Genomic DNA, 144,179 nt, shown 5'->3' with positions numbered 1-144,179 from the left:
TCCTCTCCTCAACTCCCAACAGAAAGTCTGTTTTTATCCATCTTGTTTTTATACCAACTCCCCAGCCCCCCCCCCGAAGCATGCTCTTTTCCTGATCAATAGTGTCTCCTTTCCTGAGTGATTCCTCTACCCCTGCCTCAGTCATGACTTTGGAGATAAGCCCTCTGACAAGACACCGTCAGTCCTTGCCATATGTGCAGAGCGGACATTTCTCCCTAGAGCTTGTAGGGCCCTTTCCTTTCTTAGCCCATATGGGGGCATCAATTACCAGTTTGGATTTTGAACTTACCCTCTGGTTTAAGAAGATGAAGACTTGGAGCATCAATGTCTTCATATTAAGAGTGATCCACAAAGGAGGAAAAAAATGCTTTGTAATTGTGGCTTTTAATGGATCTTTTGGTTTTTTTGTTTTAGTTTCCCCCTCCCTGTGTGTTGTTTGCAGTGCAGAAGAAATTTCAGGTTTTGTTTAACCTCTTGTTTGGAAGATTTGATGGACGATCTGAGTACTGGTAGGTTCTGACATCAGGGAAACAATACAATGAAACTTCATTAACTGACATGTGAAGTAACTTTTATTCAGACCCTTTAAAACTCTGGGGAATTTAAATAATTAACAAACAATAAAACAAGCATTTGGGAGAGTGAGTGCTTTTCGTTTGTTTGTTTGTTTTTAAGATTCAGCTCTTGTTGCCCATTCAATTAAGGGCTGGGAAAACACCCAAGCCACATCTCTGAATCTTCCAAGAAGTCCTTCAGCAAAAACAGGGAAGAAGAGACTTGTCTCCTGCAAGCAGGAAAAAAAAAATCCATCCAGATCTTATTTTTACATATCATAAAGAAGCAAAAAAGAAACACAATTGATTTATTTGCCTCCCTCCTCTCCCCCATTTTCCAGTCACCATTAAAGAAGTGGGTTCTAGCCCACGAGAGCTTATGCCCAAATAAATTTGTTAGTCTCTAACGTGCCACAAGGACTCCTCGTTGTTTTTTTTTAATTGGGACTGTATTGCATGTCAACCTTGCATGCTAGCACATCACACCTCCCGCTCTCCTGTGGACAGTAGCTTTTGGTCTCAAAGTGCACAGGCCTCCTTTCTCCTGTGTTTGCCAGATATCTGTTACACCAAAGTGCCTTCTGGTTCCATGAGCACCACTGTCCTGTGTGAATGTTCAGGCTCCCTGTGCCACGGCTACTGTGTGTGTGGTGGGGAAATGAGTCTCTTCCTCTGCATAAAAGCTGCATCAGTCCAAACTGTGCCTACTCCTGTTGCTAGCCTCTCCTCTGTCCCCATTCTCGCTTTGTATGTGTGAGTCTTTAGCACTGTGCACCTTTATAAAAATAAAAATAAAAACCTTTGAGGGGAGATTTTATGGAGTTAGCATTTGTTGTTTTGCTAGGCTAGGGGGGAGTGAGAGAGAGATGGATATGTCCCCAGAGAGAGCTGCACTGATGAGGGGTGGGGGAAGCAAGAGGAGGAGGAAGTGGGGGCGTGATTGGCAGGTGACTGCCAGCTACAAAGAGATGACAGCAGCCGCAGCTCCTGCAGTCCCAGTTGAACACTGCACTGCAGGTACTGGGTTAATGGGTGGGAAGAGGAATATCAAGGTGAGTGGGTGGAGGGAGGGTGCTTATGTAGGGGAGTTGAATTCTGCTGAGTGCCAAGATAAAGAGATGATTCTCGTATATTTTATATATATATAAAAAATATATTTAATCGTTAGACTTTTGGTTCTCCAGAATATCTTCCTTCGTATAAACAAAAAAGGAAAAACAGCTTCCTCAAACATAACTGTATTCTACCTACAATCATTACCCCAAACAGTACTATGGTATTCTATAGAAATGGCCTGAAACGCTATACTGTTTTTGACCATTGCTTAAGAATACTGTAGTGTAGCTTTCCTTTTTAAGGGGAAAGAACAGGACCCTCGGCCACTGCTCCCTTCGCTCCAATGTTACAAGGCCTCATTGCTGAAAATGGGGTAATGTTATAATCTAAGCCTTGTCATATTCTTGCTTATGTTCGTGGTTATCCTACTACAAAATTCAGGGACCCTTTTTGTGGGGTTCAGCAAAGATCAGAAGGTAAGACTAGACTGAAATCCTGGCTAGCATCTGCAGAATTCAGCCTTGCCACTATCTGTTGCTTGGTAAGGCATCTGTTTGTGAAGAGAGTTGAGGATATGAGCTGCATCCGAAGATAAAGAAGTGTCTCATCTCATGTTACAGTGGACAGGCCTGTAAAGTGATGGATTAGATTAGGTTGTGGAAAGAGGATAGCCCTCACCTGTCTGGGTTAAAACAAAAAATCTTGGAAAAAGTTTTTCAGAGCTTGTCCTATATCACAGAGCGCAACCCTTTCCAAAATGTGCAGTATATTCCTCTCTCCTCCCTGCCAGGACTCTCCTGAGAGTCCTATCCAGCAGTTACAGCATTCTGAATTTATCATCACAACCAGGGCCGATGTAACCACTAGGTGAACTAGGCAGCCGCCTAGGGTGCCAAGATTTGGGGGCACCAAAAAGCGGTGCCCCCCAATTTTTTTTACACTGTTGCTTAGGGGCAGGTACCTGTCAGTCTCCAGCGCTCGGGCCGCGCCAGGGCTAGCAGCCTCTTCACCTCGAAGTCTCCCCCATTTGCCTGCGGGCCACTCCTCCTCTCAGGCTCCTGGGATGCTGCTGCTGCGGCAGCGGCCGCCGCGGAGGAGACACAAGGGGCTGGGGTCGGCTGGGGCCTCGCACCTGCCGGCCAAGAGAAGCAGGAACCGGGGGCCGCTTGGGGGGAGCCGGGGGAGTGCTGGAGACTGACGGGTACCTGCCCCTAAGCAATAGTGTAAAAAAAAAAAAATTGGGGGGGGCACCGCTTTTTGGTGCCCCCAAATCTTGGCGCCCTAGGCGGCTGCCTAGTTCACCTAGTGGTTACATCAGCCCTGGTTGTGATGATAAATTCAGAATGCTCCCCCCGAGTGGCACCCGGTTCCTGTTGCTGTCGGCCGGCAGGTGCGGGGCCCCAGACGACCCTCTTGCGTCTCCTCCGCGGCGCCCCCCGCCCATGTCCTCCTGGGCGGCCGTACCAGCAGCGGCCGGGGAGCCTGAGAGGAGGAGTGGCCCCCTGGGCAAGTGGCAAAGGCTCTGAGGTGAAGAGGCTGCTGGCCCTGGCACGGCCCGAGCACTGGAGACTGACCGGTACCTGCCCCTGCCCCTGCCCCTAACCCATCCCGGCACCACCGGCCCCCCAGCCCAGTGAGTGTTACCTGCCCCACCAGCCTCAGTGCCCTGCCCCATACTGTGAGCCACCCCAAGCTCACTGTAACACCAGCACCCCTTGGCAAAGGGCCACCTGATCTTCACAAACAGCTGTCACCACAGCCTGACAAACTCACTGCACCCCACACGTGTCTTTCAGGGCACTTACCCACAAAGAGGAACGTGGAAGGGATCTACACAAGGCTGATAACTTGTCAAGAGTGAAAAGAAAAGGAGTACTTGTGGCACCTTAGAGACTAACCAATTTATTTTAGCATAAGCTTTCGTGAGCTACAGCTCACTTCATCGGATGCATACTGTGGAAAGTATAGAAGATCTTTTTATACACACAAAGCATGAAAAAATGGGTGTTTACCACTACAAAAGGTTTTCTCTCCCCCCACCCCACTCTCCTGCTGGTAATAGCTTATCTAAAGTGATCACTCGCCTTACAATGTGTATGATAATCAAGTTGGGCCATTTCCAGCACAAATCCAGGTTTTCTCCCCCCCCCCCCCCCCCGGAAATGGCCCAACTTGATTATCATACACATTGTAAGGAGAGTGATCACTTTAGATAAGCTATTACCAGCAGGAGAGTGGGGTGGGGGGAGAGAAAACCTTTTGCAGTGGTAAACACCCATTTTTTCATGCTTTGTGTGTATAAAAAGATCTTCTATACTTTCCACAGTATGCATCCGATGAAGTGAGCTGTAGCTCACGAAAGCTTATGTTCAGATAAATTGGTTAGTCTCTAAGGTGCCACAAGTACTCCTTTTCTTTTTGCGAATACAGACTAACACGGCTATTACTCTGAAACCTGTCAAGAGTGAGAATCTTTGTGAGATGTGTGCATGGGTAATATTGAAGGAATAATGTATTTACCTTAAAAGTCTGCTTTACAGTCTTGGAGTAGAAATTAGTCACCAGGGGATAATGGCCCTTTGAGGCAAGGGGAATTTGTCACCCTGCCTAACCTGGCTGGTGATGCAATGCCAGGCTCAGTTGGTTAGCTTTGCACAATAGTAAGACTTTGAATGGGACACCATCAGAGGCAATGGCAAACAATTGAAACGCCTTAAAGGTAAAAAAGAAACATTACAACAGCCATTACCCGTTCTGACAGGCTGTTTATATTGCTAAGTTTACTAGTTTTTGGAGGTTGTTGGGGTGGGGTGGTGCAAGGTGGAAGGTTTGCCTAGGGCACAAAATATCCTTGCACCGGCCCTGATCATGACACAGCATCAAGGGTTGGTGGTGCATGCCAATATACTGTAATGGCACCTCTCTGGATCTGCTATCTTGTTTCCCAGAATATCCGCTTTCATTAATAAAAAAAAAAAAATCTCTCGAGCTGTTACGGTTGTGAAGAAAACCTCAAAAAAGTGAATGAAGTGTAACCAGTACATAGATGTCTATGAGAGTCTGCAGAGAGCAATATCTCTGAGAGGTGTGAACTGCCCCATTCGTCTTGGTGAGTGGTTAAGTCAAACATCCAGTGATTATTTAAATGTCAGCATTAATAACTTTAATTCTTTCTGTAAGAGAGGAGAGTGCGGTATTGCACATCTGCATACCTCATTGTGAGTGATAGCTCATTGTGGTGGCACAAGCGGGTGACATTTGGGAGATGGTACCTTTTCTTTCCCTCCTCTCCCCACTCCCAGTCAAGAAGACACCATGCCCAAGGGCCAATGGGCATATTGAAGCCCCACCAAGCAGGAGCCAAACTCAAGGAACCCAGTAAAGATCAGAGTGTTCACAATCATATTTGGAACACCATATTTGCACACCATCTACAGTCAGCAGTGTCTCATTTTGGTGACTCACATGGTCAGAACTTACTTTGCTGGTGAAGTTTGGGAGAGTACTACTCCTCCCCCTACCCTGCTTCTCATTGCTCTGGCATTAATATTCAATGATACATTTTCTCATCTGAGATAAAGTACAGTGCTGGGAGCCAGAAGATTTGGGTTCTGTTCCAAAAAGTGCTTCTGACCCTCTGTGTGACAAAGTCAAGGACAAGACTACTCGCTGAACCTATCCATCTCTCCATCTCCCCATCTGTAAAATGAGGATGAGGATGCTTACTCACCCTTGTAAAGTGCTTTGAGGTCTCTAGATGAAGTGCAGTATAAATGCTTAATATCAGTATTATTAATATACATCAGTTGACTTAAAAGATGTGCCCTTGTCAAATCTTACAACTGATATTTGAAATTTTGGCAAGTTTGAGGGCAGGGGATGGCACAAATTGGGCGTCAGAAGACATAGGTTCTATTCCAGGCTGTGGCACTAACCTGTTGTGTGACCTTGGGTAAGTCTGTTTACCTCTCTGTGCCTCTATTAGAGGACTGGAGTCATAGAAATGGGATGAAATTTAATAATATAAAGTGCAAGGTCATTTACTTAAGGACTAATAACAAGAATTTCAGCTATAAGCTGCGGGCTCATCAGTTGGAAGTGACAGAGGAAGAGAAAGACCTTGTAGGATTTTTGTTAGTTGACAGCAGGATGACTATTAGTCACCAATGTGATGTGGCTATGAATCCTAGGATGTATCGGGTGAGGTATTTCCAGCTGAAGTATTAACGCCATTGTACAAGGCATTGGTAAAACCTCATCTGGAATACCGTGTTCCGTTTTGGTCACCCATGTTCAAGAGAGATTAATTCAAACTGGAACCAATACTGAGAAGAGCTACTAGGATGATCAGGGGAACTAGTGAGCCTATTTTATGAGAGGAGACTAAAAGAGCTTGGCTTGGTTAGCCTAGCGAACGAAGGCTGAGAGGGGATATGATTGCTCTCTCTAAATACATAGGGAGGGTGAGGAGCTGTCCAAGCTAAAGGACAGCATTGGGCACAAGAACAAATCAATGTAAACTGGGCATGAATAAATTTAGGCTGGAAATTAGAAGATGGTTTCTAACCAGCCAAGGAGTGAAGTTCTGGAACAGCCTTCCAACAGGAGTAATGGGGCAAGAAACTTAGCTAGTTTTAAGATGGGGCTTGGTAAATTTAGGAACTGCATAATGATAGGGTTGCCTCCAATAGCAGTAGATGGACTTGACGATCCAGGCTGTCCCTTACCGTACTCTGCTCCTAAAGCTAGGAATAAGAAGTCTTCCTCTGCAGTTGGCTACTTTTTGTTTAAATGATTGGGCATCAAGTGGCTTTATTTGATTGTTTGTTTGTACTGCTGGCATTACTGGGGAACATTCATTGGCTGTCTAGGGTGACTTTCAGCAAGTTGCTTTGCCCTCCCCCCCCCCCAGCAATATTTTCTTTTTCCCTCTTCTCATCTTATTCATAATCTCCTGAAGCCCAACAAGAAGCCTTCAGGGTACATGTGCCAGAGAGAGAATCTTGAGCTGTGGAATTAATATTCCTGGAACATAACACCAGCAGCATGCACATGCTGAGGAGAATATTAGAGCTATTAGCGGTGGGAGTTTGGAGTGCGTGCAACATCTAGATGGAGAATTCAGTGTGATTAATCTGCCTCTAAGCAGCAGCCTTCGGGCTCTGGGAATTCTGGGGCTCATTCAGAATTGGAACTTTTTTTTTAATTACCTTTCCACATCAACAAAACAATCAGTGTGAGAAAATAAACCCATTGATTCCTTGCTCTCTCTCTTCTTTTGGATGAGACATACCCTGAACACTCACAATCCCACTAGCTCCCATGGCACTTTGTACAAGCGAAGAGGGGCTTTAGCCCCAGTGTCCTGGTCAAATTCCAAGTCCACTCCTTACGTTTTGGGCCAGCCTAAAGCACCCCTGCTCTAATTTCTGTTTGATTTTTTTTTTTTTAATTTTCCCCTTCATTCCCCCTCACTTAATGTTATTGGGTAGCATGATTGGCACAGAACGTCTGCCACGTTGCCACCCTAACATTGGCTGCATATCTGTGGTGGTTGGGTTGACAGTGAACCTCAGGAGAGAAAGGGCTGGAAGACTGTTAAGGCTTCTCCTATGCTGTTAGAACAAAAGTTATAGTGTTTACAAGGGGAATACAGACAATATAAGAAGTATAACATATCTATGGGACTGGACAGTTGTCTTTATAAGAACATAAGAAAGGCCATACTGGGTCAGACCAATGGTCCATCTAGCCCAGTATTCTGTTTTACGATAGTGGCCAATGCCAGATGCATCAGAAGGAATTAACAGAACAGGGGAACTATTGAGGGATCCTTCCCCTGTTGTCTATTCCCAGCTTCCAGCAGTTAGTGGCTTAAGACACCCAGAGCATCCCTAACTATCTTGGCTAATAAGCCATTGATGAACCTATCCTCCATGAACATATCTAATTCTCTTTGAACCCAGTTATACTTTTGGCCTTTACAACATCCCATGGCAATGAGTTCCATAGGTTGACCGTGCCTTATGTGAAGTAATACTTCCTTTTGTTTGTTTTAAACCTGCTGACTATTAAATTTCATTGGGTGACCCGTGGTTCTTGTGTTATGTGAAGGGGTAAATAACACTTCCTTATTCACTTTCTCCACACTATTAATGATTTTATAGACCTCTATCATAACCACCCCGTAGTCATCTCTTTTCCAAGATGAAAAGTCAGTCTTTTTAATCTCCCCTCATATAGAAACTGATCCATATCCCTAAATCATTTTTGGTGTCCTTATCTGTACCTTTTCCATTTTTAATATATCTTTTTTGAGATGGGGTGACCAGAACTACACACAGTAAGTATTCAAGGTGTGGGCATACCATGAATTTATATAAGGGCATTATGATATTTGCTGTGTTATTACCTATCCCTTTCCTAATGATTCCTAAAATTCTGTTCGCTTTTTTGATTGCCTCTGCACACTGAGCAGATATTTTCAGAGAACTACCCACAATAACTCCAAGATCTCTTTCTTGAGTGGTAACAGCTGATTTAGACTCCATCATTTTGTATGTGTAGTTTGGATTATGTTTTTCCAAGATGCATTACTTTTCATTTATCAACACTGAATTTCATGTGCCACATTGCTGCCTTTGTAACTCTTCGCAGTCCGCTTTGGACTTAACTATTTTGAGTAATTTTGTATTGTCTGCAAATTTTGCCACATCACTGTTTCTCCCTTTTTCCAGATCATTTATGAATATGTTGTGTTGCACAGGTTCCAGTACAGATCCTTGGGGGACTCCGCTATTTATCTCTCTCCGTTTTGAAAACTGACCTTTCCTACTCTTCCTCCCCTCCCCCACCTTTAACCAGCTACTGATCCACAAGAGGACCTTCCCTCTTTTCCCATGACTGTTTACTTTGCTTAAGAGCCTTTAGTTAGGGACCTTTTGAAATGCTTTCTGAAAATCCAAGTGTGCTATATCAGCAAAGAATTCTAATACAGTGGTTCTCAAACTGTGGGTCAGAACCCCATTTTAATGGGGTTGCCAGAGCTGATATTAGATTTGCTTGGGCCTGGGGCCAAAGCCCAACGGCTTCAGCCTTGGATGGCAGAGCGCAAGTTACAGGGCTTTGGCCCTCCCACCCAGGGCAGTGGGGCTTTGGCTTTGGTTGGTCCCCCCTCCTAGGGTCATGTAGTAATTTTTTTTGTCAGAAGGGGGTGTAAGTGCAATGAAGTTTGAGAACCCCTGCTCTAATAGAGAGGCATGATTTCAGTTGACAAAAGCCATGTTGATTCTTCTCCAACATATTGTGTTTATCTATGTGTTTGTTTGTTCTGTTCTTTACTGGAGTTTCAACAATTTGCCTGGTATTGAAGTTAGACTTATTGGCCTATAACTGTCATGGTCGCCTCTGGAGCCTTTTTAAAAAATCAGCCTCACATTAGCTATCCTCCAGTTATCTGGAACAGAGGCTGTTTTAAGTGATAGGTTACATACCACAGTTGTTAGTTCTGCAATTTCCTATTGAGTTCTGAGGGAACTTGGGTGAATAGCATGTGCTCCAGGTGACTTATTACTGTTTAATTTATCAATTTGTTCCAAAACTTCCTCTGTTGACAGCTCAATCTTGGACAGTTCCTCAGATTTGTCACCTAAAAAGAATGGCTTAGGTGTGGGGATCTCTTCTGTATCCATGCAAAGAATTCATTTATAGAGCTCTGCAAATCTGTGGATATCCACTTTATGTCTGTGGATCATATTTGCGGATTGTGGATCAGATGTAGATATAAATTTTGTATCCACACAGGGCTCTTTTCATTTAGCTTCTCCACAATGGCCTTGTCTTCCTTAAGTGCTCCTGTATCACTTGATTGTCCAGTGGCCCCACTGATTGTTTGGCAGGCTTCCTGCTTCTATTGTACTTTTAAAAAACATTTTTTTTTTTTGCCGTTAGTTTTTTTGCCTTAGCTAGTTTCTCTTTAGATTCTTTTTTGGCCTGCCTTATTTTACTTTTACACTTGACTTGCTAAAGTTTATGCTCCTTTCTATTTTCCCTTCTAGGATTTGATATCCATTTTTTAAAGAGTGCCTTTTTGCCTTTAACCATCTCTTTTTTTTGCTCTGCTGTTTAGCCATGGTGGTATTTATTTTGTCTTCCTACTGTTTTTGTGGGTATCTATTTAGTTTGAGTCTCTATTATGGTGTTTTGAAATAGTCTCCATGCAGTTTGCATGCATTTCACCCTTCTGTCTGTTCCTTCTAATTTCCGTTTAACTAGCTTCTGAATTTTTGTGTAGTTCCCCCTTTCTAAAGTTAAATGCTGTTGTGGTGCGTTTCTTTGGCATTTTCCCCCTGACATGGATGTTAATTCTAATTACATTATGGTCGCTATCACCAAGTGATTCAGTTATATTCACCTCTTGGACCAGAATCTTCATTCCATTTAGGACAAAATCAAGAATTGCCTTTCTCCTTGTGGGTTCCAGGAGAACTGCTCCAAGAAGCAGCCATTTAATGTGCCTAGAAATGTTACCTCTGCATCCTTTCTTTAGGTTATATATACAGAGTCAATATGAGGATAGTTGAAATCCCCCATTATTATTTGTTTTTCTTCCTTTTACAGCTTCTCTAATCTTCCTGAGCATTTCATAGAATCATAGAATATCAGGGTTGGAAGGGACCTCAAGAGGTCATCTAGTCCAACCCCCTGCTCCAAGCAGGGCCAATCCCCAATTTTTGCCCCAAATGGCCCCCTCAAGGATTAAACTCACAACCCTGGGTTTAGCAGACCAATGCTCAAACCACTGAGCTATACCTCTCCCCAAATTTTACAATCCCTGTCACCATCCAGTCAACTGATCACTAGTATATTTCCAGGTTTCAGAGTAACAGCCATGTTAGTCTGTATTCGCAAAAAGAAAAGGAGTACTTGTGCCACCTTAGAGACTAACCAATTTATTTGAGCATAAGCTTTCATGAGCTACAGCTCACTTCATCGGATGCATACTGTGGAAAGTGTAAAGATCTTTCTTTGTGAGCTGTAGCTCACGAAAGCTTATGCTCAAATAAATTGGTTAGTCTCTAAGGTGCCACAAGTACTCCTTTTCTTTTTAGTATATTCCAGCTGCTATACTCTTACTGTTCGAGCATGGAATTTCTATCCATAGACATTCTCTGGTACAGATTGATTCATTTAAGATTTTTACTTTATTTGACTCTGTGCTTTCTTTCCCATATAGTGCCACTCCTCCACCAGTGTGGCCTACTCTTTTATTAATATATATTTTGCACCCTGGTATTACCGCGTCCCATTGGTTATCCTCATTACACCAAGTTTTCACAATGCCTAGTATCTCATTTAATGCCAGGCACTCTAGTTCACCCATTTTAGTATAAAAACTTCTAGCATTTGTGCATAAGCAAATTGACATTTTGTCAAAATTCAGTTGCTTGCCTTCATGTGTTATATTTAAATGGGACTCCTTTTATGTTTGACTGTTCCTTACTAGCTCCTGTACTTCACCAACTTATTTCCTATCCTCTTTACTAAAATCTAGAGTTCCCCCTTTAATAAATTCATCCCTAAGGGATGTCTCCATCCAAACTCTGTGTTCCTCTGCACCAGTCGACTTTCCCCTGAAAGGCCATTTAGAACAGCATAGTAATGGTAGGGATATACAGCAGATCGTCCAATTCCTAAATCATAGCCCCCACTACTAGAGATAGGAGGGGTTCTCCCTCTGCCCATTGCAGCCCATTTAACACTGCACTGGCATACAGGGGTCATAAGAGACCCACTGCCAGCAGGGGAAGAATTTCCCCATGGCAAAGACCATGCCTTGAATGTGAGTTGAGAGTTCCTGCAGTACACACTGCTACAGGGATTCTGAGTTGTTCCAAGATGTGGAGCAGCCTATAGGCAATAATCTAGAAGTTCCCATAAGTGAGACCAGCTTCTGGTTGGAAGGGGCCACACCAGTCCCCATGACAATCTAGAATTCTAGGGGTGTACAGGTTGCCTATAGCTACCTTTATGCCCCCTTCTCTTGGGCTACACCGTTCTGTGCTGTTAGCAGTACACTTCCTAATGAGATAGTTGAGTAGTTTGGATTCCATTCCATATTGGCCAGTGGTGAATATACCCATTACCCGGGGATTGTTTCTATTCTACTTCCCATTCCATGCACTGATCTCCCTCCTCCCCACTGAAGCGTGGCAGGGATTTGTTATACTTTTTATATTGTTTGTGCATTCCCCTTGTAAACACTGTCACTTTTGTTCTAACAGCACAGGAGAAACTTTAACATTCTTCCAGGGAGGGTCAGACAATTCTACAGCAGTATCTTTCCCCCCACTTTCCCCTTCCCACCTTGTGGAATGTGCTCTGGAGGTCTGAGCTGGAAAAGAGGTGGAAACTGTGGGGTGGGCACATAAATGGGCAGGTCAGGAGGCACCTATATATTGTCCCTCCTCTGGCCCTGCAAAGATGCTCAAAAAGAAGATAGTACAGCCTGGAAGTATATTATTTTTTCCACAGGGATCCCAGGGGCACCTGCAGCCAAAGGGAATCCCTGATTGCATCACTCTAGAGTCAAGAAGCAGGGGAGGGCTGCTAGGGTCCTAATATGGTACTGAGGGACATGGCTTCTGTATGATACCCCTGACTGGGGTGTACTCCACAGCCTATTCCATGAGAGTCAATCTTCCACTCCTCTGCAAAATGGAAGAGGGGACACTGAGACTTACTCTGGACTGTCTAGGGCAACGTTTTTTTGTTTTTTTCTTAAATGTCCTTACTTGTTTACAAACCCACTTTTATTATTTAAAGTCAAAGATCTGAAGAAGAGCTCTGTGGAGCTCAAAAACTTCTTTCACCAACAGAAGGTGGTCTATTAAAGGATCTTACCTCACGCACCTTTTCTTTCTCTAAAAATTTTATAAAGTGATTTTATACAGTAATTGCTGTTTAATGTTTACATTTCATGTGACTCCAAACTAGTCTCTGTAATCTCTTGGTGCTCATGCATTAGACCATTGTGGGTGAGACTGGGTTTCCTATGCTGGAGGAAAAGACTTAAATTTAGAACACAAATAAAGCAAAACAATATATGCATATTTTTTTTGGTTCCTGAAAATATCTGAAATCATACTAAGTTTTGACCTTTTAATACTGACTTGGTAAGCAACTCTTGAAAACTTCCATGCTCCTACCTCTGTTTTACAGCTAGTTTTGGTGCCACTTGGTCCTTGGATAGTTCATGAATGTGATTTTATAAAAGCATATATGCTAAAGCTGCTTGCCCTTTCTAATCTCTATTGCATCTCCTCCATCTATCCCTCAGGCAGGGAACAAGAGCCTCTTCTGGCACTCCAAGTGGCTTCTCCCAGGCCTAACCCCACATATAACTGTGTGGATGTATCTCAGTCCTGACTTGCAGCACCCCCTGTATTCCAGTTAATAAGAGTAAAGCGAGTCAGCTCTTCAGATGGAAGAAGCCGAACATGCTAATTAATATTATTCCAGCCTGGACCTATAGCCCACTCCTACAACATCTTTGCCATTACACTTTCAATCCTAACCTGCAGCAGCCTCTGTTAAACCATTGTTAGGACCTGCCCTGTTCTGCCAATGCACCTCAGTCCTGACCTGCAGTATCCCCTGCTTTTCCCCAGAATGCCTCCCTCTGAATTCCAGCCCTGAGCTTTCAATACCCCCTAGTGCACCTTGATCTTGACCTGTAGCACTTTTCTCCTAATCCAGACTTGATACCCCACAAGCAGTTCTGTCAATTTACTTCAGTCCTAAGAGGGTTTCCAGGGTGGGTACATGGCACAGGAAGATCACATTTTGTCCAAGCACCTCCTACTACTAGTCCCGTTCTCCCCACTCAAACCACCTTGAAAAGATATTTTCATTGTGGAGCAAACTTTATTTCACAAACAAAAAAAGAGCACATTTGATACAAGTGATTTCCATGGCCAGCCATTTCATCTGTTCCCTTTGTTACTATAGCAGATATGTGTAATGAATAAGAGTCTTTTCCCCTCCCCTCTCATATTCCTCCCTGTTCTAGCCTGCAGTGAAGTCACAATCCAGTGTTTGTAGACTCCATGTGATGTCACAGACTCAGCCTTGTGACTTCACTTGCAGGCTCAGGCAGAAGGTGCAGACGGGGCTGAGAGAAGAGGAAAAAAGCCCCCTCCTCTTTACTCCCACCCTCTTGGTTTATAAAACCAGTAGCTGAGATAAATCGGAAGGGGGTGGGGAGAAGCAGCAGGGAAAGCTGAGAATCATGCCAGAAAGGTACAGTAAATTGGCTTTATTTCTCTTCTTCTTGAAAGTTTAGAGTGTAAAATTGCCCTGCAAAGGCCAGATCTTGCAGACCACACGCGTGTGTGTGCCAGCCAGTGACGCTCTGGCTGTACGGTGCATTCTCTGATAGTGTGTGTGGGGAGGGAGGCAGTGAGGGATGCAGGGTAGGGGCAGGGAAACCGCTTAATACCATTTCTCAGCGGAACGCAGCTGGAGTCCTATTTGGCTGGTCACAGTGAGCCTCTTTCTTGTCCATTTCAAAGGCCCCAGCTGCTGGCTGTTCCTTGCATTCTGTCTCTAGCTTTGAAACCGACATAAATGGGTTATTGGGTTTGTGGCTGCGGTGTTTTTTTGTTGTTGTTGTTGTGTGCGTGTGCTTTGCAGGTTCAGAGTGGTACCGGAGAAGAAGGGGGAGGGGGGGCTGGTATTTGAATGTGGTGGGTGTATACATAAGGAGGGAGAAGGGCAGGGCCTCAGGGTCATATTCTCAAGAGCTGTGAGACATGATTCCTTTTTAATATCTCCATCTTTTTAACTGATGACAGCAAAATAGCATGTAGGTGCATCAGCAAAGAACTGCCTCAAAATGACAAGGGGGAGGGGGCTGGTTAACTTGCAGCTCCCTTTAGCAGTTTTTTCTGTGTCCAGTTTGCCATTCATTTGAGATTTTGGACAAAGAAGGGGCAGTGGGTGGGCTGCTTTGAGTTTTGTGATATAATATGACTGGAGCGAGAGAGTAGAATGCAGACAGTTAAGAAAGGAGCGAGGTCTTTGCTCATTCAGTCTGTTCAGGAAGCCGTCATTTTGTGTTAGTCTCTGTGTCTGGAGGAGGAAGGATGGGGAGAGAGTGACAGTGAAAAGCTTTATGACATTGCGTTGTTTCTTTATTTATTAAATACACACTCAAGGGAAAAGGGACTTCCAAGGAAATCAGCAGAGAAGGGTATCTGGCTAAAAATGACCCTGCACTGACTCACATTCAACTGGACTCTTATTGACAGTGATGTAGTGTTTTTGTTCTATTTTTAAAACGAAGCGCTGGAGACAGAAGGTGCATGAAGGTGCTATGCAAGCTCCTCTGTACCACAGCACCTCATTCTGATGACCAGCAGCATTTCTGCTATTCCATTCCTATACCCTGATAGGCAGAGCTGTGTTAATCTCGTCCTGACAGTCTGCAGCATCCCTGCTATTCCATTTTCTGGTCCCCAGTGTGCTTCAGTCCTGATGACCTACAGCACCCCGTGCTTTTTTACAGCTGGACCCTCATGCACCTCTGCCAGTACATCTGAGTCTTGATGAACAGCACCCCCTTGCACTTACATACTTGGTCTTTTGAGCAGAGATGTATAATTAATTGTGGAGCATTCTTGCAGTCTAAACAGACAGCTGGATTATCAGAAGAGATGCACCTACTGCATGGTTCTGAAAATATGTAATTCTGCAGACGTTTAGGAAAGGCTCTGCGAACCACAGTTTGAGAATCTCTGTGCTAATGTAACTTCAGTGGTGATCGGAGACAGGATTTGAATCCAGGTCTTCAGTGATGAAAAGCTATTGCCCTGCCCCCTCTGCATAACTAAATTTCATCTTCTCTTCCCCACTGTGGGATGCTGATATAACCCCTCGTATGTCTTTCCATCTCTGCTCCTTTCCCTGGCATTAAAAGGGTGTTACTGGCCTCTCAGGGAGTTGTGAAGATTTGTTAGTTTGTAAAAACACTTTTGCTATCTGAGTGTTGTGTTGGTTCCTCTGAGCCATGACCAGTTATTAACTCAGAAGTGGAGCCTGGAATCCTACCTCACCCCTCAGAGAATGAAGTCAAATGACCCATCACTCCCCCAGGAAATCCACAGCTCCCTCATTTTTGCTGTTTATCCTAAACGACAGAAGACAGGTGTGACAGAAAACCAATGCGTGGCAAAATCTAGGTGGGGCTGAGTAGTGTATCTGCTGTAATCTGTGTGTGGAGCCACAATGTGATTTGAGGGAAGAGAATATTTGAGGATGTGATTTAGCAGAGATTAGATCTGGAAAAGAGCTTAAACCTTGTCCTCTCCTTTGGCTAGTGCAAGATTGTTCCCTCCCGTATATTCCTCTGGGCGTTGTCCAGACCTGTTTCAAATGACTGAAGTCATGAGGCTTCCACCACTCTTTTGCTTTTCTATGAATTCCCTTCAGTATGCTGACAGACATTCCTCAATATTGTACCCAGGGGTTACCCCCATCCCATATTGGAAGGGCAGAGGATTCGATCCCTTTTCTAAGCAAAGGAAGGTTGCCAGGTGTCTTCTGCCACATTCATACACTGCTGTGAGGGAAGGAGGCAGGCTCCAGCTGGGCAGAAGATCTCAATAAGAGGCTAAAAGCATTTGAGGTAAGGGATTTTCCCTCTCTGAGGAGGGGAAGTAATCAGGGAGCACATGCAAGGATCTTTCTGAGAGCAAGAGAGAGCCCTGGGCAGAAGATGTCTGAATCCCCTGGAGAGCCTCCAGTGGCTGGTAAAGGGAAACTGAATAGATTTCCCCCCCCTTATTATGAGAGGCTCTCTTGCTGCTGCTGCTGCTGCTGCCACCACCATCACCCATTTCCCCCCTCTCCCCTGTCCCTTCAGTCCTGAAGAAAAAGACTTAGGCATGAAAAACCTCCTTTTCTCGAGATACAATGCTAGCTAATTCCTGAGGTGGTCACTACCTCTTTTCAGAAATGTTAGCAGAGCAAGACAGAACCTTGATCACCTCAATGGATGAATGAATTTTATCATAAAAGTTGTGAAGCAGAGCCATCATCTGGAAAGAGCAATCCCTCCCGCCGTTCTTTCTCCCCACTGGTGGACTGAATGGCTGCATCACGAGCTAGAATTCTGTCTTATAAGCATCGTCCTTGGGAATATGCCTCCTCATAAGAACGGCCATACTGGGTTAGAACAAAGGCCCATCTAGCCCAGTATCCTGTCTTCCAACAGTGGCCAATGTGAGGTGCCCCAGAGGAAATGAATAGAAGAGGTAATCATCAAGTGAATCCATTCCCTGTCACACATTCCCAGCCTCTGGCAAACAGAAGCTAGGGACACCATCCCTGCCCATCCTGGCTAATAGCCATTGATGGACCTATCCTCCATGAATTTATCTAGTTCTTTTTTTAACCCAATTATAGTCTTGGCCTTCACAAAATCCTCTGGCAAGAAGTTCCACAGGTTGACTGTGTGTTGTGTGAAAAAATACTTCCTTTTGTTTGTTTTAAACCTGCTGTCTATTAATTTCATTTGGTGACCCCTAATTCTTGTGTTATGAGAAGGAGTAAATAACACTTCCTTATTTACTGTCTCCACACCAGTTATGATTTTGTAGCTCTCAATCATATTACCCCTTAGTAGTCTCTTGTCCAAGCTGAAAAGTCCCAATCTCCTTAATCTCTCCTCTTATGGAAGCCATTCCATACCCCTAATAATTTTTGTTGACCTTTTCTGAACCTTTTCCAATTCCAGTATAGCTTTTTTGAGATGGGACGACCACATCTGCACGCCGTATTCAAGATGTGGGCGTACCATGGATTTATATAGAGGCAATATGATATTTTCTGTCTTATTATATATACCTTTCCTAATGATTCCCAACATTCTATTAGCTTTTTTGACTGCTGCTGCACATTTGAATGGATGTTTTCAGAGAACTATCCACAATGACTCCAAGATCTTTCTTGAGTGGTAACAGCTAATTTAGACCCCATCATTTTATACGTATAGTTGGGATTATGTTTTCCAATGTGCATTACTTCGCATTTATCAACGTTGAATTTCATCTGTCATTTTGTTACCCAGTCACCTAGTTTTGAGAGATCCTTTTGTAGCTCTTTGCACTCTGCCTGGGTCTTAACTATCTTGAGTAATCTTGTATCATCTGCAATTTTTCCCACCTTACGGTTTACCCCCTTTTCCAGATCATTTATGAATATGTTGAATAGGACTCGTCCCCATACAGACCCCTGGGGGACACCACTATTTACCTCTCTCCATTCTGAAAACTGATAATTTATTCCTACCCTTTGTTTCCTATCTTTTAACCAGTTACCAATCCATGAGAGGACCGTGCCTCTCACTCCATGACAGCTTACTTTGCTTAAAAGCCTTTAGTGAGGGACCTTGTCAAAGGCTTTCTGAAAATCTAAGTACACTGTATCCACTGGATCCCCCTTGTCCACATGCTTGTTAATCCCGTCAAAGAATTCTAGTAGATTGGTGAGGCATGATTTCCCTTTACTAAAACCATGTTGACTCTTCCCCAACAAATTATGTTCATCTATGTGTCTGACAGTTTTGTTCTTTACTATAGTTTCAACCAGTTTGCCCGGTACTGAAGTTAGGCTTACCTGCCTGTAATTGCCAGGATCGCCTCTGAAGCGAAGGCATGGCAGGCTCACAGGAGGGGGCGGGAAGGGGTGGACTGGGGGCAGGGCATGTGGCAGAGCCAAGGGTTGAGCAGTGAGCACCCCCTGGCACATTGGAAAGTTGGCACCTGTAACTCCAGCCGCGGAGTCGGTGCCTATCCAAGGAGCTGCATATTAACTTCTAAAGAGCCACATGTGGCTCCGGAGCCACAGGTTGGCCACCCGTGCATTAGCTGTCCTCCAGTCATTTGGTACAGAAGCTGATTTAAATGATAGGTTATAGATTACAGTTAGTAGTTCTGCGATTTCACATTTGAGTTCCTTCAGAACTCTTGGGTGAATACAATCTGTTCCTGGTGACTTATTACTGTTTAGTTTTTCAATTTGTTCCAAAACTTCCTTTAATGACACCTCAATCTGGGACAGTTCCTCAGATTTGTCACCTATATCATCCTCAATGATACATGCTTTCTCCCTACCCTGACCTGCACAAAGGTCAGGTCCGTATGTATGTGTATATATATGTATGTATGTGTATATGTGTGTGTGTATCTATCTATCTAATGAGTGTGAGTACTGGGTTCAGGTCAGTGGTGCTGGTGGTTGTTCCTAGGACTGAATTTTTATTATTTCTGATCACTGGTCATTAAATCATTTGTGCTGCAGTGTTTTTTTTTTTCTATCCTGGCAAGAATGGAATTCTGGACCTTAAACTTGACTAAGACCTGTGCAAACTCACTGGGGGCTTAATTTGAACTGTAACACCTCTTTTACTGGTGAAGATGCATGAGATGGAAAGACCCCCCAGGGCTCAACATTCAGAACCTTGACAAAGACGGCAGTACTGGCAATTTAAAAACAAACAAGAAACCCAACATTTTCCCTGTAGACAAAGTCTAATGGTTTCATAAACCTTGAAAGAAAAGTTAAATATTTGTCCCTCAGCTGTGACTACCTCTTCTCTCAAACTTTGGTGGGTCATTAGAGTCCCATGCACCTAGAAAAATGAATTCCTATTTTCATCTCCAAGAGAAACAGTAATGGCCTATAGAAGCAAAGATTTATTATCTTAAAAATTAAGTTCAGTTAACTTAATTGGACTGTTTGTAGATCCTCTTGAACTTGGAAGTAGGAACTGCCCAGGATGTTACTAACAGCCTGGGACTCTGATCTATGTGTAGGTAATGCTTCTAGGACAGTAGGTAATACTCATATTTTAAAATCAGGTCATTCTGATTACTGTTGCTCCATGTTCCTACTTCAGTTCCAGCACAATCTTAGAAGACTTTGTTGCTAAACTCTTAGAGTCAGGGATTAATGGTTTTTGAAAGTTGAGATTAGTGGCTTCAATACTGCATTGTTTCTAGCCCTTGCAGTTCTTGATATAGCAGATATTAAAATCAGTTGAATTGGAAGTTGTTGGATTTGCGGTTTCTTGTGAAGGGTGGGGGAAGATAAGGCATAAGGGAAATCAGAATATGATGATTTGGGGCGGGAGGGGAGGTGGGGTCCAGTGTTTCATGAGTCACCAGAACTATAAAATCCTGCTATATGTCATAACAAAACTGCAATTCATTGGTGTGTAACATTAGTTTCTGTCCCTGGAGGTTCCTGAGATTTATTGTATATCTAAATAGTCCTTCAGACCAGGCATAAGTACGGGCCTCTTACCAGACAAGCCAAGAATACCTTCAGCATCCAACAGTCCTGGTCCAGTCCAATCCACCTTGCTTACCCTCCACCTCCTGCCATAAGCCTGTCTCAGATGCTTTGTAATGTACCTAAACTTCTGTAATTACATAGCAGTGGGGAGTCTGTTATATACTAAGAGATCAGTGACGTGGAGAACCAACCCTACACCTTCTAACAGAAAAAATACCCCCAAAGAAGTTTTTGATCATCTGATATTCAAAACAACTCTTGCATACATGTGGGAAGAAACCAGTGGGGGAATGGAAGTAGGAATCTAATCTCCACTGTCTCTAAAATTTGAGATCCTATGTTATGGGGATTTAAAAATGGGGAGATCCTGTCAAGTCTGGAAATTCCCACTCCCCTGTGGGCAGAAAAACAACAACAAAGAAAACCCCTGTTAAAGGCAAACACATTTTAAAATCCCCTTCTATAAAACGTGTTCTGGCAAGGCAGAGTTGGTTTTCATAAGACTGTTTTAAGAGATGGGTGGTGGTTCTAATATTTTCTTCTTTTACTATTTTGATATGTTTAGTGATTCAGATAATGAGGATTTATTGATATAATGGTCTCTTCTGCCTCGCTGGAGAATGTCTTGCCAGTGAGCCATAAATTTTGTATGGCTTAGTATTTTAAATTCACACACTTAAAACATCTTCATGGATATGGGATAATTTTCCCTCAAAAGTTCAGCTCCTCTTCCTAGAGTCAGATTCCTTTGTCTGCGACATCAAAACGACTTCCACAGCAACCGAATTCTGATATTGCAAATGGAGGTTTCTGACAAGAAGTGAAGGGAATAAGCAGCAGAAGCTGAACAGATCTGAAGGAGGAAAAAAATCTTATTTTCATATGCTAGTTCCTTGTAAAAGAGAGATGGGGTGAGAGGAGTATTGAAATATAAAGCGAGAGAAGCAGAATTCTCTTCTATATTTCAGTTTCTGACTTTTTTTCCTCTCATGACACCCACATTCAGCCACTTGTATCAGCTTCTCCTTAGGTATGCCCCAGAATTCTTCACTCTGGCTGATTTGATATTGCAGCAATTGGACTGCAGGCCTCAGCACTGTGGCTTATGGAGGTGCCCCTGGTGTCTGAAGGAGAGCCATTTCCAAGTGGTGGACCAAGTCATGACCACCAGGTTGAGACTCTCTGCTCTACATAAAATATTTCCACGAAGAAGCTAGACTTTTTGACTAGTATCTTTTAGGGAGTCTAATGCCAGTGAATTAATGAGGGAGGAGCCCTCCAGGCTCTTACCACAGAGTCCTGAGAGAGATTGAATACTGCCCCTCCCACCAGTGGTCAGATGTAAGACTTTTTAGTTGAACCACTGTAAAGAGAGTAGAAGGAAGAAATGGGAATAGTGCTAGAAAATACTAATGAATGCAGCCATACTGATGTTTGTCTCACTTCAAGACAGACAAACTGCTGTTGCTTTGAATTTGCCTAAAGAATTAGCTGTCTCACAACTAGTGTTTCAGTCCACGGTAGTGTGGTCTATATGTGACTAATCTTGCTGGCCTCTTTTGTATTAATATCTAGTTTTTTCTCTGGTGCCCGTGCCCATCCCCATAGCATGTAAGTGCTACAGATAAAAGTTGTACCAGTGACATCGAGAGTGTGTATGCTGCATAGTATAGAGTGAAAGGGGAAATAATTTGATGGGATAAAGATGCTATTTTGGAGAGGGAATGCAGTGTATGTGCCTGGGAGAAATCTGTATGCTCCGGTCTCTGTGTGGAATAACGTCAGCCTGCCAGGTGCTGCCAGTTCAGCACTTTTCAGCTTCAAACTTTTTCTCTAAAAACTCCACCTCAAAGAATCTCACCAACCACCTTCAGAAATCCTCTCCCCCTTAGAAACACCTGTGTGGTCTGATGTCTTCCAGTCCACAGACAGAGGGAGTTGCTGAGAGTAGTTAGTGATATTTTTATAAAATGAATCCTTTAAGAGGCTGATTTTGATGCTGAATTGGCAGCACCTGGAAGCTGATGTACTCTAGGTACAGAAAAGGCCCAGGAAAGACAATATCCCCACCCTGTACACCTCAGCCATGATCTGGCACAGCCACCTTTTAAGGTACAAATGTGTTAAACACCATTGTTTCTATCCTTTTTCTCCCTATAGATGGATACCCATGACTTTTGCATGTGGTTGTGACACCCCCCCCCCAAGCTCTTAATATATGTTACTGGAGTGTGGTCATGACTGAGTAACTTCTGACCCATGGCTAGATCAGAATTGGTGACCTCCATGTCTAAAGGAGACTATCTCATCTGCAGTTGTCAGTCCTCTCAGGGTCAGAGGGAATTTTCAAATCCCCATGAGAACTTGTGTCCTGTGAGAGACAGGAATGGGATTTGCAGGGTAAACCTGATACTGAAGTAGCAGATGGAACCTGAGAATACTAAAGTGACCAGTGCTATTTACCCTGTGAACTTTGATGGCTGCAGAAGCAGGGAGAAATTTACTTGAGCTTTCAGTGACTACTTAAATGCCTTTACTTTTCCCAGGATTCTTTGAGTCTCCATGCTAAAGGGTTCAAATGTTAGCTGTCACGTTGCCTCTCATCCCACCCTCATTTATATACAAGTATTCTCAAACTGAGGCTTCCTGATGGGGATGAGGAAAAAGGAATGTATGGAGAAAGAAGCAGGTTTTGGAGGGTAATAAATGGAGGGAACGGGAGATGCCATTGTGTGTCTATAGTTGAGGTTGTGTAGACATTTGCACTAAAAGCAGGGACTTAGGTCTTTCTTATGTATGAATAATATAGTATATCCTCTCTATGTACAGCACTTATTGTTGGAGTACAGAATGAATTTTCTGAGAATTTACAAGCACATCTGTTGATTAGTTTGTTATATTAATTTTAAGATGGCCCCCTAAGAATTTCTTTTTGGCTATACCTAACAAATCTCTCTCTCTCTCTCTCTCTCTTTTTTTTTTTTAAACTTTGAAAAGTGACTCGCTTCAAGTATAGATGGTTACTTATGGCCTTCATCCTGCAGTTAGATCTGCACAGGTGTAGGGTTTCAGCCACATGGATCTGATTATAGGACTGGGGCCTAAGTGTCTTAATGGGTTTAATTTTTAATTAGTTCTATTAGCCATAATTATTTCTATGTTGAAATTATTGTAGTCCAATGGTTGTCATTCAGTGGATTCTGCAGAATCTAAGATTTCTTTCCTCTAAAGAAAAAGAATTGTAGCCCTCAGTTGTGAAGAAAAACTTTATACACATCAATCAAATGTAAATTGATGCATGGTTGTCTTCCTGAGTGTTCAGGCAACCTAAAATAATATCACTGAGGAGTGAACTGCCCCATTCAGCTCAATAGGATCGTTAACTCTGAAACCTAAAGATCACCATTTAGAAGTCAATGTTGTTAACTACTTACTTGCTGATTATTTTAGCAGAAACAACCTGCTGATATGATAAATGAGGCTTTGACACTTGTTATGAAATCTCTCATGGATGAGCAGCATAGTGTCAGTAGTTCTTGGACTTAGCATACCACGTCTAAAACTCAAAAGTACTTGCCATATCACCTTGGTAGCTTTAATTAGCATAATTACAACGGATACTTATTCTAATACTTTACTATAAACCAACCTAGTTATCACCAGTTGTACATACACTATGTCACCAGTTCTCAAACTATAGTACATCATCCCCAAATTTACTAAGCACATACTCTTTTTAAGCACAAAATGAATTTTATAAGAATAAGTAAATGTGTTGATTAGTTTGAGTTGCAAACGTTTAAAAATTACTCCTCCTTGTTTCTTTTGACGCATCTGGTAATGGCCATTGCTGGAGAGAGGAATTTCCATGTGGAATCAGACCAGTGGTCCCCTAGTGCAGTATCATATGTTCCTAATTATTTTTTTCAGTCTAACTTTTTTTGCATCTTTAACCAAGAAATTCCTGATTTTTTAGAAGATTATAGATTGTTTATATGTTCATAAATCAAAAATATGCACACCATACATACATTAATTTTTACAAGAAATCAGCCTAAATAGAAAGTTATCTTAAACATCATGGCCTATAAATAGCTTTGTATTTTATGTATTTTAATATCTATACAAAAAAAAAATCTATCCTCCACTCTAAACTCTCAATCCATTAATACCCCTCCCTCAAGATAACAGTCATGGTCTTCCATCTCCAACAGCTTTTTAGCATCCTCTGAAGGCCAACAAGATTTGGGCTATATCATACCAGGGAAAGGTAGGTTCCAAAGTGGAGGGTTCCTCATGGTGAACACACTGCCAGAAGCTGTATCACAGGAACTCCAGCTTGAGCACCTCAACTAACCAACCTTGTGGCAGTATCACTGGGAGAGAGGCATTTCTCATGGCATTTTTTTGCAAACCATTCAGGGGTTTATAGGTGAAGTCATTAAACTGTATCTAGAAACCAATAGGTAACTAATGCAGATCAGAGCACTGGTGTAATGTATTTTTGGAGAGATTCTGTTTCATAAGATGGCTCCTGCCTTCTGAACAAACTGCAGTTTCCAGGTAGTTCATGTAGAGAGCATTGCAGCAATTTAATCTGAGGGAGATAAGGCATCATAGATCACAGCAAAAGGTTTGCATCAGAAAGGAACAGTTGCATGCTCCTGACAAGTCAAAGATTGTGGGAGGAGACACCTTACCAGAAACTTTTGCTATATGATTAGGCATGGGAGAATAGATTTTTATTTTTTATATAATTTTGATGGATAATATCAGTTTGTATTTAAGCATTTCTTATTATTTTTTCCCCTATTTAAATTTTCACTGTTGCAGGAAATTTTGGGGGCGGGAGGCAGACAATTTTTAATGACAGTACATGTTGAGATTCAAAAAGTTAAAGATTTATAACTGTTAAATCACAAATTGTCAACATCACATGTCAAAACATACGAAGTAAATATCCTTAAATCCAACTCCAGTAAGTTCTCAAGCTGCATTTTTCTTACTTCACCTGCCTGGAAAAAATATTTCCATTAATAATAAAAATCTAATTCTTCCTACCATATACAGGGTGGTCTAACAGCAGCTGTGGATTCAGTAACACCCCCCAAATTGCTAAATTGAGTGACAAATGGTAGGCACTTATAATCAATAAAGTGGGGTAGATATATTTTCTGGTTGCCTCCCCCAATCTATTGCCACAACTTCAGTCTTACTTAGACTGCACTTCAGCCTGTCTCATCTAGGCCCCAGTCTCACCTATAATCACTTTTGACAGTGAATGCATTGTACAGTGTAATTTTGAAATTTTTACTGGCTGAGCTATAAGCAAGGGTCTACTTCCAGAGTAAGGCCTACAACAAGGGATGAGGGTCTTGTGAGCAGGGCTTGGGGAAACTTAACTGAAACCATCGTATTTGCTCTGTAAAACTCCTCCTAGAGAGATTTAAATGATCGAGTTTTCTCTGCTGAGTACTTAAAGATTGTCTACCTGACAGTACTTTGCATTTTCACATGAAAAGCTATGAGTGGCAGATGGAGGAAGCTAGAGTGTCTCAAAGCTTCCTTCACTGACATGCAAATTTCTAAAGGGAGAAGATGATTATCTGACAGGCTCTGCATCCGTGCTTCCCAGCTGGCCCTTCCACCAAGCTCCATGTTTCAGTCCCCTACACTAGTATTCTAATTTTTTGTACACTAGGAAATACCCACACAAAACCTTGAACTTACTGCTCAAGGTGGGGAAGTGCACTTAATCACCCTTAAATTAAAGATTTGTATGGGATATTACAAGAGCATTTAAAAATTGTTTATTTCAAATTGTTTCTGAAAATAGTATAGCACTTGTGAAAGTGAAGAGCTGATACTACAGGCTGAAGTCATGTATAAAGCGGATAGGCTTTATGTAAGTTTTCCCCCTTCGCTTTCAGGTCTAGTGGCGTACATTAGATCTGAATTACACCCTACCTGCTGCTTCCTGGGCTCTCTACAGCTGTACTACTGTACTGCAGTGTTGCTCTGCAGTACCTTGCTCCTTAAAAGAGCACTGTACTTTTGGCCAAAATTTAAGGGTTAATGTATAATACCCTCACTAGAAAATGTTACTGACCACTTTTGATTCCAATGAAAATGCACAGAAGTGAGTAGTCCAGCTTTCATGTTCCAGCTGAGTGAGGTACAAAAAGAGACCAAACAGCATCGATTAGATTCTAAAGTGACTCAGAAAAATCAGAGCTTTAAAAATTCCGTAGTAGTGTCACCTTTGCACAACTTACAAATGGAAAATTGAAGTTATTTTTGTCAGGTAAAGGGGCAGCAGCAGCAACATAGTTGAAGGGCCTAGACCTGGCCCCAGCCCAGCCTTACTGCATCCCCTTTTCATTGGGGGTTAGCGCTGGGAGCGGTGCTTAAGGAAGACTTTGCAGCAACCTCCAGTCCTGAGCTTTACTGCGGGCCTGTAAAGCAGGCCAGCACCAGTAAACGCTGCTTAAAAGGTCACTCTCACATGGTGCCCCAGCCTGTGCCCGGCCCCGGGAGCCCTGAGCGTTAGCAAAGTGGCAGAGCCTTGGGAAGGCAGGGACGGGGGAACTGCTTGCAGGGCGCTGAAATGGGACGGTCCGGGCTTGCTCCTAGCCCTCATTTCTCTGTGCGCGGGGCAGCCGCAGAGCCTTGCCCGGCACACCCCCGTTTCCCCCAGGAGCTCCCAGCGATTAGCGCCGCTGCTGCCGCCGCGCCACGTGCGTCTCGTTCTCTACCGAGCCACCTGCCCCCACCCAGGGCAGGGCTGGAGCCCTGGCTGGGCTGGGCTGGGCTGGACGTCCATTGGGGGCCGCTGCACGTAGCGTGAAAAGCACCAGCCGCCTCTGCCCCGGGGGCCACCGGGTGGTGGTGGTGGGGAAGCTGGAGAGAGGAGCCTGGCGCCGAGCTGCGCTACAGCCGCCGTTTGCTGGAGCCCCTCACCCGCGGGGAAGTGGCACCAGCTGCCCCGAGCCAGCGGTGCGCCCGCCGGGTACTGGGTGACGCGGCCCCTTTAAACAAGCGCGTGGGGGGGGGGGAGGTGGTTGCAGCCCCCACGCCCAGCACACACCTCGAGAGCGCGCGCGCACGCACGCACGCGCCGCCCTCCTCCTTGCCTCCCTGCCCGGGACCTGCCGCCGCCTCGCGCTGCTCCCGCTGGCGCGCGCTGTTCCACCACCTCCCCATTGGCTGGGCGGGGTCAGCTGACCCTGTGTTATTTCCTGTGTGTGAGGGGAGAATGGAGCGAGAAACCCCCGAACCGCCGCCGCCGCGGAGCCCCCCCCGGCCTGGAGCGGGGCCCCGCCGCCCGCGCCACTGAGAGACCCCGCCCCGCGCTCCCCCCTCCGCGCGGGGGAGGGAGGGTCGCAGGTAACGGATCCCCTAGTTGCTCCGAGGGGACCCTGCCCCGGGGGTGGGGGAGGGGGCGTGTGCGCGTGGGAGGGCGGTGGCGGGGCCCGGGGGGGGATGATTCACAGCGTGCGGCCCAGTGGCTGTTAGTAGGGCCCGCCCCGCTCCCCTTGGCTGACGATAAAAACCCGGTTACAAACAGGGGTGCCCAGGGACTCGGATTCGGGGCGGGTGACGAAGTAGGAGGGGGTAGGTTGAGGCGGGATGGGAGGAGATAGGAAGGTTCTTCTGGTCTCACCCTCTTCAGATTTAGTAGAATAGCTTCTTCGTTCAAAAGAGAAAATTGAAGTGTCCCACGCCTCTTTACCTTCTGACCCCCAATAATTATTTGTTTTAAGACTAGTGAAGTTTGAAGTGGGGGTGAATGTGGTGTTGTGCTAGGGGGTGTGTGTGTTAATGATTAAAAAAGAGAGAGAGATGCACACTATATGCAAAGCAGAGGAGATGGGGTGACTGTATTATGAATACATTAAGCATGTAGTTAGCAGCACCTTGTTGCCTTCTGGATGGGCAGTCTAGAACCGATCACTCACAAGGTCTCATCAAAACAATGGGACTGGGCTTCTCTGAGGAATGAAGAGCATACTTCCTGAGTGTGTTGATGCCTCTCCTTTTAGCTAGAAGTTGTATTTACAGTGGTGCGCCTGCCGGGTACTGCGTGGTGTGGCCCCTTTAAACAAGCGTGTGGTGGGGAAGGAGGTGGCTGCAGCCCCCATGCCCAGCACACACCTTCTGTGATCTCTTGTCACAGAAAGTGCCTTATTCTCTACCCACCATGGGAAAGAGAAAGTTATAATGTATTAAATATGCAAGGGATAAGATAGGTGAAGATATCTTTTATTGGACCAACTTTGTTAGTGGAAGTTACAAGGTTTTGAGCTACACCAAGCTCTTTCTTAGGTGTGGGGAAGATCTGCTTCCTTTCCCAGACCTTAAGAAGACCTTTGTGTAGCTCAAAACCATGTAGCTTCCATCAACAAAGTTGGTCCAATAAAAGATATTTCATCACCAACCAACATTGTCTTTTTCATATCCTGGGACCAACGTTGCTACAACACTGCAAACGTTAACTGTGCAAGTTAGGTAGGTAGATTGTATTGGGATTCTGTTATTAAAAGGGTGCAGTGTGAATCAACAAGTGATCCATTGTGGCAGAGTCAGGGGAAACTTTTCATCCAGGCAGCTTTCCCCCATGCCTTCATGGTTGTTCTCTATCCTTTTCCATACTCAGCACAACACTGGTGTCATGCCACGTTTGAGTGTAAATTGGCCCACAGGCACTGGCTTCCTTCCGGGGGGAGGGATAGCTCAGTGGTTTGAGCATTGGCTTGCTAAACCCAGGGTTGTGAGTTCAATCTTTGAGAGGGATCTGGGGCAAAAATTAGGGATTGGTCCTGCTTTGAGCAGGGGGTTGGACTAGATGACCTCCTGAGGTCCCTTCCAACCCTGATATTCTATGATTCCTATAGGCCCCGGGGGATGCTTAACCCCCTGCTCTGCCACAGGCCCAGCCCCCTTCCCTCAAGCTCCCACCCTGCCACTTCCCAGCCCTGCTCAGTCCCTTCCCCAAGCGCACCCTGTCCCTCTCCTCCCCCTCCCTTCCAGTGCCTCCCGCATGCTGTGGAACAGCTGTTCTGCAACATGCAGGAGGCACTGGAAGGGAGGGGGAGGAGTTGATCAGTGGGACTGGTGGGAGACTCTAGCAGGGAGCTTCGCTGCCTGTCGGTGCTAAGCACCCTGTAACATTTTTTTTTTCTGTGGGTGCTCCAGGGCTGGAGCACCCACGGAGTCAGTGCCTATGAACTGGCCTCATCTTTAGCCCTCAACATGACAACCCTTCCAGTATGATGGGGGCGGGAGGGCAGTTTGACTAGGCCACACCCTTGCTCTTTTTCTGATGTGTCGTTACTTGCTCTTTTATTTAAAAAGAGGTTGGGGGCTTAGAGATTTGGGAATGGTATGCTCATATCCTTAGCAATTGAAACGTTACAATCTGCTGACTCATCAGTGGATAACTGTAATGAATTATTTCAGAGTAGCAGCCGTGTTAGTCTGTATCCTCAAAAAGAAAAGGAGGACTTGTGGCACCTTAAAGACTCAACAAGTGAAAAATGTGTTAGTCTCTAAGGTGCCACAAGTCCTCCTTTTCTTTTTGTAATGAATTAGTGGTTCTTAGTACATTTCCTAGTGGGCAGGTGCCCACACCGCAGTCAGATCTTTTGGCCAGTCTCGGTCAAGACTGAGTGGGATAATGGAGGCTGAACTCCTTTCAAGTTCGGGTTCTGATGCATCATCTGGGCCTTGTGTGAGAGAAGCTGTTTTCTTTTGGGGACTTTCAATATGGCACCTTTCACCATCACAGGTTTTTGGGGTTTTTTTTAAAGAGTGGTTTTGAATTTTTCCGTTTATTAAAAAGCTTATTGCACCTACCTTTTTTTTGGTTGAAGAGTTCTCTGAACCCAGCACCTTAAATGGGTTTTCATATTTTTCTAACACAACTTGGATTATATGTATCTGTATTTTTGTCTGCTGTATCTTCTCAGTAAGGTCACTTGACATGACAAAAGAGGGGCAGTGACAGCCCTGTTGCTCTGTAGAAGGGACTGTGATGAGAAGAGGGTGTTTAGCTGGCAGGCTAGTCATATATTCCTTGATTGATAAACTTTTGTTAATGGTCTGAGGAAAGCAGAATAGCATTCAACCATTTCAGTAAACTCCAGGCCTTCAGAAAATGGATCACTTGTTTACCCATGGCAATGATTTGCAAATCTGATGTTACTTCTGAATAGTATTATGATACCATCGCTTAGATCAGAGTGTGTGACTCGCAGCTGTATAATCCCAGTAGGTGAGGATGACGTTTGGGTGCCAGCACTCTTCCATGTGATCTTGGAGAATCTGGTAGCCTTGTGTACCTGCTGTACTCTCAGACTCAGGTATCTGTGAGAAACCTTTGGATATTCTGACAAGTTAGGTTCTTCCCAACTGGCTGCTTATACATCCTGATAGTGCCCCATTGCATTTATTTCTCTGGTAGAAAAAGTTAAGTTTCTGTTTGACAAAATGTAAATTTGGACTTTGATCTTTAAATCAGGTTCCAGGGGCTTTAGGAATGATGGGACCTTTGTTTGTGCTAAAACCTGCCCTTAAATGAACCTTTATGGTCCCTGGGCAGATTATAAAGGAAAGTCCCCAATGCGAAGAGACCAGTCCCCCTGCAATGGAGCATCTGAAGAGAGATTCTTTTTAAGGTGACCTAAAAACCAGAAAAGTAATTAGGTTTGTGCTTTTCTTGGTGCTTTGATACATAAAGAAAGCCTGCAGGGTGTTTGTAAGCAGGGTTTAAAATAAATTTTAGCTAAGGATTATTAGTAATGTCAAGTTTTACCTCTGATGGTGTACTCATTGGAGGTCTTATGTGTGTGGGGAGCTGTCTCAGCCCTTCATTGGCTAGGTGAAGATGTCCTTACACAACTTTTCTTCCAGCTCTTTGAAAGAATGTTCAGGTTTGTTTAATCTATTTAAAAGTAACATCATCGGTTAATTCAATTTCACTCATGATGTCTTGGTTCTGTTAGTTCTCCAGATATCTATAGTCTTCAAGAAAAACAGGGATGGGTAAGACCTGTTTTTTTTCCCTAAAGCAGAAACAAATCCTTTCATGTGTCCTTTCATGCCTTTATACATTATTAAAAAGAAAAGCAGTACATGGTCCTATTATTTTTTTCCTTCGCAGGTCATCTTTAACTAAAGCCCTTGCAGAACTAAATGACAATGGGTGCTCTTCTTGGAGGGCCACTTCGTAGAATTTGTACTACACAATTCCTGTTGCTCCTGTTGCAGCTTGAAAGTTACTATCTGAAATGAGGGTATAATATGTAATCGCCTCAAAGGGTTTCATACTGCTTGCTTGATTTCCCTATAATGTGAGACTGTTGGGTTGGGTATATCTAGGCATTTATAGCTGGCTCATGCATACCTCTAGGGTGGCTTTTTAATTAGAATGTATATTTTAGAAAAAATCTTTAAACTAGTTCAAGTAAACTTGATGCTTATGAAAGGCACTGCACTAAGAGTTTGAGCATGAAAGCTTTTAGGTAAACAAAACAACCCTGGCTTTCCACCACCATCACCTAACAGAGTCGGCAGTGCTAGTTTCTCCAGCACCATTGTGCTTCTGACCTGATCATGAGAGGATTTATTTTTATGCTGTTTAGTCCTATGTTTGGCCTTTTCTAACACTGAAATGTTAGGGGCCATGCAAGGATCTAAGTAGACTGCTGACTACTGCCAGTTGCAGTAGTGGCTTTTGTGATGTAGACTTTATCCACAAGTAGTTACTGAATTGAAATCAACCATCTCTTCTCATTCAAGTCGTCAAGCTGTCATCAATGGCAGTATTTTAATCACAATTATTCCATGTTGGATTTAAGTCTTTTTGAAAATTTTGCTGTTTTAGATGTGGACTTTTTTGTAATACTTTGGTAAATATGGCTTAAAACGATCTAAAATATTTTAGAACGGTTTTGTTTTGATATCCCTTTTCAAGAGAACTTTTATATAATGATTTTATGAAGTAAAGAGTTAATTATATGGGGAGCTAAGCAGAATCTAAACCATGGGCTGTGTACATATCCCTCTTAAACAGTGTTGCTACTGTGAAGAACGAGCACAACATTCCCTACTTTTGACATCTTGAATGGCTGTGTACAACTTAGCTGACTTTTCTCAACCCTAAACTGCAGTACCCCTTGCTCTCCTAGTCCTGGGTTCCCTCGCAGCTCTCCTGTTGGACCACAGTCTTGACCTATAGTATCCTGCGTTGTTCTGGTCCTAAACTTCCATGGACAATTTGCCAGTACATCTCCATGCTAGTTTGCAGAGCCTGGCTGTTCCACTCCTTGCTCTCTTGAGCTGATCCTGTCAATTATATTAATTTGCTGTGGTTTTGTAACATCCAGGGTTGGGTACTAAGTTGAAACTTGCCAAGTTGCTATGAGTGATCTAAACACTAACCCAATATGTACTTGGAACATGGACTCAGTGAATCTTTCAAGAATTTCCCCCCCTGCACTAGAAAAAATAGAGGAGTGCTGCAGAGACAGTATGCTGAACTCTGAGGGTGCAGTGTTCCTTGTGTCTGCTTGGTGAGTGTAGGTATAGAAAGAAAGTAGAAAGGCTTGTGGTCTCAGAACTTTTTCCAGGAAGAATAGTGTCTGCAATTCAGGCTTTAGAGTTGGGTGGTGCTTATTGGGGATGTGTGGGAGAGTGGATGGAATGTGAACAATTTATTATTAATCTAAATCTAGAAATACTTTAGCATGAGAGCATTCATTACATTACCGTATCATGTTATGTAGTCTTGTCTTGGCATAGTTGCAAATGCATTGTTTTCTATGTAAGCTGACTTTCTTCTCGTTTTCCTCTTTCTGTGTAGTGTGTTTTTACAGTTACCAAAATAACTTAAAAAATCAGTGTAAATAAAGCCATGAAGACTTAAGGCTGAGGCTGACCACTCATCCTAAATTCATTCTGTTTTTCTTGAATGGGGCAAAAATTGTTTGATTCTATGGGGGGAAAAATAACACTGCCCATCTTAACTTGCTCTCCCTCAAACCAGAGTAAGAAATGCTAGAGGCACTGGCAAGCACCTGCTTATGAGATAGTTTAATGGCAGTGAATATGGGACACTTTCCCTTCACTTTTGTTCCACTAGGTTAGTGGGGAGGGTGAGGAAAGAGTTGAAAGGTTCTTCTTCTCCCTAAGGGCTTTGTTTGAAATCTGTTGAGACTCAATCTGTCCTAGAATAGTTGTTCCATTTGAAAAACCCTGATATTTTACTTGGCTGTGTTTCAAATATAGCAAGTGGAAAGAAACAAGTAAGGTGACTCTTCCTCTCTCCATTCTGTCCACATGGTGTGTGTGTGTGTATGTATATCTATCTGTCTATCTATCATAATGTCACACACAAATGGAATACATGATTACTTGATGTAAGGGTTTTATCATCCTGGATTAAGGTGTCACATTACTGCTGTGTGTCAAATCCACTGTACAGGCCCTCAGGATGAGTGTCAATAATAGGTATGTACAACGCCAGAATGTACTCTTTTCTGCAACTGCTTTCCCTTTCTCTCTCATCCCCTATATTTTTTTTTCTTCTCCCACTTCCCCACACAAAATAATTTTCATTACTCTCCAGATTCTCCTCACTGCTTTGACTGTGGGTAGGGATTATTTTACCCCTCCTTTTTTTAGCATCCTGGCTCCTGCAGTTTTGGAGTAGGTGTGGTGGCTGTGCCCTTCTGCTCCTTCCTCCACCTTTTTTTTTTGAGGGGGTCCCCCTAATCACTAACTTCAGGGCTTCCTCTGCTCACACATTCTAAGCCACAGAAAGAAATTGACATGATTCTTGTCAGTTTCATTTAGAAACCTGTGGACAGCTATGAAACTGACAAGAATCTGCTCAGTCTTACTCTGCTGCACTTTGGGCTTGCAAGCTCCAATTTTGTTTTGTTGGCCTTGCTGAGGAAGCAAAACTTATTTTTTTTTGGTAGGGGAGGGTTGGCTGGAAAAGCAAAGATGTATAACATGAATAGGTGTAGGTTTCCAACACTAAAATAGTGAAGAGATTAACTAGAAGCTCCTCCGAGCAGGAATATGAGGCCTAATTGAAAGCCTATTTAAGTCAGTGAAAAGGTACCTATTGACTTAAGTGGACATTGAATCAGGCTCGCAGAGAGCAGGCAGGGAGAAGCAGCTCACCCTCATAGACTTATAGATATTAAGGTCAGAAGGGACAATTATGATCATCTAGTCTGACCTCCTGCACAATGCAGGCCACCGAATCTCACCCACCCACTCCTGCAATAGACCTATCACCTATGTCTGAGCTATTGAAGACCTCAAATCATGGTTTAAAGACTTCAAGATGCAGAGAATCCTCCAGCAAGTGACCCATGTCCCATGCTGCAGAGGAAGGTGAAAAACCCCCAGGGCCTCTGCCAATCTACCCTAGAGGAAAATTCCTTCCTGACCCCAAATATGGTGATCAGCTGAACCCTGAGCATGTGGGCAAGATTCACCAGCCAGATACCCAGGAAAGAATTCTCTGGAGGAACTCAGATCCCACCCTGTCATAAATATAAAGGGAAGGCTAACCACTTTTAAATCCCTCCTGGCCAGAGGAAAAAACCCTTTCACCAGTAAAGGGTTAAGAAGCTAAAGATAACCTCGCTGGCACCTGACCAAAATGACCAATGAGGAGACAAGATACTTTCAAAGCTGCAGGGGGGAAGGGGAACAAAGGGTTCTCTCTGTCTGTGTTGTTGTTTTTTTGCCCGGACCAGAGCAAGAATGCAGGTCAGAACTCCTGTAAAGGGCTAATAAGCAGTTTAGTTAGATATGCGTTAGATTCTGTTTTGTTTAAATGGCTGATAAAATAAGTTGTGCTGAATGGAATGTATATTCCTAGTTTTGTGTCTTTTTTGTAACTTAAGGTTTTGCCTAGAGGGATTCTCTACGTTTTGAAACTGATTACCCTGTAAGGTATTTACCATCCTGATTTTACAGAAGTGATTCTTTTACTTCAATTAAAATTCTTCTTTTAAGAATCTGATTGCTTTTTCATTGTTCTTAAGATCCAAGGGTTTGGGTCTATGTTCACCTATGCAAATTGGTGAGGATTTTTATCAAACCTTCCCCAGGAAAGGGGTTATAGGGTTTGGGAAGATTTTTGGGGGAAAGACGTTTCCAAGTGGGCTCTTTCCCTGTTATATATTTGTTAGACGCTTGGTGGTGGCAGCAATAAAGTCCAAAGGCAAAAGGTAAAATAGTTTGTACCTTGGGGAAGTTTTAACCTAAGCTGGTAAAAATAAGCTTAGGGGGTTTTTCATGCAGGTCCCCACATCTGTACCTTAGAGTTCAGAGTGGGGAAGGAACCTTGACACACCCCATCTGACATTCCATCTCAGGCCATTGGGCCTATTTACCATGAATAGTTAAAGATCAGTTAATTGCCAAAATCATGTTATCCCATCATACCATCTCCTCCATAAACTTATTGAGTTTAATCTTGAAGCCAGATAGGTCTTTTGCCCCCACTGCTTCCCTTGGAAGGCTATTCCAGAATTTCACTCCTCTGAAGGTTAGAAACCTTTGTCTAATTTCAAGTCTAAACTTCCCTATGGCCAGTTTATGTCCATTTGTTCTTGTGTCCACATTGGTACTGAGCTTAAATAATTCCTCTCCCTCTCCGATATTTATCCCTCTGATATATTTATAGAGAGCAATCATATTTCCCCATAGCCTTCTTTTGATTAGGCTAAACAAGCCAAGCTCCTTGAGTCTCCTTTCATAAGACAGGTTTTCCATTCCTCCAATCATCCTAGTAGCCCTTCTCTGTACCAGTTCCAGTTTGAATTCATCCTTCTTAAACATAGGAGACCAGAACTGCACACAGTATTCCAGGTGAGGTCTCACCAGTGCCTTGTATAATGGGACTAACACCTCCTTATCCCTACTGGAAATACCTACCCTTTCTGCAGCTCAGTGAGAGAGGAGGATCTGGAAGCTCTTAAGCTATGGCTATGCTAGTGAGCATACAGCGGCGCAGCTGCATGGATGTCGCTGTGCTGCTGTAAATTCTCTTGTGTAGCCGTTCTAAGCTGACTGGAGAGAGATCTCCTGTTGACTTAATTAACCTACCCTCAGCGAGTGGCGGTAGCTACGTCGGCAGAAGAAGCTCTACTGACGACCTAGTACTGTCCACACCGGTGCTTAGGTCAGTGCAATTTAGGTCACTTGGTGGCTTATTCACACCTCTGAGCAACATTAGTTATATCGACAAGTGGTAGTGTATACATACCCCTAGTCAGAAAGGAGGAATTGGGAAATTAATTATCTTGCTTACACACAAGGAATATTTCTGCTAACCAAGAGGCTTTGTTAGGGCTTGTCTACACATAGTTATTCCCAATTCCATGGATGGGCACTTTTATTCCAGAATTAGAGTCCACACATGGAGTTGATTAGGAATAGCTCTATATGTAGACCAGCCTTAGTTAAGGACTGCTTATTTTTGTTTTTATCTTCTTGCCACTACCTCTCACTTGAATTTAGGCTTCTAGATAAGAGATTGAAGTGCATGACGTCCATGGTAGCATTCTCTGAAATGCTTCCCCTTCCACGTGCAGGGTCAGTTAGACAGAACTGCAGGGTATCAATGCATGGATGAGACGATGGTGTAGGGAGGAGGGGTTTAGGTTTATTAGGCACTGGGGAACTGTTTGGGAAAGAAGGACCCTATACAGACAGGATGGGCTCCACCAAAACCAAAACAGAACCAGATTGCTGGGATGTAAAATTAAAAGGGTCATAGAGGAGTTTTTAAGCTAAGGGCTGTGGGAAAGCCAACAGATGAAGAGGAGTGCACAGTTTGGACAGACATGTTCTTTAGGGGAGGCTTTATTAAAGGGGATATGTGACATTCCCCTGGTGTTATCTGGACCGTTGGTCTGCTAAGTCACTCCAATCCTTGACCCTGGGAGCCAGCCTTACCATGCTCTGCTGTGAGAACCCCCACTCCCGGGCTGTTCACCTACAGCCTCTGGCATGTAAGCTGGTCCCAGCTACGTGAGTGAGCACTTTTGTCCAGCAACTGCTTGGATTGTGCAACTGAATGACACTAGCCGATATCTCCGGTCTCAGACACAACCCTAGGAACCTCTGTCTTGCAGTGTCCAGTTATGTCCGCTGGATGCTGCAAGCTTGTATGAGTTCATCAATTTAACAAAGAAATTGGTATGTACCAGGCTTGTTATCCCAAGAGGAGTCTCTGACCTGCTTCAAATCAAATGCGCTGCTTCAGGTAGAATAAACAAACAAATTTATTAACCACAAAACATTGACTTACAATCACTTAAAATCTAAGCACAAGAAGTCAGATTTGGTCAAATGAAATAAAAGCAGAATGCATTCTAAGCTGATCTTAACGCTTTCAGTGCCCTTACAAACTTAGATGCTTCTCACCACAGGCTGGCTGGTTACTTTTTAGTCAGGCTCTCCCCTTTGATCAGTGCTTCAGTCACTTGGTGGCGGTGTCTGTAGATGGAGGCGGAAGAGACAAAGAGCATGGCAAACATCTCTCCCTTTTATCGTGTCCTTTCTTCCCCTTGGCTTTTTGTCCTCCCCACCCCCCATTTCAGAGTCAGGAGAGCATTACCTCATCATAGTCCCAAACTGACCAACGGGATGGGGGTGACTCACTTGAGAGTCCAACATATCTTTTGTTGCTGCCTAGGCCAGTGTCCTTTGTTCCTGTGAGGCTGGGCTGGGTTTGTGCCATATGTGCCCTGATGAGGTGTGAACTGCCCCTCTGCTTCTGGAGAGTTTTGCCTGGGCTTGTTTTAGGCTATGAGGGCACATTTTCAGTCTCATAACTATATGCATGAAATTACAACCTATAACATTACTATAATAACAATGCTCAGTGCATCATGAGCCTTCCAAAGACACCTGACATGACAAACTTTGCATTGGATACCACACAATCATATTGTAAGGATGCACATGGGGGTGCAGGGTGTTCGCCTGAGAGAGAGTGTCACAGGATACTGTATATCCTACTAAAGAGGAAAGGAGAGAAGTTAGTAAAACACACATAGGAATGGAAAAGAAACCGATGAAAGAGTTCCATTCAATTATATCACATAATGGTAGACAATTAAAAAATGACAAATTTTGTAAGTGTTTGTATACAAATGCTAGAAGTCTAAATACCAAGATAGGTCAACTTGAGTGCCTGATATTAAAAGAGGATCTTGATATAATAGGCATTGCAGAAACTTGGTGGAATGATAATCAATGGGACATGGTAATACTGAGGCATAAAATATATAGGAATGACAGAGTAGGTTGTGCTAATGAGGGAATGATGCTATATGTGAAGAAGGCATAGTAAAAATCTTAAATAAATCAAACAGTACCATAGAGTCTCAATGGCTAGAAACTACATGCATGAATAATAAGAGTACAGCACTAGGAATATACTGCTGACCACCGGACTAGGATAAGGATGATTGTAAAATGCTCAGGGAGATTAGAGAGGCTACAAAAACAGAAAACCAAATAATAATGGGGAATTTCAACTATACCTGTGTTGACCAGGAACCTGTCCCCTCAGGATGGATGCAGGGATAAAATTTCTAGACACCATTAATGACCCTTCTTGGGGCAGCTAATCCTGGCACCCACAATGGGAGAGGCAGTTCTTGGTTTAGTCTGAAGTTGTGCATGGGATATGGTATAAGAGGTGACTATAGCTGAACCATAATGTATTTAACATTCTTGTAGGGGGAAAAATACCAATGAAACCCACCACAGTAGTATTTAACTTAAAAAAAGAACTAAACAAAAGTGAGGAAGCTATGGAAATTAGAAGGAACAGTCACAAGTGACATGCCTGCAAGCTGTATGGAAACGTTTTAAAAACACCTTAATAGAGGCTCAAACTAAATGTGTAGCCCAAATTAAAAAACATATTAAGAGGTCCAAAAAATGCCACCATGGCTAAACAACAGAGTAAAAGAAAACATTAGAGGCAAAAAGTCATCTTTTAAAAATTGGAAGTCAGACTCTACTGAGGAAAATGGAAAGGAACATAAACTCTGGCAAGTCAAGTGTAAAGCTATAATTAGGCAGGCCAAAAAAGACTTTGAAGACCAACAAACAAGACACACCAACAAACAAGACACACAGACTAACAGCTAAACTTTTTCTTAGTACATCAGAAGCAGGAAGCCTGCCAAACAATTACTGGGTCCACTGGACGATCAAGGCACAAAGGAGCACTCAAGGAAGACAAGGCCATTGCGGAGAAGCTACATTAACTTTTTGCATTGGTCTTCACTGCAGTGGATGTGAGGGAGATTCCCACACCTGAGCCATTTGTTTAGATGACAGAGCTGAGTAACTTTTTCTGATTGAGGTGTCAGTAGGGAAAGTTTTGACAAGTTTTAACAAATCGATAAATTAAACAGTATGTAGTCACCAGCACCAGATGGTATTCACCTAAAAGTTCTGAAGGAACTCTGGTACGAAACTGCAGAACTACTAACTGTGGTATGTAACCTATTGCTTAATTCAGCTTTTGTATCAGATGACTGGAGGATAACTAATGTGATGCCAATTTATTTAAAAGGTTCCTGAGGCCATACTGGCAATCACAGGCCCATAAGCCTAACTTCAGTACCAGGCAAATTGGTTGAAACTGTAGTAAAGAGCAGAATTACAGGAAACATAAATGAACACAATTTGTTGGGGAAGAATCAACATGGCTTTTGTAAGTGAAAATCATGCCTCACTAATCTATTAGAATTGTTTGAGGCAGTCAACAAACATGTGGACGAGGGTGATCCAGTGGAGATAGTACACTTAATCTTTCAGAAAGCCCTTGAGATGGTCTCTCACTAAAGGCTCTTAGGCAAGCTAAGCAATCATGGAATAAGAGTGAAGGTTCTCTCATGGATCAGTAGCTGGTTAAAAGTCAGGAAACAAAGGGGAGGAATAAATAGTTTTCACAATGGAGAGGTAAATAGTCGGGTTTCACAGGGATCTGCACTGGAACTAGTGCTGTTCAACATAGTCATAAATTATCTGGAAAAAGGGGTAATCCAGCGAGGTGGCAAATTTTGCCGACAATGCAAAATGGCTCAAGATAGTTAAGTCCAAAGCAGACTAAAGAGTTACAAAGGGATCTCACAAAACTGGGTGACTGGGCAACAAAATGGTAGATGAAATTCAGTGTTGATAAATGCAAAGTAATGCACACTGGTAAACATCCCAACTATACATACAAAATGATGGGGTTTAAATTAGCTATTTCCACCCAAGAAAAAGATCTTGGAGTCATTGTGGATGGTTCTCTGAAAACATCTGCTCAGTGTGCAGCAGCAGTCAAAAAAGCTAACAGAATTTTAGGAACCAGTAGGAAAGGGATAGGTAATAAGACAGCAAATATCATAACACCCTTATATATATTCATGGTATGCCCACACCTTGAATACTGCATGCAATTCTGGTCACCCCATTTCAAAAAAGTGTATTAGAAATGGAAAAGGTACAGTGAAAGGCAACAAAACTTATTGGGGGGTATGGAACAGCTTCCATATGAGGAGAGATTAAAAAGACAGGGACTTGTCAGTTTGGAAAAGAGTCAGCTATGGGGTGTCTATAGTAGAGATCTATAAAATCATGAATGGTGTGGAGAAATTGAATAAGGAAGTGTTATTTACCCTTTCACATAACACAAGAACCTGGGGTCACCCAAAGACTTAATAGGCAGCTGATTTAAAACATATCAAATGAAGTACTACTTCACACAATGCCCAGTCAATCTGTGGAATTCATTGCCAGGGGATATTGTGAAGGCCAAAAGTATAACTGGATTCAAAAAAGAATTAGATAAATTCATGGAGGATAGGTCCATCAATGGCTTATTAGTCAAGATGGTCAGGGATGCAACTCCATGCGCTGGGTGTCCTAAACCTCTAACTGCCAGAAGCTGGTAGTGGATGATGGGATGGATCACTCAATAATTGCACTGTAATGTTCGTTCCCTCTAATGCATCTGACATAGGCCACTTCTGTTCTTGTGTTGAGGCAAGGTAGTTAGTTTATCAATTTTTCCTTGATGCCTGGGGCTGTATAAGGAAGTGGGGAGAAGCACTGCTGCCTCTTCATGTTCCCTGTTCTAACAAGCCCCTAGGATCTTCCACTGTGCCTACATCACTGGTTCTCAAACTTTTCTCTGCTGTAGCCCGCCTGGAGCTCCAGGGGCTCTTCACTCCACCTTCTGGCCGGTGACTGCAGGAGGATAGGGCAGGGGCAGGGGGGCCAACAGCTTGCGCTTTCAGGAGGGGATGGGAGAAGAGAGGGAGTTCGAGTTCTGATTGGTTGCTCCTTCCATGGAGAAGGTGGGCCAGTGAGGCTGACAGCCAATCAGAAGGTGGCTTCCCCCATTTTAGTTTTTAAAAAAATTCTGTGGCACACCTGTTGGGCCTGGTGGGGCACCAGTTGGAAAACACTGCCCTACCTCGTAATGAGGGTATGATGATATACTCCTTATCCATGCTCTTCATATTTTCTTTTTGGACTGGGCTGAAAAAAGCCCTGGTCCTCACGAATGGTCCCTCTATTTTTTTTCCAATGTATGGAATGAATGACTCTCAGAGCTAAAGTCTAAAACCTGTGGACCTGACTTTCAGAGGTCAGCTCTTGTTGATTTCACGTGAAGTCCTAAGTATCTGGCACTTCTGAAAATCATGCCCAATGAGCACAGTCTCTCCCATTCTTATTTCCTTTCCACTTACTTACCAATTTATCATTCCTCTCCATTGACTGAGGCTTGGAATACACTTACAACTAATATTGGGGTAGCTGTGTTGGTCAGGGATATGAAAAATCCACATCCCTGACTTGCATAGCTATGCCGACAGAACCCCCAGTGTAGATGCGGCTTTGCAAACAGAAGAGTGCTGCTTTCAGAATAGCTAATGTTTTTTCGTGAGGTGGTATTGCTACACTGACAGAAAAAAGGCTTCTATCCATGTACACTCATCTATACTAGGGGGCTGTGCTGATGTAGGGTTTATGGTGTGGACATATCTTGTCTCATTCTTTCTCCTCTTGTTTTTCATACCTCTGATTATTACCTCCCTTCTACCACTCACTCTTTCACTGTCTTCATTGACAGATCTTCTGTCTGAGTGAGAGAAGATGAGCATACTGCTCATGGGAAACCTGCGGCATGAGTTTGGGATGGTCAAATTACTTTGGTCTCTCCTTGTACATTGGACCAGGGTAAAGAAACCTCTGTGCAGGGGTGGGTGTGTTTTTAAAGTGGGCAGGATACAGTATTTTGTTTCTTAGTGCCCTTGTTTTTTTCCCCCTCATTCCTGTTACCTAAAGCCACAGCCTGGCTTAAACTATTATGGAGCTTCTTTTGGGTGTAAGTTGTGCAGTATTTAAAATGTGTATACACAGACCTGCTCTAGCTTCTGATTGAGCAGTGGACTTAGACAGTGGAGTTGGATAGGAAGCCAGAAGAAGGACGGCATGTGCGGGAGCACAGAGAACTGGAGGATGCATGTGGAAAGCAGGGGTGCAGAGGGGAAAAAACTGAGGGAAACATGGCTGGCAGAGAAAGATGGAGTCTTTTTTATTAATGTTTAAAATATTTTAAACATTTAAGTTTTGAGATGAAACTTTTAATCAGTTCACCTGGACCCTCATCTGCAATATTATGTCACACTACCACAGTTGCACTCTATTCTCACATTTCACAGTATCAAAATTCTTCAAGAGCCTTCTTCACACCCTCCAGTCAGAGACCCAAATCTCATGGGACCTCAGTGTCCTTCTCAAGCCTCTTCTAAATTGTTGTCTGAGTGCTCAATATATTACTTTACCATCGGATCAGAATGGAGGGTCACTTCACTCCAAGCTCTTCTGGGTGGACTGCCTTATACATATTTTCACTGGGACAAAGTAGTGATGAAACCACACCTCAAATTCCACCCTAAGGTGGTCTCAGAATTTCACCTGAACCAATCTATTACCCTGATGGTATTCATCTCAAAGGGACACTCAGTGTTTGGAGAAGACAAGCTCCATACTCTGGAGGTTTCCAGAGCCTTCTTTAGGCCTGTTGAGATAATAGAGTTTTTTAGGCTCTCTTCCCACCTCTTTGTGGCCATATTAGGCACATTAAAAGGTCAAATTATCTCATTGCAGAGAATCTCTTGCTGTGTGGAAATATAGTGGATTACCGCTATCAGCTGGCTGTTGAGCCTCTCCCTCAGAATGTCAAGGCACACTTCCCCAGGGCATAGGCCTAATCTTCTGCCTGCTTCAGAAATGTGCCAGTCTTTAAAATATGCAAAGCAGTTACATGAAGCAACCTGCTAACTATGCACTTGACAGGGTAGCCAGGATAGATGCAAAGTTCAGGAGAGCGGTAGTTCAATCGGTTTGATATAGCTATAACTCTTAACTCCTAACATCCAGGGAGGATATTGCTTGCCAGTCATCTACAGCGGGATCCACACTGACTCCTAAGAACAGAGAACAGTTTACTTTCTGGTAAACTGGTTCTTTGAGATGGTGTCATTAGTGTGAATCCCACAAGCTACCCTATATTTCTGCTTTTTGGAGGTCTTAGCAATATGGACTTTTGAGTTGTGAGGGAACTGAGACTGGTTGATTTACACACTTTCTTTTAATAAAGTAGCAGTGACCATCATACTTTAAAGATTAGTGTAGATAATTTTCAGTCAACCAATTGGGTGGACCACCATAAACTTGACTATGGACCACTAGTAGTCTTCATCTCGTGGGTTGAGAGCCACTGACAACTAATGTAGTTACTGGTATAACTTTGCAAAATCTACATAGCTTACATAAACCTACAATCAATAGACATATTACAGGTCAATCGTTGCAGTTAATATACTTTTTTCCCTCCAACATATGACTGTCTGAGAACTGATAGAATTCTGTCCCTAATGTACCCTTGTACTCAGTTCCTTTTATTGCATTTAATATGCAAAATCAACAGTATACATTGAACAATACACTTCCTGTGCAGAATAAAACAAGGGGGCAAATCTAAGGTTGGGTGTAATTTGCTCAGGGTGACAGTGAGTAATACCCACCTGCAGAAGTGAAGAAACAGATTGATAGAGCCAGAAGAGTTCCCAGAAGTCACCTATTACAGGAGAGGCCTAACAAAGAAAATAACAGAACGCCACTAGCCGTCACCTTCAGCCCCCAACTAAAACCCCTCCAACGCATTATTAAGGATCTACAACCTATCCTGAAGGATGACTCAATACTCTCACAAATCTTGGGAGACAGGCCAGTCCTTGCCTACAGACAGCCCCCCAACCTGAAGCAAATACTCACCAGCAACCACATAACAGAACCACTAACCCAGGAACCTATCCTTGCAACAAAGCCCGTTGCCAACTGTGCCCACATATCTATTCAGGGGACACCATCACAGGGCCTAATAACATCAGCCACACTATCAGAGGCTCGTTCACCTGCACATCCACCAATGTGATATATGCCATCATGTGCCAGCAGTGCCCCTCTGCCATGTACGTTGGTCAAACTGGACAGTCTCTACATAAAAGAGTAAATGGACACAAATCAGATGTCAAGAATTATAACATTCATAAACCAGGCAGAGAACACTTCAATCTCTCTGGTCACACGATTACAGACATGAAAGTTGCGATATTACAACAAAAAAACTTCAAATCCAGACTCCAGCGAGAGACTGCTGAATTGGAATTCATTTGCAAATTGGATACAATTAACTTAGGCTTGAATAGAGACTGGGAGTGGCTAAGTCATTATGCAAGGTAACCTATTTCCCCTTGTTTTCCCCCCTGACATTCTTGTTAAACCCTGGATTTGTGCTGGAAATGGCCCACCTTGATTATCATACACATTGTAAGGAGAGTGATCACTTTAGATAAGCTGTTACCAGCAGGAGAGTGGGATGGGGGGAGGTATTTTTTCATGGTTTGTGTGTATAAAAAGATCTTCTACACTTTCCACAGTATGCATCCGATGAAATGAGCTGTAGCTCACGAAAGCTTATGCTCAAATAAATTGGTTTGTCTCTAAGGTGCCACAAGTACTCCTTTTCTTTTAGTGAGTAATAAAGGAACATGTAGCAATAGGGTACTGGTTGGATCCTTTAATTCATTGTTACCCAATTTTTTGAAAGCTGAGGCCCACCCCCGCAGGAAAATGAAACTAGTTGTCACCTTGCTCACCTCATTGTGTTCTTAAAGGCCTACTAATACTTTAGAAAATTTAAATTGTAATTTAAGATCTATTCTTAAATTCTTACTTCATGGAATTGTGTTTTCAGTATTGGATGTTAAGAACTAGTTGAATACATGTCATTTTTTTAAAACTAAATGTGTTACATTTCAAGCTTACAACAATATTACTTAACATTTTGAATGGTAATTGTTTAGTAATATTTTTTCTAACAAAACATCTCTCACAGGTGGGCTCTAGTGTGGTCCTTTGTCTTGGCTTCCCTTCAGCGGGGCTCAGATACCATGCTGGGATCCTTGGGCTGGAGTTGTTACTTTTTGCCCCCAAATCAAGAAAGTGGTCATGTTTCCCAAGCCCACCTACTTGTGACACCAAAACGAGCAGTGACAGAGTAAGCCGTGTAGAATTTCATTCATATTTTGAGCAGTGAAATAATTAACAAGGTTGATGTGAATGGGGCAGTTCACACCTCAGCTGTTTCAAATTCTGCAAACCTAGCCAGACGGTGCATCTTGTCTTCCTGAATCTGCAAATATTCTATATCAGTAGCAGTAAGCCGTGAACTATGCCATTTATTCCAATGAGATGTTAACTCTAAGGATGATGATTAAAGTCAACATTAACTGAAAAGTCCCCACATTTTAATAATCTTCCCCTGCTACCTACTATGTTCTTGTACAAATGAGTCACAATAGTTAGAGTCCAGAGTTTAAAGAAAAGTTGAATGCAAAAAAAGTCTTCCTTACATGACACATACAGCTTTGTTAAGTGTAACCAGACTCTGATATGCTCCCTCTTGAATTCTCCTTTGACATAGTTACAGCTAATGCAAGTCAAAGCATCCCTATGCCACCATTTTTAGCACAGCTGTTTTGGGCTGTGCTTTCATCAATGTATTCTGGGAAAATCTGGGCAACTACCCAACTAACTAGTGAAGTCGTTGATCAGTAGAGCAGAGAGGTGTGTGGATGTATGTGGCTTTTTTTGGTTTGTTCTTAAATACAGTACCTTTTGGGATGTCCTTTCACATACTGACCTTGGCAGTAAAAGGACTGACTAATTTAGGTAATGAGAGATGGATGGCCAATCTCATCTTCACAGCAGAATTGTTAGAACATGGTTAAATCCTGTATATTACAGCCATGATCATAGGCAAGGTCAAAACATGGTACTTACACATAAGCTCAGACACATGGAAGGCAACGATTTAGTCACGGGTATTTTTAGTAAAAGTCACGGACAGGTCACGGGGAATAAAAAAAAATTCAAAGCCTGTGAAGTGACCTGTCCGTGACTTTTACTAAAAATACCTGTGATTAAATCGGGGGAGGCGCATCTGGGGCCCGTGGCACCAGCTGCTGGGGGCTACCAGCCGCCCTTAGACCGTTACCAGGGGAAGCCTCTGGGGGGAAGGGGTGCCAGGGGCCGCTGGAGCAGCTGGCCCCTGCAGAAGTCATGGAGGTTGCGGAAAGTTATGGAATCCGTGACTTCTGTGACTTCCATACAGACATGGAGCCCTACTTGTGTTAATATGTTGTATGTAGGGTAAGTATTACAATTTGTTTATAAAGTTCAGTAAACCAAACCAGACCCACAGTGTAGATGAGCTCTAAGATACATTTTTGGATCTTCTCATATCTTATACTCCCTAGGGCTATCTTTTGGAGCAGAGTTCAGATTGTAGCTTAGGTCACTCTACATCTTACAGCAAATAATTTAGTAGTATTGATAATGGGGCAAGTTGCTTCTCTGCACATAAATCATGAATACGAAGACCGTATGCTTTCATAAATTATTCACTGATCACCCACCAGTTAGTGGTTTTCTTTTTTTTTTCCTTTGTTCCTCCCACTCTGAATTTTGGCTGCTGGGTATTGGGGGAGTGTATTGAGGAGAGGAGGGAAGTGAGGTTAACTTGTTAAAGGTAGTCTGTCAAATCAAAAGTGACATGCCTGAATGAATGTGATGCTGTGGGCTATAAATACATATGGCAAATGGTGAGCCTGTACTGACAGGGCTGGATGCACCTGGGGATGAAGGTATATGTCTAATCGTGGGTAGAGAGCTGTACTGAGGATCGGTTTCTCACTATGAATAAAGATAAATGGGCAGGGTAGATATGTAACACTACAGGTGTAGATATGTATGTGTGCTGGCAGTCAGAATGCTAGTAAGGGTGAACTTGATGGGAAGGGGCATGTGTGGCTGCCGGTAGAGGTGGTCATGTGTCAAAAAGGGATGTAGCTTGTTTGTGTAAGATGGACAAGTGAGAACCCCAGCTGGATACAGATCCCGGGGCAGGAGTACAGATCTGGGGCAATGGATGTGCAGATGGATGTGAGCTGTGTGGGAGTGTATTTGATTGTGTGGGAGTCTGCAGTCAGAAACTGGTATGTCATCCTTTTTGACTTCCTGCAAATAGAGAAGGAAGTGGTAGCTGAGACTCACATAATAGGTAAAGCTGGATCTGCTGAACAGGTGTAGTGATATGAGTATAGATTATTGTACCAGGTGTATGTTTTGGATTTTTAAAATGGTTCCAGTTAAGTTTTATCCAAGCCAGTATAACCCACCCTGTAGCAGGGGGAAAAAAATATGGAATTTATAAGCCTCTACTTATGTAGAGGTGGATAGCTGTAGTCTGCCTGGATGTGTCTTCTCTAAAGGATTCACCTGTGAAATAATCCTTTGGCCTATACTCTGTCAGGACAACATTTAGATGTAAGAACAGTGGTATCATATTGCAAGAATAACAGGAACAGGTAGTATGTTTCAATTAAAGTATTGTTATGGAGTAATTATTATTTATTTGTATTACCATTGCGCAGAGGTAGTCAATAGGCAGACCGTGGGCCAAATCCGGACTGCCACACGATTTTGAATGGACTGTGAAATCTTTTTATTTACTGATACTTATTGTTATTATGGTGTGAAAAACGGTTCTGCAATCTGGACCTTGACCAGGAAGTTTGGAACTTGACAAAAATAATTGATTACCCCGCTGTAGCATCTAAGGAGCTGTAGACCTGGACAGGACTCAATTGTATTAAGTGCTGAACAACCACAAAACAAAAACATGGTCCCTGCTCCAAATTCATGGGATTAAGACTTCTCCCACATATCCTTACCTGTTCCTAAATAAAACCCATTATAGTGCTGTTCCTTTTCATAAATCTGCTAATTGTATGGATCAGCCAAATAATCCTGTGAGAAATGCAGGATGGGTTTTATGCAGAGGCAGAGGATTCTGCTTAAAAGGACACCAGACTCTTTAGTCTGAATTTTTTATGTCCTGTTGTTGGTAAGATTCAACTTCTGTTTGCTTTGTTCATTTGACATTACCTTGTGTGTAGTTTTTCACTGTTTCTCTCCTATAGTCTATTCACTGACAAAACTTGCCTGGTGGCATTGCATGCCCTTCCAGAATAAACTCAAACTTGTGAAAACCTGGAAATGAAGAATTCAGGTACACTCCCAAACAACCTTAACTGGGGCAGGCAATAGCCAGTAGGAATTATTTACATGCACTTCATCTGAGTTCACTGTGTTTGGTGTAATTGTAGTGAATGGCAGAGGGGTTAGTTGGAGCAGCTTGGCAGAGCTGTGATTGTGATATGAGGCAATCTGTGGGGTCCATGCCTCTTTGTGGGGTATGAGCCCCTCTGCCTGATCCCCACATGTGTGATCAAAGGAAAGAGGTACATGTGTATCACAAGATCCACTGTGTCTCATTTCAGTATTGTGGATTGTGTCAGTAGCAGGGCACAAGGTGGTCTTGCCAGGCAGAGTGTCAGCAGTTGGCGGGGATATGAGGTATGGACTCTGAGTTTAGTGAAGGGTAAGTGAGAGTGTGTTAGATGGCATAGTGTGCGTAAGAGTGAAAGGGTTGTAAAATTTGTTAGATAGGGGATTTTTCTGTGGAGGAGAGTGAGTGTCAGGCTGATATAAGTAGCTCCTGTTCAGTATAGTGTGAAAGCAGAGTGCAAGCGTGTGTGTTAGGGCATATTGGGGCGTCACTCAGAGGGCAGAGTTACAATTGCATGGGTGTGTACACCTTTATTCTGTATTTCCTGGTTTTCAGACATTTCATAAATTTGATTGGAAGGTTGGGAAGTACCACTGAACAACCTTAACTCGGAATTAACAAGATTTTTTTGATGACTTTCCTGGAGTTTTTTAACAGAGAAATGTTCTTGGAGTTAGTGGTCATTAAAGTGATGGTTGTTGTGTAGGTTTGCAGTTAAGATACCTCTGTGGACAGATGATGGTATTTACATAGTACATTTCATTAGTAGATCTTAGAACACTTTATCAAGGAGGGAAACATTCTTCCCATTGTACAAATGTGGAAATGGAAGCACAGAGGTGAAGTGACTTGGTGGAGGCTCAATACATCCATCTGGAGCAGTGGTTTTCAAACTTTTCAAGCTGTGTGTCTCTTTCCAAATAATGTAATCTTCCGCGTCCCCTCTTCTGAGATAGGCAGAAGTGATGCATAGGGGGCATTCAGGGTCATGTGCCCCCCCAGATTTCTGCCTTCCATTTAGCAACAGCTTCTAGAGATTTTCAAACTGTGGGTCCCCCCCCGGGGATCACGGAGGAATGTTCAGGAGGGCGAGCAGTGACACCAGGTGGCTCGGGCCATCCCAGCATGTTGTCTGCAATCACAGGATTTTTGTTGCATACCCCCAGAGAAAATGGGTACATACCCCAGTTTGAAAAACCACTGATCTGGAGCATAGGTGGGTGGTGGCAAGGAGAGGAGCTACAACTTCTTTCCAAAAGCAGGGCTCTGATGGATCCTGGCGCATGCATAAGCGGGGAGAATGTGGGACTGACCGGTCCCCCCTGACCTGAGTGCTACTTCTCCTTCCCTTAAATCCCCTAATTCTTCTTCCAGTGTTTGCTCATGTCGATTCCAATTAGGTGTGTGTGCGCTGCGTGCACAGTTGTCAGAAAGCTTTTCCTCTGGCAGCACCCTTTGGGTCAGCTCTGGAGCCCCTTGCAGTGGTGCCTTCATGGCGCTTTATATATGACCCTGCCGACCCGGCTCCTCCTCAGTTTCTTCTTACCACCAGTGACGGTTGTTGGAACTGTGGCACCTTGCCTTGCAAGCGCTCCACGTTTCCCTAGCTTCTATTCAGCTTGTTTGTATTTTGTCGTTTAGTTCTTAGTTACTATAGTTAGTTAGCTGTTGGGCTGGGGGTTTTACCCTCCACCCAGACTGCATTCTCCTTGGGGGACTTACATGCCTAAGTTCCTGAGGTTCAAGTCCTGCAACAAGTCCATGCCAATGTGTGACCCCCACGACACTTGCTTAAAGTGTCTAGGGGAAGCATACCAAGCAGACAAGTGCAGGATTTGTAAAGGGTTTCGCCCCAAAACAAAAAAAGAGCGAGACTTTCGCCTCAAGCAGCTCCTTATGGAGGCAACACTCAGACCGCAACCTGCATCGACGTGGCAAGACGTGGCACCGAGCTCATTGGTGCACAGTGCTCCAGCTCCAGTGTTAGAAACGGCACTGCGGAAGGGAGAGACCGCCGCTCCCTGGTGCCAAAACCAGTGGGATTGACCCAACACCGGTGCCATTCCCCGACGCAGAAGCAGAAGATCTCCGAATCAGAGACCACCCCTTTGGAGCTGGCCAATGGGGCATGTCCCCGAGAGGAGCACCCAGTGCCAAAGTCTTTGGAGCTGGCACCGTCAACTTCGGCTCCGCAAGGGGGAATGTTGAGTCCGGTGCTGTTGGACTCTCTGAGTCAGGTCATCGAGGAGATGGAATTGCCATCCACCTTTGAAGCTGCAAGGCACCTTATCACCATGACAACACCACGGTCCTTTGGGCCAAGCCTCCGGTACTACAACGTGTGGCAAACGGGTGATGCTCTGTCCCTCAGCACCGCTGCTCCCAATCACGACGCCAGTCCTCGTGTCGATCCCCGTCACGCAGGAGGTCCTGCTCCCGGCACCAGTCATCCTGGCACCAGTCAATGTCCTTGCACAGATCCCGATCTCGGCACCGCTCCCGTGCCTCGCGGCACCGCTCGCCAGTCCAGGTCTGCTTGGCACTGCCCTGGCCATCGCGGTCCCCGTCTTCGGACTCAGAGATGGGGTCTAGATACTCAGAGACGGGGCCAGCACTGGGCAGGGACCGGCGCAGTGCCCATTTTGGACCCCATGGGCGTACCACCAGGCCCAGGGCGCCCAATCCAAAGGTTCCTGTTTGGTGACCTCTGAACCGCGGGGGCTGGAGGCATCAGCCAGTGACCCCACCCCTAGGGGTGCTGAGGAGGTACCGGTCACTCGACCTCCACTGGAACCAACCCCAGTTCCTGAGCCTGATCCAGGTGTGGTTGGCCCCAACAGAGAGGTGTTACAGGAGGCCCCTGGAGACCAAGAGGGTCAGGAGGACTTTCTTCCCCCAGTAGCCTCCTCGTCATCCTTCCCGGACAAGGCTCAAACATTTCAAGCCTCAGCAGCAGTGCTCCTAACCTCCTCGGCTGAGGCAGGAATTTTATAGGAGAACGGGCAGGAATGGCAGATGAAAGCCTGCAAACCCCCCGGCAGGCCCACGGTCTGACTAAAGCATCATCGGGTTCCAAGCAGGCCTTTTGAAGGTGCGTCCAAGGAGGGCGCACCAATCTCAATTCTGGATCCTTCCCTGTCTTTCTTGAATTGTCTGTCCCACTTCTACCGTGCTTGGTCCCAAATAACTTCGGACTGCTGGGTCCTCTGTATGGCTGAAGTGGGATATTCTCTCCAGTTCTGCTCCTGCCCTCACTCCCACCCCCGTTCCCCGTCCCTTTTTAGGGACCCTTCTCACGAGCAACTCCTTACCCAGGAGGTGCGGGAGCTCCTTGCCATGGGAGCGGTGGAGGAGGTTCCTCAGGAGCTCAGGGGCAAGGGATTCTATTCCTGATACTTCTTAATCCCCAAAGCCAAGGGGGGGTCTCAGACCCATTCTAGATCTGCGAGGACTCAACAAGTTCATGATAAAGTTGAAGTTCCGCATAGTCTCTCTGGGCACAGATCAGAGAGACTGGTACCCCACCCTCGACATGAAAGACACGTACTTCCATATAGTTATTCGGTCCACACACAGGCGATTCCTACTCTTTGTGGTCGACCACAAACATTATCCATTCACAGGCCTTCCATTGGACCTCTCAACAGCGTCCCGAGTGTTCACCAAGTGCATGTTGGTCGTGGACGCTTTCCTCCGTTGGAGGCAGGTGCAGGTATACCCCTACCTCAATGACTGGCTGCTCAGGGGCCGCACCGAGGGCAGGTGGAGTCTCAAATCTGATCAGGTCCACATTCGAGAGACTGGGTCTCCTCCTCAACTTGAGGAAGTCAACCTTGGAACCAACTCAAAGAATAAAATTCATTGGGGTGGTATTGGAGTCGGTTCAGGCAAGAGCACTTTTGCTAGAGTCCCGATTCCAAGCCATCACGGACATCATTCAAGGCCTCCAGCAATACCCGACCACTACAGCAAGGGGATGCCTGCGTCTCCTCTGTCACATGGCAGCCTGCACTTACGTGACCTGGCACGCCAGACTGAGGCTCAGGCCTTTACAGCAGGCCTTTTGGCCTGAGGGCTGCATCAGGTTTTGGAAATTGTATGGAGGTCCAGTTAGGGGAGGGGGGCATGGCCTGGCCCCCATCCCCTATCCAGGCCCCCCCCCCCCCCCGCTTCTGGCCCCATCCAAACCCCCCTGTCCCCTGATGGCCCTCCCGGGACCCCTGCCCCATCCAACCCCTCCTCTCCTTCCTGACTGCCCTCCCGGGACCCCTGCCCCATCCAACCAACCCTTCTCCCTATCCCCTGACTGCCCCCTGAACTCCTGCCACTGACTGTCCCCCACTGCCCCATCCAACCCCTCCTCTCATTCCTGACTGCCCCCCTAAGACCCCTGCCCCATCCAACCACCCTTTCTCCATGACCGCACTCGGAACCCCTGCCCCTGACTGCCCCCCTGCCGCCCCATCCAACCCCCCACTCCTTCCTGACTGCCCATCCTGGGACCCCTGCCCCCATTCAACCCCCCTGTTCCCCACCACCTGATTGCCCCGACCCCTATCCACACCCCCACCCCCTGACCAGCACCCCGAACTCTCCTGCCCTCTATCCTGCCCCCATACCGCACTGCCTGGAGCATCGGTGGCTGGCGGCGGTACAGCCTGCTGCCGCGCTGCACAGAGCACAGGGTCAGGCTGGGCACAGGACCAGGTCAGGCCGATTGCTCTATGCCTTTCCCCCGTTCCCTCTCGTGCACAAGGTTCTACTCAAGGTCTGGAGGGACAGGGCAGAGATAATTCTGGTAGCCTCAGCGTGGCCTCTACCAGATTGGTACACCACACTCCTAGAACTGTCAGTGGATGCACCTGTTACATTGCCTCTCCTCTCCGACCTCATCACTCAGGACCATGGTCGCTTTCATCACCCTGACCTGCAGTCCCTCCACCTCACGGCTTGGAAGCTGCTGCTTCAAGTGCTGTCCCTGTGGGTGCTCCATTCCAGGTGACGGTGCATCCCGGCGCCGTTGATCGGAGATCTTCGGTAGCAGTGCCCGGTTGGGACGCACGCGTCCAGCTGCTGTCTCGTGGCGTCGTTAGGGTCTGTCTGAGCGCGTGCATCTTGCACCCTCCCTCAGTTCCTTCTCAACCGTCTCAGCTGAAGACGGGACTTGGGGCAGTGCTAAACCTCTTCCCTGGTCACTGAAGAAAATAAGTAAAAATAAATAGAAATAGTTAGATAGAAATATCCCAATTCTCTCTCTTCCTTTAGAATAGTTGGTTAAGTGTTTTTTTGTTTTTTTTGTTGTTGTTTGTTTTTTAACTTTCTCTCACGTTCGTCTCCCATTGAGCCTCTCCCACCCAGGCAATCATAGTTCCCTGATGCCGGGGTCCCCTGGCTTCAAGACATGCGGCTCCTGCAAGGAGCCTATGCCACAGTCTGACAGACACTCACTGTGTGTGAAGTGTCTTGGCGAGACACGCATCCCTGCTAAGTGTCTCCACTGTCCCAGTCTGAAAACCAGGGCTCATCATGACAGAGACTTGTGGCTGAAAATGCTCCTAATGGAGAAATCTCTGCAGCTGCCTATGGAGACGGGCACAAGTAAACCCTCTCCTTCCTGCTAGGTCGGAACCAACCAGGAGCACGGCTTCACCCTCTCAAGCGAAGAGGCAGGAAGTCCCAATGTCTCTGCATAGAGACCTTCAAAAGGGTAAAGGCTCTCCTGCAAGATGTCTACCCTCAGTGCTGATAGCGCCAAAAGCCGGTGCCTCTGACCGCCTCAGCCGCGGCTCACGCGGGGCGCAGAAGCAGGGACCCGACTTCCCACAGTGGGAAGCTCTCCTTTTGAAAACCTGTAATATAGTTAGTAGTTACTTAGTTACTCTTAGTAGTAGTTCTCAACTTTTCATTAGTCCCAAATTGCACTTAGCCGGGGGACAGGGCATGCCCCAGTCCCCAGGCTTTAAGCCCTGCAATCGGCCTATGCCTGTCAGCGATCCACATACCTGCTGACTATGGTGCTTACGAGTCTTTTAAACCTAGGATGAAGAAGGAGTGTGAGAGTCCGAGGTCTTCGTTAACTTTATCCAAGCCAATATAAACCATCTTTTTCTTGGTGTGGGGTGAAGCTATAGGCTACTCCTTAAGTAGAGCTGGATAGCTGCAGTCTACCTGGACCTGACTTTCCATCTGTTAGAACTAAGCAAGCTTTGGGAGTCTAGGTGGGGGAATATACTTACTTTCTTGGAGCACTGCTTCTCATCCATGTGTCGTCATAGGGATGCTTTGGTATAGTGAACAGAGATGTATTTGGGTGAGTTGTTGACTGTCCCTCTGCAGTTTCCCAGATAATTTTGATTTTAGGGCCTTTGACCTTGTCTCATTTACATCTGGACTGACTTCTATTGGGGGATGTTTGGAGAGAGGCTTCTGGGTCTCTGGATATTTTTTCTTACTATAGGTCTCAATAGTTTAAGATAATTTATATAATTTTTGTCATTTGTTTAGACTTCCACAGTTGTAACAAAATACAGTTACTCTACTCTGAGTGTCTCCTGGCCTGTAGGGGCTAATTTAGGGGTGGAAGTCAGCGTTACTGAAATAGGAGTCATTCTCCCACTTGAACTAGTTTAGTGGAACATTTAGTCCTTCTGGGGGACATAACCCAATTGCTGACCATTGGGAGGAGCCTTTATAAAATGCATTAACATTGGAATGCTGCTATAACTGGATAGGGAATGATGAACACCTTTGACTTCTGAGCACAATGGGAATCCTATTTCCTCCGTTACCAGGGTGGCTAAGGTGGTAAGCATTGATAGAGCTGCATGGTAGGAGAGGTGTAAAATTTGAATTACTGCTAAATACTATAGTTTAATTTTACTGATGATATGACTGGGAGACGTGAATTTTCTAACTTTTTTCCTTTTTTTTCCCAGGAGGGCTTTCGAGGGGTCATTCTGGTGCTGAACAGCATGCAGTCCTTTCGGGAGCAAAGCAGTTACCACGGAAACCAGCAGAGCTACCCACAGGAAGTGCACGGGGCATCCCGCCTAGAAGAATTTAGCTCCCGCCAGCAGGCCCAGATGTTCCAGAGCTTTGGAGGAAGTGCTGGCAGTGGGCGCCGGGGAGCAACAGGAGCATCTGCAGCAATGGCTGGTGAGAGCTCTGGGCACCAGAGCTACCAAGGTTTCAGAAAAGAAGCAGGAGAGTTTTACTACATGGCCTCCAACAAGGATGCAGTGGCAGCAGGTGGGCAGCCTCAGCGCAGGCCGTCTGGACCAGTGCAGAGCTACGGGCCACCCCAAGGAAGCAACTTTGGGAGCCAGTATGGGAGCGAGGGACATGTGGGCCAGTTTCAAACACAGCATTCAGCCCTTGGGGGTGTATCTCACTATCAGCAGGATTTTACTGGTCCTTTCTCTCCAGGGAGTGCCCAGTATCAGCAGCAGGCTTCCAGCCAGCAGCAGCAGGTGCAGCAGCTGAGACAGCAGCTCTATCAATCCCATCAGCCTTTACCACAGGCATCCAGTCAGCCTGCGTCTAGCGCCTCCCACTTGCAGCCAATGCAGCGTCCATCTGCCCTGCCTTCCTCTGCTTCTGGGTACCAGTTACGAGTGGGTCAATTCAGCCAACACTATCAACCTCCTGCTTCTTCCTCTTCCTCTTTCCCCTCCCCACAGCGTTTTGGGCAGTCTGGGCAGAACTATGATGGCAGTTACAGTGTGAATTCTGGTTCACAGTATGAAAGCCATGCTGTAGGTTCTAATTCACAGGGATATGGGACTCAATCTAATTACAGCTTTCAGACTCAGCCAATAAAAAGTTTTGAGCAGTCTAAGTTGCCCCAGGGTGGGCAGCAGGGGCAGCAGCAACAGCACCCCTCACAGCATGTAATGCAGTACTCAAATGCTGCCACCAAGCTTTCTCTTCAAGGTCAAGTGGGACAGTACAGCCAAGCTGAAGTCCCTGTGAGGTCACCCATGCAGTTCCATCAGAACTTCAGTCCTATATCCAACCCATCTCCAGCTGCCTCGGTGGTCCAGTCTCCAAGCTGCAGCTCTACTCCATCTCCTCTCATGCCGAGTGGGGAAAACCTCCAGTGTGGGCAAGGCAATATGTCAATAGGCTCTAGAAATCGAATTTTACAGATGATGCCTCAGCTTAGCCCAACACCATCCATGATGCCAAGCCCCAATGCTCATGGTGGAGGATTCAAGGGATTTGGGCTGGAAGGACTTCAGGAGAAGAGACTTACAGATCCAGGGTTGAGCAGCCTAAGTGCTTTAAGCTCTCAAGTGGCCAACCTTCCTAACACAGTCCAGCACATGTTACTTTCAGATGCCTTGGCACCTCAGAAAAAAAGTTCCAAAAGGTCATCATCGTCTAAAAAAGCTGACAGTTGCACCAACTCAGAAGGTTCTTCCCAGGCAGAGGAGCAGCTTAAGTCTCCCCTGGCAGAATCCCTCGATGGTGGCTGCTCTAGCAGTTCAGAGGACCATGGAGAGAGGGTGAGACAGCTGAGTGGCCAGAGCACTAGCTCTGACACTACCTACAATCGGGGTAACTTAGAGAGATCCAACCCGTCACCAGCACAAGGCTCTCAGAACGAGCCAGCCAAACTCAGTACCAGTCCTACAGTTAGGGAAGATGTGGGTTCCCCAGGTGAAAAGGAAGTCCTGATAGCAGTGGAGGCCACCCCAAAGGTGAACGAAAAGACAGTTGGGGTGATAGTCTCTCGGGAGGCCATGACAGGCCGAGTAGAAAAATCAGGCGGGCAGGATAAACCTTCACAAGACGATGCTCCCCCAGCTACCCAAGCGCCTCCTGGTGCCAGTGGAATGAAAGAAACTGGGCAGGTGTTACCACAGTCAGAGCCTCAAGGAGGGAGCAAAGGGAGTAAGAGTGGGGATAACAATACTAACCACAATGGAGAGGGAAACAGCCAACCTGGCCATGCAATCATTGGCTCAAGTTTTCCTGGCAGAACAGAACCTTCCAAATCACCTGGCAGTTTGAGGTACAGCTATAAAGACAACCTTGGGGCTGGCATGCAGAGAAATATTGGTGGCTTTCCTCAGTATCCTTCAGGTCAAGAAAAAGGGGATTTTCCAGGGCACAGTGAGCGAAAAGGCAGGAATGAGAAGTTTCCCAGTCTTCTGCAGGAGGTCTTGCAGGGTTATCACCACCATCCAGACAGAAGATATGCTAGGAATGCACAAGAACATCCAGGCATGGCTGGAAGCCTGGAAGGAGCCATGAGGCCCAACATTCTAATTAGTCAAACCAATGAATTAACCAATAGGAGCCTCCTAAATAAAAGCATAGGGTCTCTCCTGGAAAGTCCTCACTGGGGCCCCTGGGATAGGAAATCAAGTGGCACAGCTCCTGAGATAAAACAGATCAATCTGGCTGACTATCCTATCCCTAGAAAGTTTGAGATAGAGTCACAGTCTTCAGCCCATGAAGGGGGAACACTCTCAGAAAGAAGATCAGTGATCTGTGACATATCTCCATTAAGGCAGCTTGTCAGAGATCCTGGGCCTCACCCAATGAGCCACATAGGTGCTGAGGCCAGAAGTGGAAGGAGTGAACGTCTCACTCCTGGTTTAGGCCAGTCAGTCATCCTCCCTGGTGGCCTGGTGTCCATGGAAACAAAGCTGAAGTCTCATAGTGGGCAAATAAAAGAGGAAGATTTTGAACAGGCCAAGACCTCAGCCAATCTCAACAATAAAAAATCAGGAGACCATTGTCATCCTGCCAATGTCAAGCATGAGTCTTTCCGAGGCAATGCCAGCCCTGGAGCTGCAGCCCCTGATTCTACTCCAGACTATGTCTCCCAGCAGGACAACAGATCAACACAGCTAAGACGAGCACCTGGAAGAATGGGAAGCAGCAGAGAGGGCATGAGGGGTAAATCACCTTCTCAATATCAGGATCTGGCTGACAAACTGAAGATGTCACCAGGCAGGAGCAGAGGCCCAGGAACAGACCTCCACCACATGAATCCACACATGACACTGTCTGAGAGGGTCAGCAGGGGTTCTTTGCATTCTCCCTTTCCCCAGAACTCTGAAGGCTCATCTTTGGCTTCAGCATATCACACAAACACTAGGTCTCATGCTTTTGGTGACCCTAACCAAAGTTTGAATTCCCAGTATCATTACAAAAGGCAGATATATCACCAGCAGCAAGAAGAATACAAAGATTGGAGCAGTTCTGCACAGGGTGTGATTGCTGCAGCTCAGCACAGGCAGGAAGGGGCAAGGAAGAGTCCAAGACAACAGCAGTTCCTTGAGAGAGTAAGGAGTCCCTTGAAAAATGACAAGGAAGCAATGATGTACATCCAGGCTAGCTCTTACCATGATACTGGAAGCCAAGAAGCTGGGCGCTGTCTCATGGGGAGTGATGGTACGCAAAATAAATGCACCGAATTAAAACATGGTGGCCAGAAGATGCAGCAACAGGAATCTGGTTGGGATCTCTCCCGGCAGATCTCTCCTGCCAAGAACAGTGGGCCTCTAGGAGCGACCAATCAGAAAAGGTTTTGCTCTCAAGATAGTGATGGGCATAGGCGGGAGGAATCTGCAGATTTGCCCAAACCTAGTAATGCGATGCTGAGGCTCCCTAGCCAAGAAGACCAGTCTCCTCAAAACCCCTTAATTATGAGGAGGAGGGTCCGTTCTTTCATTTCTCCTATTCCCAGCAAAAGACAGTCACAGGATATGAAGAACAGTGGCACAGAAGATAAAGGGCGACTGCTTTCCCCCTCAAAGGAAGGAGCTGACAAAGCATTTAACTCCTATGCACACTCATCTCTAAGCCAAGATGCTGGCAAGCCACTCCCAAAGGGAGACTCCTCCAAGGATCTCCAAAGTCCTGACAACAGGAATTGCCCTGCTGTTTCCCTCACAAGCCCAGCTAAGACCAAAATATTGCCACCACGGAAGGGGCGGGGATTGAAACTGGAAGCTATTGTTCAAAAGATTACATCCCCCAACATCAGGAGAAGTGTTTCCTCCAACAGTGCTGAAACTGGTGCAGATGCAGTCACCCTTGATGACATCCTGTCCCTCAAATGTGGACCACCTGAAGGTGGGAGTTTGGTAAGTCATGGACCAGAGACAGAAAAGAGAAAAGGGGAGACTGTGTCAGATCCAGTGGGGCAAGTGAGCCAGGAATTGACTAGTGAAACATCTCTGCCAAGATCTTCAGAAGAGTGGCACAGCAGTGGGGATGACAAAGTCAAGAAGGAGACACCTGAAGTTGCTAGTGTCAGTAAAGAGGTATCTGGGGCCAATGTGGCCACACCACCTTCACAGAAGTCTGTTAGTCAAGGACGATCAGATGGATCCTTAAGTGGAGCTGGAACTCTGATGTTTCCTGATGCAAAAACAGTTTCTCCTTCCAGTGTGTTGACTTCTGAACCAAACCCAAAGTCTGAAGAAAAAGATGGAGATGTGACAAATATTTCACCTAAGCCAGATGGCTTCCCTCCAAAGGGATACTTCCCCTCTGGAAAGAAAAAGGGGAGGCCTATTGGTAGCGTAAACAAGCAGAAGAAGCAGCAGCAGCAGCCACCACCTCCTCCACCACCAGTGCCACTACCACCACAGCCATCAGAAGGGACAAGAGGTGGAGAGCCAAAACCTAAGAGACAGAGGAGGGAGAGGAGGAAACCTGCCGCACAACCACGAAAGAGGAAAACTAGACGGGCCGCTCCAATTGTGGAACCTCAAGAACCAGAGATCAAGCTGAAGTATGCTACCCAGTCGCTTGATAAAGCTGACACCAAGAACAAGTCCTTTTTCCCATACATTCATGTGGTAAACAAGTGTGAGATAGGCGCTGTGTGCACAATCATCAATGCAGAGGAAGAGGAGCAGAACAAGCTGGTGAGAGGCCGAAAGGGACAAAGGTCACTGACACCCCCTCCTAGCAACACTGAGAGCAAAGTTCTGCCCACCTCAACTTTCATGCTGCAGGGCCCGGTGATAACAGAGTCTTCTGTCTTGGGGCATCTGGTTTGCTGCCTGTGTGGCAAGTGGGCCAGTTACCGCAACATGGGAGACCTCTTTGGGCCTTTCTATCCCCAGGATTATGCAGCTACGCTGCCCAAAAACCCACCTCCCAAGAGGGCCTCAGAAATGCAAAGCAAGGTCAAGGTACGACACAAAAGTGCTTCTAATGGCTCCAAGACTGATACAGAAGAGGAAGAAGAACAGCAACAACAGAAAGAACAGAGAAGCCTGGCTGCCCACCCCCGCTTTAAGAGGCGGCATCGCTCTGAGGACTGTGGTGGGGCCTCTCGGTCACTTTCAAGGGGAGCTGCTTGTAAGAAAGCAACCACTGAGGGTGGCAGTGGCAGTGAAAAGACTCCCTTGGACTTAAAAGCCCCTGTGCCCACTTCAGAAGGTGGCCCTGAGCTGGAGTTACAAATTCCTGAACTACCTCTTGACAGCAATGAATTTTGGGTCCACGAGGGTTGTATTCTCTGGGCCAATGGAATCTACCTGGTCTGTGGCAGGCTCTATGGGCTGCAGGAAGCTGTGGAAATAGCAAGAGAGATGGTGAGTGCCAAAATTTATTATGTATTGATGGATGAAACATTTTTCCTTTTGCAATCATATAATTTTTCTCTCCCCTGTAATATGCTTTTTTCTTTCTGCTATACCTCAAGCATCCATATTTCCTCTCTATATAAATCTTCAGTAGTTCCCTTTTGATGGAGGGTAAAAATCCTACCTTAAGTCACCTAGTGAAATTTAGTTTGAGCTGAGATTTTTAAAGCCACCTGGAGGATTTGGATGCTCAGTACCTATGAATTTTAATGATAATTAGTTGTTTAAGGGATTTGTATATCCATGAAGATGTCAGCCTTGTTCTTTATCCAGTTTCTATTAAATACTGATACATATCCTATAACCACAAAACTGTAGGTGGCCTTTGTAGTATGGAGGCCATCTAGACTAGCTAGTGGTGCTGCAAGCCTGGATCAAGGTGTATTGTGTGTATTGATGAGCTTCGAATAGAGTACTGTCTAGTCCTTATTGGCCAGAAAGATAGTTGTCAGGATGTGAGGTCTTGGGGATATCTATATAGATTCCCAGGCCAGAAGGAGCCACTGGGATCATCTTGCCTGATTTCCTGTGTAACACAGGCCGTAGATCTTCCCTGAAATAATTCCGAAAGTATATCTTTTTAGAAAAACATCCAATCTTGATTTAAAATCTGCAAGTAATGGAGAATCCACCAAGAACCTGAATAAATTGTTCCAGTGGTTAATTACTCTCACCATTAAAAACGTATGCCTTATTGCCAGTCTGAATTTGTCTGTCTTCAACTTCCAGCCACTGGATTGTGTAATAGCTTTCTCTGCTACATCGAAGAGCATGTTATTAAATAACTGTTCCCCAGGTAGGTACTTAAGGACTATAATCAAGTCACCCCATAACCTTTTCTTTCTTACGCTAAACAGATTGAACTCCTCATGTCTGTCTTTACAGGGTGTGTTTTCTAATCCTTTAATCATTCTTGTGGTTCTTCTCTGAACCCTCTTCAATTTATCAACATCCTTCTTGAATTGTGAACACCAGAACTGGACACAGTATTCCAGAAGTGGTTGTACCACTGCCAAATACAGAGGTGAAATAACCTTTCTACTCCTAATCATGATTCCTCTTTTTATGCATCTAAGGATTACAGTAACCCTTTTAGCCACAGCATTGTACTTGGAGCTCATGTTCATCTGATTATCCACCCCGACCCCCAATTCTTTTTCAGAGTCACTGCTTCCCTCAGTATTCCTCCATCCTGTAAGTATGGCCTGCATTCTTTGCTCCTAGATGTATACATTTACGTTTAGCTATATTAAAACACGCATTGTTTTTGCTTGCACCCAGTTTACCAAGCAATCAAGATCACTGTGAATCAGTGACCTGTCCCCTTCATCATTTAACACCCCCCTCGCCAATTTTGCATCATCTGCAAACTATCATTGATGATTTTGTTTTCTTCCAAATCATTGATACAAATGTTAAATAGCGTAGGGCCAAGAACCAATCCCTGCAGGACTTCATTAGAAACACATCTGCTCGATGATGATTCCTCAATTACATTTAGAGACGTATCAGCCAGTTTTTAATCCATTTAGTGTGTGTCATGTTAATTTTATATCATTCTAATTTTTAATCAAAATGTTATGTGGTACCAAGTTAAATGCCTTACAGAAGTCTAAGTATATTACATCAATACTATTACCTTTATCAACCAAACTTGTAATCTCATCTAAAAAGGGTATCAAGTTAGTTCGGCAGGATCTATTTTCCATAAACCCTTGTTGAGTGGCATTAATTATATTACTCTCCTTTAATTCTTTATTAATAGAGTACCATATTATCCACTTCATTATTTTGCCTGGAATAGATGTTAGACAGACAGTCCTATAATTACCTGGGTCATCCCATTTACCCTTTATAATATTGGCACAACATTAGCTTTCTTCCATTCTTCTGGAATTTCCTGGTACTCTAAGATTTATTGAAAATCAACGTTAACAGTCCAGGAGCTCCTCAGTCAGTTCTTTTAAAACTTTTGGATGCAAGTTATGGACCTGCTGACTTTAAAAATGTCTACCTTTTTAGTAGCTGCTATTTCACATCCATCTGAGATACTGGTAGAATTGAAAGAGTATTCTCATCTAATTTTGAGACTCTGTCTGTTTTTTTCCAAATACAGAACAGAAATACTTATTGAACACTTCTGCCTTTTCTGCATTATTATTAATAATTCTACTGTTTCCATCTAGCAATGGACCAATGCCATTGTCAGGATTCTTTTTGTTCCTAATATTCGTAAAAACTCCTCCTTATTGTCCTTAACTCTGCTCACTATAGGTTTCTCTTTGTGGTCCTTTGCTTCCCTTCACAATTGTTTATAATTCCTAATTTGTGATTTATATTCATTACTATCAACTTCCCTTTCTGCCATTTGTCGTGTTTTTTTTTTTTTTTTAATAGCTGCCTTCCCTTCCCCTCTAAACCAGGGCAGAGTTTTAATCAGCATGGGCTTCTTCCATTGTGGCTTGTTGGGCATCTAGTAAATTCTCAGTTATTCACATTTTTCTGAGTTGGTTCTTCCTCCCAGCTGCTTTAGCTCATAATTGTTTTCAGCTTTGTGAAATCAACCCTTTTAAAATACCCAAGTGTGCATGTATATTGTGCGCACACGTACGTGTGTGTGTGTGTGTATGTATGTATGTATGTATATTACTGGTTTGGACTTCATTCTGCTTGCGCAATATAAATGTCAAGTACCTAAACTGCCATTAATTTTTAGTTTTGCGATCAGCTCCTCTTGAGGAGGTCTAATATAGAATTCCCCCACGTTGGTTGCAACACTTTTTGAGTTAGGAAATTGTCATCTAGAATATTTCGAGTTCCAAGGATGTCTTAGTACTGACAGCATGAGATATCCAGCATGTCACTCAAATTGAAATCCCTCATGATCCTGCAGCTTTTTTTCCCTACGTATTTATCGGTAGGTGCGTAAAGTGCTGGTCATTCTGTTCCCTAGCGTGATTTGGTGGTATGTAGCTGTGGCAGACACCAACATTAAACCCGCAGTTTGTGCTTTATCTGTTAGGATGCTGAACCATAGGCATTCGAGGTCATTTTCTTTTGAGTTATCAGTGACTCGGAAACAGGTAATGTCCATTTTGATATAAAGTGCAATTTCCCATCCCCTTTTGCCCACTCAGTCATTCCTAAATAGGTTATAACAATTGATTTTCAACATTCCAATTGTGTGACTCATCCCACCAGCTTTCAGTAATACCAGCTATATTGAATTTATGCTCAGAACTGAGCAATTCTAATTCATCTTGTTTGTTACCCAGGCTCCTAGTATTGGTGTATAAGCAATTATTTAATTGTCTATCTTCATGTCCTTTGGATCCTTAATTAATTTGGTTCTCAGCATCTGGATTCTTTGCTAAATGAGTGCTCAAATCTTTCCTCTTTTTACCCTCCCATTTTATTAATTTAACGCCTGCCTGACTCTTCCAGCGAGTCTGTCCTTGAGGAGGTTGGTTTCCCTTATACTGAGGTGGAGACCATTCAAACTATGCAGTCTCCTCTGACCACAAAAGGTGGATTCTCTAAGCTTCATTCTCCTCTGTTCTTAACTCTTTTTTGCTTTCTCTCCCATTGAAAGCTCCACCCTGCCATCTTCCAGTCCTGTCTGACTCCCAGCATCCACTCATTCTGCACCTGTTCACACACTATGATGGAAGTCTGAGAAATCCCATGACTAGGCTGTCTTCCTCCACTACAGGTTCATTTTCTGCTTTAGTTCTGCCATCATCTTAGCTAAACAACTCTACTTCTTCACCTTAATTCAATCCCACACCTGCAGTCCCAGCCACCTTTGTCTTGCTCTTCAAGCCCTCCCCTTCTCCCGCCTTCCCGTATCTCTCTGCATAGGATCTCACTGATTTCTTTTGTGTGTGTGTGTGTGTGTGTGTGTGTGTATTACAAAATACAGTGTGACTTCCCCCTCACAGCTCTTCTGCCTTCCATACCTACAACTCTCTCTCCTTTGTCACAGACCCAGAAGTTTCTCATCTGTTCTTCTCCTTTTTAACCCCTCCACTTGCTTCAGTGATCTTTTCCTGTCCCATCTCCTGATCTTCCTCTCACTGACTTTCATCCCTCTCCCTTACTCTTCCCTTTTAACATCTGATCTCTGGGTCTTCTCCTTCACAATACAAGCATGCTTTAGTCTCTCCCATCTTACAAAATGTACTCTTGATCCCACTTGCATCTCTAGTTACCTCTCCATCATTTCTAAGCTCACCAACGTGCTCTCCTACAGTTGTTATCTGGAGTTCCTCTTCTCCAGTTATGTCCAAAACCCCTCCCACTGGGCTTCTGCTCCTTGCACTCCACTGAAACTGCTCTTGCGAAAGTTTATAATCTCTTTCTAGCCAAAGCTCAGAACTAGTACTCTGTCAGTCTCCTTTACCTGTCAGATGACTTTGATAACATCTACCATGCTCTTTTTCTTAAAATCTTGTCCTCCCTTGGCTTCTGTGATTCTGTTCTCTCCTGGTTCTCCTCCTACCTCTCTAATTGCTCCTTCAGTGTGACCTTCAGAGGATCCTTTTCATCCCCTTTACAACTTTGTGGGGGCTCCACAGGGCCTGTCCTTGGTCCCTGTGATGGGTTGGACTCCCCCACTTCCTCCCCAGTCCGAGATGCCACCTGATGTGCTGGGGTCTCACTGATTCCACCCGTTCCACCAGCCTGGGTTTCCTCAACCTATCCTAGCTGTGCCAGGCCCTCCAGCCTTCTACAGCGCACACACACAGGTAGGGACACACCCAGCTGCAAATGGACACAGGGACACTATCAGCTCTGTGTGGGAGGAATCAGCTCAGGGATTCACCCCGCAATCACGTGCACACTTTCTTTGGGGAGTAAACGGAAAATAATATTGTATTGTGCTGTATAGAAAGATCTGCACAGTGCAAGCTCATAAAAATTCACACTCTTCCTCAGTGTGGAGAGAGATATGCACAGCTTTTTACCCCCCCTCAAATATATATTGCACAAACTGGGTTTTGAAATGAACAAGAAATAAGTTTATTAACTACAGAAGGTAAATTTTAAGTGATTATAAGGGATAGCAAACAGAACAAAGCAGATGACTGAGCAAATAAAATAAAATGCAAACTAAGCTTAATACCCTCAAGAAACAGGTTACAAAATGTAATTTCTCACCTTAAATGTTGTTTTAGGTAAGTTGCAGAGTTTCTGTAGCTTAGAGCACCAGTTACTTCTCTTTAAAGACTGGACCCTTGTCTCAGCCTGGACTCAACCCTGCCTTTCCCTTCAGGTGTTTTAGAAGTTTTCGGGCTTGTCTACACTTACATTTTATAGCGCTCTAATTTGCTGGCTCAGGGGTGTGAAAAATCACCCCTCTGAGCTCAGCAAGTCTGAGCACTTCAAAGCGCTAGTGTAGCCATGCTCCCAGCGCTCGGCGCTAATCCGCTTGTGGAGGTGGATTACCAGGAGCGCTGGGAGAGCTCTCTCCGAGTGCTCGCGCGTGACCACACTCTCACTTCAAAGCGCTGCCGCGGGAGCGTTCCAGCGATAGCGCTTTGAAGTTTCCAGTGTAGCCATGCCCTTGCTTCCTGGGCAGGCAATGGAGGAGAGCCTTGATTGCCTTCCTTCCCAGACTTAAGTAGGATTTACATAAGGTGGGAACCCTTTGTTTCCAGTGGAAAAATACCAGCAGTGACCAAGGTGGTAATCCGTACTAGGTGACATGAACAGATAACCCTGCAGTGTCAAAGCAACATCCCAGGAAGCTTCTCAGGAAGGTTGGAGATTAGTGTCTTCAAAGTTCTATTGTCCTTCTTAATGGCCCAATCCAGGCTGATTGCCTACTGTCCGGTGGGCATTCCCCCAAATACACACCTAGTTGTAATTGTTACATAGTCAATATTCCTAACTTCAGATGCAGAAATGATATAGGTATACAAATTGGATAAACACATTCAGTAGATTGTAACCTTTCCAATGATATCTTACATAGCCCATCTTGCATAAAACATATCTTAGTTATGCCATATTCATATCATAACAATATTTCTATGAAAAATATGGAGTGTAGCATCACAGTCACCATCTCTTTTCTCTCTCTCTCTCTCTCTACATGTTATCTCTGGGTAATATAATCCACAAACACAACTACTTCTTGACAGGTTTCAGAGTAGCAGCCGTGTTAGTCTGTATCCGCAAAAAGAAAAGGGGTACTTGTGGCACCTTAGAGACTAACAAACAATGCATCCGATGAAGTGAGCTGTAGCTCATGAAAGCTTATGCTCAAATAAATTTGTTAGTCTCTAAGGTTCCACAAGTACTCCTTTTCTTTTTACAACTACTACCATCACTATGTTGATGACTTAGGGCTACGTCAGTCTTCTGTCCAGGCTAGAATCTTATTCTGTCTGGCATCTCTTCATGGATGTCTAGCCATCAGTTCAAGCTCAATGTGGCTAAAACAGAGCTCCTAATTCCTTGCTACTTCCTTTCTCTGTTATTGTCCACATGGCCCTCAGTTCTGTAACTGCAATGTGATCTTCAACTCAGATCTCTCCGTAGGTCCTCACACTCAGGCTGTCTAAATCTTGCTCATTTCTTCTGCATAACATCTCAAAGATACGACCTTTCCTATTCACAACTACATCTCTCATCTAGGCTCTCCTTATCTCGCATCTTGACTAGTGAAACATCATTTTCTCTGGCCTTGGCAAATGCATTATTGCCCCATAGATAGGCATTCAGAATGCTGCTGCAAAGATTCTTTTTCTAGCCCATCACTTTGTATCCGTTCACTGGCTCCCTCTTCTCTTTCACGTCAAACAATAAACTGCTCACTTTCAAGGCCTCCTCTTCACAATGTGTTCCTCTGCTACTGTTCATCCCTCATTCACAATAAAAATGTAGACTCCTACATCAGATTGGCCTATGATTCAAGTCTCCAGTGCTCATTTGTTAAGGTTGTTTTATTTTGTTTTGGTTTTTGGTTTTTTTTTTTCAAACCAGCATCTTTGTGCTTTCTTCTATGCTGCCCCTCATGCTTAGGAGTTGTTCCCTGTAAACATCTGCAAAGTTACCTCATTATCCTCCTCAAAACCCTCCTCTAAACTCTCTCTTGCTGTGATGCCTACAAAAAGCATGACAACGGTTGGGCTGCTGGTATGCTAATACTGCTGTGTATCATGCTGACCAATATTGTCTCATTGTTTCCACGCAGAGTCAGAGTTTAAGGGCAGAAGGCGCCACTAGATCATCTAGTCAAGTGATACTCCGGCCTCAGAGGTTCAGGAGCCAAATTTGCCATTTGCATAACTCAAAAGAACCATGGTAGTATGAATTCATTGTTTCATTCTCTCTCTCTCGATATAGATATTCTCACAGCAAAGTGACTGACCAAGTATTAGTATTTTATCAACTACAATTGGTTACTAACATAGTAAAAGCCTCCTGACTGGCTAATAACTTAGATTGGTTAATAATTAAATCACATAGTGTTTTAAAATAATGTGCTGCAAAGAGCTGAAGGAGACACGTTTAAAAAGCCACTTGCAACTCTGGAGCCTTAATCTGTCTCTGATGTAGTCTCACCTCCTGTATGTCACAGGCTATCAACACCACCAGCACCTGCACAACCAAAATTAGACCAAAGTATTGCATCCCTCAGGAGACTAGATTTCATGCCACACAGAGAGAATAGGAGGGACCGAGATGTGCCAATGCCTGAGGGTCCCTGCACTGGTAGGGAAATCATTAAATGAGAGGGATCTAGATAATTCTCACAAATAACCTGCATTCATGCTGCAGAGGAAGGCAAAACCCACCTGAGGTCAATGTGACCTGGGAGACCATTCCTTCCTTACCCCACATATGAGCAAGAACCAGCCAGCCAAACACCTGACAGAGAATACTTAGTGCCACGTGAGAGCCCTGGCCCTCTCTGTCTAATATCCTGTCTCCAGCTGTGAATACACCTGATGCTTCAGAGGAAGGAGTTAAAAGAAAAACAACAAAAAAAACCTGACCCCTGCTGGTGACCAGCTGAAACCCTGATGTATGAGCTTCTAGGAGCATAAGACATAAACCAGCATTGAGCCTGCTCCTACAATCTCAAGCAACGTAGTCATACAATTGCACTCATAAATTTGTCCGTATCTCTCTCAAAACTAATTAAGTTGTTGTCCCCACAACTCCTATTAGGAGATGGTGCCAGCATTTCAACCCTCTAATGGTTAGGAATCTTCTAATTTGCAGCTTGAATTTGTTCATGTCCAGTTTATATTCATTGTGCCAACATTTTCCTTTAGCTTAAATAGCTCTTAACCCTTCCCTGTCTATATCCATCTGTTGTCTCTTGTCTTTATGTTCAAATTGTAAGCTCCCAGGGGTAGAGGCAGTCATTTTGTTGTGTGTTTTGTGTGGCCTCTAGCACAACGGGGGTCCTGGTCTGTGACTAGTGCTCTTAGATGGTCTAGGTAGTACAAATAATAACTGCCCTTTCCCCTTCAGCACCATTGCAACTACTAGGACAGTAACTTTTTCCTTAGCAGTTTTTTTAACCTGTTGTCCTACTGCAGTAAAATTGTAATGCCAAACTGTTTCAAGGAAGCAGTGCATCCTCTCCCATTCAGTATGGAGAGGATTACACTCAACGTGAAGATTGGAAGGAGAGTATTGAGAAGTGTAGGAGCCACAGGGCGTCCTCAGGCATTGGAAAGGCTCAGTTGAACTAGGCTCTGTCTTGCTGCCTGAGGACAGCCTCCTAGCTCAAACAACCGTTATCTTACTTCCTATGCCTGGTGTGTATATTCTTTCACTCTTCCCTACTCTAGCACATTTTCTTTCTCACCTCTGACATGCAGTTCGTTATTCTTATAGTATCAAAGAAGAGAAGAGACAGGTAATAGTAATGGGGGATTCGAGAAATATAGATAGTTGGGTTTGTGATGACTGGGAGAACCTCCCTGTGAATTGCCTGCTGGGTTCAAAGGTTGCGGACCTCTCGAGACATCTAGACAGACTTATGTGCAGTGCTGCAGAGTAGCCAGTGATAGTGGTACATGTAGGTGACATAGGGAAAGGTAGGAGGGAAGTCTTGGAGGCCAAATTTAAGTTGCTAGGTAAGAGTTTAAAGTCCAGGACCGCCATGGTACCATTCTCTGAAATGCTTCCTGTTCCACATGCAGGGCCAATTAGACAGGGAGAACTGCAGGGTCTCAATGTGTAGATAAGATGGTGTTTGGAGGAGGGATTCAGATTTATTAGGAACTGGGGAACCTTTGGGGAAATGAGGAGCCTGTGCAGGAAGGATGGGCTCCACCTAAACCAAAACAGAACAAGATTGCTGACATGTAAAATTAAAAGGGTCATGGAGGAGTTCTTAAGCTAAGGGCTGTGGGAAAGCCAACAGGTGCAGAGGAGTGCACGGTTTGGACAGACACCTCCTTTAGGGGAGGTTTTATTAAAAGGGCTACTATATCTCCTACTGAAGAGGAAAGGAGAGAAGTAGCAACTGAAGGAAAAACAGTCAAACAAGTCCCATTCAATTACATCACAATGAATGAAGGCAGATAACTAAATATTGCCAAATTTTAATAGGTCCTTCTATACAAATACAAGAACTCTAAATATGAAGATGGGTGAACTTGAGTGTCTGGTATTAAAAAAGGATAGTGATATAATAGGCATCACAAAAACTTGGTGCAATGATCAATGGGACACAGTAATATCAGGGTACAAAATATATAGGAGTGGCAACATGGGTCATACGGGGTCGGGAAGTGACAGTATATGTGAAAGAAACCATAGAGTCATAGTAAGTGAATGAAACAGTACTATGGAATCTCTATGGCTAGAAATTCCATGCTTGAATAATAAGAGTATAACAGTAGGAATATAACACTGATCACATCTCTTGTCGATTTCACTCTTGATTGGTTGGTGGCTTCCTGTGCAAATAAACTTATATGTGAGATACACAGTGATCAGACAGATAAGCAGGGATACTAGAAATCTGTTTGACTCAGAAAAATGTGAAATTCATGTTTTTTTACAGAGAATCTTTAGTTTTTACATTTTGTGAAAAAAATAAAAACATTAACTTTTAACTAAATTTTACTGATTCACTTATTCCATATTCAACCCCTCTTGTGGTTGATTTTTGAATGCGCTTTAAATTTACATAGCTAAACATACTCCAATAAATTGCTTCCAGTGTATGAAGGTTACTCAACGGCATATAGGGGTTTGTGTTCTAATGCATCTCAAATTTCACTTCAGCCTCCACACATGAGAATAATTAAAGCTATGAAAAGATGCTGAAAACTAAAAATCACCCCTAAAAACAATGTCGTTGAGTTTGGCAAGGACAGATTTCACGTTGATGGTAATGTGCTGTTCTTTATTGTATCCAGCAAGTCTGTAGATTACATTTGGAGGCAGACAATTGTAGAACACATGGAAAGTGTTAAAACATTAACTGAATGAAAGGAAATGAAAACAAGAGGGAGACTGAAACAGCAGGGCCCTCTGCAACAGTAAAGAAATGATCCAGTCACAATGCACTGTTTCAGCATTTTACAAATGTAAAATACACCCATAAAACATTGAGTTCAACTGATACCTGTACATATTGTGGCTAGGGAAACTAAAGTTCAGTGTTTCGTTTTAATTGTGGAAAAATGCGGATTTTTATGTTTTGTTTTTTTTTTTTATTGGAGAATCTGTTTTTTTATCACAGAAAACTAGGATCCCCACAGGTAAGTGTCTCCAACCCCTGCCTGAACAGAACCTTTTTGAGGCATGTCTTCTTGTGGTGACCTGCATTTAATTTCAAGACTTTAAGAACATAATTTCCAGTATAGATACATAACTTAAGTATTATCTACACACACTTCATAATGATTAGGATGATCAGAGGGTTGTTGGCACTCAGTAGAGATCTTCCATTCCACGCTTTGAACTATTGTGCATATGTTGACCCATAGGATCCCTGTAAAGCTCTGTGCTCCCCTGTGCCCTTTGCCACTTTCTACAAAGCCTCAGATCATTAGAATAGTTTCTACAGTTTTCCTTCTAAGTTCAAATTAAAACAATTGTTCCTCTGCCTGACACAGCCTGCAGTGCGCCACTGCAGAAGTAGCATGCCTAGCCCTGTGGCCATGGAGTCATTTTAAAGCAGTAGCTCCTTAAGCTCTTGACTCTCAAGTCTGTTTTCCAGAAATTAAAGGTATAAATTGCCCAGCCCCTCTAACAGTTCCTCTCTTTCACTGAGGAATATTCACAGAACTAATCCACTCCTTTTTTACCATTGCACAGAAGTTTGAAGGGTGGGATTTTTCAAAGTCACTGTGACTTAGAAGCACAAGTCTGCATTGACATTCAGTGAGACTTGAGCTCCTTAAGTTGTTTAAGCCCGCCTAAAAATTCCAACCTTATTCTGTATTGTAAATTGCTTTAAGTATAAACATAGGTAAATTTATTGATAATTTTGACAGTTGAGTTGTTTAATGTCTGGATCACTTTGGCGTTGCCCATTATGGCAATCCAGTAAAGAATCTGAGCTTTAAGAGGGGTTTTGCTTGCTCTGCTAAATTTACTGCTTCTCATAGGCATAGCTTTCTGCCGTACCTAATGGGATGGACAGCCCACCAAGAGCTGCAATGTTTAAGTCCATCTCAAAGAAGGTTCAGAATGATTGTGGTGACATAAGAGACACTAGGAGTCCATGAGTCAAAGAGGTCTCAAGGGCTTTTCAGGCCATGAAGTATAGCTGCTAAGCTTCCTTCAATACTGAAGCACTGACTCTGTACTAGGCTGAAAATCTGCGACTTGTGACCAAAGCATTTTTAAGTAGCCATCTAGATGCCTTCCAAACCCTTGGGAATCTACATATCTCAAATAGAGCCACAAAATGCACCTTTTTGTTGTGGCTGTTATGGGGGATCACTTGGTGTCGAGGAAGGGCCATAACAGAGCTTGTGCTGTTAGATCTGGCCAGGCCTAAATAACATCCTTGTAAGATGGGATGGCTTGGAATATTTCTTCAAGTGCTTGCTCATGTTGATTCCATTCTAGGTGTGTGCGTACCCATGTGCACCGTCGTTGGAGATTTTTGCCTTAGCCAGCCCTACAGATACTGCAGTGGCGCCCCCTTGAGTGCCAGCATATTAGGTGCCACTGGCTATAGGCCCTCTCAGTTCCTCCTTACCACCCATGATGGTTGGTTGGAGCGCCTTGTCTTGCATTGTAAGAGTGTTAGCGGTTCTCAACAATTCATTGTTATCTAACCTTTGTATATAATTCTTAGCTACTTAGTCTTTAAGTTAAGTGTTAGTCATGAGTTTAGTAGTGAGTCCTGGCTGGGACTTTGCCCCGGAGTGGGGCATGACCTGTTCTCCAGGCTTCAAACCGTGTTCCTTATGCAACAGGCCAATGCCTATTATTGACCCCCATGACAGCTTTCTGAAGTGCTTGGGGGAGTCCCATAGAAAGGACAAGTGCAGAACCTGTAAGAACTTTTGCCCTAGAACCCAAAAGGAGCAGGATATCTGCTTCAGGACTCTCCTCATGGAGGATGTGCTTCATCCTGCGTCAGAGCCCTTCTGCTCAGACCCCATGCTGAGCACCTCGGCATCGGTGCGGAGCGCACCACCAGCACTGTTCCCCCTCACCGGTGCCTAAGAAGTGGCAAAAGAAGAGCCCCCCAGCACTGGAAGGGAAACAGACTTTGGGCAAAGGACCTGTGTCAGGCCATGTGCCCGCCCTGGGGTTTCACAGGGGTACTGCTATGGTTGGATACCGCCCTCCATCTCCCTCCTCCCCCCCCCCGCCAGGGATTGAACTCCTGGGAGTGGCAGGGGACCCTGGATTCTCCTAGGGTTCTTGTTGCCCAAAGCGATCCCAGTGGCCAAAGAACAAACAGGCTGACCGGCACCACACACCCTGCACCAGGGGCTGGACTCAGCTAAGACCCCAACGCCTAAGGGAAAGCCGATCATGGCACCACTGCCCCATAGGGCAGTGGAGCACCCTCGGTCTCCGGACTGCAGGCGTAGATCCCCATCTCTGTGGCCTTGGCCTACAGTCAGAAAACCCAGGTCCCCGCCGCCACATTCTCCTTCTCCAAGACATGGGACGCTGCAGTCAAGGCACTGGTCCATGTACCACCGGTACTGGTGAGCTTCCTGCCAAAGATCGCTGCTGTGCAGGTCACCTTCACACAGATTGTCTCCCAGATATTGGTCCCTACTGGGGTGGGGTCACTCTCTGTCACAGCACCAGTCTCCATCCCCCCCCCCCCCCCCCCACTCGTCAGGCAGGCACTGGCCCTCACCTCACCAGTCACTGACCAGGGTCAGGCGAGAGACTCAGGTCTCGACGGCTCTGCCCTGGTCACCAGAAAGGCAGTGGACCGAGTCGGACTGGGAGTTCAGCCCTTCGCCAAGGAGGAGGGGTGATTCTCTGCTGACCTGCGAGACAGGCGCAGCAGTGGCATGGCAGCAGGGACAGTGGGCTGCTCAATGGCCATACTGGAACCCGTGGGGCGTGCCCGTGATACAGGTCCCATATTTCCACCAGTCCTCCTTGGCTGCCTCAGACAAACAGCCCCCAGCATCGCTGGCACCAGAGTCAGAACACAGTACTGAATCTGACGTTGGGGCAGCGCATCAGACTCCAGCACCTAAGGAGCTGTCCCTGGAGAGGGAAGAAGAACCTGCCTGATCCCAAGCGGTGCAGTCATCATTGTCGTCCCCGGACGAAGCGGCGGCGGGTCCCTTCCAAACAGGTAGTCCTCCTGAGGACTTCAAGGAGAACCAAGACTTCCTTAAAAGGGCGGCTACCAATTGAGGAGGTCTCAGAGGAGTCTGATGACCTCTTTAACATTATATCCTCCTCCACCCCAGCCCGTGTCGAGCTGCCCATCCGCTCAGTGGTCCTTAAGATTGCCAAATCACTGTGGCAGATCCCCTGTTCCATTCTGCCTACTTCTAAGAAGGTGGAAAAGAAGTATTACGTCCCTGCAAAAGGGTTCGAATATCTGTACACGCACCCTTCAGCGGCATCACTGGCCATGTCCGCTGTTAATGAAAGGGACAGGCAGGGCCAAGTCAGTGGCATGCCAAAAAACAAAGATGCCAAGAGACTGGACTTATTTGGCAGAAAGATTTATTCAGTGGTCAGCCTGCAATTTCGGGTGTCTAACCACCAGGCCCTGTTAGGCGGGTATGGTTTTAACCAGTGGAACTCCCTTAACAAATTCAAGGACCGAGCCCAGCAGTTCACCGCTTTAGTGGACGAAAGCATAGCGATAGCAAGAGGAACCCTCCAAATGGCCTGGGCCATTACTGATTCAGTGGCCAGGGTGGTTGCCTCCATGGTGTCCATGAGGCGCAGTCCTCTGGGTTATCCCAGGAGATGCAGGCCACTATTCAGACCTCCCATTTGAGGAGGTGGGGCTCTTCTCTGAGCTCACAGACTCAAGGTTCCATGGCCTTAAAGACTCCCGTGCCACCCTCCACTCCTTGCACCTTCACACTCAGCAGGCCAGGAAGCTGTTCCGTCCTCCACCTCCACAGTCTAGATCCTGGGGAACTCCCCTGCTGAGTGCATACAGGAGAAAAGTTAGAGACAAAGGGTCTAAGTGGCGACACCTGTTGTCTTCCCATTTGTCTGCTCAGCCTGGGCCTTCAAGAAACCAAGGAAGCCAGAAGCAGTCATTTTGAGGATGCGCTTGAGGACAACTCCCCCGTCACTTCGCAGGATCCACCTTCCCACTCTTTCTTCAACCGCTTCCGCCCCTTCCGTTTGGCCTGATCTCAGCTGACCTTGGACCATTAGGTGCTCAAAATAATATTCTCAGGTTACACCCTGTAGTTCGTGGCCGACCCTCTTCGTCCTTCATCGGGGACCCTTCTCATGAGCAACTCCTTGTCTAAGATATCAAGAACATCTTGCCTCTGGGAGTGGTGGAGGAGGTCCCTTGGAACATGAAAGGAAAGGGGTTCTACTCCCGCTACTTCCTAATCCCGAAAGCAAAAGGGGGCCTCAGACCCATTCTGGACCTGCATCACCTCAACAAGTCTCTCAAGAAGTTGAAGTTTCACATGGTCTCCCTGGCCTCCATCGTCCCCTTTCTGGATCCAGGAGACCGGTACGCCGCCCTCGACTTGAAGGATGTGTATTTCCATATTTCTATTTTCCCAGGGCACAGGCGCATCCTTCATTTTATTCTGGGTCAGTGCCATTTCCAGTTCACGGCAATGCCATTCAGTGTCTCGTCTGCCTCATTAGCGTTCACAAAGTCTGCTGTTGGGCAGCAGAAAGCCCTCCACCAGAGCGACCTACCTGGCCAAATGGAAGTGGTTCTCCTGTTGGACCTCAGATGAAGGCGGCCTTGCTGCAGTTGATCCTGGACTACCTTCTGCATCTCAAGCTTCAAGGCTTGTCCCTGTCATCTATTAAGGTCCATTTGGCAGTTATCTCAACCTTTCATCCGCTGCTTGTGGGCAGGTTGGTTTTCGCCCAAGACATGACTGCCAGGTTCCTCAAGGGCCTTGAGTGCCTCTAGCTGCACGTCAGGGACCCCATCCCTCTGTGGGACCTGAATCTTGTGTTGTCCTGGCTCATGGGACCCCCCCTTTGAGTTCTAGCTTCCTCTTCTCTCCTCTTCCTTTCCTGGAAGGTCGTGTTCTTGCTCGCAATAACGTCAGCCCTCAGGGTGTCTGAGATTAGAGTCCTTACCTCAGAACTGCCCTATACAATCTTTTATAAGGACAAGGTCCAGCTGTGGCCACACCTGGCCTTCCTGCCCCAGGTGGTCTCCCAGTGTTTTCCCAAGCTGCATAAGTCGGAGGAGGAGCATCGGCTGCATTCCCTTGATGTCAGAAGGGCGCTAGCCTTCTACATTGAAAAGACCCAGTTGTTCCGCAAATCGACAATTGTTCGTTGCGGTGGGCAAAAGGATGAAAGGTTGTCCAGTATCCACTCAAAGCATTTCTTCTTGGATCACTGCCTGCGTTGGTTGCTGCTCCAATTAGGCCAAGATGCCACCTCTGGCAATCATAACCGCCCATTCAGCCAGGGCACAAGCCTCTTCAGCGGCTAATCCGTACTTGAAGTTGGTGTAAGCCAAACTCATGGAAGGACACTAACTTCTTGGGGACTCTGTTCTCAGAACCACCTCATATTGAAAGTCTCATTTCTAGCATCAGTTACCTTGGTCAGGAGGGCTTTAGAGTTGCAGTCAGTAATAAGTAAAACCTTTCTGTGGAATGTGATATAAAGGCAAGGAGGTTCTTACCCTTCTCCATAAAATTCTGACTAAAACTGATTTGGAACTTCATGTCCGTCAATTGATTGCACTTGTCTGCATTATGTCAAAAGTCCCAGTGCTAACTTGGGGAGGTAAGATTGTATACTTTGGATGTGAGAGTGGTTGGCTGTTACTTAAACAGAACCAAACCATTCAGAAAGTCACAGTGGGCTCTGGAGAAAGTTCTCAAGGTCAGGCCATCTTGGCTTAAAGAAGTGAAGAAAGCCGTTCATTCGCTCATGTTTTGTAGGTGCTAATGTTCCTGTGCCTGAATGCCTCATTTTCTAATTGAGGCAATTGCTGTCTCTGGCATGTGTTTCCAGTGTGCCTTTATTTGGAAACCTGCAGGTTTGTTGCATATAACTTGGTTCACACCTTTACAAATCACTATTCTCCTCACATTGTGTTGAGAACAGATGCTGGTTTCCCAAGGGTGGGATATCTCTTGCTCACTTCCTCAGGAAAGACCCTAGTAACTGGTCTCCTAGAGTATGTGTATGTGGAGCCAATAGGAAAGTGGGGGTTACTCACCTACAGTAATCTTTCTTTTCAGATTGTATTGCTTCCCTAGAGCCACAATGACTCTTTCCCTTCCCCGTCTTACTTTGGAGCCCTGCTGGAAATAGGTCTCTGCAGGTAGAGAGGAGCTGTGAAGACCATTGTCAAGCTATTTGTATCCTCAGATTTCAGAATGCAAAACTTGAGGAAAGTGCACGCACTAGTCCAGCTTCCAGATATTGCTTTAAGATGGTTCCATTGCTGTATGATGTTTGGACATGAGACTCCTATGTTGTGGCTCTGTGGCAGCAATACACTCTGAATACAAGAGTTGCTGAAAGTAACTTCCTTTTTAAAACAAGCAAACATCCCCTTGCAGTATTTGAAACCTAAATATTACAGTACAAGAATCTGAAAGTGAAACTTAATTTTGTATATTTCTCTGTTTGCACACAAAGATAATAAATGACAGCAACCTAGATTTTTAAAATTCTCTCACTTAAAAAAAAAAGGTATGTTCTGGACATATGTAAAGAAACTTGTCTGTTTACAACACATGACTTTTAAATGACTTAAGTCACTGAAATGTACTTCAATCTGTTACTTCCACTTTTTGAGGGTTAAGGGAGGAATGAGGATTGCACAGAGAAAAAGGCCAGTCTTGGTCTCCTAACAAAAATTTGGACAGTTGGCCATCTGACTGAACCATTTTTTTTCTTAATTGCTGTTTGTTAGAAGGCCCCACCAAGATAATCTTGTACAATCACTTTAGGGCTGGGTTCAGCTGGAATCATTGGCTTCTGCCTTGAGAAATCACATACTCCTCAATGTCCTTCAGAGACACAAGAAAGGGAACGCTTGTATCCGCTACCTCTCTGATCTGTAACAGTAAGGGGCACAGACAGAATGAGTAGGACTGATGGAGGATTGTACATAAGGAGCACTCCTGCTTCCCTCCACACCCACCCTTGCATGGAGAATCTGTAACAGGTTAAGGAAACTCCTCCTGAGTGTCGGCAAAAACAATAGGGGGAGCAAGAGAGAGCTTGGGAAAATCACCTGTGATCTCCATCTCTTTCAACAGTGTAGAGGATGCTCTACACCCCCAAGACGGGAGACAAGAGCAGGGTCTGAGAAAAAGCACCTGTGCAGTGCCAGCTACACTTTCAGTGGTTGAATTTATTATTACCATTGGTTGTGGTTATACGCTCAGCCATCAGAGGGTGAAGTCCTTTTGTTTTGGGGGAGCTATCTTCAGTAACTGAACGATGTTGATAGGTTCCCCCAACCACTCTCCTGGGTGAAAACCTAAAGCACATGATAACTTCATCTTGAAGGATGGTGCATGGGAAACTGGGGGAGGAAATTCTGTGGTGTGGGGTATCAGATGGGAACATAACTATGGGGAAGAAGAAAGGAAGTGTGTAAAATTATGAATAAAACTGATGGGGAGAGGGAAGGAGGGCCAGGGCAGTAAAACTCTGCTTTATGTATCTTGAACAGCCAATTCCTTCAGAGATGCCAAAGTGTAGGTGGAATTCTCTCTTCTCTTTAGCTGTGTGGTTTTATATTTTAGTGCTGTCAAGTGTGTGAAGTGAGAAAAGTGAAAAGAAGGTTTACTGAAAATACAGCTCTGAGGAACAATAGGATATCTAATCAGTTATGTTAGTGGTAGCCCGGGACACTGGAAACTTGTGTGTACAGAATTCAGTTTATGTATGTTCCACAGACTTAAGGTTTGCCCATGGATTCTGGGTGTCCCTGGTGTTTTATGCACAATTTCAGCTTCCATTTTAAAAATATGGAAAAAGTTTATAGCTCTTCTGATTGCAAAAAAACTTTTCCCGATATGAGCTGATGCCTTGTCTGTGTTGGAGGTTTTTTAGACAAAACTGCTGAGTCTTAGTTGTTTGACTAAACAAACTCAATAACTCTAAAGGTGAACTGCCCCCATTCATCTCAATGAGGTGTGCATTAAAGGGACACAGCGAACTTCAATGCTACTTCTGTCTAAAGTTTTTAACCTATTATTGTGGTAAGTAACACCTAATATTACTATAACTAAGAGGCTAGAGGAAATAATGCCTGACTGACTAACTGGTTTTGACCTCTAAAGCCAATAGCCTAGAAGCTAGCTACTTGAGAGACAGTTTCTCCCTGTTCTACACGACTGCAGTTAAGATGGAGCCCCTTTGGAGCTGCTACCAGGGTGTTCTTGGGTGGGTTCTTAAACTCTGAAATATTGTTCTGTTCTCCCTCCCCTCTCCTCAAATTCTATTACATTTAGGTCATGCTGCAAAACCATTCTATTCTCCCTAGTTTTTGGAGATGGGAAAGAATTTAGGATGATTAGGTGTAGGAGAAGAATTACTTTTCAGTCTTCATTTTTGCCTTGCTAGTGTTTTGATTAGAGGGATTAGACAGAATTGTTGGTATTAAACTAATTTACAGCTTTATTTGCTTTTATGAAATATTTTCAAGGGTCACTAGAGTTTTGGAGAGATGATTTATCTTTTTATAAAAATTTGATATTTTAAATTAAAAATACCAGATACTCTAAGAAACAAATGTTCTCCAGATTCAGTTATTCATATTCCACACTATAAAAATAATATTCATAATAAGTGGTAATCCTGATTATGGCTGAAATGGACAGCAAATGAAAACTCTTCAAACATTAGAAAGCAAAACAGGGTTTTAAAAATACTGTATTGAGTAGTCCTGTGTAGGAGAGCCAGACTAAAATAACTGGGAGTGCTGCAGGTCTGAACTGAGGTCTTTTCGGTAGTGTTTGTTTTTGCACTGTACAGTTAAATATAGGTCACAATTTTGGAAGTATTGGAGTGATTCCAAAGTTAAAGTTGCATCCAGACATCCATTCTAAGCTTCATTCTTTAACCCCTCTGTGTTTCCATTAGATGAAGTGATTTATCTGAAAATGTGTATTTAAAATATGTTAGAGGAATTTCTCTAGTTTGGAAACTGAAAGATATTAAAAAATAGTATAGTTAGTATTAATATTATAGTGGCACTTAGAGGCCCCACTATGATTGAGGGCCCATCGTGCTAGGCACTATACATAGTAAAAGTCAGCTACTGCCCTGATGAGTTTACAATCTTAGTAGATTAGACAATACAAAGTGTATGAAAGGAAATATCATTATCCCCATTTTACAGAGTCTTCCCCAAGAACGCACAGGAGTGTGTGGCAGAACCAGGAATTGAACCCAAGTTTCCTGAGTCACCAGACCATTCTCACTCTCCCCCTCCTTAATCCAAAATTCAGTGTTTTTTTAAATTCTGAATGTGTCATTCTTTGGTCACATATATAGGTTTTTTAGCTTTACAGTAATTTTCATGGGAAGTTAGAAACAGAAAATGTTAATGAATTGTCATTGTTAGGATTGGACCTCTGCCAGTTGCTTAATGATTAAAGTTTTAATTGCCTGATTACAGTTTTCATTACTAAGCCATTAGCACTTAATAGCAGTCTGGTTCTGCTAGGACTTAGGGGCAACCAATGTGGGCTGAGGCATGTAACTGAAGTTGTGGGCACAGAGCTGGCCAGGGTGAGGCTCTGATGGGCAGGAACCCTTAGATGCTAACGGACCTATTGTAATCCTATAGAGTACAGGTCCCCTCCTTCAGACCTCAGCAGAAGAAGAGTGGGTTAGGAGCAAGGAATGGAGGGAATCATCGAGAGGAAAGAGTTCAGAACTGGAGCTGGGCTGTAAATTAGGTATTGCTTTGTCCAGTCCCAGGAGCAGGACCAGGGAGCCAACAAAATAGTCATCTTTCTAGAGCAGCAGTTCTCAACCAGGGGTCTGAGACCAGGTTTCAGGGCTCCGCCAAACAGGTCTGGCATTAGACTCTTTGAGGCCCAGGACAGAAAGCCCACACTGCCCTGACCCCACCAGCTGGGGCTGAAGCCAAAGCCTGAGCAGCTTAGCTTTTTGGCCCGCCCCCCTCCCCCCCCGGGTGTGAGGCCCCATGCCGTTGCCCTGCTTGCTTCCCCCTAATGCCAGCCCTGGCTTTTATATGCAGAAAAACAGTTGTGGCACAGATGGGCAGTGGAGTTTTTATAGCATGTTAAGAGGGGGGGCACGCTCAGAAAGAAAAAGGTTGAGAATCCCAGTTCTAGAAAAAATGCTGAACAGTGAGCGAAGAAACCTTTAACTGACACTCGGGCTTTCCTTGGTGTAAAGAGCTGCTCAAGCAAAGCAGTGGGATCCAGTTTGCACATTAAATCAGATTGGAAAAACAAAAATCACTAAAGGAAATACCAAAATAAACCTTCAGTTATAGTTGATTGCTAAATGCAGTTCAAGAGAAACAGTACCATTAAATACATCATTTAAAAAAAAAATTAAACCATAGAAATTGCAAGCTAAGGCTATATAAATAATTCCAACATGAATTTTGCTACCTAGTTCCCATAGCACTGCTGCCTCAGCTTTCCAGTTCACCAGATAGCAGCAGTGCTGGAGGCATTGTTTCTGTGCTGAGGCACCAGTGCACCAAAGTCTCTCCTGGCACTGTTGCCTTTTTGTGCTGGTGAGCTTGTGCAAATTGCTGGAGGAGCCTTTTAAGTGCATTGCCTCTTCATAAACATACTTTCCTCTTCCCCTTCAGGACCATCCCAGCTAAAGGCCCTTTTTTTCTCCATAGCTTCATACCACATCCCTAATGTCTCTGATGCACGCACAGTCCTTCTCCCAGACGTGCTTCTCTACTACATTCTGCTTTTAAATGTTGATCTCTGTCAATGTCTGAAAAGGGCTGATTTTTCAGTACCCCATCTATTCTTTTCTCTATTTCCCCTTCATAACCACCTCAGTTCCACAACCCCAAGCCATGCACATCCACGCTTATCCTGAATAATTGACATGCAACCTTAATTCTGACCATAAATAAAATACATTAATGTGCAAACTTATGATGATTTCAATTCTGTAATGTCTACAGACTGATTGATACCAAATTGTAGAACAAATCCTAAAACAGCTCACTTATTCACATATTTTTCTGCAGTGTCTAGGAAAAGTTGTCTTGCAAACGCCTTTTGCATTCTGACACCATATGTATCTTACTCATACCAGTATAAAATTATGTAAAATATAATGGGCAGTCTCACCAATTCCAGACCAATTATCAAAATATAAGAATATCTAACCATTAAATATGATCAGTGGTGAGGGCCTACCTGTTGATTGTGAGAATGAGGGTGGAGTTATGTTGGGGCCGGAAGGGAGGTTAGTTGTGGCTGAGAAAGGGGAATTTATGTGTGGAGTGTAGATAAGATTTTGAATGACTTGATGTCTTATGTTGCAAACAAAGAGCCATTAAACTGTATACTTCTAAACACATCAGTTATCCAAATGTATTATTAAAAAAGCATTGGTCTAATTCCCATTAAAATAAAAGGAAAAAATTCTATTGATTTCAATGGAAATTTGAATTTCACCCTAAAATAGTTACACAAATCCAGGGACAGAGTTAAGATTGTCTGGACGTTGGTCACTAAGATTATAACTGTTTAGTTAGATTTATGTGGAGTACAATATAAGTCCAGTACTCTTGTTGTTCTTGACAATTTTTAAAGAACACAATAAACAGATCCATCAGTTGTGCTAGATCAACTCAAATATACACTGGCAACATAAATTATTGAAATTAATAGACCCCACACACTATTGTCTGAGTCCCACACCCAGCCCTGCCCTGTGCCCATTTTCTGACATGCAAAAGAGAAAAGGTGTGCTTTACATTATGGCCTGAAGGCTAAAAGACTCAGACTTTTGTGGAGCTGGGGAGGAAGTGAGCTCCAAAGGACTGGGGCCCTAATAGAGGGTGGCCTACCAGCTGTCTCCTCCCCTTGTGTCAAGCAGGCTTCAGCTCAGGTGTCTCTGCTGATTGTGACTGTGGCAATATGTCATGAGGAATGGTAGTCTCTTAGGCCAGAGCAACACTAGAGAGTTTACAACTGTGCCAATGCAGGCTCTCTAAAGCAGCCGCTCTAAGCTGACAGGAGAGAGCTCTCCCATCAAGTTAGCTATTCCTACCCCGACATGAGCCAGTAACTATGTCCCGCTGACATAGTGCTGTCCACACCAGCACTTATGTCAGTGTAACTTGTGTCGCTATGGGGAGGGAAGGAATTAATTCACACCCCATAGCAACATAAATTATGCTGACATACACTGCAAGATAGACATAGTCAGACAGGCAGGCCCTAGACTATTTAGAGATTTATAAAGCAACATCTTAAAATCCATCTGGAAACAAGAGACCGCCCGCCCTAGAAAGTCATAGAGCTCAGGTTTAAGATGCACTGGGAAAGAGACTGCACAGCTGTTGAATTCAGCATGAAATACTTTCCTAAAAGATTTAAGATGTAGCCCAATGTAGAGAGCATTGTCGTATCTAATTTTGATAAAGGCATGGATGATAGTTGCAAAGTCCACATCTGGAAAAAGACGCATCCTGCTAACCATCCATAGATGGGGAAAAGGCTGACTTGGCCGTAGCTGCTCCCTGATCTAGTAACAGCTGGAAGTCTAACCAGACCACCTGGATCACAAACCAGATCAACCAAAGGTAGGCACACATTCTCAATCAAAGGGGCTGAAATAACCCCACAATCTCTTCCAGTTACTTATCCCAGCCAACCAGGTCATTCTGTTTTATCTGGACGATGTCTCAGCCTTTATCCATGCCCAAGTCTCTCTGCCTTCTCTTTGGGTTTGGAGTTTAAGGATGATATTAGAAGTCCTTTATGTAACCTTAATTTGTGATTTCCTTAGCTTTTAATATTTAGGTTTTGTAACATTTTCTCTTGACTTGTGCTTAATAAACTTAACTGTAACTTAATTAAGTTTTTGTTCTGGAATAGGTGTCTGTCTACTTCACGTCAGTCTTCTTTCCATGGCTCTCCCCCTGACAAAGTATATTCCTGTTCTAACACACATATGAGGCTTTTATATACCCCAGCTTTTCCTGCTCCTTGAACACCTTCTTTTATCCTTTCCATTAAGGAGGTGTCAGGCCTGCTGAGATTAAGGAGGTTATTGATTAGTTAAAGGAGTCTTTTGCAACTTCAAAGAGGATTTAATAATGAGAGAAAAGGGAGGGGAGAATCACGTCATGAACCGCGGTAGCAGGGATTGTACTTTCTTCTTGAAAAAAGGCATTCATGTGTCAATGTGACACTTCCAAAATGAGAGGCAGCTTTATTCACTTGTTTGAGTGGGGAGCTCAGAGCCAGGTAATCCTCAGACCTCTAATTCCTGCTCTGCCATGGACTTGGTGGGTGGCCTTTGGTGAGTCACTTAGTCACCCTTTTCCCTGTCTGTCACAGGTGTTGTAGAGATTAGCTAATATCTGCAGAGAACTTTGAAAATTAAACATACTATGTGTTTAGTAATTATCAAAAGATGTTTAGGTTGTAATACTAGGAGCAGCTGCTAAAAGGGCACTAACGAGGACCTATGCTTTTTAGCTGTGTAGGTGAAATAAAGGGAAGAAATTGGGACACTTTGTCTGGAAGACCAATAGAGAATTAGCAGTTGTGGTATAGGCACTATCCGGTAAGCCACCTCCTTGGCCCCACCCTCCTGGCTGTGTCATTTGTGCCTTTGCATGTTACTCATCACCTGTGAGTGCTAAGCAAGGAAAAGCCCCAAACCAAGTGTTGGGATAGGTAATCTGATGTTTTTTCTGGGTATTTAGCAACCCAAAGCTAACAGATTTTCAGGTAGGACATGAATGACTTTGCAAGATTTCTCTCTATAGAACTCGATCCAAAATCTTGGTGGCTTTCAGCATAGCTTTAGACTCTTACTCAGGTCTGTAGTCTAAATTTCAGTTTGCCCTCAGGCTACTCAAGTGATTGAGTTTTAATCCATTGGATGAGGGGTCCATCTTCATCTGTGACATTTGCCATGGCTATCGGAATTGATGGTGCAGTTGATGACAGCTCTGGGCCTTGTCTGCTTTAAGCTTTTAGTTTAAAATTTCCCATTACTGTGCTACGCCAGTGCACCCTAACTTGTAAAAACACTAGAGCTTTGTTCCATAGAGCCCATCACTTGTTACTGCTGGTGGAGCTGCTGTGATGGGAAACATGAAGAAATAGGTTAGAGTAGACAGAGCCATGATTCTCTCTGTTGATCTCCAGCACAGTTTGACAGGCTTGTGTAAGCTCTCACTAGTTCAAGTTGCTCCTCTTGTCAGCAGTGGAGAGGTTAGCATCTAGGCTTTAATGTTAACCTGTTGATGAGTGGACCTGTTGAAGTCTCACTTGATGCATATATTTCAGTCTCTTTGCAGACATGGTACGGCAGTGCATTGGTTCACTTTTGGAAGTTTATCTTTGCAATGTCAAGAATTAAATACATACTTTTAAAAACAAAAGCTTTAGGGTCTGTACAGAGCTAAGTCTTTAAAGAACAAAATGTACATCTTTTCAACACCCAGGAATACCATTTTTCTTATATTTATTTTGAATGTGTAGTCAGTCTTACAAATCTTTACCACACAAATACCAAAAATGCAATATTAACAATTGCAATAATGAATGGTTCATATTTGGATTGAGTCATTATAGTCAAGTTTATCTATTGGGAAGGGGATAATGTTAGAGGAGCAGCCTTAGGTGTGTTGTTTCTCGGGGCTATTTTTTTTTTTTTTTTAAAAACCGTTCTGTCTCTACTCATTAACAAGCCACAGCAAGTCGTCTTGTAGTTATTAATATTTTTAACATCCCAAATGTGATGGGTTTTTGTTTGCAGGTGTGCTCTGAGTATTGTATAAATGGCAACCAAATACTAAAGTATTTATTTGTCCTCTGTTTTGCTGCATTATATTTTTCTTTAACGATGATCTCCTGAATTTTTTTTGAACCATTCTTCTAATTTGGAGAGGTTTTCCAATGAGAGGTTTTCAATAATGCAGTAACTATTAACAGAATTCTTCTCTTCTTTGTGTCACCATTTCTGCTACAGTAACTCCTCACTTAACGTTATTTCAAAGTTACATTGCTGCTCGATTAGGGAACATGCTTGTTTAAAGTTGTGCAATGCTCCCTTATAACGTCGTTTGGCTGCCTACACTGCATGTACAATTTTGAGGAAGAACAGCGACTTTACAAGGGATCATTGCACAAGTTCCTCTTCTCTGCCTCTTCCCCCTCCCTCCCAACGCTTCACCCACTGCCAAACAGCTGTTTGGTGGCACTTAGGACTTTCGGGGGGGGGAGCGGGGATGCGGTGTGCTGTGGAGTGGGGGTGGGAAGAAGTGGGCCTGGAGTGGAGTGGGGACGGCAAGAGGCGGCCTGGAGCATCCCCCGGCAAAGTCAGCGCCTGTTCTTCTCCAGGTAAGCTGCCACTGATGCTGCAAAGGTGCTTCCTAGCGTCCTTGCCTGTACTGTACCGTATATGCCTTTTGTCTGCCCCCCAAAAATTTCCTTGGACCCTAACCCCCCCCCCCATATTTACATTAAATTTTGTTTCAGAGTAACAGCCATGTTAGTCTGTATTCGCAAAAAGAAAAGGAGTACTTGTGGCACCTTAGAGACTAACCAATTTATTTGAGCATGAGCTTTCGTGAGCTACAGCTCACTTCATCGGATGCATACTGTGGAAACTGCAGAAGACATTATATACACAGAGACCATGAAACAATACCTCCTCCCACCCCACTCTCCTGCTGGTAATAGCTTATCTAAAGTGATCATCAAGTTGGGCCATTTCCAGCAGAAATCCAGGTTCTCACCCTCCGCCCCCCCCCCCCAACTCACTCTCCTGCTGGTGGTCACTTTGGATGGGCTATTACCAGCAGGAGAGTGAGTTTGTGTGGGGGGGGGCGGAGGGTGAGAAAACCTGGATTTCTGCTGGAAATGGCCCAACTTGATGATCACTTTAGATAAGCTATTACCAGCAGGAGAGTGGGGTGGGAGGAGGTATTGTTTCATGGTCTCTGTGTATATAATGTCTTCTGCAGTTTCCACAGTATGCATCCAATGAAGTGAGCTGTAGCTCACGAAAGCTCATGCTCAAATAAATTGGTTAGTCTCCAAGGTGCCACAAGTACTCCTTTTCTTTTATTAAATTTTGTGGGAAAATTGGATTCGTTTAACATTTCACTTAAAGTTGCATTTTTCAGGAACATAACTACAACATTAAGCGAAGAGTTACTGTACGAAGCCCCAGCAGGGTTACCACGTGATTTGCTAATAAATGTTTAACTATTGGTTACAAATCACATTCTAGTACTCTTTTTAATAATTGGACATGTCCACTACATATAGATCGATCACCTTTTCCCTCCACAATTTAGCTATCTCCATCCAATCTATATATCTATATATATCATATATATATATATATATATATAGATCAGTAGTTCAACCTATTTATGATTGTTGGCCGCATATGCGCTCCCTCTCATATTCTCTCTCACACCCACCCACCCACCCCTGTATGGCTGTGAGCATGTCACATGGGACTGTGTGCTGATTGGTCTGAAAGTGACCCGCGAACCACAGGTTGAGAACCACTGGTATATAACCTTTTTTTAAGCTTGGTGGTGTCAGTTTGTGTTGAAAGAGATGTTCTGTTGTACTACAGATTGAGGTTGCTGGATTTCTTTGCAAAGTCAAAGCCTATGCCGCCTGTGAAATTTGTCCACCCATAGCATTTCCCCATTGTCATAGATCAGGGGTGGCCAAACCCTGGCTTGCAAGCCGTGTATGGTTCTTTGACTCTTAAAGTGTGGCTTGCAGAGCCCCCCCATTCTCTGCCTACCAGACTGTGGGGGAAGCTCATGGCTTCTGCCCTGCTGCAAGGTGGTGGAGCTAGAGGCTTCTGCTAGAGATGACTGGTGTCTGCTAAGAGTGAGGGGCACAATTTAAAGGTCCCCCCCACCCAACAGCTTGAGTCATGACCTCCCCTCCCCCTCACATGCCCCCCTCTTACCCTCAGTGGCCCCTCCCTGCAGCTTCCAGGTGTTAGCTCTGCAGGGAGAAGCAGCAACTCTCCCTGCAGCTCCCAGCTGTTTGCTCTTGCCTTTCCCAGGGTCGTGGCTCTCAGCTTGCTGGCTCCAGCAGCTGCCATGCATGGCAAGGGGCCTGGCCACACTATATGACTGAGCGGGGCCAGCAAACTCTGGCAAAAATCAGGGCGGGAGGGGGCGCAACGTGACCCCATGTGCCCCTCCAAGAGAGCACACCTGTTGGGACTCAGGGCTTCAGCCACACAGGGAGCCCTGAGCCCTAGCGGGTGCCTCCTGTTGGGCTGGAGCCCCAGCAGGTGCCTCCCAGCTCTCGAACTTCTGAAGATTGTTGTAGGCGGCTTGGAGGATCAGTAAGTTTGGTCACCCCATCATACTGAATATTTCTTTGTTGGAAAAGTTGCCTGCAAAGGGTAAAATGTTTAGTTTCCTATTCATCCAAAGGTGTTTTTTTGTATAAAATAGTTTTTCTACAAAAAGTTGAGAAACCATGGTGCCTAACTTGAAGCTACTAGTACCATGGGAAGTTGGCTAAATTAAATTTGGTTTTCGCGTCTTTTAAAAAAACCCTCAGAAAAATATCTGCTTTAAAAAAAAAAAATCAACTCTGCGTATTCCTCGGCTCTCCCAGTGTTTTAAACTCTTTAGTTCATTATTTTAGTTAGTTTGGATGCCATTAATGATGGTAATGAACTTGCATCTCTAGTTCTATCCCATACCCCAAGGGTAAGCTTTGCCAAAAGTAGGTATTCATTTTTGGAGGGCATAATTTTATTACATCATGGGAACAGCAATATGCACACTGTCATCGTCATCTTGTTCAGTAAAGGCCTATTGTTTGGCTGGATTACAGTACTCCCAGTTCTACTCCTTTGAGCTGGCTGGGTTTATCTTGCCAAATAATATTTGGAACAGCTAGATATTCTGCTTTATGGGTCTATATAAAGTAGCTGTGTTAAGAATTTATGTGGAATAAGAAGACCAAAATCATTCTCTATGTACCTGCTATCTAGTGATTATAAAAATATTTTGAAATAAGAAAAAAAAATCCTAGGTAAAATACTCATTTTGACTCTGACTATTCTCTGACGTGTAAGATTGCATTCTTCCCCAACAAACAACCCGTTTTATTTAATTTGCTAAAATAATGGCTTGACATCTTAAATTGCATGTGTCTTCTAGGTTATTTGAGATTTGAGTTCCCAGGTCCCTCTGTAGAATTTCTTGTCCTTTTATATCTAAAATATTTCTGGAGCGAAGACTTTCAGTCTCTATATATTTATGGCTAGAATTTCAGGTTCTGCATAATTTACTGCACAACCATTTTTTTTCCAGAAAATCATAAATTCCTGTAGATGATAATTTTAGGTAAATGCTTTGGTTAGATTAAAAAAGTATAGCTTTATATACTTATGATACCTTGTAATATGTTCTGGCAAGCTTTATTTCCATTAGTAAATTAAGTTATTCCTCATTCTTGGAAGGCCTCTGTGCATTGCCACTTGGGGACTTCTGAAACAAGGCATCATCAGGGCTGCCAGCCCTCCAAGTGGGAATCCACAGAGGCATCCCTTGAAAAGCAGTAGTTGTCAGTAAGTAACCCTTCTTTATGTTCTGTGTAAATGGCTCCAAGGCTAATGCAAAAAGTAAAGTGGACATACCTGTCTGGTTCACCTGTATCACTCTAACAAAGGAGACTTAACCACTGACTCTCAAAGATGGTTTTAGGCTGGTATAAAAAGCAGTAATTCATTTCAGGAGGGGAGTGACCCAATGTCATTGTATGACAAAACTTTAAATAAAAAACCCCATCTATCCTAAACAAAGCCTTCTCTGCATCAAATGAAAACAAAAGACTCATCCCCTTTTTATCTGACTGGTCCTATGAATTATTCCAAGTACTCTGAATATTATGGACAAATGTCTGATCCTTAATAAATCTAGTTTGATGTGAATTTATATAAACTAGTAGCATGGATTGCAAATGGGTAGCTAATATTTTTCTGTCCTTCAGCAATTATATGAATCTATAAGACCTACATGAGGTAATGTTTTTTCCAGCTTCAGGGAGAACCAAAACTGTACCTCACTCAATAGATGGAGGCAGTCCTGCCCTGATAGAACAGTATTAAAGTTATATCCATCAAAGAATCTACTAATACCTCCTTAAATATTGTGTAATATTCAGCTGGAAAGCAGTCAGGCCCCTGGAGTTTTGCCGTGTTCTTACTTGCTATTGCCTATAAAACTACTACTACATCTAGAATTTCTTTCTCAGTCTCATGTCTCTTGACAAGCCTACTACTTTAGATTTTTTTTTAATAACTGCAGAGCCTGGAATATCTGAAATGTACAGTTGACGGGAGAAGCATATACTTCATTATGATCTCACTTTTGCTGATTATTTTTAAATGGTAGAATGTGTTCCTCTTGAATCCTTTTAAGCTTTTGAGCCAACAACTTAACACACACATCCTTTTTCATACTTTTGTATGCCTGAGGGCTTCTTCAGTCATGTTGGTAATTAACACATTCACTTTTCTCCTTATACTGTTTAATTGTTGATCTATCTTTTGAGTCTGCAATTTTGATTTAATTTTTCTTCTGCTTTTTCTTTTGAAACTCTGAAGTTATACTTGTCTGCTTACCACTCACTACTGCTTTACCTGCCTTCTGTAGGAGACCTCTCCTTATTATTATCATCATCATTTTTATTTGAATGTTTTGAATATGTCTTCTTTAATTGCTACAACTTGATACTTGTCCTAGAGATCAAACAATTCATTTACCAGTAAGACTACCTTTTGGATCCATCTAAAATACTAAATATTACTTCCTGTGGAGCATATTCTGACTAGGGTGGTGTGACAAAGCTCTGTCCTTGCCTCCGTGGGTCCCACATTTCCTGGTGGATTTCGCTAGCCTCAGAGGCTCACTCCCCATGTAACCCTTCTCTAGAGACAAGGGTCACAGTCTACTGAGCCGTTTTCATCATAAGCCAGCAAGGGAGGTGAGGAGAAGTTATCCTTCCTTGCACAGTCTCTGTTGTCTCCCACTCTCAGTGATTAATCAGGGGGCAAAGGCGGGGGGGAAACCCAGGCCCGCCCTCTACTCCAGGCTCCAGCCCAGGGACCCTAATAGTATCAGCTATGGTAGCTGACCTTTTAGAATGTACAATTCCCTGGGCTACTTCCCCCACAGCAGCCCTCACTTCCTCAAGCTCCACTTCACCCTTACCTCAGAGCCTCCTTACTTGTGCCTGATATGGTGTGTACTATCAGTCTCTCCAACAGCACAACTTCCTCCCATAGCTCCTGACATGGACACCCACCTGACTAACTAGGAGGCTTTTAACTAGATTCAGCCAGCCCCTGATTGGCTTCTGGTGTCCCAATCAGCCTAGTGTTCTCCCTGCCTTCTGGAAAGTTCTTAATTGGCCCCAGGTGTCTTAATTGACCTGGAGCTGCTGCCATTTCACTTATCCTGGTACAGGGATTTGTTTAGCCGGGAGCTAATATATCCATCTCCCACTACTTTTCTATAGCCATCTGGCCTTGCCACGTCACAGGTGGATTTAAATAACCAATTTAAATAATGGTTTTTAATCTTTGGTTTTTTAGTTCTTTTCCTAAAGCCAGGTTAATTCTCATTCGTTCATATAACCATTAAATCATTAACCATTAATCAACCATTTTGTTGATTTACAACAAAATGTAGTCTTGACTGAATTTGGTGTACACTTTGTTAACCTGGAGGATATGCTACATGCGCATTTATTTAAGCAATTATGTAGCTTAAGCTTCTTTATTCAGTCTTAACTTTTACATTTTTTATGCGTGGTGACACGTTTCTTATTTATTAGATGGTGGAGGTTTTTTTACTCAGGATTTGTGTCAACCTGCATTTGAATGGAAATTGGAATTCAGATTAAAATTGTACATAAAAAGCATTTAACATTTTTTTGTTTTGTTTTTTTAAAAAAGCCAACCTTAAAAGGTGCTAGATACATAAGAAAAAAATAAGTTTATCAAAACATATTCTGCATTAAAAACTAAGGAAGTATTAACTATAGTTAGTGAATTGACGAGTTGTTCTTGGTCACCATGGCCCAGACTTTCAAAGGTATTTAGATGCCTAAAGGTGCCTAGTGGGATTTTTCAAAAGCACCCAGCTTCCATTTAAATCAATGGGAATAAAACCAATGAGTTGGGTGCTTTTGAAAATCCCACTAGGCACCTTTAGGCATCTACATACCTTTCAAAATCTGGCCCTACTATCTTCAAATTCTCAGATTAATAGCTCTTCCATCTGGCTTTTACTCATAAGTTGAAAGAGAAAAATAAATTCCCCTGCCTTTTCAACTCCCATTCAGTTTCTCAACTTTGTGTGAACTAGTTCACATGAAGAAGCTATTCTTCACCCCGGTAGCTAAACTGAAACCATAAGTAACCAAAGCAGAAGATTTTTTGCATAACAAAAACAATGAGGAGGATTTGTGGCACCTTAGACACTAACAAATGTATTTGGGCATAAGCTTTCGTGGGCTAAAACCCATTTTTGCTGATACAGACTAACACGTCTACCACTCTGAAACTTTGCACAACAGAAACTGAAAGTACTGACATTTGGACAAATGTAAATGCCAGCATTTGCTTCATTGTAAAGGCTGAAAATAATATAGATATTTACTTAATGCAATGTATGACATCGTAACATATTTATAAAGCTTGAATTGATCTAAAAATTTAAAGATGTTTTCCCCTGATTCTGTATATGATTTAAAAAGTAGCATCCTTTAATATCTTTAAAATTTACAATGGGTTCATTGATGCAGCATATTTTATTTAATTATTTTAATAGTTTATAGTAAATTTATGCCTTAAATGGGTTGCCGTAATTTCAAATCTATTTTTAAACGATTTTTAAAAGAAATGTGTATTTAAATGTTTTTAAAAATCTGATTTAAATTTTAAAAAAATAATTTTTTTATTTTTAAAAAATAGATTTTCATCCATCCTGCTTCTGACCATGTAAAATAGTGTCAATTCTTGCATATTTTGCCACCTTAAAAAGAATTTACAAATTAATATCAGTGTTATTCCAATACATAAATGAGTATAAATAAAGTAAATAATCTTGTTACCCTGAGTGCAACCTTCTCCAACAGTCAGAGAGATTGATAATTATAATAGGTTAGCGCTGAATCTTTTTCCTTGTCTGTTGTTTTCTTTCCAGTAAGGATTTGGTATACAATTTGAAGTCTCTTCCATGTATAAAAATTTCCCCACTCCAAAGTATTCCAGTATTTTTAAAAACCCATTATCAAAAGGAAAATGGCTTTTTGGGGGGAAAAATACAGTAAACTCACTGTTGTTTACAGGAACTGGATTATTAAGATAAATCATCACTTTTTGAGTTGAAACACTTCAGGTTTAGCAAATACTATGCATTTCCTTTTTTTTTTTTTTTTTTTTTTTTTTTGAAGCAAAAAATATGTGCTGAAACCAATTCCGTTGCACCCACAATTTACTCCTCCTAAAAATGAATTTCTTGAAGTAATATCTTTGAATTGTGTGCTGGATTGCTTTTGTTTTTCTGCCAGAGATTTTCTTTTTGATGACATTTTCAGTACTTTGACAATCAAAGATATAACCTTAAAAGGCAGAGCCATTGATTCTTATTTGGCTTATTCAGAAACTTTAAAATTGTGTGGGCTGGTTTTTGTTTTGTTTTTTGGTACATAGCCATTGCCATGCTACCTGGATCTGGCTTTGTCCCATCTCAAATAGATAGTCACCAAAGACTTTCTCCTAATCTAATTCCCAAAGATGGTCTGTGAAAAGGTCAATTACTGGTGTGAATCCTTATGTGGCAAACGACCTCTCTTACTGAGTGTGGTGTTCCCACAATTGTGTATCATCTTATGATATAATTTCTGTTTGTAAACTTAAGTAACTCTTTCCTATTTTACCAATTCCCTGCCTACCCCACCATTTCCCTTCCTGTCCTTCTTTTCTTTTCCTACCCTCCTTTTCTTGGGTTTCACCATCTGCCATGACTTTACTACCACTTTTATCAGTTTTACCTCTGGAGTGTATTCATGCATGTTAGAGCCTTTGTTCCCTATACCAAGAGTCTGGAATATAGTTTTCTTACCTTTGGAGTATCTTGATAATAAGCTTGATCATGGAAGATGAATGTGAGTTTAAATGGAAATTCCCACCTGTAGTGAATTTTGGCCCTTCTGTTTCCTTTTACAGTTTTGGTCAGCTCTCCTCTTTTTTGCAGACTAAATAATAATAATGTACAGTTGTGTCTATTCTTTACTGGACCTAAACACAGCAGAAACACAAATAAGGTGCTTTTCACTTCTTGTCTTTTTTATTGTTTCTTTTGCTTTTTATGGTAAAAGGTGCTTGTACAGCAGTTCTGAAGTAAATTTAAAAATGATTTTACATATAAAAGGCCAAATAATAATGAAAAACATATCTGCAAATATGTCCAAAAATTTTCTCTTTCAGAAACAGACAAAAAATCAATCCAATACAGTAATAATGATAGTAACAACAAACATAATCCTGTTATATTATACTTTACTAATACACTGTGATAATGAAATTAAAGTTCTGAGTTTTAACACATCCATTGTGTGGCTCAGACTACTTGCAGAAGTTCAGGAGCTCTTTGAATGGAAAGTCTGCAAGGTCACATGTCTCCTGTGAAACTGGAAGGGAAGCTTCTAGGTTAGCATTAGTGGCTGGCGGTTTCGGTACTTGTTCTTCAGAAAATGCAGTGCACTGAATGTCCTATCACACAGCACAGTAGTAGGAAACAGGGACAAGAAAAGCAAAAGTAATGTTAGTTAGGGGCTTGTAGGTGTCCTCAAGCAGGTACACATTGCTCCAGAAGTCCTGTACTGTAATACTGGGCTGACTGAAGTATGTTTTCATTCTTGCATCATTGCGCATTTGCAGCAGGAGGTACTTGAAATTGCTTAAATCCAAAAAGTCAAAGGAAACAATTGGTCTTGCAATGCAGTTAGTTTGCAGCCAAAAAAACCTGAACCAGAATTGCTGAATGGGTCGGTCATAAAGGTATACTGACAGAAAAAGTTTCTCTCACTGAAATGATTTTTCAGGATCCTCCGAAAGGATACTCAGGTATTTGGTTATAGCTAAGCTGACCTTTTGCTGCACTTTCTCATCCTGATAGATGAGAAACTGATTAAGCACTTAAAAAAACTGGCAAGTCCTTTTCCTCTTCTAGGTGCTGGACAATGTCAGTGATTGTCATTCTGAATGTATTAATTACCTTAATGCTGTCAAATATCGTTAGCTGAGGTTTCTGAAGTTCCAGATTCAAGGAAGCAAGCTTTGGTAAAAACTCTTTCAAAAAGAGAAAATGACCATGTACTTCTGGATATTGTAGCTTTTGGGACAGTTCTGGGGAAACTGTTCAAAACCTCAACAAGCTCTTTCCGGAGCTCAAATGGTCTTTGTACACTGTAATTAAAATGAAGCCATGGGACCAGGTTGTAATTCAGCAGCACCTTGTGTGTTTCGCAGCTCATTTTGCACAGAGTTGTGAATCTCCCTTTATCAGTGCTGCTGGTGTTGAGCACGTTGATGCACTTTTTCACTACAGAGTCAACCTCGTCCATACTTTCGATTGAAGCCTTTCTGACAAGTACTTCTTGGGGGGCAAAACAGTGAAACAAAAAGGGTTTGCATGCATTTTTCTTGGTAGCAGTTCAGCACCCCTGCTTGTGCAGTTTGCACAGTTGCTGCCCCATCAGCTGTCAGGCCACACAGGTTGTCAAAAAGGTAATGCGGCACTCCTCCATTCTCACCTGAACAACTGAAAAATGTGTTTGCCAGTTGGCCTAGCACTAAGGCTCATCTGACATAAAACGCCTTCCAAATAACAGGGCGATCACAGTCAAAAAAGAGAATAAATATGATTCCCTTGGGACATCCAGGCTCTCATCCAAGCACAGGCTGTAGAAAGCTGCAACTTTTTCAGCTATTTCATTTTGTAGAAAATTTGCCTGATCTCTTGTGCTCCTCTGTAACGTGTCGTTTCTCAGTAGTATCTCTCTGAAAATTGTATTTTCTGCTTACACGGCCAAAGCAATTTTCATCACAAGTTCTCAGTTGCTAAATGCTTTCCTTGTTTTCCCCAAAGGTAGTGCAACTTTAAAAGTAGCCATCTGTATCTGATCCACTTTATTCAAAAAAATCTCTGAGCCATCGCTGTTGTATTCTGAGCTCGGTTTTTGCATCATGTAACAGTTCGCGCCTCTGAAATTCACTGTGGTAGTTCTGTTCAACAGCCCCTGCATGAGTGCTATCGTGACATTGCGTTGCGTAAATTTTAATTTGAAAAATTTATTTCTTACAAACAGCACACACTGCAACCTGTGTGGAAATGGAAATGGATAACTTCAGAAACATAAGAAACTACCTTTCCCACTTGTCCTGAAATGTTTGTTTTTCTTCCTTCCACATTCTGCTTTTCTTAGAAGCAGGTGGCTTCTCCAGAGCCATCTCTGTATCACATTCAGGGTCGTGTTCTGGCACTGACTTTTTTAAAAACTTTCCGATATCAATTTATGTTTTTAACTCTTTCACCTTCTGCTAAGAACAATCTCAATTTACCCAGACACCATGCAATGATGTTGGCCAATAGTTGCTTATGGTGCTATAGAAGCATGCGATGTAAGCATAGTGGTTAGCCAATGAATATGCTTTGTGACTTGAAAAAAACTGCACCTATGTAGTTTAGCTCTGCCTGTGCTGTATTAATATTTAGAAGGGAATGAGTGTGAATTATGATTTATGGCAATTACAAGGCAACTTTAAAACATAATATCTCAGCGATTCTTGGGATGCTTTGACGCATAAGCATAGTTTGACTTCTGTATTTGGGGAGCAGGTCGGGGGGGATTTAACCTGGGCCAGCCTTACAGGTGAATGATGTGGGTGACTGCCCAGGACACTGTGGTTGGGGGGCACTGTGGTCAAGAGGCAAGGAGTGGGGTGGGCCTGGGGTGTGAGGCTGCAGAATGAAGCTTAGCGGGGGAAGGTAGCAGGGAGTGGGGAGTCAGAGGGGGTCAAGGGTGCCAAAATACAAGTTTGCCCATAGTGCTATTTTGTCTAATGCTGGCCCCAGGGCTGAAGGCCAAGCCCCTCTGCCCACAGAAGGTGGGTCAGGAACTTACAAACTGTCTGCTGAGTCCAAAGTTCCTTCAGCATTATGCCCCACCTGTCTCCAGAGGTGCTGCCCGGAGACCTTCAGGAGGCTGTGCAGTGCAGGGTGCTGACCCTTGCTGATGGTGCCAGCAAACACCAAGGCGGCGCATCTAGGATCAACAGCTGGGTGCTTCTGGGTGGGGCTACTGGTTTACCTCCTACCAACCCCCCACTGCCCAGGAGGCTGTTGTGGACACACACAAATAGGCTGGTGGCTGCATTTGAGAAACACTGATCTAGATGTTCACTAGCCTTTTTCTTAATCAAATTCTTGTGCTGGCTGTGGTGAGATTTAACAGTTAAGTTTCTGGGTCTGTTACCGACCCTGATGGCGGTAGGGAGGGAGGATAAAGCCCTGTATGCATTGTCTATTTTCCCCCCTTCCACAGAGCTCAAATTTAATATGTCCTTAATCAACAATTGTACGTATTGAATAGCATTTCCATTTCAGCTTTTTCAGGCACCCCTTTCATTCTAATACTACTTCTTTCCCTTTTCCACATCATCCATTTTGAGCTGCAGCTGTCTTTCTGCTCCAGCAGCCTTATGCAGCACGGCAGCTCTGAGTCTGCCTGCTGCTTCTCCCATTCCACTTTACAGCACAGTAGTTCTGTCCGCTAAATCAGTGACTATCTTTTTAATTGCTGAAATCTTGGAAACTAAATCAGTCCTTAATTTCTTCAATTCAGAGTTACCCTCTGATTCTGCTTGAGCCCAGGTGAAAATACTTGTTTACAGCTCCCATCCTCTAAAAACAAGGCCTTTCCAAAGTCTTTCTCATCCCTCCCCGCGCCCCCACTCAATACCTCTTAACAACGACCTCCCAAAATCATTCCACCTCCGTTCCCCCAATATTTCTTTAACAATAACTCTTCACCTTTTCATGGGGCAGCAGTTGTTTGCTCATTATTCCCTCTTAGCTGGCTGTGATGAAGCCTCTCTTCATAGTCTGCTTCCCTGGGAACAGGACGCTGCTGCTACGTCTGTTGTCATTCCAGCTTCACAGAGGGTAGCTGGAGAGAGGATGACTCTAGCCAGCCTGCCAACTGACTAACCAGAAGTAACCAAAAGAAGACCTCCCCCCATGATTATTTTATTATTATTATTATAATTCTAATTATAATTTGACTTAGATGCCTCAGTGTTTTATGCACTGTGCAAACATAGATAAGATACAGCCTCTGTCTTCAGTAGCTTACAGTTTAAAAAGACAAGACAGAGGGTGGAGTAAAGGGATATATCACACCTAGTGAAGGTGTATATCCATCATGTTAGTGCCACAAGTTTTTGTATTATAACAGTGGTGGGAGAGGAGGGAAAAATGAAGGGATAGCTAAAAGGAAGAACAGAGGAAGTGAGGAGAGGATAGTGAGGGGACCAAACGATGGTGATAGAAGGGAGGAAAGTTATTTGGAGCGGGGCATGGAGGGCATCTGGAGTGAAACTAAGAGTCTGAGGGCGGGGCCAGGATTAAGCAGCCAATCATCTGAGAAGAAAGCATTTCAGGGTAAAAACTGTGAAAAGCATAGTTTGACATCAGTGGAGGTGCCTGCTTAAACTACTTCTGTAGATGATCCCCAGCCGCTGGTGGAAAGTGTAGATGAGGAATCAACTGAGAAGCACCAGCTTGCAAGGCAGAATCAAAGAAATCACTCTTTCTGATTCCCCTCCACCCTCTGGGCTCAGTTCCTTAATTTTTCTCACCTTCTTCACTGGGGCCCCCACTAAGTTGTCAGCTCAGCATTTTGCCTGCTAGCATGGAGGCAAAGGGAAGCAGCTTTTTGCCTGATCCTCTTCTCTGGCAGCTAGGATCACTTCAGAAGACAAAAGTATTGTACCTGGTTAGGAAGAGGAAGGTGGCCAGAAGGCCCAGGGCAGGATCTTTTGGTTTGTAACCTGTATGTAGAGGTGCGACAAAGTATTTTTGACAAATAAGATGGAAGCAGAGGGGGTGTGTATGTGTATGTGCAGGCATAACCCCTTCTACCACAGTCAAAGCCACTTCACTTAATAGTGGAAGAACCCAAATTGCAGGAAAAATTAGTATCGGGTAGTTCCTAATTTGAAATATTGAATGAAACAGAGCAGAACTCTGGTGATTCTGCAGTACAGTGGGTCTCAACCTTTTCACACTACTGTACCCCTGAGCAGTGGTGAGCTGGAGCCGGTTCGCACTGGTTCACTAGAACCGGTTGTTAAATTTAGGGTTCTAAAAGGGCTTCTAAATTTAATAACGGGCCAAAAGTGGCGCCTTAGGCACTGACTCAGTGGGTGCTCCGGCGCTGGAGCACCCATGGGGAAAATTTGATGGGTGCAGAGCACCCACCGGCAGCTCCCTGCCCTGCCCCATGCCCGGCCCTAGCTCGCCTCCGCCTCCTCCCCTGAACGCGCCGCCCCGCCCCGCTCTGCTTCTCTTCCCCCCACCCCATCCCAGCTTCCTGCGAATCAGCTCTTCGTGCGGGAAGCCGGGGGGCTGAGAAGCAAGTGGCGGCTTCGCGCTCAGGCCCAGGGAGGCAGAGGTGGAGCGGAGGTGAGCTGGGGGGGGGAGGGGGGTTAGGAGGGCCGCCCGTGCCACAGCAGGTAACCCGGCGGGGGGTGGGATGCATGCAGGGGAACCGCTCCCCGCCCCAGCTCACCTCCGTCTCCCTGGGCCTGAGCGCGAAGCTGCTGCTTGCTTCTCAGCCCTCCCAGGCTTCCCTCACGAACAGCTGATTCGCAGGAAGCTGGGGCGGGGAGGCGGAGAAGCAGAGCGGGGCGGCGCTTGCAGGGTAGGAGGCGGCGCGGAGGTGAGGTGAACTGGGGCCGGTTGCGGGGCGGGGAGCTGCTGGTGGGTACTCTGCACCCACCAAATTTTCCCCGTGGGTGCTCCAGCCCCAGACACCCACAGAGTTGGTGCCTAAGGCACCACTTTTGATGTGATCAGTGGGGGGAGTGGCCGCTCCCCTGGCTCCCTCCCTAGCTACACTCCCCTGCTCCAAGGACCCAGAGGGACCTGCTGGATGCTTCCTGGGAGCTCCCCCAGGTAAGCACCTCCGGGACTCCCCACCACGCCTCCTGGCAGGTCCCTCTGGCTCTTAGGGGAGGGATGGGCACCCACTATGGTGGCCCACGAGACCCTCCTGCCCAGTTCTGGGGGCAGTCAGGGGACAGGGGAGGGGGGTGGATGGGGCAGGGGTCTGGGGGGGTGCATCAAAGAATGCGGGGGGCGGGGATGGGGCAGGGGTCCCCGGGGGGACGGGAATGGGCCACGACCTCCTCGTGGGGTGAGGAGGGAACCTGTTGTTAATATTTTGGCAGCTCATCACTGCCCCTGAGTCTGATTTGTCTTGAGTCCCTCAAGTTTCACCTCACTCAAAAACTAGTTGCTTACAAAATCAGACATAAAAATACAGAGGTGTCACAGCACATTATTACTGAAAAATTGCTTACTTTCTCATTTTGTCTGTATGAAATTTTAGTTGGTACTGACTTTACTAGTGCTTTTTATGTATATGGCCCGTTGTAAAACTAGGCAGATATCTAGATGAGTTGATGTACCTCCCAGAGGTATGCGTACCCTTGGTTGAAAACTGCTACTATATTTGTCACCCTGTTGTTCACACTTCCAGATTGTGTGTTACTTCACATTGTCAGGTGGAGACTGAGCTGGAGCTAGAAAGAGTCGAGAGCTGTTAATAGCATGGTGAGGGAGAGGGATGTATGTGGCTTTAATATTTGTTATAGCATTGATAACTCAGTTCAAGAGATTGGGGGGTGTCTTTCCCGGATCTAACTCTACCCTCCCTTCAACCTACTCCAGGTGAGACATACTATTTTGTCTGTGTGAAATTTTAGTTGGTACTGACTATTTTGTGATTCTAGCTGGATTGTGGGGGAGAGGCCTGTTAACCAATCATTGCTGCTTTGTATTTGAGCCAAGAGTTGGCTAGATACTTGGCAGTAATTACCATTCATCAGCCCTTCTCCCTGGGAGCCTTGTCCAAGTGCTGGTCTTCAGCTTTTGAGAGCAGAGGTGGTTAAGCAGACTGCCTAATGAGCAATAGGAATTTATCTTCCCTTGAGAGCCTGTGTTCTCTCTCCCTGGCTAAGGATGGCATAATTCCTTTGAAAGTGGCTAGCAAGCTACTACCTGGTGACTGTCCGCAAGATGGGGTTTAAGTGAAAACTTGAACAGAAACTGAAGAGCTTAGTTTGTGGCAGTTTGGCACAATTCATGTGTCTTCCTGTACAAATTCCAGTATTTGTTTATATCTTGTTTTTAGTATTTTTTAAATTGTAAAATGCACATTTTATGTGCTTGTGAAAATGAGGGTGTTAATACTGGCCATAATCAGACATAGTGCAAGCAGGAGCTGTACATACTTACATCTTTCAGTGCGCCTCAGTCCTGACCTGCAGAACCCACTGTTCTTTCAGCTCTCTGTTTCTCCAAGAGGTTGCCAGTCATGGTTTGTGTTTTTTTTATTTGCAGTAATGTCTCTGCAGAATTAGGCTGAAACCATCTAGCCATCTCTATTCACTTACTGCATGTTTAAAATAATCTAGAGGTACTCTGATACCATGTGTATGTGATATAAGAATCTCCCTAATAGAGATTTATGGGTCATTTTATGTCTGTATAAAGTTACAGGTAATCAACTGTATTTAGTCTCTTTCTGATGTATGAAGGGTAGGGAACTGGAAAGAAATGGAGAGTAGTTTGGTGAGTGTATGTGGTTCCTCCACCCTCCCTTGAAAGTAGCAGATGGTTGTGGGTCCCAGGAGATAGTCTAATAACTCCATCTCCTCTGTCAGTGGATTGAGAAAAGCAGCAACATCTGCCAGAGTGGAGACTTGTTCAGCAGCAGCAGAGTGAGCAGTAGATGATCTCTGCCTTGAACAGTCAATGGAATTGCAGTCCATTGGGGAATTGCTGTTGTGGGGGTTGTTGCCGGCAACTTTCGTAATAATCCAGTTGGTCAGGCATAGAAGGGAGATAAAGGGCCGATTCCTGCACTTCGGCCTTCTCACTTTATTGAAATTTCTTACCTCTATTTATCCATCACTAACACAACCTTAGCGTGAAAAAGTTCCTGACCCATTCTGAGCTGGGCTGGTCACGTAACTGAACAAAAAATGGACACATTGAGCATTATGGGAAAGACACATGCTTCAAAGTGCTCTGGGCTTCTGTGATGCTGCAGCACCCTTAGAAGAGCAGGATAGACTGGGCTGCAACTATATAGGGGGGATTGCTACAAAATATAAAGGAATGTTTTGAAAAAGGCAACATACTGTTTTATGGGGTTTTGAAGTTACTTTTTTGTCTGCAGTTAAATCGCACAATACACTCTTCAAAATATTCCATTTAGTTTGAAGATCTCTTTCCACAACTTCAGCTCATTCTCAGCTGTTCCATCTCCTCTGCTCTTATTGATTGTGCTCTGTACAGGAAAGATCATTGTGCGGAAGAATATATGTGGGAATGCCCTCTTTTATTGCTGCAGAGCTATGGCACTTCAAAGGAGCAGGCAAGGGTGGAAGGGCATGTGCCTCAAAGGAATAACACTGGACATTCAGAGCTCCATTCAAGAAGAATGGCTGACTTGGGCTATGCCCTAGTAGAATTATTAGCCTTGGTTGGCCATGTCTAAAAGTGAGAATGGAGGGGGTTGAGGTGGGGGGTGGAAGAGAGCTGTGTGATTCAGGACTCCTGAGGAGGCATTTTGAGCATAACTGCCATGGGTGAAACTAGGACTGGTGTCAGTACTACTTCCGGGGGAATTCTGCACCAAAAAATTAAAAATTCTGGACACGCTATTTTAAAATTCTGCATATTTTATTTGTCAAAATAACACAATATAAATATGCCAGTTTAAATTATTTTGATACTTGCTCACAGGTATTTTGTAATAAATTATGTCTGTAACAATACAGACACACAAGATTCAGGAAATGTTTTTTGACAAATAGATTCCTTACTAGCCATATTAATACAGAACTTTGAGTAATAATTCATTTTAACTACAATCCAGAAACGTATTTCCTGTGCCTCTCAGAAGCAGTCAAAGGCTTGGGGGAGTCAGGGGTAACGGGGGAGCTGAGGGAGAGGTAAGTAATTGCTGGGAAGAAGCCTGGGTGTGAACTTGGAGGGGTGTGGGTAGAAGTAGTATGGAACAGTTGGGTTTTTTGGGGTGGGGGATTGTTAGGGAGCCTCCCCCATGCAGACCCTGGCTGACCCCTAGCCTTTCTCATTCAGTCAAACACATCTGCCCCTGTCCCCATGTGTCCCTACTCCCCCACTGAGCCACCCTGCCCCATGTGGTTCTGTACCCCCCACTCCCATTCATACCCCATCCCAGTCTGTCCTCACCCACTAGCCCTTCTAAGCCCCAGTCTATGACACCACCACCCCCCCAGCAGCACCATGTGCCCCACACTGTCTTCCCTTCCCAATATCCTGTGCCTCCTGATCTGGCCCTATGGGCAGGGCGCTGTGAGGGATGCAGCCTCTTCTCTTCCCTATCCACAGCGGGGGCTGCTCTTGCCTGGGTGTGGCTGCTCTCTCTTCTGGTGCTACAGCAGCCTTCAGTGGGCAAAAGGGGTAACTGCAGTACCTCTCCAGCAGAATGTATTTTCTGTGGAGAAAAAAAAATTATGCACTAGACATGAATTCTGTGCATGCACAGTAGTGCAGAATGCCCCCAGGAGTACAGTACATATGATTCTCCTGTGGTTGACTTGATAGTTTGCCAGAAAAAGCCATTTGCTACATGTTGAGGCTGGTTATAGTCCCATGAGTAAGTGAATTACAAAACTTGCCTAGAGGTCCAAGCACTTAGATATAGAATTAAAGTTCTAGAATTTTTACCTTTGGCAACCAGGTACTTTTTCTTTTTCTGACAAGTAAAAGTAAGTTAGTTGGCTTTTTTATCCTGGACCTCAAGGACATTTTCTTATGTCATAAATATTGTACTAGTTTTTCATGATTGGGAGTTGCTGCTTAAAAGACACCCAGGAGTTGATTTAGTTAAGGATACTGCAGATCAGGATTAAGGAGCACTGGCATAAGTGAGAAGACTGGATTTGTACAAGTCATGAGAACTGGCATCTCGGACTTTCCCGTTTATTACATCTGCTTTGATTCAAAGAGGCACCTGGCATATGGTTGGAGCTGATTTTGCTTTTATACTCAGTCATTTACATGTTAAACTACATCCTTCATTGTCTGCATGGCATGGTGTGGAGAGCAGTGAATACCTTTGTCAATTTTTTTCCTGATTTTTTTTTTTAAAAGGGTGTTATACTATAACCCCCTGCTTACTATAGAGACAGGAACTTTTCTGTGGATCAGATCTGAGACTTACTTGGAAATAAAAGACCAGTTTTAGATCTGTATCTATATATAGTCTGCGTTCAAAAAACAAATTTGTTACGGTCCAAATTTCAGGTGATTCTGACCAATTGTTCAAGCACTTATTTTTGTAATGCTTTTTGCCACATTTTATCTCTAAAACTGAATTTCCTGTGTTTGTTATGGGTTTATTTTTCATAACCATAGTGTTCTTGCAGGTATTGGGGTGGATTTTTTTGTTGTGGTGGTGCTTTCAACCTTAAATGGAATCTGTGCTAGCCACATGACTGGTCCTTTTATAAAGAAGGGAAATTTTAGCCTGTCAGAAACAAGCTTTCTTCAAAAGCTTACATTAGTTTATGCTTTTGAAAAACACTTCCTTTACTTATAAAGTTGCTCTCTGAATGAAATACACAGTAGGCCTAATTCTCTAAAGCCATTAAGGCTGCAGTAAGTCAGTGAATAGCTCACACTCTGTTGCATTCACACCCATCTGATAAAACGATTAAATATATGAACCAGTTGAGATATTAGGAATAAATAATGGAAATTAAAAATGGTCATCAGATAAGTTCTCACACTCTGAAAATAAATGTAAAAAAATTAATTGTGTGACTAATTGCACTGTTAAACAATAATAGAATACCATTTATTTAAATATTTTTGGATGTTTTTTACATTTTCAAATATTGATTTCAGTTACAATACAGAATACAAAGTGTACAGTCCTCACTTTATATTTATTTTTATTACAAATATTTGCACTGTAAAAAAAATATATATTTTTGAATTCACCTAATACAAGTACTATAGTGCAATCTCTTTATCATGAAAGTTGAACTTACAAATGTAGAATTATGTAAAAAATAAATAACTGAATTAAAAAACAAAACAGTGAAGTGGGCAGCATTATCTGCCATAAATGTAAACAAACTTCTTTGCCTTAGCGATTGGCTGAATGAGAAGTAGGACTGAGTGGACTTGTAGACTCTAAAGTTTTGCTTTGTTTTTTTGGTTACATAACTGCACTCAAAAACAATTTTACATATTTAAGTTGCACTTTCATGATAGAGATTCACTACAGTACTTGTATGAGGTGAATTGAAAAATACTTTTTCTTTTGTTTATCCTTTTTACAGTGCAAATATTTGTAATAAAAATAATATAAAGTGAGCACTGTACACTTTTTATTCTGTATTGTAATTCAAATCAATATATTTGAAAATGTAGGAAAAAATCCAAAATATTTAATAAATTTCAACTGGTATTCTATTGTTTAACAATAGGATTAAAACTGCGATTATTCGTGATTAAATTTTTAAATCGCAGTTAATTTTTTTGAGTTAATCACATGAGTTAACTGCAATTAATCAACAGCCCTAGTACAGTAACTCCTCACTTAATGTTGTAGTTATGTTCCTGAAAAATGCAACTTTAAGAGAAACTACGTTAAGCAAATCTAATTTCCCCATAGGGAAATTCGTTTTTGCCAGACAAAAGGCATTATATACATATACAGTATAAGTTTTTTAAACAATTTTAAACAAGCAATTTAATACAGGTGCTGTACTGTAGTTGGGAGTTGCCCCCGCTTTACCCCACACAGGCACAGCCCACTGCAGACAATGAGACAGGCAAGGAGGCTGAAGGTACTACTGTAGGCTAGGAAGCACCTTGCGCAGCTGCAGGGGCAGTTTCTCCTACTGTGCAAGCACAGGCACCAACTTTGCAAGGGGCTCAACCCCCGACTCTGCCCCTGGCCCACCCACTCCACCCCTTCCCCCAAACCCCCACCCTTGCCCCGCCTCTTCCCATGCCGCTCCACCTCCTCCCTAGAGCATGCTCCTCCCCCAGACCTCCTGAATGCCGCAAAACACCTGATTGCTGTGGGCAGGAGGCAGGGGATGGGGGAGGCTGCATGCCGCCGCCGCCTCCTCCTCCCCTGCCCCAGCCTCCTGAATGCCTCAAGCCGGCTGATTGCCATGAGCAGGAGGAAGGCACTGATCCGCAGGATGCGCCGGCAGGTGGGAGGCGCTGGGGTGCGCTGTTACAAGTTGTGCAATTCTCTCTTATAAAGTCGCTGCTCTTCTGGAGAATCCTGCAAGCCGTGGACAAAGCAGGCGGCCAAACAAGGGAACATTGCCCAACTTTAAACGAGCGTGTTTTGTTATGGAGCAGGGACGTAACATCGAAATAACGTTAAGCGGGAGGAAGTTAAGTGAGGAGTTACTGTACCAACATCTTTGTATCATTGAAGGCCTTTATTTTGGAGACATGCCATTCTTGTGACATTGCTGTTTTTTCCCCAGTGGCATTTCCCTTAGCACCAGGTATACCTCGTCTTTATCTTGTGTGACAAAATGCTCAGGTTGGCCTCAGTCCTCTTGGATTGACATGTCAGTGGTAATGAAGATTTGGCCAGATGAATCAGGTAGTGATTTTTATACCAACTGGGGCCCCTAATCCATTCTCTGTACTGCTAATTCTCATTTTAAAGTTGCCACAGACACATTCAAGTCTTCATACTGCAATTCCAGTGCTGAGGTCATCATTGTGTTCTGAAAGAATGGTGTCCTAGTAGGTGCAAGGAATGTTGAAAGTTCTGTTAATCTGGTAGAGCCGTCTGCTGTTTGACAGTACATTAAGTCCAGGTACCACTGCTGTGCAAAAGTATGTTGTTCGAAAAACCTCTTTGTTTTACCTACTGGATGGTGGGACCCATTATTTGATGTTTAAAGGGGATGTAATCTAAAGAGTGATCTTTGGGACCTGGTGGTTCTTGATACATTTTGAGAAAGTAGTGCCTGAAACTGCTGAAGTTTGTGTGGTGGAAATACCAGGAAAAGGTGTGTGGAGGGAGGAGATAGAGGGCTCACCAATTTGCTAATATTTCTATCTTTCCATCCCTTTCAGAAATGTTCCCACTGCCAGGAGCCAGGAGCCACCTTAGGCTGCTACAACAAAGGTTGCTCCTTCCGATACCATTACCCGTGTGCCATTGATGCAGGTAAGAACAAATAAGATTAATAATATCTTACACTTATAGGACACATATTGCCCCCAAAGTATCCCAGAGCACTTTACAAACTGCTGTACTCTGAGTCTCGTAACCCACCATGGGAATACAGTAATGGAAGGGGTGGAGCATGGCAGCTGATAAAACAGTGCGCAGTAGCACTTTGGAACAAGTTGGATTGAGAAATGTAGAAGAATCTTCTTGAAACGGCAGAAGGAATTTTAAATTTATAGAATGCAGCTAAAAAACCTGGAATTTAGCCAAGACATGGGAGATAAACCCCCTTTCCCTGTGAAAAATGTACAGGCTGTTCAAGGACTCCCAATCATCAGAACCTCTGATTTTTCATGTCTTCTGAAGAACAGCACCTCCTGCAATGACATGCTCCTTAACAGTACAATTGGGCATTAGCCCAGTAGATTCCAAATGGAAAGTGTCACCTGCTGAGTCATAAACACCACTTCAGCAGCACCTCATTTGTGCACACACAAGTCTCTTATCCAAGCACTGACATTGCTCAGTTCTGGTCAGCTATGAAATATCAGCCTGGGTGGTATAGCTTTTAGAGGAGGTGCTTCTTTTGCTCAGTGATCAGAGTACTAGCGCTATCTGTGAGTGCAGTTGTCCTTATGACTGTAGTGTCTGGTGTAAACGTAGATTATTTAGAACAGTGGTTCTCAACCAGTGGTCCAGGGACGTCGGGGGAGGGGGCAGGTTAGAGGAAGTCTGCCAAAATAAACCAGAGAGCAGGGTTGGTGTTAGACTCACTGGGGCCTAAGGCAGAAGACCGAAGCCAAAGTCCAAGCAGCTTAACTTTGCTGGGCCCCCTGTGGCATGGGGCCCTGGGCAATTGCCCTGCTTGCTATCCCCTACCACTGGCCCTTGCTTTTAATCTACTGGATATGCAGAAAAACAGTTGTTGTGGCAGAGGTGGGCTGTGGAGTTTTTATAGCTTGTTGGGGATTATGGGGGGAGATCAGAAGGAAAAAGGTGGAGAACTCCTGATTTAGAAGACAGAAGTAGGGTTGGGCATTTGAATGGTCCAAAAGTTATTTATCAAATATTTTAAAGCACTAATTTATTAGAACAGTAAGAATGGTAATGAAGAAGAGTCAGACCTTATGGTCTCCAGTAGACTTGCCCTTAGATACATATGCTTAATTATAAGAAACAAGTTACTTAACTGAGTTATTTTAACTCGGATAAATGCAAAACAGTATTAAATGAAGTTGTAAAAAAATGAAGGAAGGGCGCCATGATTCAATCAAAAAGGTAAGCCACTGCCTACATCAGGGCATTCTTGCTGGAATATTTGACGATATTTGACCAAGGTCAAACAATAGGTAGTCAACTGACTTTATTTGACTGATTGACCAGCTTGCCAAACCTATACAGGATATTTCGTTGCAGGGGAAGGGGTGAATTTCCTGAACTTCATATCTTCCTGTGTATGACTGTACAGCACCTAGCACAATAGGGCCCCAACCTATCGGTCCTCTATGTGCTACCACAACGTAAATGCTAAATAATAAAACAGAATTAAAATTGCCGTGGAATTCAGGGTTGTTTGACATTGAATTTGATCCAGTTATGCTACACAGTAGATGAGGCCTTGACACACACTTTAAAATTACACACCAAAAAACTATGTTAAAAGGACTTTTTTAAGATTACAGAGTCAAGCAGTCAGGAAATGCCTGAAATAAATTGCCTGTGCAATCATAATGCAGCTCCTTTGTGCATATGCATTATGATACAATATTTATTTTCGAGACCATACTGTTTTTTTCCACAGGACCCCTACCTTATTCAGTGCACAGAATTTATGGTGCTCATTTAATGAGTAGCTATTCAATATTATGACAGGTTTCAGAGTAACAGCCGTGTTAGTCTGTATTCGCAGAAAGAAAAGGAGGACTTGTGGCATCTTAGAGACTAACCAGTTTATTTGAGCGTAAGCTTTCGTGAGCTACAGCTCACTTCATCGGATGCATACTGTGGAAAATACAGAAGATGTTTTTATACACACATACAAAAAGAAGGATTCTAGGTGGACTCCTCCTGAAGGTCAAGACAGCAGACTGGACTTCTACATAGAGTGCTTCCGCCGATGTGCATGGGCTGAAATTGTGGAAAAGCAGCATCACTTGCCCCACAACCTCAGCCGTGCAGAACACAATGCCATCCACAGCCTCAGAAACCACTCTGACATCATAATCAAAAAGGCTGACAAAGGAGGTGCTGTTGTCGTCATGAATAGGTCGGAATATGAACAAGAGGCTGCTCGGCAGCTCTCCAACACCACTTTCTACAAGCCGTTACCCTCTGATCCCACTGAGAGTTACCAAAAGAAACTACAGCATTTGCTCAAGAAACTCCCTGAAAAAGCACAAGAACAAACCCGCACAGACACACACCCCTGGAACCCCGACTTGGAATATTCTATCTTCTACCCAAGATCCATAAACCTGGAAATCCTGGGCGCCCCATCATCTCAGGCATTGGCACTCTAACAGCAGGATTGTCTGGCTATGTAGACTCCCTCCGCAGGCCCTACGCTACCAGCACTCCCAGCTACCTTCGAGACACCACTGACTTCCTGAGGAAACTACAATCCATCGGTGATCTTCCTGATAACACCATCCTGGCCACTATGGATGTAGAAGCCCTCTACACCAACATTCCACACAAAGATGGACTACAAGCCGTCAAGAACACTATCCCCGATAATGTCACGGCTAACCTGGTGGCTGAACTTTGTGACTTTGTCCTTACCCATAACTATTTTACATTTGGGGACAATGTATACCTTCAGATCAGCGGCACTGCTATGGGTACCTGCATGGCCCCACAGTATACCAACATTTTTATGGCTGACTTAGAACAACGCTTCCTCAGCTCTCGTCCCCTAACGCCCCTACTCTACTTGCGTTATATTGATGACATCTTCATCATCTGGACCCATGGAAAAGAAGCCCTTGAGGAATTCCACCAATTCAACAATTTCCATCCCACCATCAACCTCAGCCTGGTCCAGTCCACACAAGAGATCCACTTTCTGGACACCTCAGTGCTAATAAACGATGGTCACATAAACACCACCCTATACCGGAAACCTACTGACCAATATTCCTACCTACATGCCTCCAGCTTTCACCCTGATCACACCACATGATCCATTATCTACAGCCACACTCTGCGATACAACCGCATTTGCTCCAACCCCTCAGACAGAGACAAACACCTACAAGATCTTTATCAAGCATTCTTACAACTACAATACCCACCTGCGGAAGTGAAGAAACAGATTGATGGAGCCAGAAGAGTTCCCAGAAGTCACCTACTACAGGCCTAACAAAGAAAATAACAGAACGCCACTAGCCATCACCTTCAGATCCCAACTAAAACCCCTCCAACGCATTATCAAGGATCTACAACCTATCCTGAAGGACGACCCAACACTCTCACAAATCTTGGGAGACGGGCCAGTTCTTGCCTACAGACAGCCCCCCAACCTGAAGTGAATACTCACCAGCAACCACACGCCACACAACAGAACCACTACCCCAGGAACCTATCCTTGCAACAAAGCCCGTTGCCAACTGTGCCCACATATCTATTCAGGGGACACCATCACAGGGCCTAATAACATCAGCCACACTATCAGAGGCTCGTTCACCTGCACATCCACCAATGTGATATATGCCATCATGTGCCAGCAATGCCCCTTTGCCTTGTATATTGGTCAGACTGGACAGTCTCTACGTAAAAGAATAAATGGACACAAATCAGATGTCAAGAATTATAACATTCATAAACCAGTCGGAGAACACTTCAATCTCTCTGGTCACGTGATTACAGACATGAAAGTTGCAATATTACAACAGAAAAACTTCAGAAACAGACTCCAAAGAGAGATTGCTGAATTGGAATTAATTTGCAAATTGGATACAATTAACTTAGGCTTGAATAGAGACTGGGAATGGTTGATTCATTATAAAAAGTAATCTATTTCCCCTTGTTTATTCCCCCCCCCCCCCCCCGACTGTTCCTCAGACGTTCTTGTTAAACCCTGGATTTGTGCTGGAAATGGCCCACCTTGATTATCATACACATTGTAAGGAGAGTGATCACTTTAGATAAGCTATTACCAGCAGGAGAGTGGGGTGGAGGGGAGAAAACCTTTTGTAGTGATAAACACCCATTTTTCCATGGTCTGTGTATATAAAAACATCTTCTGTATTTTCCACAGTATGCATCTGATGAAGTGAGCTGTAGCTCACGAAAGCTTATGCTCAAATAAATTGGTTAGTCTCTAAGATGCCACAAGTACTCCTTTTCTTTTTATTCAATATTATGTTTTCTCATTGTTCAGTGTGTGTCTCTAGGCCTTATTGACTGTACACTAGTCAAACTCTGCTCTGCAGACAGAATTATTAATTTTCTCTTGGGTTTTTCTGTGGTGCTCATCCCTGTAGCATGAGTGTTCCACAAATGCTAATGAATTTATGTTCATATCACCCCTGTGAGATGTGGAGTGTTATCCCCATTTTACAGATGGGGAACTAAGGCACAGAGAGATTAAGGTAAAAAATGTCCACTAATTTTGGGTGCCCAATTTGAGATGCCTAGGACATTATGCTTTAGGGTACTCAGCATTTTATGACACTTCATGTGTTCAAAGCATAGCTTGCATTGACATCAGTTGCAGCTGTGGGTTCTCACCCGTTCTTCAGATCAGAGCCCAGTATCTCAAGCTGCGCACTTGGAAAATGAGGAATGCTCAATTACTTGATCATGCGTGAAAAGTCTGGGTTAAGTGGCTTGCCCAGCATCACATAAGAAAATTCTGTGGCAGAGGCAGGTATAGAATTCAGTTTTCCAGGGCAGCATTCAGCTGACCTAACCATGAGTCCATCATCTTTCTTCCTGCTATCCTCTGCCTCTTTCCCTGCACACCTTCCAGCTTCTGCAACATGAAGGAGGGATCCTATAAACAGTCTCCTCCACTACACAACCCTGATTCATCACAGAAGCTGTGCTGTGCTGTGCACTGAATGAACATGGGTTCTGTGGAAAAAATGTCATCATGTAATTTAAAGACTGTCACATAACGCATATGCACAAGAAGGCCAAATTTGGCAGCCTTACTGCTGGCATTTCCTAAAATTTTTAAATATTTCATGTTCTTTTAACATAGTTTTATGTGTAACTTCCTAGATCTTGAAAAAAACAAAATTCCATCATGTGGCATCATAGTGACACCCATATGTTGTTAGCAGGATTGAAATCTAGATCCACCACACACATACTTTCTCTTTGAGCTAACGGGGTAACTGAGAGTAGTGGTAAATTGTCATACTCTCTGTGGACCTGTACTAGAGGGGGATGAGATACCTTGCAAATGGGTTTCACAGATATTTGTAACAGAAGAGGAATGGTGAGACTCTGGAGTCTTGGATTCCATTCCAGGCTCTGTAGGCAAGTGTGCTTTACTGGATATAGAGTCTTCTGCCCATTTCCCCCACAAGTGGTTATTTCTGCTCCATCTCTTCCAGCTAGTCCCTGTCCCAGTCCTGTATCTTCTCCATCCCTGGTTCCTTTTACCAGTTCCATTCTCCTCAGCTAGCCAGTCCCAGTTCCTCCCCTTCTGGTTCCTCAATTGATATGTTTCTTTCCCTCTCTCTGGTTTCCAGTCATCATCCCCAGCCCCCACTGGCTTCTAGTCCAAGTCTCTTTGCCAGCCAGCCCCAATTTCTCACCCAGCTCCTCATCTGATCTGTCTCCCCTCTGCATTATTTGTGTTTTTAAAAAACAATTCTAGGAATATTTTTGGTAACAAGCATGTTTGATTTTTAAACTAAATACTTCCCATCGTTTATAAGTATTTTAGTAGCAGATTAAATTTTGGTATTTGAACTACAGAGAAGAACAAGTGTAGCACAGCTACCTTCCTCCTTTTAGTGTCCGAGCCCATTATCAATAAGCAACAAAAACAGGAATTGAATGCTAATCATAAGACTTTGTACTAATATACTGGATGACTCTTATTTTTATTTCTGGTCCTTATAGCTCAACAGGGGATCAATTTGCTGGGGGATGTCCCTTTAGGATAACAGTTAGTGCTCTGTGCTTCTGCACTGAAGATCAGTTTTCAGTCCTAGATCACTAGCCTGGTCCTGAATAAACCAAGTTTTGCACCACTGTTTCTGATTGGCTCTTGAGGAAGGCACATGGTTAATAAACCTGCTCCAGCCTGTACGTATGAATGCTTTTATATATCCTAACTCAATCTTGTGCTTGATCTCCTTACATACAAAATAATCCTTATCAAAATAAGACATCCTTGTGTGCAAGAGAGCTGAACTCTAGCTCTCCAAATCAAAATTAAACAGTGCCACTTAAATAATTTCTGTGTGAAGATAGGACAAAGACAATGGGGAAATCTAAGTCTGTTGAAAAGGCAAAGAAATTTCTACCCAAATCTGAGGAGGCATTGGAGCATGTTGAACACTTCAAATATTGGGGTGGCATGACTACAAGGAAAGCCAAATCGACATAGAATTGGACTCGTGGCTACTGCTCTAACGACACTCAGCCACATTTAGAGAAGCAAAGGTATTACTATGAAGTATAAAATGAAGTTGCTGCAGTCTCGTCTTCAGCATCTTGCTTTATGCATGGTAGATGTGGATGCTACAGAAACAGAACATCGACACTCTCTGCCTTCAAAGTGAAATGCTACAGGCAATTGCTGCATGTTAGCTATACATTGCACACCACTAAGAAGGAGGTAATCACCCAGATGTACAGCATAACTGAAGTGATATCTGATATCAATAAGATGGTAAAAGGAAACTTGAGTTTGTGGGACATGTGGTTTGGGTGAGTGGAGGAAGAATGGGAGCAAGTTTTGCAGGGACTGGTGCCGAATGCCATGGTCAGGGGGCACCTGTGGTGAGTGTGATTCAACGATGTGGCTGACTGGGTGATATGTGGAATGGCATGTTTCACGAGGCTGTGTAAGGACATGTGGAGGAAGATTGCTTGCCCATGACTCCTGTGTGTTGTGTTGTGTTTACTGTTCGTTGTGATGTGACTTTATGGTGCTTTTCACTATGGTAATAATAATAATATGGAAATGGCTATTGTTAACGTTTCATCTGTGTTTAGCTTTCATCTGTTCAGATTTATAAAGAATCACTGACGTCTGAGATAACTTAGTCCTAGAGACATCTCCATGGAAACAGGATTCTTGTTTCTTGAGATTTCGCATCCACTCCCTCTATTTTTTTTTCTTTCCCACCTGGAGTCAAATCCTGATTGTTACATCACAGTTGTCTCCACAGCATCCATATTATGTGATATCACAACAAAGGATATGTACTCTATAAACAGAATAACTAGCAAATGATGAACTCTTAAGGGACAAAAGTCCTCTTTGCTTGCAAATATTCTTTGTGAAGGGTAACAAACCAGAGAGAGAGACAAAGTACAAGGAGATATAAACATAATTGCTTGTTAAAATTATCCTTTGTTGTACATTTTCCCTGACTCTTCCATGCAGGAAAACCTGCTCAAACAAGGTGTGTGGCTGCCTTTTCATCTTCCTCCTTGAACTGACCATAGCTTGATGTATTGTTGTCTTGCTATCTAAAATTACCTCTTGGAGCTGATTTTTAAAGTCTACTTGACTGGGAAATTAAATGTGTTACCTTAGGTCACCAGTTAAAACCCAGGCCAAGTTGGTAGTAAGCAAAAGTTTTTTCCATCTTATGAATAGTCAGTGGCTGTTGTGAAATGAGCTCAGGGTGTCTCTCCCATTCCAGTGTGGAGATCAGCGTCCCTAACCTTTAACACTAATTACCACAGTTGGCATTAATTGGCTCCAATGTTAACATTTATGGTAAAAATGTTAACATTTTTTTCTGCCCCTGATATTGCAGGTACTTTGTGATAAACATGAGGGGAAGTCCCTTTCCTCTGAAACATAAAGCAGGGATAATATGCTAAGATGAGATGAGTGTATCTGGTCTTTCCTGTCTTTGTATTTCTAAGGGTTAGAATCCATGAAGCCAGGAGAGATCTGTGGGTTTGCTCTGACTTTTACTCATTACGCAGCAATGAGGCATTTGGGGAAATTTGGGCTTGGCATATTGATTGCAGTAAGGACAATATCACTCAGGTCTCTTGGTAACTTAATTTACTAAAATATTCCTGAAACCCCTTTCCTCCAAAAAAAAAAAAAAACCCTTCTAGTAATTCTAGAAGAGATCTCTGAATACATCTATCTGAAAGGTATGATGAGTGTACACACATTATGCAAGGTATACTTTTATAAATAAAATAATCAAATTGCTGTCTGTCTTCTCCTCTAGATTGTTTACTAAACGAAGAGAATTTCTCAGTGAGGTGCCCCAAGCACAAGGTAAGAGGAAACCTCTTCCCTGCTAGGTCCATTCAGTGCTATCCTCCACTGGGCTCTGTCTACATTTGTTTTAGTGAAGTAATTTTATACCCAGATAACATGTTTGAGAGGGAGGAGATGCTTTTAGATGAAGCCGTGTGGGTGGGTTGTTCTATGGGGAATGCATTTTTGGGGATGAGTTTCTACCTAGAAGAATACAGATTGCTTAAGAAGATATGTGAAGCCTACTGTATGTCTTTGCTATTTGCTGTCTGGACCTTCAGAGAGACTATATGAAACCCAGCCTAATTCCCTATCTTTTATGGTACAATCAATACACTACTACTTTTTGAGTTCTGTACTGCAACTTTTTGGTGAAGGTTCTTTCTGGGATTTACCAGGAATGCAAGAAGGAAGGAAAAACATCTCATGGAAAAAAATTCACTCAGCTGTGGGAAGCAAGGACTTGCCAGAAATAGAAGCAGCTTGTCATAGTTCAGCAGTTACCAGGTTGAGTACAGTTAATCAGCTGATTCTACTTCCCTCACATCCTCAGTACAAGTTACTGAAGCATCCGCCTGTATAACTAGGAGATCGAAAATGTCAGGAGGAATGGCGTTTCTGGTGGCTAATAGAAATCTATTTAAATTGTATGAGAGTATAGACAGCACCACTTGTAATTTAGATTTTGGGAGAGGGGGATTCTGCTCCTTAGCACTTGCAAGAATGCTTCAGAGAATTCAGGTTTCAGTTACTCCATTCAGGTACTTGTCAGCAGCTCTCTTCTGCTGTGCCTTGGATTAGACTGACATCTGGTGGCTTCTGGTATTTTTACAAGGTAGTTCTGAAAGAAAATCTGTGTAAAGGAGAAAAGTATACTGAGCAAGTGGTTTTACCACAACAAGCTATTTTTATGTATTTACCCTCACACTTCTTAAAAAATAGTGGTGGTTTGTTTTTTACGTTAGAAATTCAAATCCTGTCTAGCCTGGAAGACTCTAGGACATTGGTTCTCAATTTGTAAGCAGTGATCAGCCTCCCTTTTTCTCATCCTTTCATTTAAAAAAAAAAAAAAAATGTAGTCCTTATGGTTGCAGAGAGAACCTCAGAAATGTGGAACAAGCATAAAGCAATGCACTAGTGCCTGCCTGAATCTACAGGCAACCTGAAACAGTAACTGAAAGGTGTAAACTGCCCCAACAGCTGGATGAAACTGGTGTGGTCTTTTCCTGACAGTTGTCTAGTGTGATTGTGAAGGATCTGTAACACAAGGATTTCCTGGTTTTGCTGTCCACTGACAAGACATGTTATAGCAGCCATTCTCAAACTATGGTTTGGGACCCAAAAGGGGGTTATGACCCCATTTTAATGGGGTCACCAGGGCTGTCTCGGACTTGCTGGGGCCTAGGCCTGAAGCCCAACTTCCACCACCCAGGGCCGAAGCCAAAGCCCGAGCCCACCACCCGGAGCCTGGGCCAAAGCCAAAGCCCCTTGGCGGCAGGGTTCAGGTTACCAAGCCCCTGCCTGGTGCTGAAGCCCTTGGGTTTTGGCCTCCCCACCTGGGGCGGTGGGGCTTGGGCTTTGTCTTGTTGTGTGTCCTCCCCCTCCCCGCCCTCTGAACTGGGGTGGCAGGGCTCAAGTTGGCTCAGGCTTCAGTCCCCCCTCCTGGGGTCAGGTAGTAATTTTTGTTGTCAGAAGGGGGTTGCAGTGCAATGAAGTTGAGAACCCCTGTGTTATAGGTTTAAAAAAATTAAAATAAAATAAACTTCTAAAGTTTTCCAGCATTCAGTTCTTGCAGATAGGTTGAGTTGGAAGTGCTGTACAGTAACTTCTCACTTAAAGTCGTCCCGGTTAACGATGTTTTGTTGTTATGTTGCTGATCAATTAGAAAACATGCTTGTTTGAAGTTGTGCAATGCTCCCTTATAACGTTGTTTGGCAGCTGCCTGCTTTGTCCACTGCTTGCAGAAAGAGCAGCCTGTTGGAGCTCGCTGGTGGGGGCTTAAAACCAGGGTGGACTGGCAACTCCCATATCAGCTCCCCTAAGTTCCCTGTGCATGGCAGCCACCCAGCAGGCTATGAATTGCCGGACAGTTCAGCTGTCCCTCCCCCCACTGCCATGTGCTGCTCCTGCCCTCTGCCTTGGAGCTGCTCCCGGGAGCCTCCTGCTTGCTGGGCGGCGCAGGGTGGTGGTGTGGCGGGTAGGGACGGAAGAGGGAAGCTAATATCAGGGTGTCCCCCTCCCCACATCTCCATGAGCAGGGTGGGGAAACGACAGGGCTTAGGACAGAGGGAGCATGCTGGCAGCAGCTGCTGTCTCAACTTCCTGGTCTACTTAAAAAGACAGTCTATTTAGAGTGGTTCAGTGTACTTAAAGGGGCAATGTGCATCTCTCTCTCACACACAGGGTGTGTGTCTCTGTCTCTGCCTGCCATGCTGTCTCCCCTCCCTCCATTCGTGCTGCCTTGTAGAGTATGAAGCTACATTAACAACGTGTTAACCCTTGAGGGCTCAGACAAGTTCTAGTTCATCATTTAGCAATAAGGCATTCCCTGGGAAATATCCCACCCTCTGACTCCACCACCTCAACCAAGCTTCACAATCATCATTGCTGTGTACAGTATTAAATTGTTTGTTTAAAACTTATACTGTGTATGTGTATATATATGTGTGTGCTTTTTTTTTGTCTGGTGAAAAAAAGTTCCCTGGAACCTAACCCCCCTATTTACATTAATTCTTATGGGAAAATTGGATTCGCTTAATATCGTTTCGCTTAAAATCGCATTTTTCAGGAACATAACTTCAACGTTAAGTGAGGAGTTACTGTATTAGTATTTGCAATGATGGTCCCCAAACTTTGATAGGAAAACATTAAAACACAGCTGCCTTGTGACTAGAATGCAGTCTGTTTTATAAGCTATATGAACACAGTTCAGTTCCCTGGTAAGCTTTGAAGGGACAGGGGATGGCAGTGGAACTGAAACAGGTATGTGATGAAGTTGTAAAAGTGTGACATTTACTAACGTTAAGCCCAGTACAGATCTTTTGCCTATTTTATGGGAAGAAATTGGCATTCGTCATCTGCAGCTTCTCTTTCACACTGAAGTTCATTCATGGTACGGTTTTGAGTCACTTGTTTGAGCTCAAGAGAGAATGGAAGGATTTTCCTTGCTTGAATGTGGCTCTGCCCTTGCTGAATGCTTCACTGATCAGCATTAGTTTGCTCCAACACTGATCAGCATTAGTTTGCTCCAAATCTTCCTGGGAAGAAATACATGGTTTCTCAGCCTGGGGGTCATGACCACCTTACCCTTCCAATATTGTAAATGGGAGGGTGGGGAGGCTAGCGAGAGATGGTTGAAGGGTGATCCTGATATGGAAAAAGGGGTCTTGATGTGGAAAAGGCTGAGAACCACTGTGTTAAAATGACTCACTGGAGAAAAAGTTAAACTGTGACTTTGCGAGAACCAGAAGGGTGAAAGTTGAGTAATTGAGAGAGGAAGGGACTTTTAGTTAGACTGTTTAAAGCTCTTTGCTTTTTGTTAATGCCTGTGTAACCTCAGTAGCTAATTAACACCAGACACACCATCTCTTTAACTGAGGTTTGAGAGCTAACTTTATAAATCCTCTGACCCATCCAGTAGGTGCTCCAGCAGAGCCAGGGATGGCCATGCTCAACATTCCTTATATTTTTAGGGTTGAGTAACAGTGTTGGGGAAGAGAACTTTCAAGCCTCTTGTATAGACCGTAAAAGGGCACATGCCCAATGTTTAAGAAATCCTTTGCAAGTCACCTTTAAAGGGTTTTATTGAGAAGTTTTGCTTTTTCTTGTGAAATTCTGTATATATTTTTTTTAAATTTAATACCAAACTCTCCACTCTTGCTTAATGACAACTCTTGTCATGGGGAAAATCCTGTCTGAAAATCTGAATAACTCATTCCAGTGTATTGACTTTTCTTTCTCTCTTTCATTCTCTGTGTGCCTCTCTTTCCCTCCCCTGTCTCTTGCTCATACCTCCCTGCTCCTCCTCCTTCTGGTTTCGTTCATCAGCCCCTCCTTCCTTGCTCTCTTCCCTCCTTGCAGAACAAGATGGTGAAAGGCAGTCTCAGCACAGAGCAGTCGGAGCGGGGGTGAGGGGGGAAGTGTGCTCCTGGGAATGGAAATAAAAGCAAGCACAGGTGAGTTGGGGGAGGACTTCCAGTTCCCCCCATGCCCTCTCTCCACTTCTGTGGGAGAAGTTGGGGCAGTTTGTACACACGCAGAGATTGGGATTGCTTTGATTTTTGTCCCTCCATTTTGTTCAGGCTAGCAGTTTCATTTTTGTATTTCTTTAGCAATTCCCTCTGTTTACAGGTGAAGGGCAAAGCTTAATAACTGACCTCCTCTACTGTTGCTGGATTTCATCCAACTCCCATATTCAGTACCAGAAACGTCCATTCGTACTTTTCTCTTCCATGTGCATCAGAATCTGGCAGAAATTTTTCCTTAATTTTATGGAACCTAAATAGTGAACTTCCAAAAACCAACAAACAAACCAAAAAACAACCCTACCACCTCACTTAGATGTAGGATTGCCACCTTCTTAAACTTTGTACTTTGGAATAAACTAGTCTTATTGTCCTTGCAGTTTTGTAACATGGATGTTACCAGGTCAGAATTTAATTGCATTGATATTTCAAGATGATTATAATTGTGTAGTGATTATAGTCGTGCAGGCCTCTCACTTTTAGGATGCAGGATACCTCTACCCAAATTGGTGCAAGTGGTGATTCTTACTAGGGGCCTGTTACACTCTCCCTCCCTTCCCCCCACCCACCCCAAAGCCCTTTCTCCTGCCTGTCCAACCAGACTGGAGCTGAAGTAGGTAGAGTTGTATCTGTGTGGCCATAATCTCATGACTCTAACGTTTATCCTTGTATTTACTTCCTTACTATTGTTGGTTACCAAAATGCAAAGCTATTGAGAAATGCATCTCCTCATACCCTGGCTCTGCAGAATATCCATTTAGTTATCTAGTTAGCTTGCAGATCACTATAAATATGCAGAACACCCAAAATCAAAAGTCATTGCTATCTGATGGCAGTTGGTGACCTAAGGCCAGATCTGTACCACAGACCTTTATCGATATAACTACGTCGCTCGGGGTGTGAAAAATCCACACTCCTGAGTGATGTAGTTATACCAACCTAACCCCCCATGTAAACCAGCACTGTGTTGACGGGAGAGCTTCTCCTGCCAATTATAGCTATTGTCTCGGGGATGTGGATTAACTGCGCTGGTGGGAGAAGCTCTCCTATCGGTAGTGCCCTATGAAATTCACGGTCCATTTTGGTCTATTTCACAGTCAAAGGATTTTTAAAATAGTAAATTTCATTATTTCAGATATTTAAAACTTGAAATTTCACAATATTGTAATTGTAGGGGTCCTGACCCAAAAAGGAGCTGGGGGGGGTCACAAGGTTATTGTAGGGGGTTATTGTTGTGGTACTGTTACCCTTACTTCTGCACCGCTGCTGGTGGTGGCGCTGCCTTCAGAGCTGGGCAGCCGGAGAGCGGCGGCTGCTGGCTGGGAGCCCAGCTCTGAAGGCAGAGCTGCTGCCACCAGCAGCACAGAAATAAAGATGGCATGGTATGGTGTTGTCACCCTTATTTTTGCCCTGCTGCCTTCAGAGCTGGGCACTCAGTCAGCAGCCGCCTCTCTCCAGCCACCCAGCTCTGAAGGCAGAGCGCAGAAGGAAGGGTGACATGGCATGGTATTGCCACCCTTACTTCTGTGCTACTGCTGTGGGGCGTTGCCTTCAGAGCTGGGACCCCAGCCAACAGCTTCCGCTCTCTGGCTGCCCAGCTCTGAAGGCAGCACAGAAGTAAGGGTGGCAATACCGTGACACCCCCCCACCACCACCACCACAAATAACTTTGCGACACGCCTCCCCCCTGCAACTTCCTTTTGGTCAGGACCCCCAATTTGAGAAACACTGGTCTCCCCCTGTATAATATAGGGTAAAAGCACATAAAAGACCAGATTTCACAGAGGGAGACCAGATTTCATGGTCCGTGATACATTTTTCATGGCCGTAAATTTAGTAGGGTCCTACCTCTCGGTGTAGGAGCCTCTTTGCTAAAGTGCTAGCAGTTGCGCCACTGTAGCGCTATACATGAAGACAAGCCATAAATGAAATGAGTTTGCAGTCTGAGTCCTGTTGGAGCAGGTGTCCCCAGTCACCCTCGAGTTGGCACTTGACCTCATTCCCTTGCTCGTTTGCATTACCTGGTCTTGCTTGCCTCTGTTCGTTTTCCCTGATCCTGCAGATGAGAGTTGCTCTTTTTTACTTCTGCTGCCTTATCTAACTAAAGCTGTTTCCCCCTTCTTGACTCGCTTCTCTTCCCAGCCGCTTCCTGTTAAGTCTTGCCTTAAAACCTTCCTTATTTCTCTAGTCAAGTGACTACAAAGTGTTTTTTGTGGTATTTTATATGAAGGAAGTGAGACTTAATAAATTGTTTTTTATTTTATATGTGCAACAGCAGAAAACGGCTAGTATTTGGTATTAGGACTGTGATGTGGCTGTTGGCTTGGTTTAGCTCAGTTCTTCTTTGATTTTTAGTACTCTTACATTCTGAGACTTTCATTAAAGAAAAATAGCTATTTAGACAAAATTAACCATTAATATTTATTGTCCATTTTTCCTAAATAGTAAAGCTCATCAAGATTTTTTTAATTCAACTTTATTTTTGTTTTCCATAAAGTGTAAATGATGGTGTGGTTGAGAAATAATTGGATAATGGTCTAGCAGAGTGTATTGCTAGCGTCTTTTACAGCTCTGTAAACTTGAGCAGACATGGAGCTGGCTTCTTTATGATAATCAGGGTGGGCTGTTTAAATAAAAGCCATTTAAATTACTGATTTTAATCATATTTTAAATCATAAACCAGGAAACCTTGGTTAAAAGAATAGATTTTAATTTTGTTTTGCATTTGTACTTTTTAGTTCTTTTGCTAAAGAGAGGTTGATTCTCACTGGCTGGTAACCATTAAAACATGCTGATTTGCAACTATATAATCGTTACATTAAAATTGGTGCTTCTTTTTCCTAACCAGGTGGATACACTGTATCTATACACATTTATTTAAGCGGTTATATAGCTTAACTTGCATTTATTGAAATTCTTAATTTTTACATTTTATGATAGAAAATGATTGATTGATGCATTTCTTATTTATTAATTTTTTACTTGTTATTTGTATTAAGCTCTATTTGGATGGAAATTAAAATTCAATTAAAACAGCATTTTAAATGTATTAAATAGAACCACCTTAAATGTGCTTGATACTTAAGGAAAAAAAGTTCATCTAAAAGTTTATTAAAACATGTTTTAGAAGTAAAACTGTCACATTTATTAAAGGGAAGTGTTGTCTATAGTAAGTAGATTGAACTGATTGTTTCTGGTCACTATGCCATTAAAGATTTTAGAACTAGGAGATTTCATCCTCTCACACCTAGTTCTTATTCATAGATTGGAAGAGGAAGACAGTATTTCCTACTTTTTCAATTCCGACTTGATTTCTTAACTTTGAATTAATTAGTAATTGAATTGAACTAGTTGAATAAACTGAAATGAGGAAGATATTCTCTACACCTGCAGACGTGGCTCCTGCTCTCAAAAGTTGTTTAGCAGTACGGCAAAGTCTGGTTCCAGGCCTTAATATAGGTTGTGAGTTTCAAGTTTAATTTTAAATATGTTTATTTTAAAAAACAAACCTGTATTTAATTTAAATAAAAAAAATTGTTTTTAATTATTTTTAAATTATTTTTATCCACCCTGATAACTGTTAGATCTTTGTTTTATAAGACTTAAGGAGTCAGTGAACATTAATGTGCCCTTAATTTTTTTCATGTGGGTTTTTCAATTTCAAGTTGCTTGACTTGTGTGTTCTTAGAGGAAAGTCACGGCATAGTTTTCCAATGTTAATCCCCTCTCGCAGGGCAGTCTACTTTGAGTTTTATGCTTGATCCGTTTTAAGTTCCACGAGACAGATACCTGTCGTCTTAGCTTTATAAAGTGCTTTGTACAGCTGTGGTGCTCAAAGTATTATTATTAATAATAATCATTGTATTTTGTTCCTCCCCTCCTTCTAGAAGTTCCTCCAATAAGGAAACAGTGAATCCAGGGCATTTGCCCTTGCTTTTGACAAGCGCTGTTAGGTGAGGGGGAAGATTAGAGTGAGAGAGAGGGGGAAAACGGTTCTTTTAACAACTTCTTTCCCTTTCCAACTCTGCCTCTACCTCTCCCCTCCCCCAACATTCTTCTGCTCCCCATGGGAAGTTGTGGGCATGCCTCTCAACCATCCAATCTGCCAATGTGAAAAATACGCCACCACAGTGTGTGACAAATGACCCTGGTGTTTTGTTGAATGTCACACCATAAACAAGAAGTATCTGTTGCTTGTGGTATGACATACAACAAAACAAAAGTGTTCCACTTTTAGGGTCAGGTATATGTGGGGTCCCTTTCCAGGCTTCTGGTGGATTCAGGAATGGGCTCTCTACATAGGCTTTTTATGGGGCACCAGGGTGAGGGCCTGAGTGATCCCTGCCCAGACTGCTCCCAAATTAATTCTTGCAACATCCCCATACAATTAATGAGGCCCCCAAATGTATGTAGCCTCCCATATTCCAATCATGCTCATTCACACACACTGCTGATTTGCCATCCTCCTCTGTCCCTCCCAAGGGGCTGCTGTTGGTGGTGATTCTCTTTCTCCCCTCCCCCTCGTACCCCTTCCCTCCAAGGAGTATAGAGAGGCCAGTGAGCTAAAGACTGAAGCTGCTCAGGAGGAGCCAGTGTTAGATTTTGGGAAGGAGCATAGCCCTAGACATTATTCACAGGGGGGAACAGGGACCACATCAGGCTCTTAAGCTGCAGGGCTGTTTTTGCTCATTTTTCCTCCCCCTCCTGTGTAAGCCCAGCAGCAGCCTCTCCTGTCTGACTACTGCAGACGACTCATGGGCAGCTTCCCTCCTTCCCTCATAGGCCTCTTTGCTTCTGGGAGTAGAGGAACAGGGAGTCCAGAGCTGCAGCTTGAGAAGCAGCTGCTTCCACTACCAGCCAGCAGCCCCTGTCCTGCAAACTACCACCTGATAGGCAGTGCATTGGGCCAGAGAGCCTGAAGTAGCTCTAATGTAGAAGATAGTGCATAATGCAGTGCAGGTCAGAACTCTGGTTATAGGGCTGCAGCCTTTGCTAGTTGCCTGGTTTCAGGGACTCTCCAAGCGGCCCAGTCTACATCTCACAGTACGCTCATTTATATATGTGTGGGTCATGGTCTTGTTACCCACTACTGTCTTCTCTGGAGCTTGTTAGTTCTTCCACCCTCATGGGTATTTTGGTTGGAGGAATGGCAATAAATAGTCTCTCCACGTTGGGTATTTGTTTTGGGAAGTGGAAGGTTTATAGTACATTGCTGCTATTCCTGTTTTGGTGTGAGTTGAGATTCCTGCCTCTCAGGCCAAGGAAGCTCTAACTGGAGGGTACAAGGCTAGAGCCTGATGATGCAAGCCCCCTCCTGTACAGCTTAGTGAAAATTGTTAAATAACTTCTACTTTTAACCCATATAGTAGGGCTTGTATATGGCTACCAAATCTGGTTGGCCAGTGCTAGGCACAGGACCCCAAGGAAAAGAGGGAGGTGATTTAAAGCATCTTTTTGCTCCTTCAGTCCTTGGAGCCAGTTTAGCCCTTAGCAGAAGTAAAAGCGGCTTCCATGCTCCTCAAACCTCGGCTTGCTTGTAACTGCCTGCTAGAGCTGTTCTACTGGCCAGGTGTCACTGGAGCTAGATGCTCCCTCAGCGCGTTCCCTCCCACCCCCAAGATGCTCCCTTATGTGAGCATGGGAGGGGGGAGAAAAGCGGGGTGTTGCAGAGCTGATTATGCCTGCTGAGGATTCTCCTCCATCGCTAGAATTTCCAGCAGCTTTGTTGAGCCATTTTTAGGGCCAGTTTGCACGGGAGGAGGGGTGCGTAGAGGCCAGACAAGGAGCCACGGATCTGGCCCATAAGCTCTGAATAAAAAGCCTAGTGTGAAAGTATGGAGTAGTATGAGTTAAGGCGTCCTCAGAACGATGACAAGGATTTGAGAATCCCCCAGGAGAGAGGAAAGGGGGATAAAACCACGAGTATATGAATGCTGTGCCTGAAGCTGGGTGTTGCATTCTCCCCACCTCTTCTCTTCTCCCAGATACTTCTAATTTGGAGATACTGGTGTCTCTCCCCACCCTTTTTCAGTAGAGAATGTCTTATGGATCCTTTCCTCTAATTTGGCCCTGCACTCCCTCCCCTCCAATCAAAGCTATTCTTGTAAGTTTGAATAACTGTGATATGCATGGTAGTTTAGGGAAACTATCTTCCCACAGTGGGACAGATGTGTGTCCCTTTGCTGCTTTTGGAGGAAATGGCTGTAAAGTTGTCTGCTAAAATAGAAGGATTGGCTGTTGGTGAGGTTGGAGTTTTTTTTCTTTGTTTTTGGCTGCTTTCATTCTGATCCCAGTAAGGGAAAAAGGGGCCTGCACTCTAGTGCTCTGGATCAAGTTCAGGAATGGCAGTGGGTTGTGTGTCTGTTTGCTGCTCCTCTCTTCCTGAGCCAGTTTGCCCCTAGAACATTTGTATCAATTCCAGATACGAGTGACTGTGGGTGAGTGTGCCTGGTGCTCTGGATTTTTTCCAGGAACAGGGGGTGTCTTTATATATGGTGAGCCTGTTCCTTCCCTGAGTCAGTGCCTAATGCGCTGGATTGCTTCCAAGCAAGGGCAAGCCACAGTTCTACAGAAGCCAGAGGCAGCAGCATGGACTTGCTACTCCTTCAATAAGGGCTTACAGTTGCACAATAATGAATACCAACAAGGATTAGCTGCCTGAGCTGTTACTTCTAGGAATTTCCCTCTCTCCTTGAATGATATCACCTCTTTATAGTAGTTTATTTTTTACATACTTGCCTCATGTCTTTTTGTTTGCTTTTAGCCTTGTATTGCTGCATGTGAAAATTTTAGCAGTAAAGTAGTATGCTTGCTGGGATGGGATCTAGTTTGTGTGCTGACACCCAGAGTAGCTTATCTTTTCATAGCACAGCCAGCAGGGCGTGCTGGAATTCTAACTGCCAGTAGTAGGTGTGTTTTGCACATGCACCCGTAATGCTATTAACTGCAGTACATACGTTCAGCATAAATTGTGGTTTTTGTTTTTGACTTGAGCTCATTTATGAAAGGGTACACGAGTGTTACGTGAGCTACAGCAAAGGACTGTTCTTGCAGAATAACTTAATCTTGGGTCTCAGGAAGGAATACGATATTTAAATCTTTTAAGGTTTCTTAGCAGTGGCAACATGTTAAGGGAGAGCGAGGTGTTTCCTAGAAAAATTAACAGGAAGTGTGGCTTTAATTGTGGAGAATTCGACTCCTGTTTTGAGCTACCTCAGTCTCAACAATACTTAAATTCCCGGAGTTCTGTATCTTTCCTCATGGGATTTCTTGATCTGTACAGTTGAAATACTAAACATCCTAGAGAAGGACTGGCCATTCCAGAGTTTGAAGTTTTGCCTGAAGACATGCCATGTCTGTTCCTTACATTAATCTTACGTAACCCTGCAGTCTGCAACCTACTACAAGAAAACAGCATAAGGAAATGTAAACTATACACAAAATGTGGCTCATCCTCCCTCTAGTGAGGACTGGTCACTTCAGGCAATTAATAACTGGATATGGAACCTGTTAACTCAGTCATCAGTTCCATTACAGTCCCAGATTGGTATTGGTTGGAAGTTGTTACTATCTGATGGCTGGTTGGTGATCTGTCTGTATGAAATGTGTTGGAGTCTCAGTCCAGTTCCTAGTGGGCAGGTGTCACATCACAGATCCACCATCATAACTGATCCTAATTGGGCCCCTTTGTTGCTAGTTTCCAGCAAACAGACTAAGGATTAATGATCTTCTCACTGCAGGAAGTGGTTCTGTGTTATTAGGTCTGTGGCTTGGTGATGGTAGGGAAAACGTATGCTCCTGCGGCTGCCCATGCTGTACCCCTTCTGTAGCTAAATAGATTACAGTCTCCAGGGCTTGTTAATCCGATACCTTTCACCACATAAAATGTGTTGTAAAGAAATAACCACGATCATACTTCTGTGAACTTAGCTCTTGGCATTACTGCTCTGACAGGTTGTTGGGTAAGCTGCTGTGAAGTCCTGGTGGCTGTTACAAGGGTAACCCTAAGTATACTAATATTGCTGTGTTCACTTTGTTTTGCAGGTTAGGCTGTTGAGATAAAAAGCAGTGGACATTCATGACTGAATGAAATCTCTCCCACTGTGCAGCCATGCCCCCTCTTGATGTGCCTGCCAATGCCAGCACTTCCTTCATAAATTCTTACATCACACTCAAGACTGATGACATCACAGAATATGACCAAGGAGTCTGAACCAGCTGTTTCCATGGACACAAACTCCATAGTGACAATGGGGAGGGGAGGGAAAAAAGAGGAAACAGGTGGGGGGAATTAAAGAGGGAGGGATAAAATATATATATATATATAAAGATCTATTTTTTAGTCTTGGAAGACTTTGTTTTAAATGAAAGGTGCACTATCCCTTTTTATGCATTTGATTCAATATTAAAAACACAGATAAATTCACAATTTCTTCTAACTACAGTAAATATTAAGTCCAGAATCCAAATGAGGCTCCTGAACTATCCCTCTTTTGTTGAAAAGGGAGTGGAATTTGCATTCCACTAACCAGATTTGTCTCCCTCCTCTTCCCCCCAGCTTCCGGAAGAAGAGCTCAAGACTTAAAGAGAATTTTTTTTAAAATCCTCTTTCATTACAGAACCGTCTGTGGGATAGAAAGGGGGATTGGATGGCTGCAGGCAATGAGTTGTTCATATGTGTATGTGTGGGGAGCGAGTTTACAATATTTTCTTTTCAAGAAACACTATTTATTTTGATTAACAATAGAAGCTTGAAAACATCTGACTCCTAGGTCATGCGACTTGTGAAGTAAAAGGTAGCTGCTGCTAGACAAATACACCCCCCCCACCCCCATAGATGTCTGCACCGAATGGTGGGTGTGGGGAGGGTGTTTCTGCCATTCATGGTAATGATGAACACCCCTAAATCATTCCAAGAAGCTGCCGTCTCTTTTGAAAGCAGGCTAGAGGAGGATGTTGGTTTGTCTGCCAGGGTGGGAAGTTGAACAGGAAGTCTGAATGTTGATGGAATCAATGTGTGTTTAAATTGTCCAGGAAAGTTCAGTTAACCCTTCTTTAGTGTGTGGGTGGGTTGTTTCTGGGTTTTGTTGTTTTTTCCGACGGAAGGGAGAATGTCAATTTAATAGCCTATACCATATGGTTATTTTTTTGTAAATTGTGTAATTTTTAAACATTTGAGTTTAAAAAACAAACAAATTTTCTCTTGTTAAGGCCTTAAGAAGGGGTTAGTGCATCTTTCAGGGGTCACTCTGCCATGGGAATAAAATAGCTGTTTCACAAACAGTTTTATATAAAAAAAAAAAAGCTTAAAAAACAAAACAAAAAACTAATAAACTTCATTTTAACCTTGTTTCCTTTTGTTTTGTGAATGTAACTTGGTTTGTTGAAAGGGAGGGGGAGACATGCTAACATTCAGCTGCCACATTTTGGGTTGTTTGCCTTCTGTCATCTTCGTGTCTTTCCTTCGCTAATGAGATTTCCTTAACCATCTGGACTGGCCAAGGAGGAGGGAGACAGTGAAGTTTTTATTATTAGGATTTATATGGTGACTAGGCATAGCTAGCCAGTAGGATCACTTGACTCCCTGAACTCACAGTTCATGTGCAGTAGTATTACACTACCTGCCTGATCTTTTCTTCACCCATAGGATGGTACCGTGCTCTGATGACTTCACACACTGTGGTGCACAGGGTGCTGTGGTAGTGGGAGCTGGCCAGCATGACTTTGGATCTAAAATGGGGTTGAGGAGGGAGAAAATCCTTTTAAAAAATGATGTTGTAGGTGCCTGTTTTGCTGCTTGCATTATGGAACATTCAGCATAAAATTAAATTTTAGCTTAATTATAATACTTCTATTTTAGCTCTATTTGGGAAAAAATGGAGACACTTGACAGTCAGGGCCAGATTTCCAGTTAGGGACGTCTTACCGCTCTAAAACTGTGTGCAACACTAAGGTTAGCTGTGGGGGGGCGCTGAAGATGCTGTGCCTGGGGTGCGTAAGGGATAAGTCCAGCCCTGTTGATAGTAATTAATTTATAGAAGTTACTGTCTTTGATATGTATTTGGAAAAATGGGGCATTATAAAAGTCCTCAACTTACCCCTTATCCAGTAATAGGCACTGAAGTCAAGCTTCTGCTATTCTAGGAAATGTTTGTGACGTCTGTAACCAGTACTGAAAAAACTTCAACTGCCTGTGTAGTCAGAACAAAATCATTTTCCACGTAGTGTGACTGAGTAAATGCTTTCTTTCAAATCAAGTGAAATTGGAGTTCTCTAGTGTCTGTTCTACTCTATGTATCCCAAAACATTGTGTTACATGGATTCCATGCATTATATTTCTGATGAATCTGCTGAGCAGTAGTAGGTCAGCAGACAGGAGTGTGATGAAACTTCTGAGGGTGACACTGGTGCTTCTTTTCTGGCTGCTGAATGTGGGGCTCAAGGGCAGCCAGGAGGGGAAGGGTCCATGGCAGCTGGCAGGATGGTTGGAAACCTGGAGGAGAGCATTAGAGGCAGCTGTTCCTGGTGGCTGCCCAGGGTGACTGAGCTGAAGATTCCAGCGTTGCCTGTATGCAGATGGATCGTGTTGATTTCAGAGTAACAGGACTCATGTACATCATGTAAATAAAACAAATTACACCGGACCTGACTCTGAGACATTGTTTTCTTTCCAATGACAGAAACTGCAGCAAGACCCTGAACTCTGCCACCACTTGGCCAAAGTTCAATACTGGTATCAGAGACAGGGTTAAATTTCTAAGAAGAGAAAATGTGAGCTGGTGTTCCCATTGAATAAAGATGGAAAAAGTCAGTGCGGTGCTTACAGAAATCAAAGCTATCCAAGAAGCACTAAGAACAGGCCAGGAGGAATTAAAATGGTCTGGAGGCTTCTCAGGAAGGACTGAAATATGCCCTGAAGGCAGAGATCAAATCCAGACATTTGGAAATAAAAACTGTATTGAACAGAAGCTACAAAGGGCCTGAGGGGATTTTGGAACCTATGTATGAAATGCTCAGTTTGTTTTGCCAGCCCTGACTGAAGAGATGAACAGCAGCTTGATTACCATAGACCAAATTTTTTTTTCAAAGAAATAGAAAAACACCAAAAGGCTTTGGTCAACTTGGAACTTGCTTAACAAAGATGAGCTGCAGCAAACACTCAGGGAACATGATGAACTGTCTAGAGAAGAAAATCCAGGGCTTACAAACCATATTAAAGTCAGATGCTTGGATGAGGAAATGAGCAAACCAGGCAACTTGGATAAGACATTGATGCTCTGCTGTATGGGGATTTGCATATCAAGGTCTTCAAAACAAAACCAAGGATGCCATGTGAGGTTGTAGAGTGTGTGTGTCTTGCTGTGCAGTGCAGAAGGCAACTACTGCTGCATAAGGTTGTAGCCGTCCGATACAAGCCCTGTAGGTACAGATCTGTAAATATGCATGATTGGGGGGGAGGGGAGAGAATTGTGGCTGGATTCATGATACTTTTGAATTATTTGAAATGGTATTAAGTTTGTTTTGTAAAACAAAGGAGATTGGCAATAATGAAAAAAGGAAGTAATTCAATTGAATGATGGTACTGTGAAAAGATTGGCCACAAAAAGGATCCTTATAAAGTCAAAGGAAGACGGTATCTCAAGTGCCTACGGTTCGACCCTCCCACAGAGCAGGAAACAGGCTGACACCAAGCTACAAGGGGAAAGCTTGACTGCACAGGAGGTAACCCCACAGGTTTCCTTTAGATATGGGCAGTTAATGAACAGCATTGGGAGTTTGGCTATTGAATGTGTAATAGAGACTATGCTGTGGTGTAGCTGTGTAGGTCCCAGGACATTAGAGAGACAAGTTGGATGAGGTAATACCTTGTACAGGACCAACTTCTGTTGGTGAGAGACAAGCTTGCGAGCTTACATAGAGCTCTTCTTCAGGTCTGGGAAACTGGATTTATGGTTTATGACAACAATCTATAAACCATTAATACCCTCCCTCCCCCAAGCTGCTTCCCTCACTCTCTTCCTTTCCTCCCTATGACTGGAGGGGTGGCAGTAGGCCACTTCACCTTGAATGGTCCCTTGAAATATGTTAACTGCTTATGCTAAACAATCTGTTCCATCTTGTATTGGGTAGTGACACTGTCAGTTTCCCAGACCTGAAGAAGAGCTCTGTGCAAGCTCAAAAGCTTGGTCCAATAAAAGATATTACCTCACCCACCTTGTTGTCTCTAATAGGGGCATGTCTACACTTAAATGCTGCGTCAGCACAGCTGTACCATTCTAAGCCAATGGGAGAGAGCTCTGCTGTCGGTTTTGTTAATCCACCTCCCTGAGAGGCGGTTGCTATGTTGGTGGGAGAAGCTGTCCTTCCATCAAAGCGCTGTCTGGGGGGGGGGGGGAGAGAGAGGTTAGGTTGATACAACTACATCATTTAGGGCCCCTGGAGTGATATGCTTGTATAGGTCTGTAATGCAGACCAGACCTTATTGTAGACACTGGCTCAAATGCAATGGTTATCAGACCAGACATGCTAAAAATGCTAGGGAACAGAGGATCCAAAAATCAAACAACCAAATTAGGCTCAAGTAGCGAGAGTGACTGGAGAACCACACACCTGTCCAAAAATGGGGAAATTAGGTTTAAACGTTGCATCTCTAGAATTGGAGCAAGATGTCTAGATAGCTGAGTGTGGGGATGAGCTGGTTACTGACTTGGATTTTACTATAGCTAATAGATGCCAGGAAAGGTGTCCTTCATCTGCCATCTGAAAATTCCTTTTCAGTTATGGCTCATGTTTTGGAGGTGACAGATTATATGTAAAAGCAAGTTGTCCTTCTCCTAGGTGTTGAAAGTATAGTAGCAATCCATATGTTTGGGATAGCTCCCTAGGAAGGGGAAAAGGGGAATGGTTGAGAACTGCGTTGAGACACAGGATCTGTGGGGAATTTAAGCTACTAAAATTCTTGTCAACCTGAAGCAGAAACAAATTCCTGTTCAGCTGCTGAATATTTCTGACAAACATCAAATAGTGGAAAAAGAAAACCACAATGGCAAACCTGGAACCAGAGAATCTGGTTCATACTAGCCTAGAGAGACACTTTAAGGGAGAAAGGAGTGGAAGGTGATTTTTCCAGTGTGTGTTTAGATGGTGTTCCCGTGCAGTGTTGTATGTTTAAATGAGCGGCAGAAAGATTTGAGAAACTTGCTTGTAAGGAATTGAGATTTTTTCTCCCATTCCAGAAAAGATCAGCTAGACAGCACTGACAGCACAAGACTGATGCTGGAGGAAGGCAGCTCATCAAACAAGCGCATCACCACTTACTGATTTCATAAAGAGAAGGGTCTTTACAGGTCTTTAGGGAAGTGTATCTGGAAGATCTAATTGAAATTTCAAGTAGACCTTGGGCCAGATCTGTCTTTCTGGTTAGGAAAAAATATGGTAGCATTAGATTTTATGTGGACCATAGAAAATTAAGCATACGTCTACACAGCAGTGGGAGGGTGTTTCCCAGTGTGGTTAGGCAGACACACCAGAGCTCTAGTCAGGCTAGGGCTCTAAAAAATAGCCGAGCGGCTGTGGCTGCATGGGTGGCAACTTGGCCTAGCTGCCTGACAGGCTGTTGTACTCAGGCAGCTAGCCCATGGACCTGCAGCCCTGCTATTTTTAGTGTGCTCACTTGAGCAGAGCTAGCGTGTGTCTCTACCTGAGCTGGGAAGCACTCTCCTAGCTGCTGTGCAGACTTTCTGTAGCTGAAAGGATTTTTATCCTTTGCCATGAATGAGATAAGATCCTGGATGATGCAATAACAGTACCTAGATCTTACACAGTGGCTTTTACCAGCAGATCTCAAGGCATTTTACAAAGGAGGTCACTATCATTATCCCCATTTTACAGATGGCACAAATAGCACAGAGAAGCAGGTTAAATCTGGCTTTCTTCACTGGATCTTGAGAGTAGTTGTTGACAGGTGGCAGTAGATCCAAAATGGCAAAAGAAGACAACCGCCTTTTTAGCGGGACAAGAACTGTGGCAAGTTAAAGTAACGGCTTTTGGCTTGTGTAATGCCCCTGCCACCTTTTGAGAGGCTCCTGGTGAGGATATTGTGTGGCATGCCCCTTTCAGCTTTCCTGGATGATATCCTGAGGCATGCTACAATTTCTAATCCAGAATTGATATATTTACTGATGACCTGTGATAAATTTGAGTGCCGATTGGAAATTGAATCCAAAGAACTGTGAGTTGTTTCAAAAAGTTACCCTGGCTCCGGCACACAGTCAAGGAGGAAGGCATTTCCACTGACAGGAAATTGAGTCAGCACAGAATGGATCAGCTCTTCAGATGCTGACAGATACAGAGTTCTGTAGGGCTCTGCACCAATTACAGAAGGTTAAATTGTGGGTTTGCGAAATCCCATAGAATGGGAGTAGAAGGGAAAATATTTCAGCCCTCACTGATTGTGAATTGGTGCTTCTATCTTAGCCTACCCACGTTACAAAAACCCCTTTTGGATTAGACACACGTGCTCATGAGTATGGATTGGGGGCTGTACTGGTACAAGAACTTGAAGGATTTGAAAGGGTCTCTCTTCCAGCAGAAAGTCTAAGCACTCACGTTGAACATGGACTGAAGACCCCAGCATACCTCTTGCATGCAGTTCCAGAAGAGAACAAAAGAAATTTGGATCATTGGACTATGTAGAAATGCTACAAGCCAGAAACACCCAGTACACAGAAAAGGAAGAACTTGCTAAGGCTGTCAGCAACAACTGCTATTGATTGGCACAAGTATGTCAATAACTGGAACAAATCCTGCTCTGCCAGTGACCCCTGTGCAAATGCCTGGCGCATTGGATCAACCACAGTGGGACACCCAAACTGGGCAGGGTGTGATTGGCTGACCTGGGCTTTGAGCTGATGGTATATGGCAGCCCTCTGGCACAAGGATCTTCTAGTAGGTTAAATATGGTAGCGAGGATACACCCTTTTCAAAGGAGAGGGCAGTGTGAAGAATCCACCAAGCACCAGTAAGTCAGCAGAGGGCAAATGTGATGAGCCTGCTACTGCTCTTGTGGCTCCTGCCTTAGGCCGTCAGGCAGCCATGTGGGGAAGGTTGAGGAAGTTGTGAGGACAGTTGGAGACGTGAAGAGTTTGTGATGGAGTCAGCTGTTCCTGGTGGCTGCTCAGGGGATTCCAGAGTTGTGTGCGGGTGGGTGTATGTCAGTTTAAAATTAACAAGATTTATGCATTGTGTTGCTGAGAACTCCCACATTGTGTAAACAGATTACCTGAGACTTGACTCCAGGACATCAATTTATCTCCAACAGAAATAGGAAACTGCTTCCGAAATGCTTCAATTTTGCTTTTTCTCTTCCTAAACTCACCAAAATCTTTTCTCAGCTGCTCCTTTAGGGTTTGCCTATTCGCACCAATAGTCTGATAAGAACCCAAATCACATCTGCAGTCAGGAATCCCAGGCGCACATCACAGCTACTGGTAACACCGCTGCAGCTTCTACATGTCACCTAGAGATGCCATGTTTAAAAACTGTATGCCAATGTTGGTAGCATGACACAATGCTGCGTTACATTATGACAGCACATGGCAATGATGAAATGTGGACACCCTGAAGACCTTTTACAATTTAGTTCAGGGGTGGGAATGAAACTGACCAACAATGAAACTGACCTATTGCAAAGCCCCCAACTCAACCACTGCCCAGCCTAGGCACAGCATACTGACAAACGTGGCAGCGATTTTGCACTCAGCAATAGCTTACGCAGTATTTGAGAGACACTTTTATGGATGGAGGAAATATTGACCAGGCCTCCTTGGTGTTTTCTTCTCCTTTTTCTATACCCCTCTCGTCAACATGCACACAGCCTACTCTTTTTGCTTTGTTTGGGAAGCTGCCACAGATTCTTTTAACTCCACCTGTATTGTAGCCACCAGAAAATGTAAAGAAGGAAGCTTGTGTAATGTCTCCATCACAAGACGAGAGAGTATTTTTTTTACCATGTACACCAGACTACTGAATAGCTTTTCTCTCTGGCTTCCTAAATCTCAGGAGATCACAAACACTGCATACAATGACATAACTTTTAATTTCACAAGGACAATATTTTTAAAGTTATCATTGGTCGCTTTATTAAACACTTCTAGAACTCTAGCAGACTGCACCACCTGGGTGAGTGATCAGACTATGTGTAAAGGGCCTGATTTGGGACATCCTGGAATACCCCAGACCTGGAGGGTGGGGTGGAATGGAACACTCCAGTGCTTTGATTCTAAAAATAGAGCGACTCTATCTCAGGGGTCTCAAACACGTGGCCCGCAAGCAGCCCATGGAGTTATTTGCTGTGGCTCACCAAGCTCCCCATGCCCTCCGGAGTTATTTCCTGTGGCCGCCAAGCTCCCTTCACCCGCTGCCCCCCTCTTTCCCAGCGCTCCGCGTCCCCACTCCTCTGCCTCCCTCCAGGCACTTCCCGCTGCCAAACAGCTGTTTGGCGGTGCTTAGTGCTTTCCAGGAGGGAGGGGGGAGGAGTGGGGAACCACACACTCGGGGAGGAGGTGGGGCAGGGGCAGGGAGGGGGTGGAGCTGGGGTGGGGACTTTGGGGAAGGAGTTGGAATGGGGGCTGGGAAGAGGCGGGGCAGGGGCGGGGCATCATGGAAGGGGTGGAGTGGGGGCGGGGCTTTTGTACCTTTATATGAAAAGGTGTCAGTGATGCAGCCCCCAGGCCAATGTACTAGTCCTCATGTGGCTCTCATGGTGATTTGAGTTTGAGATCCCTGCTCTATCCTCTGCTCTGTACAAGACACAAGAATACAGACAGCTACTGCCCTGAAAGAATTTACATCCTGCCTACTCAATCTTCTTAGATTGTATCAGGACCCCAGAGGTGGAAAATATTTTTATTGCTTCTTTTGTTGTCATCACTGTGGAAGAAATGAGTCTTAGAAGGGAATTGTATGGGAGGGTAGTAATTGCCTTTTTAGTATTTATTGCACTTGAAATGGTATGCAGTGCCTGGGTTTCCTAAACCTGAATGGCTTGATCATGGGCTAGTTTGCAAAGTCTTTTTCCAAGGTCCCTGAATTTTACATCCTCGGCAAAGGTTTTTTGAAACCTAAACTATGGCTTAAACTAAAGAGAACAAGAATTATCTGGGTACTGAATATGGAAATTGCTGCCCACACCACGAAACCCACCACTATTTAGCACCCCTGTTTGGCACTCTCAGCAGAGGCCAAGGACTAAGTGACCCCTGGAGACTGGTCTCTTGCCCCGGAAGTAGACCATTCAGAACAGAAGTTAGGCACACGGGGAGCCTGGGGGAGGAGTGTCAGGGGGAGTGTGTACTGTGCAATCTCTACCTGCCCTAGGAATAGAAGACTTCAGTGTTTTGGGGTTGTTCCTTTTGTCTTTGACCTGCTTTGAAGGATTCTATTAGGAGGGGGCAGATGTGAGGAGTCTTGAAATCTTATCAAACCTCCTTCCAAACCGCCCCCTAAAGAAAGAAGTGTCCTCTTTTCCTCTCCTCCAATGTTTATCGGGCCTACCTTGCATTCAAGAGTAGCTATTGCTTTCCTACCTCAACATTGTTTTGCTTCAAAAAATAACTTGTTTGTAACTGTAAATGTTTTATCAGATAGGTCTTGTAGAGCTATTCTTTGGGGTTTGTGTCATGCATGTTTTTGACACTCTTTGCAAGACTAAGGATGAAACCAGTCCAGGCTTATTTGAGTGGTCTGTACTGTCTTGTAGTATGCAATTTCTGCCTGCCTTTTTCTCCTCCACGTGTGGGAAGGAATTCTGCTTTTGTGGTCCATTCTTAAGAATGGATTGGAGTGCCTTTTGCTCTGTAGCAATGGATTAATTGCAGAATGATACCCAGCTCCTTGTGTGCACATGCATCAAAAGTATGAAGAAAATTGGTCAAGCAAGTCTATTTTCATTGGTCAACGTCTGTGGGTTATGTGGCTTTCAGTGGAGCTGCCATTAATGATCAACCTAGATGTATAAAATATCAATAAATGCCCATACCATGCTCTGGGAACTGTTAAACCATTTAGATTTTACAATGCAGAATTTTGTGAAATGAACTGTTCCTCACACTCCAATAAATACCCACCAGCAGCCGTACTTTTTTTATAAAACCCTTCTATAGCAAGCAATGGGTGACCTGCTCCAATGTCCATTAGACATTAAAAGCCTGTTTGAAGTACGTCTACTTTTTTTTTTAAGCAGAATCAAGCAAATAGCAATAGAGGGAATTGCCTCTTTGTATCTCCCATATTCCCGTTTGGCTTACTTGTATAGCAGCTAACTGTTTTAAGAAGTTGTTTGTACAGCAGCCTTTGTTCCTCATGCCATTGTCTTGGAGGACAATTGTACCTGGTGATTTTGAAAAGCCATGTGACTAGCAGACTGTCCGAATCGGAGAGCATTGAGCACTGGTGATGAAGAGGAAGGGAGTGAAAGTAGCCTAGAGAAGATGACTTAATAGGTCATTTCTATCTCTTTTCCATGACCCTATTATCTCTTGTAATGCTTTGTGCGCGTCTTCATGTTTTTCCAAGTAATCATTTATGTTCCTTATTAGGTCGTTCCTGTAATTCTCTTGCACTATATGTTTTTTTTTCAACCAGCTCAGGCCACTCTTCATACTTCAGCATTAATCTGTCCCCACAGGGGGGACTGATGAATTCTCTTTTGGCAGCGGATATGGGAGACACAAGCTCAGCTTTCCCAAGCTCCCTGAGATAACTCCAGGAGCCTCCACTGTGAATTTCACTTCTTCAAAGCCAAAAGTAATAGAATCCCCAGAACCTATCACCTCGCTATGTGAAGGTCACTTCCCCCAGAATGGAAGTCCATTTCGACATTGCTAGACCCACCCATTATTTCTTGGACAAACTCTTTGAGTTTTTATATTTGCTTTTTTCTTCCTTGACATTTTCAGGATTTTCTGCTCCAAAAATGCTTTTCTGAATGCTCCAAAACTTGTCCAGTGGCCCTTTGACCCACAGTCAGACCTTAAGCTTCAAGGTTATCCAGAAGTTCCTGCACTACTTGGACAGAAATACGAAACTGCTTCCAAAATGCTTCAATTTTGCTTTTTCTCTTCCTAAACTCACCAAAATCTTTTCTCAGCTGCTCCTTTAGGGTTTGCCTATTCGCACCAATAGTCTGATAAGAACCCAAATCACATCGGCAGTCAGGAATCCCAGACAAACATCACAGCTACTGGTAACACCGCTGCAGCTTCTACATGTCACCTAGAGAAGCCATGTTTAAAAACTATGCCAATGTTGGTAGCATGAGGATACGATGCTGTGTTACATTATGACAGCACATGGCAGTGATGAAATGTGGACACCCTGAAGACATTTTACAATTTAGTTAATCCCTGAGAGCACCTTACCTGGAAGCAGCCTTCCAAATTAGGCCCGGCCAGTGCCAATAGCAACAGGTGACTACCCTAAATTAGGGCCCCACTCAGTAGGTGTTGAGTACCTCTAAAAGGTACTGAGATCCTCAGTTCCCATTGAAGTCAACAGTTCAGGCTGCTGATCGCTGCCTTGGCCAAGCTCTCAGAAAGGATCCTTCAGAATTTCTTTCTTACTAATCATCTCCTTGTCCTGGTTCATTCAGCACCTATATTAAATGCTTATTGACCCGCTTGCTGCTCACACCTTATTTCCTGCTTTGTAATTAATTTGGTGTTTGGATCAACACAGTAGTTACCAAAGTTGTTCTCTTTCTACAGACAGCACCGGCTTCCCCAGCAAACACTCTCTGCTAACATGCCTCAGCTAGACCCTAGAGGCAGCTCACAAGAGGGAAAGGAGAGTTCAGCCTCCACGTTCCATCCTTTGCCTCTCTGCTGAGACCACTAAAAAGAGATCCATTTAATGCTTACTGTGGTGTGGTGGCTTTTGTACCGGACTTCTCTCTACTAGCAACTGGACTGAGACCATTTCACACAGGCCATTAAAGAGCTGTAGAGCAGCGACGGCTTTCTGTCACTGCTGACATGGGCAGTATCAGGACCAGTGACCCTAGAGGTCAGAGGCTGCATGACCCAATCCCTTCCATCACCTAGGGGATCCTCGTATCTGACCTAGGCGTGGAAGACTTGGAATTCCATTTCTACCCCCCTAGCTCCCACACACCGCCATTGGCTTCTCTCATTGTCCATTCAGTACAAACAAAACCTCCGTTCTTATCTGTCCAGCTTCGTTCTCCCTTTCCTATTTCTTCCTCCTCTTTTCACCAGTTGAGGAGTACTGCTTACTACTTGCATTGTTAGAGCTGCTCATAGCATAGTACTGCTGCCACCCTGAGCTCTTAAGGTGACAGTCTAGCAGAAAACACATCCTGTAAATGACAGGTTTCAGAGTAGCAGCCGTCTTAGTCTGTATCTGCAAAAAGAAAAGGAGGACTTGTGGCACCTTAGAGACTAACAAATTTATTTGAGCATAAGCTTTTGTGAGCTATAGCTATAGCTCACTTCATCAATGCATCCGATGAAGTGAGCTGTAGCTCACGAAAGCTTATGCTCAAATTTGTTAGTCTCTAAGGTGCCACAAGTACTCCTTTTCTTTTACACCCTGTAAAATAACTACAAGTTAGGCTAATGGTGGGGAGGGTGAGGTAATTGGGTTCCACCACCTTTCCCCTCCTGGAGGATGGTTCAACTGCTTAAAGTTGTCACTACATGACAGCTAATCAGTAGGCTTTACCCAATGAGCAGGTCGATCTCAATCCAGTTGCTGGTATATAGGCATCCTCATCGCAAACTGGGATTAATTGCCCCACATTTGGCCTTCTGAGTGCTGGAGAGATGGAGTTACTTGAGCTCTGGGGACTAACCTCTCTTCTCAAGCCTAGAGGTAGTCTCTTCAGGACATGGTTGTGGCAAATTGGCAGGGGAAAGAGCTGGGTAAGGTCATACTGCTCCCCCCCTGTGCTATGCCTATTATGGGGGTAAATATTGAAGTGTAGACGCAAAGGTTCCCAGTGTGGCACTTTTTCATCTGCTCTAAATAATAAAGATATAATATTAATGAAATATGATGAATACATAATTTCCTTCCCATCGACCTAGATGCATTTTGCTGAATGCTGCTAAGAGTCTGTAAGTAGTTTATTGATCTGGTCTGCAGTTCACTTGATTACATGGCTCCTTTTGGGAGCTTTTTCCTCTTCTAAATCCTTGCCACGTTTTTCACACACTGCAGCACATCCAGCGTTTCCGTCCCCCCGCTGCTCCCTCTCCACAAAACAGCTGCATTGGATTTCTCAAAGGTTTGAGGCTAGTTGGTTTTCTTTTGGGGCATCTGTAGTTATGGATTCCAATCCCCCTGTGGACTTGGGCTTTGCTGATGCCGCAGTGTGATGCTTTGGGGAAGGGAGGAAGGACGATCAGTGGTACCCACATGTACAATACTTACCCAGCAGAGTGTGGGGAACTGAGAGGTCTGGTAGGCTCAGGCTTCACACTTGCAGCATACCTGATATTTCCAGAAGCCCTCTGTAGAATTAGGCTTCAACTGGAAGTAACATGGTAACCTAAGGCTCATACAGGCCACGGGCTGTGCCATGTATTCCTTTCTCCAATGTGAGAGAGTGCAGTGAGATACAGCTACCTCTACACCACTAGATGGCGCAGTTCCCTGTATAGTGTGTTTTAAGGCACTAGATGAAAATTATATTCATCACAGAAGTATGTGCTGAGTGAACCCAGATTATGAAGTGCAGTTAGGACATAAGGGCCTAATCCAAAACACACTGAAGGCAGATGGAAAGATTCCCCTTGAGATCAGTGAACTTTGGAACAGGCCATAAATAAGTATAAACTAATCACTCAAACTGCTTAAGGCCTCTGCTGTGCCTGAATGCCTTATGCTGGGACATTGCAAATGCCAGCAAACTGAGAGGTAGAACTGAGTTAGCCCACAGGGGCCTAGGTAAATTGAGTGTATATTTGGGAGACAGGTTTATTTTTTTTATGCATAGTGTGGCTTTCAGTCTCCATATTTAATTTACTTACTAACACAAAGAAAGCTTTGAAAGCATTGGGTGAGACCTATTTAGTAATTTTTAAAGCCTTTAGTTTACGCTCAGGTGCTAAATGCCCATACACAGTGAACACTGATTAGTGAGAGCAGTTGGTTGGCACATGTCTCCGTGGTTAGCCTGATTTTTGGTTAATTTCTTGTCGGTGGGGGAAGGGGGAGGAGAGTAGTGTCAGGCAAGAAGAAGAGCCACTGAAGCCAAAGGCAGGTGTTGCACGGCTGTAGCTTGAGGCAGTTATCAGATACCATGTTTAAAGGGCGCTTGCAAGATTTCTTTTTTTTTCTTTTTTTATCTCATTTTGTTTTTTACATTTGAAACTCAAGTCTTGTCTTTGCCTGAAAGAGTCTATCTTTGAATGGCAAATCTCACTAACTGAGCAGGGCAACTGTTGTTCTGTGATGTGGCTGCTCCCTATGTGGCCCTGACTGTGTCAAGCCAGCAGATGGTAGCTAATTTGGACGCAGGGTTTTTGCACTCATTTCTTCCTCCTCCTACTGTCAAAGGTGTTGGCTTCCCCATTTCTGCTTGACTAGAAGCAGCTGCAGTGGGTGCCTCTGTGAAAGTGTCATCTGATCCAAGCCTCCACAAAGTCTCCCCTTCAATTAAGGTCCGAGAGAACTTGCAATCTACACCTGAGACCAATGTTCCCTCTAATTTTTG

The 144,179-nt window shown here is 43.9% G+C and overlaps 1 protein-coding gene and 1 long non-coding RNA gene across 3 annotated transcripts; one reads left to right on the top strand and one right to left on the bottom strand.

Annotated features, from left to right (window-relative positions):
* Positions 1-24,113: 24,113 nt before the first annotated feature.
* LOC144272768 (uncharacterized) lies at positions 24,114-27,141 on the bottom strand. Its single transcript, XR_013347675.1, has 3 exons — positions 27,055-27,141; positions 26,077-26,133; positions 24,114-24,982 (listed from the first exon to the last, which is right to left on the bottom strand). It is a non-coding gene; the product is annotated as an uncharacterized LOC144272768 (long non-coding RNA).
* Positions 27,137-130,793, top strand: TCF20 (transcription factor 20). Of its 2 annotated transcripts, XM_077831064.1 has the most exons (6): positions 27,137-27,353; positions 55,710-61,340; positions 108,688-108,781; positions 117,169-117,218; positions 121,248-121,375; positions 129,488-130,793. In XM_077831064.1, exons 2-5 carry the CDS (start codon positions 55,746-55,748, stop codon positions 121,329-121,331), a joined length of 5,823 nt encoding a protein of 1,940 aa, XP_077687190.1. In that variant the 5' UTR covers positions 27,137-27,353; positions 55,710-55,745; the 3' UTR covers positions 121,332-121,375; positions 129,488-130,793. The 2 variants fall into 2 exon arrangements, with proteins under 2 accessions (XP_077687190.1, XP_077687197.1); XM_077831071.1 differs by lacking the exon at positions 121,248-121,375 and having other exon boundaries at positions 27,138-27,353.
* Positions 130,794-144,179: the final 13,386 nt, after the last annotated feature.

The sequence above is a fragment of the Eretmochelys imbricata genome, chromosome 1, assembly GCF_965152235.1.
Source record: "Eretmochelys imbricata isolate rEreImb1 chromosome 1, rEreImb1.hap1, whole genome shotgun sequence".
Lineage (NCBI taxonomy): Eukaryota > Metazoa > Chordata > Testudines > Cheloniidae > Eretmochelys > Eretmochelys imbricata.
The sequence above is the reverse complement of the archived record's forward strand: the minus strand, read 5'-3'. Positions and strand labels throughout refer to the sequence as shown.

Excerpts from the sequence above, each read along its gene's own strand:
- TCF20 (XM_077831064.1), top strand. The coding sequence starts at position 55,746 with ATGCAGTCCTTTCGGGAGCAAAGCAGTTACCACGGAAACCAGCAGAGC. Across the intron at positions 108,782-117,168 it reads CCCGTGTGCCATTGATGCAG|ATTGTTTACTAAACGAAGAG; the intron begins GTAAGAACAAAT and ends CTTCTCCTCTAG. Across the intron at positions 117,219-121,247 it reads TGAGGTGCCCCAAGCACAAG|CCCCTCCTTCCTTGCTCTCT; the intron begins GTAAGAGGAAAC and ends TTCGTTCATCAG.